We start from the raw sequence: 144179 nt of genomic DNA, 5'->3' as shown, positions 1-144179 counted from the left end.
ACTTATACAGTCAGGTCCATAAACATTGGGACATCGACACAATTCTAATCTTTTTGGTTCTATACACCACCACAATGGATTTAAAATGAAACAAACAAGATGTGTTTTAACTGCAGACTTTCAGCTTTAATTTGAGGGTATTTACATCCAAATCAGGTGAACGGTGTAGGAATTACAACAGTTTGTATATGTGCTTCCCACTTTTTAAGGGACCAAAAGTAATGGGACAATTGGCTGCTCAGCTGTTCCATGGCCAGGTGTGTGTTATTCCCTCATTATCCCATTTACAAGGAGCAGATAAAAGGTCCAGAGTTCATTTCAAGTGTGCTATTTCAACTCTCAATATGAGATCCAAAGAGCTGTCACTATCAGTGAAGCAAGCCATCATTAGGCTGAAAAAACAAAACAAACCCATCAGAGAGATAGCAAAAACATTAGGTGTGGCCAAATCAACTGTTTGGAACATCCTTAAAAAGAAAGAATGCACCGATGAGCTCAGCAACCCCAAAAGACCCAGAAGACCACGGAAAACAACTGTGGTGGATGACCAAATAATTCTTTCCCTGGTGAAGAAAACACCCTTCACAACAGTTGGCCAGATCAAGAACACTCTCCAGGAGGTAGGTGTCTGTGTGTCAAAGTCAACAATCAAGAGAAGACTTCACCAGAGTGAATACAGAGGGTTCACCACAAGATGTAAACCATTGGTGAGCCTCAAAAACAGGAAGGCCAGATTAGAGTTTGCCAAACAACATCTAAAAAAGCCTTCACAGTTCTGGAACAACATCCTATAAACAGATGAGTCCAAGATCAACTTGTACCAGAGTGATGGGAAGAGAAGAGTATGGAGAAGGAAAGGAACTGCTCATGATCCAAAGCATACCACCTCATCAGTGAAGCATGGTGGTGGTAGTGTCATGGTGTGGGCATGTATGGCTGCCAATGGAACAGGTTCTCTTGTATTCATTGATGATGTGACTGCTGACAAAAGCAGCTGAAGTGTTTTGGGCAATATTATCTGCTCATATTCAGCAAAATGCTTCAGAACTCATTGAACGGCGCTTCACAGTGTAGATGGACAATGACCCGAAGCATACTGCAGAAGCAACCAAAGAGGTTTTTAAGGGAAAGAAGTGGAATGGTATGCAATGGCCAAGTCAATCACCTGACCTGAATCAGATTGAGCATGCATTTCACTTGCTGAAGACAAAACTGAAGGGAAAATGCCCCAAGAACAAGCAGGAACTGAAGACAGTTGCAGTAGAGGCCTGGCAGAGCATCACCAGGGATGAAACGCAGCGTCTGGTGATGTCTATACATTCCAGACTTCAGGCTGTAATTGACTGCAAAGGATTTGCAACCAAGTATTAAAAAGTGAAAGTTTGATGGATGATTGTTAATCTGTCCCATTACTTTTTGTCCCTTAAAAAGTGGCAGGCACATATACAAACTGTTGTAATTCCTACACCGTTCACCTGATTTGGATGTAAATACCCTAAAATTAAAGCTGAAAGTCTGCAGTTAAAGCACATCTTGTTCGTTTCATTTCAAATCCATTGTGGTGGTGTATAGAGCCAAAAAGATTAGAATTGTGTCGATGTCCCAATATGTATGGACCTGACTGTATCATATCCATCATGATCATCAGTGCCAAATATATATTAGGAGAATTTTTTTTTGTACAAAATTCAGTGATCTGTACATTTTCTGCCAGTTTTCCCACACTACAACCAACTGCACAATGCAACATTAAAAAAACAACAGAGAGATTAAAATCAGCACACCAGGAGAAAGGTCTGTTTTACAGCCCTGTTCAGACATTGCTTGTTTCAGATCTCTGCTCAGGCATTGTACATTTTTAACCAAGGATTTCTTTGTGCTCCTTACAGTTCAGTCCTTTTTTCCCACATCTATAGCACACACTAATGCCACTAGGAGTAGTCTAGAGTGTACATAATTTAAAGTGTTACTAAACCCACAACAGTAAAAACAGTCTGTATATGCATAAAGTATGCTTGTTATACTCACTGTGAAACCTAAGGAGTTAATCCTGCGCATTGCGTAAAAAAGGCAGTTTGATCCTGTCTTCTCTGAATCTCCCCTTATTCACAGTTCCCAATCCATCAGTCATACAGAACCTTGGGGACACTCTGCACTACTCAGTTTGGTGTGTATTATTAAAGAGTTGTTTTTTTTTGGGATGGTGAATGTGATCAGCACAGGGCCAATCAGCACCATCCAGACAAAAGATCTGGGGTCATGCAGCCTCATAGGACAGTCAAAGGAGGATTAAATCTCCTCCTACAATCTTTAACCAGTGCTTGTTGCTGACATACTGTAGACGGCCTGAGTTAAGCCAACCACAGACCGATTGAAATTCAGCTGGTTCAGTAGGAACTGATCAAATTTTGATCCATCTATGGGCAGGCTGGTTGTACTGAAGTTTATCTATCAATTGACAACCAGCATGTCGATTGTCAGGTTTATTTTCATGCGATCACTGCCACCGGCTAAAGCCAGTAGCAGTGATCATTGTATGAGAAACCTCATGCTGTCAGAATACAATAGCGCGGAATCCAGCAATTTACTTTCCTTACTGTAGCATAATCTATGGCTAGCACTAGTCTCTGCTTTCAGCTTGCTTGAACTTTATTACTCTTTCATCTCCAGCCTACCATGCTGCTTTCACATTGTCAACTGTACTGTTTGAATGCCAAGACGCTTTGCTTGATCCTGACTACACTCTAGTCTTCTTTCTCTGCACTTTAGCATCTTTATCCCTGCTCACATTTTCGTGGGGTGATAGTGAGGGCTGCAACCTGGTACCAGCATGCAGGGAAACCCATCTCCACATTAGCAGCTTTTAAAAAAAGAAATTGTTGATGCTTAGACATTGTGCTTTGGGAGAAACCAACATGACTGTAATCACAAAAACATGGGCATGACTTAACAAGCATATCCAGAAAGTATAGTCAATACACATTTGCACTTAAACATTACGTTATATTGTTAAATCTGAATGATCACAGAAAAAAGGCAGTTTATAGAAATGTCACCATATATGTTGTGGGTTACACACTTTTTCAAGCAGAAACATGATGTCAATTTTAAATAGTAATATAATATGAGCTTACAGATCCTAGAATGCCTGAGAAGCACTTCCCTTGGAGAAGGTATCCAGATTGCTGGGTCTCCCTGAGATGCCCAAAGTCCTTGTAGTTTTTCCAGCTGATGGTGGGAGTTTGGGAGATAGTTCCAAGAAGCTTTTAGAGAAGATGCCCTGTAAGTGGAATCTTTTCTTTCCCTCCTTGTCAGGTAAATCTCCCTAACACAGCTTCTGCTCTCTTCCTAACAAGTAGGGCTCTATCCCTGACCTACTCTCACATTCCAATAGAAGATTCCAGTCTCCCTGTGACTGCTGCCTGGATCAAATAATAAGGAACAAATTAGTCCCTAGTGGTTTCCCGCTAACCCAAAGAAGTGGCACAGTGCATTCCTTTAGACCAGCAGACAAACTACAGCTCAACAAGTGGCTGCACTATTCTGTGTGTTTACTCATTAATCTCTATACACACGTTACAGTATGCTAAATACAAATAAAGCCACAGACCTCCCTGAGATATAGACCTAAATTTAAAAAAAAACAAAGCCACTTGAGACAGCTTGCAAAATAAATTAACCACATTTTCTTCACAATTCTGCAACAATCATAGCTTTCTCTGGGAATTAAGCTTTCATCAGGGTTTTCTTCTTGATAGACTATTGATCCTCTGAGATAAAAATGGCACTAGTGCTGTCAGCTATGAACATGAACTTGTACTCCTGCAGGGGAATAGGGGTCTTTCAGTGCTTGGCTTGTATCCTAATGTCCTATCATTATCTTAAAGTAAACCTGTGGGAAAAAAAAAAAGTTATACAGAAAATTGTAGCAGATAGCTAAGCTGTCAGCACATGTATTTTGAGTTGCTATCCACTCCTTTAGCAGTGTATGATGGTCTTCTGAAATTTCAATGCAAATAATGGCCTTTATTTGCATAGCTATACCCATGTGACAATACCGAGGACTGCTGACATGGGGTAACTTAGGAACCAGGTATTGCACTTTTTGGGGGCATGGGAGGTCTGCTTTATGCCCATAATGAAGTGGATAAATGTTTAGAAATGTTCATGAAAATGGAACAACAGGAGTGATTTTATAGTGATTTAACAGATTTGTACTAGTTGCTAGTCAGCTATCTACAGCTTGCATTCTATTTAACTTTCCTTTCTCACAGGTTTGCTTTAAAGCGGAGCTTAACTGAATCTGAGAAATAAATTGACCCCCCCCCCCCCCCCCAGCATTTCTAGCTGAGGCCAGCTTGAGTAATAGCAGATGATTCATGCAGCATTTGTTTCCTGGAATCCATATGCACAGGCATATCCAGGCATGCAGGCAGGAGGGTTTGCTAGCTGAGAAAGCCCCTCCTCCCCTAAGCCTGATGAAAGATAAAAAATGCCCATGAGGACTCATGAGGTGTATGATATCATTATGGCCTTGGCAAGAAACTAGGAAGCATCTGAAAAAAAAGTAAAAAAAAAAGTTTTAAACAAAATATAATATACCATCCTATCTATTAAGTGGTTGTAAACTCCCACATATACCCAGTGAAGTAAAAAGCCCCAGGTGATACACAGAGATGAAACAAATCATCCTACAAAGCTTTTATTTGTATATTTGCTTTTTTCCCCTCTCTACACCTATTCCGAAGTGCAGATCGTGTTAAATGTCTTTCTTCATCTGTTAGCAGCACATAGGAAAGGGCAGAGAGACTGCGGTTACACTGTGTGAGAGCTGATTGGAGGAAAGGCACACACCCCCCTCCACACAGCAGAATAACTGTGTTGTGAATAGACCAGCTCTGTTCTGAGCTCTCCCTCCCAACACAAATTTATCTTCTCAAAAGTGACTCATGCTGAAAACAGAGGAAGGAAGCACCAGTGAGAAACAACACTTAGAGCTTTGGAGAGAGATAAGTAAAAACTGTAGATACAGTGCTGTGAAAAATTATTCGCCCCTTCCTGATTTTTTATTGTTTTGCATATTTCTCACACTTAAATGATTCAGACCCTCAAACAAATTGTAATATTACACAAAGATAACCTGAGTAAATCCAAGATGTCATTTTTAAATTATTATTTCATTTATTAGGGGAAAAAAGCTGTTCAAACCTGCCTGGCCCTAAGAGAAAAAGTAATTGTCCCCTCCAATGCTGAATCATGAATGAACTGTGATTAACCACAATTTTTTGGAAAGCTGAGTTAAATTTCACTTGCCACACCCAGGCATGATTACTGCCAGACCTGTTGAATCAAGAAACCACATAAAAAGAAGCTTTCTAACAAAGTGAAGCACACTAACAGATCACAAAAAGCCACACATCATGCCGCAATCTAAACAAATTCAAGAACAAATTAGAAACAAAGTAATGTACATGTATCGGTCTAGGAAGGATTTCAAAGACATTTCTAAGGCTTCGGAACTCCAGTGAAGCACAGAGAGAGCCATTATCCTTAAATGGAGATAACTTGGAACAAGAAAATTACTCCAAGAGCATGACGACAACTCATCCAGGAGATCATAAAAGAACCCAGAACAACATCTAAAGAACTACAGGCCTCACTTGCCTCAAGTAAGCTCATGATTTAGCAATAAGAAAGAGACTGGGCAAAAATGGCATCCATGGGAGAGTTCCAAGGCCAAAGCCACTGCTGACCAAAACAACACAAAGGCTCATCTCACATTTACCAAAAAACATCTTGATTATCCCCAAGACTTTTAGACAAATATTCTGTGGACTGATGAGACACAAATTTCACTTTTTGGAAGGTGCTTCTCCCGTTACATCTGGCATAAAACTAATACAGCATTTAATAACAAGAACATCATATCAACAGTCAGACATGGTGGTGGTAGCGTGATGGTCTGGGGCTGCTTTGCAGCTTCAGGACCTGGACGACTTACCATAATTGATGGAACCATGAATTCTGAGCTCTACCAGAAAATCCTGTGCAATATAATTTGTTTGATGATCTGAGTCATTTAAGTGTGACAAATATGCAAAAAGTTTAAAATCAGAAAGGGGGGAAATACTTTTTTACAGCATTGTATATGTGCTTTGCTCAAATTCCATAACTGGGGTTTACAACCACAAGGCATGCACACAGATTGTGTGATTGATTTGAGGAATCTGCTTCCAATCAAATGTCTTTTTGCACATGCGCTTCATGTGTTTCTTTTTGCATGAACTTGTTATATAGAGGTTTGCTCCCTCCGCACTGGAGCCTAATTGCACTTATTGGACTACGCACTTTATTACATGCACTTTATGAGAGTATTGGATTTATTTAGAATTTTTATAATAGTTTACACTTCAAATCTGAAAGATTTTATGTTGTATTGAAGAGTTGTCACGAGATACACGTTCTCTATTATTGACCGCAACAGTTGCATGAGTGGCTGAATTTGCTTTAGTTAGCACCACATACTTCTTATATCCATTTATCTTTTCTGTGTGTGAATACTTTTATATGTTGGCAGCTTCTCCTCTCCTTTAAATTTATTATTCAGTTTATTTTGGTTTTGCACATTAGTTACTCCTTTTTTTCTCTACAATCACATGTAGTCCTCTCACGGGTTGTAGAACTGATCTCCTGGTAGATAATGTAGCGTTAACCGCTGGGAGGAAGGAGCATGGAGGATGGTATCCCAGCCATATGGCAGCCAATAAAAGTTAAGGGGGTTGGGAGAAGGCATTTGCTTCAATAATCTTCTTTTTGTTAAACTCAGTATTTTAAGTACTTTGATACTGAGCACTTTTATCCCCTTCCTGCCCAGGCCAATATGCAGTTTTCAGTGCTGTTGTACTTTAAATGACAATTGCATGGTCATGCAACACTGTACCCATATGACATTTTTATAATTTTTTTTACACATAATAGAGCTTTCTTTTGTGGTATTTAATCACCTTTTTTATTTTTTGATAAATAAATGAAAAAAGGGCAAAAATTTTGAAAAGAAAATGCGTTTTCTTATTTTCTGCTATAAAATTTTGCAAATAAATATTCTTTCATCATAAATTTATGCCAACATGTCTTGTCTTCTGCTACATTTTTTGGTGAAAATAACCTAAATCAGTGTATATTATATAGTCTGTAGGTAGGTTATAGAGTCCACAAACTATGGTATATATATATATATATACATATATATATATATATATATATATATATATATATATATATATATATATATATATATATATATATATGAAAATAGATAAATTCTGATGTACTGACACCCTACCTCATTTTATGAGATCTGAAAATGCCAGGACAGTACAAATATCCCCCAATTTACCTTTTTAGAAAGTAAACAATCTGGGGTATTTAGTGAGAGGCATGGCACGTTTTTTGAAGTTGTAATTTTTTGTCACAATTTTTTGGAAAATTAAGAAACATAAATTGTTTTTTTCACATTATTTATTTCTTATTTTTTACATACTGTCACCAGTGCAGTACAGTATCATCATATAACTGGTGTAGTAACTGGTGACCAGGGACACTGACTGGTGACAGTATGTAAAAGAAAATAAAAAATTATATGTTTTTTTCAATTTTTTATTACATATTTTTGTCTTGTGTTTACATTGTTTTTTACATACTGTGACCAGAGCAATACAGTGTTTGTACAACTCTGGGGAGTTGATCAGGATTTTTTTTTTTTTTTTTTTAACATACTATGTTTGCTTATAGCAGTGAATTTCACTGTCATAAGCAAATATTTTTACTGAATAACAGCATGTAGACACTGTGTATTGTTGTGATTACCTGTGATTGGTCACAGTTAGTCACATGGTACAAATGGGCTGTGTTTGGCCCTGTCTGTACCACATGATCACTGTGGCCAATCACAGCTAGCAACACAATTGTATACAATGAATGGCATGAAAGGAAGCCATTCATTGTTTACAACTGTCATGTGATCTGCTGTGATTGGTCACAGCAATCACATGTTAGTGGCAGTGGTCTGGTACACTGATCAGTCATCCGCTGTGTCTGGTGGACACAGTAGGTGACAGATCACGCCGAGACAATAGAGTTCCCACCAAAACGTAATTTTACAATGGCCCGGGCAGGAAGCAGTTAATGACATTTTGTGTGCTCTATACCAGCTTTGTTGACTGAAATAGAAAATAAGCTTTGAAAATTATCTATCGTAGACTTTATTGAGGAAAATGCAATGTTTCTAAACTAAAAAAGATTTGTTTTTCCGATAAGCAAATAAATATTACTGAGACTAGTTAAATAAATATAAAAGTGAAACAAAATATGTGAAGGGTCATACTGTGATTAAAGTAACCCTGGCAAATAGGGTATATCAGTGCACAGTTGTGATCATGTTTAAACTTCAATAAGTCTGAATCTTACTACATCCTTATAACAACACGGAGTGAAGACTGTGTATATACTGCAGAGAATGTTCCTAGTAGCACGGGCTGATTAAGTATGAGCAGCCCACATAAGATCATTATCTCTCATAACCACAGCAGTATCTCTGGTACTTGCCAGCTTTGTAGTCCAGAATGAACAATTTAATAACATCCAATAATTTGGTCTAAAAACAAAATCAATAAAATAAATCAATAAAATGTTTTTTGGACTTTTTTCAGAAACTGCTCATCCAAATATAGTTTAGAAGAAAATACTTTTAAGGACTTATGTTTTCTATTACACCTGAAAACAATAGATTTGGCAGTACAGGTGGCAAACTTTTATTCCAAACACATACAGCCTATAGGTATTTGCAACCTCGGCCAAATGTTCATCCTATACAGACCATCACCCAAAACTATTAACCACTTAAGGACTGAGCCTCTTTCTGAGATTTGTTGTTTTAAGTTAAAAACAGTTTTTTTTGCTAGAAAATTACTTAGAACCCCAAACATTATACATTTTTTTTCTAACACCCTAGAGAATAAAAATAAAAAAAGGACACAAATTTGACTTGGGTACAGTGTTGCATGACTGAGTAATTGCCATTCAAAGTGTAAGAGCACTGAAAGCTGAACATTGGAAGGGGGTATAAGTGCCCAGTGGGCAAGTGGTTAAAGGAACTGCGCACCATTTTGTATTATTAGAAGATCTGCTCTGCATAACATTTATTAGGTACGCTATAGCACTGTGAGTCACAGCATAGTAACGCACAGTGTTATAGTGTACCTATTAAATGTTATGCAAGCAGATCTTCCAATAATAAAAAAACGATGCACTGTTCTTTTAACCACTTGCCCACTGGGCACTTATACCCCCATCTAATGTTCAGCTTTCAGTGCTCTTACACTTTGAATGGCAATTACTCAGTCATGCAACACTGTACCCAAGTCAAATTTGTGTCCTTTTTTTACACAAATAAAGCATTCTTTTAATGGTATTTAATCACCACTGGGTTTTTTATTTTTTGTGCTATAAGTAAAAAAAGACCCCAAACTGTAAAAAAAATACATTTTTCTTTGTTTCTGTTATAAAATCTTGCAAATTAGTAAATTTTTCTTCATAAATTTTGGCAAAAGTTATACTGCTACATATCGTTTGTAAAAAAATAACCCAAATCAATGTATATTATTGGTGAAGTTTAGTAAAATGTGGATTGCGTTAACTTCTGTGTATAATAACCACCACAATTGTGCAAAATAAAAAGTATTTCTATATTGATCCTATGATGAAGTGTTTTTCTCTGCCATCTATATTGGTATATTGATTTTTTTATTTTTTTATTTTTTTTATTTTTTTGCCTTTATATCAAAAAATCAGGAGAGCTTCCTGATGACGCAAACCCTATTGCGAAACGCGTAGAAGCTGCTGGGGACTTTCCTACTGCGTCCGTTCATACGGGTGTGAGGCTTGGAACACACACCACTGTGAGGAGACACTAGGACAGATTGAGACTCCGCTCAAAGGGGGCTTCCAAAGGGGGCTTCCAGATTCCGGCCCCCCAACCTATGTGAATGAGTATGGGGTACCTTGTACCCCTACCCACTCACCTAAACAAAATGTCAAAAATAAAACACATTACACAGGTTTTTAAAGTAATTTATTAAGGCAGCTCCGGTGTCACTTCCCATTTATCCTCCCCTCTCCGGCTCTTCTGCCTCCTTCGCTGATGTCTTCTGACTCTGCCGGTTCTCGCTCTCACGCTTTCATACTGGTCAACATGGTACCTCATGGCAAAGAACTCTCTGAGGATCTGAAAAAAAGAATTGTTGCTCTACATAAAGCAGGCCTAGGCTGCAGCACAGTGGCCATACAGCGGTTTCACAGGACAGGTTCCACTCAGAACAGGCCTCGCCATGGTCGACCAAAGGAGTTGAGTGCACATGCTCAGCGTCATATCCGGAGGTTTGGGAAATAGACGTATGAGTGCTTTCAGAATGGCTGCAGAGGTTGAAGGTGTGGGGGGGTCAGCCTGTCAGTACTCAGACCATACTCCTCACACTGCATCAAATTGGTCTGCATGGCTGTCGTCCCAGAAGGAAGCCCCTTCTAAAGATGATGCACAAGAAAGCCAACAAACAATTTGCTGAAAACAAGCACATGGATTACTGGAACCATGTTCTGTGGTCTGATCAGACCAAGATAAACGTATTTGGTTCAGATGGTGTCAAGATTGTGTGGAAGCAACCAGGTGAGGAGTACAAAGACAAGTGTGTCTTGCCTACAGTCAAGCATGGTGGTGGGAGTGTCATGGTCTGGGGCTGCATGAGTGCTGCCGACACTGGCGAGCTACAGTTCATTGAGGGAACCATGAATGCCAACATGTACTGTTACATACTGAAGCAGAGCATGATCCACTTCCTTCAAAAACTGGGCCTCAGGGCAGTATTCCAACATGATAACGACCTCAAACACACCTCCAAGACAATCACTGCCTTGCTAAAGAAGCTGAGGTTAAAGGTGATGGACCGGCCAAGCATGTCTCCAGACCTAAACCCTACTGAACATCTGTGGAGCATCCTCAAACGGAAGATGGAGGAGTGCAAGGTCTCTAACATCCACCAGCTCCGTGATGTCGTCATGGAGGAGTGGAAGAGAACTCCAGTGGCAACCTGTGAAGCTTTGGTTAACTCCATGCCCATGAGGGTTAAGGCAGTGCTGGAAAATAATGGTGGCCACACAAAATATTGACACTTTGGGCCCAATTTTGACATATTTACTTAGGGTTGTACTCACCCTCAGTTGTTCTAGGGACAAAAATTACACATTACTACCTATAACACTTTGGTGAGGCACTGATGAGCCTTTAGTGGCACTGATGGGCACTGTGATGGCACTATGTGACATGGTTGAGCACTGATGTGGCATGAATGAGTACTGATGTGGCATGGATGAGACACGTATGAGCACTGATGTGGCATGGATGTGGCACAGATGAGCACTGATGTGGCAAGGAGTAGGCACGGATGAGCACTGGTGTGGCATGGATGGACACAGATGAGGCATGGATGGGCACAAATGTGGCATGGATGAGCACGAATGAGGCATGGATGGGCATGGATGAGGCATGGATGGGCACAAATGAGGCATAGATGGGCAAGGATGAGGCATGGATGGGCACGAATGGGCACAGATGACAACTGTCGGATCAGCACTCTGGGCACTCCAAAACCAGCCCACTCATGCTGCTGCACTGGCTCCCGCCTCTCCTCACACGCTGTACCGATCAGTGTGAGGAGAGAAAAGAGTTAAACCGGATATGGCGCCAGTTTGTTGACAAGTGATTGCTCAGTCATTGGACAGAGTGATCAGGTGATAAAGGGTCGCTGTCAATTACCCTTTTCCCTGATCCATGATGCGCTGGGTCCCAAGGACCCAGGGAGTTTGAAAGGACATCACTGTATGCCCTTCCAGAACTAGCCAAGCCACGCTGTAGCCATCATTTGGCTATGGCCCAGTCGGCAAGTGGTTAAGTGACTAATTAATCAACAATCTGGTCACAAAAAATGCATTTTCTAAATGCCAATATTAAAGATGCTATGCATATAAATTTGCTAACTCTTATTACTTTTAAAGTGGAAATAAGCAAATAAACATACACTATATTGTCAAAAGTATTGGGACACCTGCCTTTACACGCACATGAACTTTAAAGCGGGGGTCCACCTATCTATCATTTTTTTTTTTTTAGTTCATTCACAAACTTTTCTTCTCAGCATTACATACTCACATATTGTGCGTAATATGTCCGCCTGTGTCAGATTTCGTCGGAAAGAATAACTTATATTATTCACTGCAGGCGGTTTCCATCTTCATTGTGGGCATTTGAAGCCCACAAGCATTTATTTCCTGGATGCGGTGAATGCTGTGCTCCCAGCATTCACCGCTCATTCCCGCACATGCTCAGTGGCATCCTAGGAAGCCTGAGACTAGCTCCCAGGAGACTGTGCAGAGTCTGGGAGAGGCTAGAAACACGCCTACTCCCACGGGAGGAGAACCAGGAAGTGCAAAGAAGAATAGAAAAATAAAAGGTAATTACGGCGATTTAAATTTTTTTAAACGGCATGTCAGCATCTAGGCAAGGAAGAGAATACATACAGATATTGTTCAAAATTTGGGTGGAACCCCGCTTTAATATCATGCCAGTATCAACCAATGCCATTCTTAACCTCATTAGCAGTGGTGACTGAGAAAAAAGGCAACATTTCATTGCTATATGGCCAACTCCAGAGGCCATATCGAGATAATGGTGTCAGCCCGGGTAGAAGAGGGTGGGAGTTAGACCTAGGGGTTATTTCTGATAATACCTGGCAAACAATTTTACAAAAGGTACCTTTAGTCTCATTATCCCCAGCACAATGTTTGACGCAATTATTTATAATATACAGGGTACAGTATATAGAAGACCGGTAAAGTTATTTAAAAGGGGAAGGCATGATTCCCCGAATTGTCCAAGATGCCAAAAATCCCCCGCTGATTTAATACATATGATGTGGAAATGTCCTAAATTGGCTAGTTACTGGCGAGAGGCGGTGTTTACAATTAATGAGACTTTTAACACACATATCAATTTGGATATTAAGACGTGCTTACTAGGCTATTTCGATGAAGAGTTTTTGCCCATTGAGATATTGATATCAGTTAGTAGATTATTGTTTATAGCACAAAAGCTAATTGCCCTAAAGTGGATATCTCCGAGTATGCCCTCATTCTGAAGGAACAACAAATCTTTTGTAATAGGGGAATACCTAATAATTTAATTAAACGGTGGAAGCCATGGATATTGGCCCCATGATTGGCCCTATCTTCATTGGCCTGATGGGACTGTGACATAATAAGGGGTGGGGTCACCGGGTGACATCCCCCAGTGACCCCCCCTTCCCTATATAAGTTATTGCGGACCACGCATACAGCATTACAGTGGGAGAGAGCGTCGTGTCAACATCGGAAGAAGAGAAGAGGGAAGAAGACAGCACAGAATACCGGGCCACCGCGAGCATAAGTGCCGGCAAAAGAGTAGAAGATAGCGGAGGAGCCCAGCAGAAGATACCGGAGAGCGCAGAGAAGAAGCCGGAGAGCGTGGAGATCGGAAGAAGACCCCCGGAGCTGCCTAATAAATTACTTTAAAAACCTGTCGTGTGTTTTTTTTATTGACACTTTTTTTTCCTAGGTGAATGGGTAGGGGTATTAAAGGGGGCTCCCGGATTCTGATAAGCCCCCCGCCCACAGACCCCGACAACCAACGGCCAGGGTTGTCGGGAAGAGGCCCTTGTCCTCATCAACATGGGGATAAGGTGCTTTGGGATGGGGGGCCCGCAGGGCGCCCCCCTGCCCCAAAGCACCCACCCCCCCATGTTGAGGGTATGCGGCCTGGTACGGTTCAGGAGGGGGGGGCGCTCGCTCGCCCCCACCCCCATTCCTGACCGGCCGGGCTGCGTGCTCAGATAAGGATCTGGTATGTATTTGTGGGGGGTCCCCCATGCCGTTTTTTCGGCGTAGGGGGTTCCTCTTAAAATCCATACCAGACCCAAGGAGGTTTTTTATTTAAAATTTGGCGCGGACTTCCCCCTCAAGATTCATACCAAACACAGTGCCTGATATTGGTGGGGATCCAAGTCGGATCCCCGTTCATTGAAAGTCGGACATATGTCGGCTTCTAGTCGCAGGGCAAAGTCGGATCCAAAGTGGGAGGGCTGTCGTGTCGCACCAGTGTGAACCCGGCCTTAGGGCTTTCCAGTGTCACCCGTCTCGCCGGCCATGATGACGTCCCCCGATGTGTTTTCCCACAAACAGCGTCTTCAGAAGACCATGTCAGGACCCAGATCTGAACCTGCAACCTCTGCTGTGTCTGGCAGTATCTCTTCTTGCTTAGTCACCTGAGATGCTGGACAGCTCCCTGGACAATTCCTTTGACAATCTTGCCTGGAACCCTATTTCTGGTGAACCTTGATCTTTTTGTGCCTCCCATGAACATTCTGTTTAAGCCATGCCTTTGCACCTCCTGTTTGCCAGATTACTGTGCTCTCTCCAGCCAATATCTCGCTCTTGTCACTCCTGCTGCCGTCCATATCTTCACTACCACTCATTACCGACCTTTGGCTTGTTCCTCGACTATGCTTCTGCCTGGTCCTAACCTGCAATCACTTGTTACCGACCTTTGGCTTGCTTACTGACTACGCTTCTGCTTGATCCCTGCCTGCTAAATCAGCAACCGGACCCCAATTTCTTCAACTCCTGGTGGAGCAATCCTGAGGATCTGGTAATCTGGTACTAACATGCAGCAAAACCCATCTCCATCATCAGGAATACTGGTTAGTACTTAGGAGTGCTGGGACAAGGTCATCTAGCGCCCAGGGCGAACATTCCATATTGTGCCCCCCAAGATGTATGGGCCTTATGTGTCAATGAAAATCCCCCTCTCCCTCACAAACATTGAGTACTAATCTGCATGCTAACCCCCTAAGCATAAATCCCCCTCCTCCCAGTACAAATCTGCTCCCCTGCTGAAATCCCCCTCCCAGCACAAATATTTGCCCCTAGCTGAAATCCTTTCTCTCCCCATATGCCCCAAGCACAAATCCCCCCCCCAAAAAAAAAATCCCTCTCATAGCACAAATCCTCCACCTTAAATTTCCCCTCCAAGCACAATTCCTCTCCCACTCCAAATCCCCCCTTCCAGCACAAATTCCCCTCCCCCCAATCCCCCAACCTAGCACAAATCCCCCCCCACAAATTTCCCCTTCTAGCACAAATACCCCATAATCATCCCTACCAGCATAAATCTCCCCCAAAAAGTTTTTCTCCTCTACCTTTTACTCTTATAGCACAAACCCCCCATATCCCCCCCTCCTAGCACAAATCCTATTCCCCCATCCTCCCCCAACACAGATAACCTGCCCCCAATCTCCTTGTGGTGCGCCTCCCACCTCACATGATACCACAGTGCCCAGGGCAGCCACCCCTCCTGCCCACTCTTGTCCCGGCCCTGGTACTTACCCTACACCTCAAGTGAGTCTGCGTCACATGCCAGGGTATACTTATCCTTTTGGTTGGTGGAAGACTCTCTACTACTAAAGCTACTGGTCTCTGTATCTGACCCCTGACTGTGATACACCAACTGGGAAGCTAGGAGTGGTAGAAATACATTCAATGGTTTAAATATATTCCTATCTAACTAAAATATATTTCTAATTACAATATTATTTACACTGTTAATGGAGATTTCACATAAACTCATTATCTAACAAGGACAGGCAGGCTGTTCTCACAGCACAGCCAGAAAACCGACCACGCTGGGATAGATGTGCTTCTTTGCATAGCATTGTCAGTTTGATATGGGAAAGCAGGGGGACTAATAGGATCACCAGGTATTTCACCAAAAGGAAGAAATATAAAGAGAACAGGAAACGTTTTAACACAAGTATGTGGTACAACAAACACATATCAAGAACATGAAATGTTGGGGTAACAAACACTTTTAAGTCTAAATTTAGACCAAAAAACAAAATCAGCACAAGGGATATGACTTACTATTAATCAGATGTGTCCCTTGTGCTGCTGGCTTCTGCATTCGTACAGATGCTGTATTTAGCCATGCCCCCGTAGGAGTTGCTGAAAGTTGCGGTTCACTCGTCATCCTGCCCAGCCCGATGTCCATCTTACAGTCACTCAATAACACAGACCAGTCCATAGTTTGTTTTGTTTTATTGAGGGGATTAAACTTGGATGGGTATTAGGGAATTATGGGATGCCCATAATTTTAGAACAAACAATTGTGAATTGTATATCAATCAATCGTGAATTGTAGAACAATCAATTGGGACTACTATGTACACTCCTTGTATATACACCTCAATCTTCTCTCCAGCACTTCCTTGCTGCAGACTGTTCCTCCACCAGCACTTCCCTTGCTGCAGAGTGTCACTCCTCCGGACTAGTAAGCACCAAGTGGGTAGGCCTGAGACTGCTCCAGCCAGGCCTCAATGAACTGCCTTTGGCGGGGAATGACCTCAGGCCCCTGTGGTGTAGAATAGTTCAGGTGTTAGCTCTCTTCTTGTAGAATAGTTCAGGTGTTAGCTTTCCACTCCCAGATGGCTGCAAAGACCCCTTTCCACTGCCTTTCTCCACAGTCCTCTCTCCACTGGTTCTGTACCCATCTCTCAAACTACAATCTCACAGTTCTCTTAGTCGTGCCTCACCAGCCCTCCTGGCTGCGGCCAGTAGTCCTCCTGGAGACTTACAGTGTTCTCTCCCACTGTCCTTTCTCCTGCTCTCTCATGTGCCTCTGATTCCAGGATATCTTTTCTCCTCCCGGATGCACCCTAGCCCCAGCCCAGGGTCACCCCCCCCCAGACTGGGAAGCTCCCCATGGGCCCAACATCCTCCACACTCTCTCACTCTAGCTCCTCCACCCGAACAACTCCTCCCCAACTGGGCTGGCTACAGTGTTTAAGGAGGCCTGCCCCCCCTGCCAATCCAATATGGGGATTGGTGAAGGCTCCCCAGATACCTCAAGCACCTCTTCTCCCCTCCTCTCCATTCAGGACCTTCTAGAAGGAAGGGGGAGGTGATGGTGATGCCACCTGTCAGTCACCCAACTCTCCCTGAGCCACTCCCAGCCCAGAATGAAAACAAACAGGCCTGGCCACCAGCTAGGCCTGCCCAAATTTTCCTACCCTGTCAAAAAATCCTCACTTTCAGCACTCATTAACTAGAAGGTGCTACATGTGAATGGAACGTGATTTATGAATGCAGGAGCTGGGTAGCACTCTTGATGAGTGCCTGTCACAGCTCCCTCCATTTTGTAACCCCCACAGTACCAAAAGATTACAGCCACGGGGGTGGAGAATGGGGCATGTAAAGATAAAGACTGCAAGGAATCCTGGAGCCAGCAGCACAAGGGACACAATGGATAAATAGTAAGTCATGTCCCTTGTGCAGATTTTTTTTTTTTTTTTTAACAACCATTGAGATATGAGTCAGCAGACCCATAGACTTACATTTTGAGATGGAGCAATAAAGCACAACTGCTGCGTAACACAGCAAAGCAGAAAACAAAGACTGGGTATGTTTTGTTAAAAAAATGACTGTCACCATGCACATATTGTATATATTTATAACTTATACACAGAAACAAGGTTTATGAAACACTAATGCATTGAATAGATTTCTGTGAGAGCAGTACTTTAGATATAAAGAGAACTTTGATTCAACTATACATTTCCTCTGATGCATGCAACGAGGATTTCTCTATCCAACTATGTCTTTATTCTGGTGCCTTGACAAATTGTAAATTGTAACTATCAAAGACACAGGATTTTTTTATCTTCTGTAAAAATATAGGAACAAACACTTAACTATTTCAAGAACTCTCCTAATGTATTTATCCTAATCCAACATAATAGTCTCTTGTTAAGAACAATCCCCTTGAAGGGATAAATCTTAAGAAAATCTTTAAAAGCTATAGATTTTCTGGCCTCTATTATGAGAGGGGGTACCACCTGATGTTTCTGATTTAAAGAAGAAGGAGCACCAAGCTGCATTTTCATAAATAAAGTTTACTTAGCCATAAACACAAATATACGCACCCACAAATTGTCAAGTCACATTCTTATCAGCAGTTGTGTAGGGTTAAAGCTGAGGTTTACCTTAAAAAAACAAAACAAAACTACAGTTTTAGTTTTACATCACTTACGTGTAATGAAGGATGTCCCATGTTGTGCTGGATACTGGAGAGATATTTACTACACAAATGCCTGTCTTCCTGTTTCTAAACTTCCAGTGCTGCATTAATTAATCGTTTTAAGTCTTCAGGAAGAACAGCAGTTCAGATAGTCCGACGGGGGCACGCCCCCGCCTTCCCCTTTTTCCATTGAGAAAACTTTTTTCATTGATTATCCTGTTTGTAACACAAACTGTGAACGAGGGAGAGTCTGCTGGGTGACAGCATTTTCTTCTTTGCCTGACATCCCTTAATTGCAAAATCAAAAGAGCGGAAAGTTTTCATCCAAAAAGCAGCCGTACCCAGTCAGATGGGACTGTCAGAATACAATAGCTACAGCAGGAAATTCATCCAGCGGGCTCATGCATGGCTTTTGAAGATGGAGGACATCTGATAGACTAGCTCCGGTCACTGTCAGATCTTCACAGTCCCTGTTCCGCTCTGCACCGCTTTCATCGCACTGGTGGTAAGCGGTACACACTTACGCTGACTCTGAGTACCCCATAGGAAAGATCAGGCAGCAGAGACCCTCTTCCCCACTGCCATTAGAGCCGCGGCGTCCTTTGAACATGGATCGCTTCCTTACTAGCTTATCGTCCCCAGCCTTGCTTACACAGGAGGACCCGGGTGAAGATGGTGGGGGGGCTCTCTACATGCTCCATCTCAAGAGAATTCCTCTGTAACTTATTCAGTATGAACTCCTGAGGTGCTGGATGAAAAGCTGCAATCTCTGCTACACCTGCAGACCGACAATACATCTTTGTAAGTGGGGAAGATTTTTCAAGAATTGGGTGGGGAGCTTGCCCAAATAGGTGAACGCACAGAAGCCTTAGAGACTAAATTTGAAGACTTGGTTCAATATGCACACGTCCTGGAAGAGGAAAATGTAGCGCTAAAACATACTGTTTCCCAGCTTCAATTACAGCAAGAAGACCTAAAAATAGGGAAAGATGCCAAAATCTGCGCATACGAGGGGTACTGGAATCTGTCAGCGATAATAACCTTCATCCTTACCTTCTGGGCCTGTTTAACACCATTGCTCCAGATATAACGGATATAGACTGGTGTCTTGACCGTTCTCACAGGTCTCTGGGCCCAATACCCCCTGCCAGTGTGAGACCCAGGGATTTTATTGTCCGCTTCCATTATTACGACAGCAAAGGTGCTATTACCATGGAAACTCGCAATAAATCACAGATTGACTATAGGGGGAAAAGATTCTGATTTTTTTGTGACCTTTCCCCTATTACTGTTGTCAAGCAGGTGTCATCAACGGGACATATATCCCTTCTGTTCTTTTTAGCAGATCAGATTGGAGATGGGCGCGTGTAAGCCGACACAAGTTCATTTATATCCGCAGCCCCATAGTACTGAATGGGGGGTCTGATTGGGTCCGCCTAAAAATGGACAGGGGGACCTGATCTGACCGATCGTGTGAAAGGGTCCTAAGGCTGCTTTTACACTGATGCGCTGCGGTTTACCTGCACAACAGGTGCAGCACAGGGAACGTGTGGCTTTCCTTCGGGTTAGCTGCACTTTGCCATAGACTTCTATTATATCCTGCAGGTGTGGTGCACTTTCTGAAAGCGCACCAAAACTCCTGCATTCAGAAGTTTTGGTGCGCTTTCTGAAAGTGCACCAAACCTGCAGGTAATGACAGAAGTCTATGGCTCAGTGCAGCCCAGTAACCACTGCAGAACAGATATGCCCATATATATATATATATGAAGCGCACTACTCCCGTAGGAGCTGCTAATAGTTCATTCCTTTCTCACAGTTGGTTCCATTACCCCCCACTTCCCTGCATTGATCACACCACAAACTTAATCACTTGGTTCCTGTAATGGACTGCAAATCTTCTCCCTCCTGTTTACTACTACTTCCCAACCACACAGAATCTTCAACTTAAGTCCCAAGAACAATACTCTGAATAGAGTTCCCGGACCGGCTGTTAGGAATTCCCACAGGTAATCCTCATCACCCTTAGCCTATGAAGATAACTGCTTCTCTGGGTATGCACTCACGTGTACATTTGAGCGACCATCCATGTTTGCCAAAAGAAGGTCCTCTCCCAATTCTTTTCCTCTGTTGGGGGTAGCAGCCTCTCCTTTTAGATATTGCAGATTCCCACAGTTGTTTCCTCCACCTCTCCTCCTGTTAAGGCAGGTTCCTCTCCCCCTGAGGGGAGAGTTCTTAAGCTGCACCAGCTTCTACATTATGTACTCCTTTGCTGTCCTCTTCCCATCAGCAAGCATGCATGGAAGCATGTGACCCACAGTTATATAGGCCTGTAAGCCCCTGCCCATACAAATTAATGATAGGCTGAGGATGACCTATACCACTGACTACATCCTGTATAAAATCAACCTGTCTTCCAGCAACTCTCACTGGTCAGACTAGGCGTCACTTTAGCAGAATGCAGGTGGTCACACCCCCCCCCCCCCATTCTACACTATCATTCCTCCCCAATAAATCAAACCCAGCCAGGCCTATACCAAACAGGGTAATGCCTCAAATTTACACTTAACGCTAAACCTCTTCTAACCTTTTTCCCCATCAACATGGGGACAAGTTGTTTTGGGGGGCACCCTTCCAATGTTGAGGGCATGTGGCCTGGTACGGTTCAGGAGGGGGGGCGCTCTCTCACCCCCCCTCTTTTCCTGCGGCCTGCCAGGTTGCGTGCTCGGATAAGGGTCTGGTATGGATTTTTGGGGGGACCCCACGCCATTTTTTTTTTAAATTTGGGAACCCTAAACTGCTGGGGACGCTGTATAGTATTGCTCAACTCCTGTAAATATAAGTACATTTTATGTTTTTTTTTTTATACATAATAGTGTAGAAAGTGAGAAAAGTCAGAGGAGCCCAAAGCCAAATGAGACAAAGATGAAAACATGATGGTGACAAAGGTCACATAGGGACCAAACACCGTGACCAGAGTACAAAAGTGGGGGGGGGGATAACAGAGCAGGGATACCTGGGTAATTTTCCTTTACTGTCAGAACAATCGCAGCCAAGTCAATGAGGATCTGACTTGGATGCGACTTCTGTTAAAGTCTATGGGCAGAAGTAGCATCCAAGTCAAAGTAGTGCAGGAATCTTTCCTGAAGTCGCAGCGACTTCAGCAGCATCAGTAGGAGCGGCTCTGATAGACACACTTTGAATTTCACATGTCCTGTGACTTGCAGTCTCATGAGTCAGATCCCAAGTTGCAGAAGTGTGAAAGGTGTTGTGCAGAGTATTGAAATCATGCGCTGGAAGCTTCATGTTTGCAGCAATAGCTTTGCTTTTATGCAGGATTGCAATGCATGTATTTACAGCATGAGAAACATGAAACAGGAACTAACTACAAACAAGTGCACTGAACTTAGAGGGTACATCCTGTCATATCATAGAATACATACTATAACACTATAATACTACAGCGCTACCTGCTGAGTATAAGTAAGTATAATGCATAGAGTTCACAGTACTTTACATTACATGCTGTTGTCCTTCCAACAAAAGGAGCCTAAAGGTAAATACCGCTTAAGCATTTTGTTAACAATACACTCAGTTTGAATTGGATAGGTTTGTGGCAGGTTTAGTTTACACTGTCATTAGCAGAGCTGCAAAGATTTGCAGATCTCATTACTGCATGCAAATGTGTTATTAGTCTGTGAAGATTGGTTGACACTTTGAAAAGTTTAGTTTAATTAAGCTATTCCTATCTTCTTTTTGTTTGCAAATTAAGCAATCAATTAAGCAATCTATTACGTTTACAATACCTACTTTTAAAAATAAAACTTTCATTACAATGTTATAGTCAGTCTGATTTAAATCAAGTACAAAATCCTTTGCGGCAAGCGACCCATTCCTGTGTATATTATAGAGAATATGTGATCAAAATGGGCAATGCACATAGGGAATTCAACCACATCTAAGATTATGATGAGCACTGTTTGGATATGTATTTTTCACCAACGTAGAGCCCGAAATCATACTTGAAAGCTAAAGTACACTGCAGTTAATATGAGATTCTTAAAAGAAAAATGGTTTGTTTCACAGCAACTGAATTTTAGATTTAATAAAGCTTTGTAGACTGAACCTCAGCAGAGGCTTTGAGTATATAGGATACATGACAGTAGCACATATCATTCTTTATAAAGCAGCAAATGAACTGTCAGATATATATGACAATTGGTGTGCTTTGAGCACCGGCATTATCAGAATCTGACTGAGACATATCGAGCTGTCGTGGCAGATTCATGTGGGCTGCGACCTTCAACATCATAAGCCTTCTCTCTACGGTAAACTAAACTGATGACGTGAGTATAAATATTTATCTTTGTATATCAGCAGGGTTTATGGTAGAACCTGGAAACTGACAAAACAGCAACACGCATAGAAAGGGGTCCGTGCCTGCGGTTAAAAGACAGCCTAGAGCAAGAAGCAGGACTGTGATGGATTACAAAGTAAAATAAAAGGCCTATCTTTGTAAACATCCAAAAGAGTGAAGTTATGGGTAATGGTTTTACATATTGTGTCCATTCGAAATAATATGCATCCACTGTATAAATGGGAGATCAGCAAAACAGTTCCATTTAAAAAAGAAGTCAAATACTTTTTAGCAGGATTTTGTTTCTTCAAATAGTATGTTACTTTTAATAAAATGAATAATACGAAGAAGAAGACAATAATGATAATAATAAGAATTATTATTAATAATATTCGTAATAATAATAAAAATATACACATAATGTGGCATGGCATCAGGAGCATATCTGCCACGAGGCAAACAAGGCCTTTGCCTTGGGTGGCATTTTTCATGGGGGCTGCATGATCACACATTTATCTTGCACAGCAGAGCACGGTGACAGGCAGTAGAACCGGAACTAGGGGGTGTGGAAGGGGCAGAAGCTCTGGGCATAACAATTTACTGGAGGAGGGGGGGGGGTGGGCGCAGGTGAAGTGCGGTGTGCAGATAGTGATGGGGCTAAATTCTACCAGCTGAAGATACATGACACACAGACACAAAGCAGAGCTGCAGCAGGATGCCAAGTACGCTCCTGCACCTGGCACCAGTCTAAACTATCGTATATACTTTGCATTCTCTGTCAGGTGGAGTGATTGTGATGTCATTCAGATGGGGCAGAAGGGAGAATGGCGCTGGTGTTCTGTCAAAAGAGCCAACTCCTCAAAATCTCCAATTACATCACTTCCAGTGCCTCTCCAGCAGCAGTAATTGCAGATTTCAACGACTTGGCTGTTTTCACAGAACACTGGCAGTGTATACACTACAGTACATGACGAGTTGGCTGTTCTGACAGAACACTGGCTAAGGACTAAAAAAGTTGTCGCTGCCCTTGAGGCCGCCATGTTGTTGGTTACTAGTGGGGTGGGGCTTGTAGTGAGGAAAGGGAGAGGGTCAGAGTTGAGGGAGGAGCATTGTACCTGGGGGTGGAAGGAGGGTGGGCTCTTTGTACTGGGGGGTGGGAGCTCTGTGTAATGCCAACACCTCCCAGCACACAGAGCTAAATAACTCCACTCCTCCTGCCCACCCCATAGAAAAGCATTCTTAGTGACACTGCAACTACTGTTGCTTAGATATTTAGCAACAGTAGTTGCAGTGTCACTAAGAATGCTTTTCTATGAGGTGGGCAGGAGGAGCGGAGCGATTTAGCGCTAGTGCCCCGTGAGGTCACACTCCTCCGGCATAGGTCCTTCTCAAATAGCATCATACTGCCGTCCACATTCTCTGGCAGAAAGTGGGGCACCCCAGCTGCAGCACAAATTTTAAGGGGAAAACCTGCCTGAAACTGTAAGACCTATATTAAAGTGGTAGTTTAGTCCTGAGTTTTAAAATAAGCAACCAGGCAGGAATTTTAATGTGGAAGAGACATGCTTTGTCTCTTCTGCATTAATGTTACTTACCTGCCTGTTCGTTGCTCTACAGTGAGCTGCGCACACCCTCCGCGGAGCCCACTCTACTCTATGTGCGTTCGGATGTAAACAAATTCTGCGGTCCGTTTACACCAGATTGTGATCTGATCCGATCCGCCGAAACAGAGGGGAACAGATCTCTTTCCGTTTGTTATTAGCGGACCAGATTGCATTGGAGATTACACCTGCTGCTCCATAGAGGAGAATGTAGGGTCCAATTGGACCTGCCTGAAAAACAGACAGGCGAATCCAGTTGGACTGCTCATGTGAAAGGAAGTGGTGGGACAAATTTAGATGGGGAGGGGGGGTACCCGATTTTAGTCTTGCCTAGGGCAGCACAAAACCCCAATACACCACTGCATGACATATGCATTAAAGAGGTGCATAATAGGGAATGCACAACATGGCATGAAGAATTACGTGGTGCAGAATAGGTTACAGAATGGCATACGGAGTGAAACAGTACAGCATAGGGTACATGTAGAATGGCACAAAAAGGGGGCCACTGCCCCCACCTATAGCTGGCCATTGCAGTAAGCAGCATTGGAGGGCAACATAAGGTATAAACAAGGCCAAGGATAAATCCAAGGAAAAAAACAAACTTACTTACCGACCAGCCCACAGACAACTGAATCAACCTGTCTAACAGTATGCGTTAAAAACAGGGGTTTAGTCTGCACACATTTGCAAATGCATGTGTAAGCTACAGAGCCCCGCCAAGGCACCCTGATATCTGTAGTTCCTATCACTAACTAATGAGTGACTCCACAGTGGAAGCACATGCATTCTGATGGATAGGTGGAGGGCAGGTGGACTGAAGGGGAGCCACCCCTTCTTAAAGGTACAGGGGCACACTGAACACGCAGCATATAGCTCGATGGCTGCAAAGGTGTCAGTGCGTTACACTCTGGATTTAACCATCAGAGTGCCCCTTAACATAAAATAAGGGTCATGCTGATGGACACATTTTATGTTAAGGGGGCACACTGATGGGCACATATTATCTTAGTGGGGATTTACTTGCACAACTTAAAGAGAAAGGAGGGAGGGAGGAAGGACAAAGTTCATCACATGAGACATAACATTTCAGACATATTTTAAACTATTTAATTCTGACGTTTTGACTTTGCCTGAAGACATAATTTCAAAACCAGTTTTTACCAGACCTTATCTATCCTGTGGTCATTGTGACAAACAGGACCCTAAAATACAGATATTCATCTGTCAGCAATTTATAGAATCTCAGTCTTGTTAACTCTTTCTCACCCTTAAAACCCCTCTTAACCGCTATACTGCGGTAGGTTGGCATGATCCTGCGAGCCGTCGCAGCTATACGTCGGCTCGCGGGATTGGGATAGCAGGCGAGTGTGCGCGCCCGCTGCACTGCGGGGGGGTGCCAATGCTCATGGCCGATGGTCGCGATAACCGCCGACCACGAGCGATCGCAGACACAAGAGGCAGAACAGGGGCGTGTGTGTGTAAACACACAAATCCCTGTTCTGTTCTGTGAGGAGTGACATATCGTGAGTTGCTAATAGCTAGGAACCACAATCTGTCATTTCCTCTAGGTCAGTCCCCTTCCCCTACAGTTACAAACACACACAGGGAACACAGTTAACCCCTAGTGTTAACCCCTTCCCTGCCAGTGGCATTTTTACAATAATCAGTGCATTTTTAGAGCACTGATCGCTGTATAAATGCCAGTGGTCCCAAAAAATGTGTCAAAAGTGTCCGATGTGTCCGCCATAATGTTGCAGTCCCGATAAAAATCGCAGATCACCACCATTACTAGTAAAAAAAATAATAATAATAAAAATGCTATAAATCTATCCCCTATTTTGTAGACGCTATAACTTTTGCGCAAACCAATCAATATACGCTTATTGCGATTTTTTTTTTTTTTTACCAAAATATGTAGAAGAATACATATCAGCCTAAACTGAGAAAAAAATTAGCTTTTTTTAAAAAAAATGGGGATATTTATTATAGCAAAAAGTACAAAATATTGTGTTTTTTTCAAAATTGACGCTCTTTTTTTGTTTATAGCGCAAAAAATAAAAACCACAGAGACGATCAAATATCACCAAAAGAAAGCTCTATCTGTGGGTGCAGCATCGCACGACTGCGCAATTGTCAGGTAAAGCGACGCAGTGCCGAATCGCAAAAAATGGCCCAGTCATTCAGCAGCCAAATCTTCCGGGGCTGAAGTGGTTAAATCACAAAGTAATTTCACCATGATCACTTAATATTCTCTGTGTGAGATCATTTTGTTGCGTTGTATAATTACAGATACATTAAATAAGCTTGAACAATATATATATATATATATATATATACAGTCAGGTCCATAAATATTGGGACATCGACACAATTCTAATCTTTTTGGCTCTATACACCACCACAATGGATTTGAAATGAAACGAACAAGATGTGCTTTAACTGCAGACGTTCAGCTTTAATTTGCGGGTATTTACATCCAAATCAGGTGAACGGTGTAGGAATTACAACAGTTTGTATATGTGCCTCCCATTTTTTAAGGGACCACAAGTAATGGGACAGATTAACAATTATCCATCAAACTTTCACTTTTTAATACGTGGTTGCAAATCCTTTGCAGTCATTTACAGCCTGAAGTCTGGAATGTATAGACATCACCAGACATTGGGTTTCATCCCTGGTGATGCTCTGCCAGGCCTCTACTGCAACTGTTTTCAGTTCCTGTGTCATAAACCAGATGTGACCAGAACTGTGTGACTGCAACAGAGTGAATCAGACATAAATAGGTGAAAGTAAGTTTATTTAAGGAAAATGCAACACACCACAAATACCAGTGAACAACCAAACAATCAGTGATATAAAACCAACCAGCATATGTAGCAAGAGGGAGTACCAGAATCGTAGTCAAGCCAGGCCGGGGTCATAAACACAGAATCAGTAGCTGGGAAGGGAGATAAACAGGACAAGAGAGGATGGATGGATACAGGAGGGACGGGTCAGGTAGCAGGCTCAGAGTCCAGAGTCCAGGGTTCAGGTAATGGACAGGAAACAGGATGAACAGGTTCCAGGAATCAGGCTTCGGGTTCGGGTTCGGGTTCGGGTTCCAGGATCAGGGTAACAGGATGCAGATCAGGGCTCAAGGACAATACCAGGGCAACATAAGTGTGCAATTGCCGGGTATTTATACTGCAGCTCTGCTTATTAACGTCAGGTGACACCTGTCTGCAGAGGGGAATACCTGCTCCATACTGCCAGGATCCATCCGCTGGTGGACGCCAGTACTGCAGCCCAAAGATGACATAACATTAACAGGGAAAAGCTCTCCTGACAGTTCCAAACTGCCAGGAGACACCTGCTGGTGGACCTCAGTACCGCATGCCGAAGAACAGATATTAACAGGATGGAACATTTCCTGACATCCTGCTTGTTCTTGTGGCATTTTCCCTTCAGTTTTGTCTTCAGCAAGTGAAATGCATGCTCAATTGGATTCAGGTGATTGACTTGGCCATTGCATAACATTCCACTTCTTTCCCTTAAAAAACTCTTTGGTTGCTTTTGCAGTATGCTTCGGGTCATTGTCCATCTACACTGTGAAGCGCCGTCCAATGACTTCTGAAGCATTTTGCTGAATATGAGCAGATAATATTGCCCGAAACACCAAAAATCACCAAAACTTCCTTAAAGGGGTTACACCCATCTTTGGCAATGTCTCTGGCTTCAGCTTGGAGGTTTGACACCTCTTTTCGGTGTTTATCAATTATATCATAATAATCGGGTATTTCAAAACTGGTATTATGAATCCATGTGCAGCACTCATAGTTACTTCACAGAGTCCAGTCAGAGCAGCACTTATGGATTTGATAGCTACTTTGTGCATATCTAGTTCTTTACGAATAGCCCTTTCTGCAATACTTAACAGTTTAATGTCTACAGAATTCTTTTCCATAATTTCATCCATAATTTTTGAGTAGTTATTCAATCCTTTCATCAGTTCTATTCCCCATCCTGTCCATGAGGGAAACCAGGAACAAAGAAGGTAACCTCCTCAAACGGGACTTTAGTAGACCACCCACTCAATAATGAATAAAATATGATCTTTAATAATGTAGAATAAAAAACATATAAAATCTACATATGACAAAAATGCACAATGTGTATCACATGAAACAAAACAAAAACTGTACACATGGACGTCATACAACGTGAATGCCCTGATGCCCGATGCGTTTCTGGTATGAAATGTTCAAATACCTTCCTCAGGGGCTGAGGGTTCAAAAAGTTTTTTTACATATATATTGGTTCCAGTGTGATGATTCCATGTATAGGCAGGCACTGAGGACAGAAAGGTCCGTAATAGTATTGCATGGCTCTCAGACCGTAAATATTGGGCAAATTTTTAAGTGTATAGTATCTGCAATATCATCCTTGTAGTCTATGCCAATGTAGTTTCCGTAGGGGTATACGGGACAAACAGTCACTGGAGTCTGAAGTATTAGCTGAGTGACCAAGGGATCAATATCCAGATGTCCCTAGAAGGATATGTCTTGCAGGTATCACAGTCTTGCGTGTAGCGTGCTGTAGCAAATCAAGCCTAGCAGTAAGAAGGGTCGCTGGTTTGAATCACAACCACAAAACTACCTGCCTGGAGTTTGCATGTTCTCCCTGTGCCTGCGTGGGTTTCCTCCGGGGACTCCAGTTTCCTCCCACACTCCAAAGACATGCTGGTAGGTTGATTGGATCCTGTCTAAATTGTCCCTAGTATGTATGAATGTGGGTTAAGGACCTTAGAATGTAAGCCCATTGAGGGTAGGGACTGATGTGAATGTACAATGTATATGTAAAGCACTGTGTAAATTGACAGCGCTATATAAGTACCTGAAATAAAAATAAAATATCTTTTGACCTTTATTTAAGGAATTTTCTAAGTTAAAACACCAATCTGGAGAGTGACTTCGACCAATTATCGGGAAGGAAATTGTGTTATTTGCATATATGGCCGATATATTGGTTATAATTACAGGAGGAGTACAATTTAGAATGTACACAGGGAAGGTTGACAGAGGAATTCGAAGTGTGCTCGGGTGCAATTTACTTCATACCCAGCATTTGTCAAAACTTGACTTTTGAGCATAAGAATACTTATACTGAAGTAACAACATTTTATCAGTTAGGGGGGTATGAGTCCTTTGGGCCCTCCATGTTGGATGCTCTCCTTTGTCTAGTTACTTTTCCATTAGAAGGGGGGCTGCATATGGCCTTTAGGGCGCCCAAGTCCTCAGGGTGATGAATACAGTTAGTGATGATCCATATGGGCAGAAATGCTATCAGTGCCATCATAAAGAGTAGGCACAAGGCTTTCCCAAAAGTCTGTGGTGAGAGAAGTGAGGTCATCTCTTTCAGAGCCTTTTATCACCTGTTTTACTCGCTCTTCGAGGATTTCATCACCTGCTTGACTTCCTTTATCTGCGTCTTGCTTCTGGATCCAGGCTCTGGATTGTTCAATGAGGACAGCGGTTCTGGTCACTGAAAATACGCTAGTGGGCAGGCCAAAAGGGTAATCTTGCTTCTTGGTCCGGTGTAGCTGGCGAATTATGACCACAGTTCAAAGGACAAAGTTCATCACATGAGACATAATATTTCAGACATAATTTAAACTATTTAATGCTGACATTTTGACTTTGAAGAAATAATTTCAAAACCAGTTCTTACCAGACCTTATCTATCCTGTGGTCATTGTGACAAACAGGACCCTTACATAAAGATATTCATCTGTCAGCAATTTATAGAATGTCTCAGTCTTGTTAACTCTTTCTCACCCTTCAATAAGCTTTATCAGTTTTCACAGCTCTCAAATCATTAAATCACAATTGTCTGTGAACAGTAATTCTTTGCAGGTACAGTGTAACTCTACCTAACTATATATTGTGGTCAACTCTAGAAAGCTGAGAAGAAGGAAATTTGCAGTATATAATAAGAAATGCACCTGAAGGCTTTCGCTAATAAACCAAGCCCTGAAGTAAATATTCAAGCTCTGCATTTCGTCTCTCTCAACCGCCTGTTCAAGACAGGGTAAAATAAGGTGAATGACAGAACTTTGCTGCTATGTCACAGAGCTGCTTAAAAATAAATTATCAATGCTGGACACAGGAGAAATCAGGAGAACAATGAAAATTCAATGTGTTTATCAACAGACTATGTACAGGGATCACCATGAGTAAGAGTTACATTTAAGCACCGTGTATAGTGCAGTGGTATGGAGTATAGAATTTAAAAAAGCATGTACAGAGAAGAGTATTACTGTATAGATTGTGCAGTATTCGGAGTGAAGCAGTGTGGATAATATAACATACAGAATTACAAACAAAAAGATAGGCTAACAGGTTATGCACCTAGGCACCAAATCCCCAGAAAATTGTATAGACAATTGGATTGTCTTGTCATCATTTAGTAAAAAAATACAGTATCATTTTCATAGTCAAGCGATTTGAAGTATATTACGTTTAGTACATTGTAGTAGTGTAGTAGTGTAGCACATGGAATGAACCACAGAATGTACTGGGTCCACTAGCTGTGGTATATAGAATTGAGTGGAGCAGTATAGAGTAAATATTGCACAGTACAGTTAAAGCGTTACTAAACCCACAACAGTAATATCAGTTGTACTGTATATGCAGTAAAGCTTGCTTGTTATATTCACTGTGGAACTTAAGGGGTTAAGCCTCTGCATTGTGTAAAAAGTCTGTTTGATCCTGTCTTCTCTGATCCCCCCCTTCTTCCACTGACTCCAATCCATCTGCTGATAGAACTGAGCCTTAGGAGGCACTCCGCACATGCTCAGTTTGGTGTGTATTGCTAGAGAGTTTTTTTTTTTTTAAGAGGGTGCACATGATAGGCACAGGGCCAATCAGCACTGTCCAGACAGACAGTCAGAGGAGAATGAAATCCCTTCCTACACGCTTTAACCAGTGCTCGGCTGGACACTGATAGAAGTCACAAGAGCTGAGTGAGTTGGCTCCATTGAGAGCCGGTCACAGTCTCCTGACATGCGACTTGGATGTGGGGAAACCTGAATCCGATTCACACTACCCAGCCTTCATATAATTGCATTTCCATGTAAACCAGATATAGTGAATACAGGGTTCTGGGTTTAGTGACACTTTAACAGAATAGAGTGGTGTGGAGGGCATATTGTTCAGTGACAAACAATGTGCTTACAGTATATATCATTCATAAAATTGTATAGAGTACAGCAGTGTGGAGCACACATGCTGCATTCACACCTGAGCATACCTCCCAACTGTCCCTGATTCGCTGAGACCGTCACAGAAATTGGTCTATGTCCCCGGAGTCCCGGTGAATCAGGGCTGAGTCCCGGAATGCCCGCCCGTCTTGGTTCCAGCACTCTGCGAGCAACACTTTGCATTGCAGCCGGCATCTCTCCCCAGCTGCTTCTGACATACACAGTGCACTGCAGAGTGGAGTGCACTGAACCCGGCCCTCCTCTTCCTGCTGTGATCAGGGCCAGGACACTTGTCCTGGGCGCAGTCTTTTGAGGTTGGAGGGGGGCACCAGATTGTGGGCTGCGCTTACAAGCAGGAAACTCTAAGCGACCAGTGTCCTGACTCTGCTGCCACCAACAGGTGTAGATAGAACTAGCTTCCTCCTATCACCACCAGTGTCCTAAACAAATGCCCGTGTCCTTGCAGCCTGCGCTGTTGCTGAATCCAATCAGCTTGGGCTGCACAGCAAACATTACTATCATAAACATGCCAGCAGCAGACAGAATTCACCCCGCCCACCGCTGCTGCTCATTGCCTGCCAGTGATAGTGGATGGTTGTTAGAACCGCGCCAGTGTCCAAGCAACCAATCACATGTTTGTCTCGCCCCCACGCCCCGGGTTTCAGAGGAAAAGGGGAACAGAACTTTTTCCCACAGACCTGGCTGGTCACCATACCTCAGCTTCCACCTGCCAGTCCTGTAATAGAAGAGTAACGGGCCATGTACAGTAAGTGAAATCTATGGAGACCCTGATCTAATGAGAGCTCTGAGGACCCTAATACAAGGGCAAAACTCTTGGGACCCTGATGTGAGGAGAGGGCTCTGGGTACCCTAATATAAGGTGGGGGAATCTGGGGACTATTATATAAGGGAGGGAACTTTGATGACTCTAATTAAAGGGGACCTTAATGTAAGGAGGGGGACCCTGAAATAAGGGGGGAATTCTGATGTAAGGCTGGAACTCTGAGGACCCTGATGAAAGGATGGAACTCTTGGACCCCATATTTAACCACTTAAGGACCGCCTAACGCCGATTTACGTCGGCAAGGCGGCACGGGCAGGCAAAATCACGTACATGTACGTGATTTGCCTCTCGCGGGTGGGGGGTCCGATCGGACCCCCCCCGGTGCCCGAAGCGGTCCCGTTCTGTTCCCCGGCGATCCGAGATGAGGGGGAGGCCATCCGTTCGTGGCCCCCCCCTCGCGATCGCCGCCGGCCAATGGGAACACTCCTTTGCTGCTGTATGCTAAACAGCAGCAAAGGAAATGATGTCATCTCCCCTCGGCTCGGTATTTTCCGTTCCAGCGCCGAGGGGAGAAGACATCAATGTGAGTGCACAACACACTACACACACAGTAGAACATGCCAGGCATACAAAACACCCCGATCCCCCCCCCCGATCGCCCCCCGATCCCCCCCCAATCACCCCCCCCCCCCCTGTCACAAACTGACACCAGCAGGTTTTTTTTTTTTTTTTTTTTTTTTTTTTCTGATTACTGCATAGTGTCAGTTTGTGACAGTTACAGTGTTGGGACAGTGAATATTACCCCCCTTTAGGTCTAGGGTACCCCCCTAACCCCCCCTAATAAAGTTTTAACCCCTTGATCACCCCCTGTCACCAGTGTTGCTAAGCGATCATTTTTCTGATCGCTGTATTAGTGTCGCTGGTGACGCTAGTTAGTGAGGTAAATATTTAGGTTCGCCGTCAGCGTTTTATAGTGACAGGGACCCCCATATACTATCTAATAAATGTTTTAACCCCTTGATTGCCCCCTAGTTAACCCTTTCACCACTGATCACCGTATAACCGTTACGGGTGACGCTGGTTAGTTCGTTTATTTTTTATAGTGTCAGGGCACCCGCCGTTTATTACCTAATAAAGGTTTAGCCCCCTGATCGCCCGGCGGTGATATGCGTCGCCCCAGGCAGCGTCAGATTAGCGCCAGTACCGCTAACACCCACGCACGCAGCATGCGCCTCCCTTAGTGGTATAGTATCTGATCGGATCAATATCTGATCTGATCAGATCTATACTAGCGTCCCCAGCAGTTTAGGGTTCCCAAAAACACAGTGTTAGCGGGATCAGCCCAGATACCCGCTAGCACCTGCGTTTTGCCCCTCCGCCCAGTCCACCCAAGTGCAGTATCGATCGATCACTGTCACTTACAAAACACTAAACGCATAACTGCAGCGTTCGCAGAGTCAGGCCTGATCCCTGCGATCGCTAACAGTTTTTTTGGTAGCATTTTGGTGAACTGGCAAGCAAGCACCAGCCCCAGGCAGCGTCAGGTTAGCGCCAGTACCGCTAACACCCACGCACGCACCGTACACCTCCCTTAGTGGTATAGTATCTGATCGGATCAATATCTGATCCGATCAGATCTATACTAGCGTCCCCAGCAGTTTAGGGTTCCCAAAAACGCAGTGTTAGCGGGATCAGCCCAGATACCTGCTAGCACCTGCGTTGTGCCCCTCCGCCCGGCCCAGCCCAGCCCACCCAAGTGCAGTATCGATCGATCACTGACACTTACAAGGCACTAAACGCATAACTGCAGCGTTCGCAGAGTCAGGCCTGATCCCTGCGATCGCTAACAGTTTTTTTGGTAGCATTTTGGTGAACTAGCAAGCACCGGCCCCAGGCAGCGTCAGGTTAGCGCCAGTACCGCTAACACCCACGCACGCAGCATACGCCTCCTTTAGTGGTATAGTATCTGAACGGATCAATATCTGATCCGATCAGATCAGATCTATACTAGCGTCCCCAGCAGTTTAGGGTTCCCAAAAACGCAGTGTTAGCGGGATCAACCCAGATACCTGCTAGCACCTGCGTTTTGCCCCTCCGCCCGGCCCAGTCCAGCCCACCCAAGTGCAGTATCGATCGATCACTGACACTTACAAGGCACTAAACGCATAACTGCAGCGTTCGCAGAGTCAGGCCTGATCCCTGCGATCGCTAACAGTTTTTTTGGTAGCATTTTGGTGAACTAGCAAGCACCGGCCCCAGGCAGCGTCAGGTTAGCGCCAGTACCGCTAACACCCACGCACGCAGCATACGCCTCCTTTAGTGGTATAGTATCTGAACGGATCAATATCTGATCCGATCAGATCAGATCTATACTAGCGTCCCCAGCAGTTTAGGGTTCCCAAAAACGCAGTGTTAGCGGGATCAACCCAGATACCTGCTAGCACCTGCGTTTTGCCCCTCCGCCCGGCCCAGTCCAGCCCACCCAAGTGCAGTATCGATCGATCACTGTCACTTACAAAACACTAAACGCATTACTGCAGCGTTCGCAGAGTCAGGCCTGATCCCTGCGATCGCTAACAGTTTTTTTGGAAGCTTTTTATTGAACTGGCAAGCACCAGCGGCCTAGTACACCCCGGTCGTAGTCAAACCAGCACTGCAGTAACACTTGGTGACGTGGCGAGTCCCATAAGTGCAGTTCAAGCTGGTGAGGTGACAAGCACAAGTAGTGTCCCGCTGCCACCAAGAAGACAAACACAAGCCCGTCGTGCCCATAGTGCCCTTCCTGCTGCATTCGCCAATCCTAATTGGGAACCCACCACTTCTGCAGCGCCCGTACTTCCCCCATTCACATCCCCCAACGAAATGCAGTCGGCTGCATGAGAGGCATTTTTATGTGCTCCCGAGTACCCCTACCCAACGAACCCCCCCCAAAAAGATGTTGTGTCTGCAGCAAACGCGGATATAGGCGTGACACCCGCTATTATTGTCCCTTCTGTCCTGACAATCCTGGTCTTTGCATTGGTGAATGTTTTGAACGCTACCATACACTAGTTGAGTATTAGCGTAGGGTACAGCATTGCACAGACTAGGCACACTTTCACAGGGTCTCCCAAGATGCCATCGCATTTTGAGAGACCCGAACCTGGAACCGGTTACAGTTATAAAAGTTAGTTACAAAAAAAGTGTAAAAAAAAAAAAAAAATATATAAAATAAAAAAAAATAGTTGTCGTTTTATTGTTCTCTCTCTCTATTCTCTCTCTCTATTGTTCTGCTCTTTTTTTACTGTATTCTATTCTGCAGTGTTGTTATTGTTATTGTTATTGTTATTATGTTTTATCATGTTTGTTTTTCAGGTATGTAATTATTTATACTTTATTGTTTACTGTGCTTTATTGTTAACCATTTTTTTGTCTTCAGGTACGCCATTCACAACTTTGAGTGGTTATACCAGAATGATGCCTGCAGGTTTAGGTATCATCTTGGTATCATTCTTTTCAGCCAGCGGTCGGCTTTCATGTAAAAGCAATCCTAGCGGCTAATTAGCCTCTAGACTGCCTTTACAAGCCGTGGGAGGGAATGCCCCCCCCCCCCCACCGTCTTCCGTGTTTTTCTCTGGCTCTCCTGTCTCAACACGGAACCTGAGAATGCAGCCGGTGATTCAGCCAGCTGACCATAGAGCTGATCAGAGACAAGAGTGGCTCCAAACATCTCTATGGCCTAAGAAACCGGAAGCTACGAGCATTTTATGACTTAGATTTCGCCGGATGTAAATAGCGCCATTGGGAAATTGGGGAAGCATTTTATCACACCGATCTTGGTGTGGTCAGATGCTTTGAGGGCAGAGGAGAGATCTAGGGTCTAATAGACCCCAATTTTTTCAAAAAAGAGTACCTGTCACTACCTATTGCTATCATAGGGGATATTTACATTCCCCGAGATAACAATAAAAATGATTTAAAAAAAAAAAAAATGAAAGGAACAGTTTAAAAATAAGATAAAAAAGCAAAAAAATAATAAAGAAAAAAAAAAAAAAAAAAAAAAGCACCCCTGTCGCCCCCTGCTCTTGCGCTAAGGCGAACGCAAGCGGCGGTCTGTCGTCAAACGTAAACAGCAATTGCACCATGCATGTGAGGTATCGCCGCGAAGGTCAGATCGAGGGCAGTAATTTTTGCAGTAGACCTCCTCTGTAGATCTAAAGTGGTAACCTGTAAAGGCTTTTAAAGGCTTTTAAAAATGTATTTATTTTGTTGCCACTGCACGTTTGTGCGCAATTGTAAAGCATGTCATGTTTGGTATCCATGTACTCGGTCTAAGATCATCTTTTTTATTTCATCAAACATTTGGGCAATATAGTGTGTTTTAGTGCATTAAAATTTAAAAAAGTGTGTTTTTTCCCCAAAAAATGCGTTTGAAAAATCGCTGCGCAAATACTGTGTGAAAAAAAAAAATGAAACACCCACCATTTTAATCTGTAGGGCATTTGCTTTAAAAAAATATATAATGTTTGGGGGTTCAAAGTAATTTTCTTGCAAAAAAAAAAAAACTTTTTCATGTAAAAAATAAGTGTCAGAAAGGGCTTTGTCTTCAAGTGGTTAGAAGAGTGGGTGATGTGTGACATAAGCTTCTAAATGTTGTGCATAAAATGCCAGGACAGTTCAAAACCCCCCCAAATGACCCCATTTTGGAAAGTAGACACCCCAAGCTATTTGCTGAGAGGCATGTCGAGTCCATGGAATATTTTATATTGCGACACAAGTTGCGGGAAAGAGACAAATTTTTTTTTTTTTTTTTTTTTTTTTGCACAAAGTTGTCACTAAATGATATATTGCTCAAACATGCCATGGGAATATGTGAAATTACACCCCAAAATACATTCTGCTGCTTCTCCTGAGTACGGGGATACCACATGTGTGAGACTTTTTGGGAGCCTAGCCGTGTACGGGACCCCGAAAACCAAGCACCGCCTTCAGGCTTTCTAAGGGCGTGAATTTTTGATTTCACTCTTCACTGCCTATCACAGTTTCGGAGGCCATGGAATGCCCAGGTGGCACAAAACCCCCCCAAATGACCCCATTTTGGAAAGTAGACACCCCAAGCTATTTGCTGAGAGGTATAGTGAGTATTTTGCAGACCTCACTTTTTGTCACAAAGTTTTGAAATTTGAAAAAAGAAAAAAAAAAAAAGTTTTTTCTTGTCTTTCTTCATTTTCAAAAACAAATGAGAGCTGCAAAATACTCACCATGCCTCTCAGCAAATAGCTTGGGGTGTCTACTTTCCAAAATGGGGTCATTTGGGGGGGGTTTGTGCCACCTGGGCATTCCATGGCCTCCGAAACGGTGTTAGGCAGTGAAGAGTAAAATCAAAAATTCACGCCCTTAAAAACGCTGAAGGCGGTGATTGGTTTTCGGGGCCCCGTACGCGGCTAGGCTCCCAAAAAGTCCCACACATGTGGTATCCCCATACTCAGGAGAAGCAGCTAAATGTATTTTGGGGTGCAATTCCACATAGGCCCATGGCCTGTGTGAGCAATATATCATTTAGTGACAACTTTGTGCAAAAAAAAAAAAAAAAAAAAAAAAAGTGTCACTTTCCCGCAACTTGTGTCAAAATATAAAATATTCCATGGACTCAATATGCCTCTCAGCAAATAGCTTGGGGTGTCTACTTTCCAAAATGGGGTCATTTGGGGGGGGGTTGTGCCACCTGGGCATTCCATGGCCTCCGAAACTGTGATAGGCAGTGAAGAGTGAAATCAAAAAGTTACACCCTTAGAAATCCTGAAGGCGGTGATTGGTTTTCGGGGTCCCATACGCGGCTAGGCTCCCAAAAAGTCCCACACATGTGGTATCCCCGTACTCAGGAGAAGTAGCTGAATATATTTTGGGGTGCAATTCCACATAGGCCCATGGCCTGTGTGAGCAATATATCATTTAGTGACAACTTTTTGTAAATATTTTTTTTTTTTTTTTTTTTTGTCATTATTCAATCACTTGGGACAAAAAAAATAAATATTCAATGGGTTCAACATGCCTATCAGCAATTTCCTTGGGGTGTCTACTTTCCAAAATGGGGTCATTTGGGGGGGTTTTGTACTGCCCTGCCATTTTAGCACCTCAAGAAATGACATAGGCAGTCATAAACTAAAAGCTGTGTAAATTCCAGAAAATGTACCCTAGTTTGTAGACGCTATAACTTTTGCGCAAACCAATAAATATACGCTTATTGACATTTTTTTTACCAAAGACATGTGGCCGAATACATTTTGGCCTAAATGTATGACTAAAATTGAGTTTATTGGATTTTTTTTATAACAAAAAGTAGAAAATATCATTTTTTTTCAAAATTTTCGGTCTTTTTCCGTTTATAGCGCAAAAAATAAAAACTGCAGAAGTGATCAAATACCATCAAAAGAAAGCTCTATTTGTGGGAAGAAAAGGACGCAAATTTCGTTTGGGTACAGCATTGCATAACCGCGCAATTAGCAGTTAAAGCGACGCAGTGCCAAATTGGAAAAAGACCTCTGGTCCTTAGGCAGCATAATGGTCCGGGGCTCAAGTGGTTAAGGAGGGGGGACTCTGGGGACCCTGACTTATGGGGGGACACTGGGGACCCTGGTGTGAAGAAGGGGAACTGTGGGGACACTGATGTAAGTGGGGGACTCTGGGGGCCCTGATATGAGGGGGCAGGGGAGCTTTGGGGACCCTAGTGAAAGGGGGGGTGAAACTGGGGACCCTTATGTAAGGAAGAGGGACTCTTATGTAAGGGGGGACTCTGGAGGCCCTGATGTGAGGGGGAGGGGGGAAACGCTGGGTAGCTTGATTTAAGGGAAGGATTTAAGGAACTCTGTGGACCCCGATGGAAGGGGAGATTCTGATGTAAGAGGAGGAACTCTAAGGACCTGATTAAAGATGGGATGCTTGGGACCCTTATCTAAGATGGGGGAGAGGCTCTGGAGACCCTGATCTAAAAGGGGATTCTGGGGCCCCAATGTATGGGGTGATTTATGGGGGAACTCTGGAGACCTTAATGTAATGGGAGGGGGAAACGCTGGGTAGCTTGGGAGTGACTCTCGAAGGGAGTGACACTGTGGACCCTGCTGTAAAGGGGGGGACTCACGCAGTCTGCGTTTGGTATCCTAAATCTGACACTGACTGCAGCGCTCCCCTACCCATGTGCTCTGCGTAACACACTTTTGTACTATATACACATGACTATTGGATAACAGATGTCTCTTAACTGTGCTCAAAAACCCTTATACTTCTACTCCAAATAAATAAGACCAAACAAGCTTTTGGAGTATAAAAAAGGCCGTAGCAGCCTACTTTATTTTAAACATATCTATTTCCTATAAAAATATAAAATTCTGTCATCAGAAAAAACAATAACCAAAAAACATCTGTTATACAACCTGTTAGTTCCAAAGAGCGTTGGTCTGAGCAACCGGTTAGCAAAAAACAAACTGATGGCCATAACAACTATAGCACTGCAGCCCTCGTCCAAAAAACTCCAATAGGCCTCAAGCCGACAAGCTGGCTCAGAGACTGCCGTGACCGCAGTGCCCCATTATCACTTCCCGGCTAACCTCCGTTAACCGGGAACCAAAAAACCTCCGGACCCATATCAACGTTGGATCCCCACTCTTACTTTTTTCGCCATCTTCCTTCCCTTGCCCAGACCAACGCCCGCCACAGCATCCCAATAGTAACACCTTACTGTTGGGTGCCCCTCCACACCCGAATAGCTCGCTGTATGCCATCTTGCAAACCTAAAGCCCACAAATCTGTACCCACATCATTAAGATGTATCCCATCACGTCTCAAATACCTCCAGGTCTCAAATTCCAATTCCCTATGCCGAATTGCCAACCCCCCATTACTGACCACAAATTTACTAATTTCCCTGTTGATCTTCCTCCTTGCTCTGTTCACACCCTCCACTGACCTGGCCATTCTCCAAGACATCCTAGCAACCATGTCTGACCATATAATGATCATCTGCGGAAATTTCCTAGACAATCGCCAAATGTCAAATTTTATATCTCGCGTGATGTCTATCATCGAGCGAATGCCCAAATCGTTTCCGCCCACATGGATCACCAGGACATCCGGAGGTCCCTCTCTATTTGCATACCGCTGTACCTCCTGAACCAACCTACCCCACAACATCCCTGGTATACCAAACCACTTTATACACACTGCCCGTCTATCAAAACTTAGCTGCCTACCCTCAGGCCGAGCGTCTCCCCTCCGAGCCCCCCAACATACATAAAAATGGCCCATAATCCAGACCATTCTTGTCTCTGCACCTGAAAATAGAAGAAAAACAAACACTATCCTCAACATTGACTATGCCAACTATAATCCTTGCCATAACAGATAACTCTAATACATACCCAATATCAACCTAAAGACTCACCCCGTCACCTACAATTTTATTGCCAGCTGCGGCCGAACATAAGATTGGAATCTGTTAGATTCCCACCGCCCAATTCTTTTTATTACCTCCACATCCATCCCCAGCCTGGCCGCTTCCGTCGCAGCTCCAATCCTGAATGAGTGGGATGAAAAATCCTTCTCCTCCAGCCCCAGCCCCTGCAAACATTTTTTAAACACAGCCACAAACTGAAAACGTGACAACATACTACCATTTAAATGTACTAAAAATGGGCCCTGAACATCCGGCCTAACCGTCAAGAATTCCCTGACCGTGCCCACCGGGCACTGGGGGGAACCGTGAATTGGATAAACTCGCACCATCCTGCCCCTTCCCCCTTGATCCGTCTTAGACTTCCTCAAAAATATCGCTACCCCTTCCTGTTCCAATTGTACATCCTGTAAACCAATTCCCCCTGGCACTTTTTTGGAAGGACTAACAAGTTCTCCAATCCGAAATGCACCAAAAAATGCTAATACAAAAGCTACCTTAAACAAAGTAACTTCGTATGTAGATGCACAAACCTCCCTTAGTTGCTCCACAATCCCCCCCAGTATCTCAAAAGTTACCGGTCTCCTCGAATCACGCTTGACCATTGCCCTCCTATAACCCTTTAACGCTTGTTTTACCCAAAAATCCTTAGTGACGTCGGGCTGCCCTTGTAGCTTGAAAAGGAAAGCCAAACCGGCCAACTGTGTATTCATCACTGACACCGACACGCCCTCGTCCAATTTTTTTGCCACATAGTACAACAACAAGGAACGTATTCCTTGCCCTATAGGCTCCTCCCCCAAAGCTTGTCCGAACGACATCCACTCCTGCCATACCTTGGTATATGCTGCCCATGTATTCCCACTTACCGACCGCTTAATCCATCCATCGACGATGCCAGCGCAATCTCCCACAGCCAGTCTGGACAAGGTATCCCCTGTTGCTCCGCTTCCGGCGCCAACTCTAGGAACTTGTCCCACTGGAAGCGAGACAGTGCATCAGCAATGATGTTTTCCACCCCCGGTAAGTGAACAGCATGAATGAAAACATTCAGTTGTAGACATCGTAATACCAAGTGCTGCAGCAGCCTGATCACTGGCGGAGATGACGCTGTGATCCTATTTATCACTTGCACCACCCCCAAATTGTCCCCATGAAAGCGCACCTTCAGATCTCTGAACGATGCCCCCCACAGTTCCACTGCCAGAACTACTGGAAATAGTTCCAGCAAAACCAAGTTCTTTGTGAAGCCCTCTTTTACCCAAGATTGTGGCCATGGACCTGCGCTCCATTGTCCTTGGAAAAACGCACCAAAACCTGTTGATCCTGCGGCATCGGTAAACAATTCCAAGTCAAAATTGCTGACTGGTCCTGACATCCACATTGCCCTGCCATTAAAAGACTCCAGAAAGGTATGCCATACCTTCAGGTCCTCCCTATGCGTTTTCCCTAACCGCACAAAATGTTTTGGTGACTTTATCCCACTCGTGCTGGCCGCCAGCCGGCGACTAAACACTCTCCCCATCGGCAGTATGCGACAAGCAAAATTCAGCTTGCCCAACACCGATTGTAATTTACGCAGTTGTACCTTTTTTAGACCTATTAGCCCTGCCAACTCTTTTTTCAAATCCTCCAATTTCTCCGCAGGTAATCTACATTCCATCGCCTCCGAATCCAGCACAATGCCCAAAAATGTGATGACCGCGCAGGGTCCCTCAGTTTTTTCATCCGCCAATGGAATGCCAAATCTACCTGCTATATGCTGCAATGAAGCCAGCAACACCGCGCAGACTCTAGAAGCGGCCGGGCCTATGCATAAGAAGTCATCCAAGTAGTGAATTATCGAATTCACCCCGGATACATCCCTTACCACCCATTCCACGAAGGAGCTGAATTGTTCGAATATCGCACACGACACTGAACAACCCATTGGTAGGCATTGATCGACATAAAATCCACCATTCCAATGGCACCCGAGCAACCGGAAACTATCCGGGTGAACTGGCAACAGTCGAAAAGCTGATTCTATATCTGCCTTAGCCATCAAGGCACCTTTTCCATAGTGTCTCACCCACCTCACCGCAGCATCAAATGACGTATACATCACCGAGCATGCTTCTTGTTCTATGGCGTCATTCACGGAACCCCCTTTTGGGAAGGATAAGTGGTGAATGAGCCTGAATTTGTTGGGCTCCTTTTTGGGCACCACGCCCAGCGGAGACACCACCAAATCAGCTATCGGTGCTATGGGGAAAGGGCCACTCATTCTACCCAATGCCACTTCCTTCTGTAGTTTCTCCGAAACCACTTCAGGATGCTGCAGGGCTGACTTCAAATTTTTGGGCACTGGGGGAGTCGCCGATAAATTACATGGAATCCGAAAACCCATCGCAAAGCCCTCTTCTAATAGCAATGCCGCTTTCCTGTCCGGGTACTTACCGAGAAATGGCCGCATCCTTTCCACTATCACCGGAGTCCTCCCTTTTGTTCCCAGCCTCTCCTTGTCGACCTTTTCCTTGTTTAAAACATCTGGATGACGGATGCGTACCCCCACAGCCTGAGCACTCATGCTTATACTTACATGTTCCTCCGAACTTACAGGAACCTGAGTTATACTGCCAACAAACCCCTTTTTTGTTTCCAGCCGAGTGTCCCTGGGCTGATGGTCCACCAGCTCCCCCCTGAAAAAACTGGTTCGTTGCCCGCGCCGTCGTCATCAAACGCATCCACAGGCTGATGTCTTTATGGTCCCAACGTAGCTCCGGGCGAACCGCTCTCCTCTGCCTAAACTGTTCATCGTATCGCAACCATGCCGTACCTCCATATACCCTATACGCTTCCCCTATCGCGTCTTGATAGCAGAAAAGCGCCGAACAGTGTTCCGGTTGTTTCTCCCCGATCACACTTGCCATAATCGCAAATGCTTGCAACCAATTTGTAAATGTCCTGGGTATCAGCCTATACCTCCTCTTTTCCTCATCTTCTTTTTTGGAATCGTCCGGCTTGACTCTGTCAAGATTGAACTTTTCCAAGGGCAGTAAGGAAAATATTTCTACATACTCACCCTTCCATAGTTTCTCCCGCACTTCTTGTTTCAAGTGTGCTCCCAACGGCCCTTCGTAGCACACATACACCTCACATCGAGCAGCGTCCGCCAGCCTAATGATGTCCTTCCTCGGCATAGCCTCCCCTGACAACGCTGCCTTTTCCTTCCCCTGCGCAGCTGCACTCCCCGTGGCTTCCTGGGCCGGCAACGTGACCACAGCTGCCACCCCAGTTGATACCTCCGGTGTCGGGGCCCCCCCTGCACTTCCCACATCTTTCCTTGACTGCTGTACCCAAGCGGCCCTCGGGCCCTCCACCGGCCTCTCTGCAGCCTCCAACCTCTGCACCAGTTCTTTGATTCCCATTAAAAACCCCAGGAAACCCGGAGCCCCTACCCCTGTACTGGTTCCCTCCACGCTGTTTTCTGACCCCCCAGCCCCAGTTGCTACACACGCTGCATTATTTAAGCTAGACATTGCATTAACATGTGTTGGCTCACCTGGCTGCATAGGTGCCGCCCCATCAGCCGACCGTCTGCTCTCTTCTGGCCCCATCCTCCTGGGAAGGGGGGCCGCGTCCTCCTCCGATCCGGACTCCTCATCTCGTCCGCTCCAACCCGACTCTTCTCCTGCGTCCGCTGTAGGCCCGCCCGGGATGTGGACCGCGGCTGCCGCATTGTTCGCCATCCTTCCCCTCCTCCGAGCAGCGAAACCACCCGTGGACTTCCGAACAGCCTTCCCAGGATCGGTGTGGGCTACCTCAGTCCTGCCGGCCTCCGCTCCTGTAGATGTTATGCCAGCCCTGCCTCTTTCTCCATTCTGCCTGTCCCCTGCCGAGGAACTAGAAGGCCCAGGGATCCCCTCAGGCAGTGCAGTGTCAGCGATGGCGGAGCGCCCCGCCGTCATCCTGGGGGCGGGGCTTGTGCTCTCCGCGTGTCTCCTTCCCGTAGGCCTCACTCCCGCCGGTTCTCTTGCCTGCCTCTGCTCTCCTCCCGCCGGGGCCGCATGCCCGCTGACCCGCTCTCCTCCCGCCGCTCGTTTGGCTGGTGGGCCCCCCGGGAGTCTAGAATACCGACTACCCGAGTGCCGCTGCGCTGACGTCACACGGTCCGGAGAGAACCGCTCAGGTGGACGAGAGCGGCGCGCTCTGTTGCCGCTTCTCTCTCCCCCACTTGCCTGCGTTGTGGAGCCATGTAGCGCGGCTGCGATGGTCTCCTGCAGCCACTCAGCCCCCCGCACCGCCGCTTCCTCCCTCAACTGGGCCATAAGCCCCTCTAGTTCAGCCATGGTACTGCACTAACCTTCTTGGCAACTTTCCTAATCCTTCTGTTGTCCCTCCCAGAGCGGGAACTCCTTTTAAATAACCCCTCCCCTAATCCTCCCTCCCCCTCGGCTCCACATCACAACTTAACTTTAACCCTTTCACTGCTACCACTGTCATGTGCGCCCTTTGCATACATCATTGCATGCTGTTGCTCCAGGCTTTTCTATACTGTAAATTATATACTTCTCACCAAAGTCTTCACTGTCTCAACAGTTTCTGGTTGTTATGCAGTCCATAACTATTTTATTGATGTTCTTCTTTAAGGTAGGCTCAGACAAAGCAATCAAAGTGTATTTTATAGGTACAAGGAAGCCCAGGTTTTGTTTAGCCCTTAAGCCTCTTCCACTGCTACATGCTTGGCCACGCCTACATTTTACCAAGCGACGCAGGTCTTATCCCTCCTCCAGTGTCCCTCATTCTGAAGTTCAAAAGCTGGAAGGTATGCCTGAGCATTGCATTTTTGCAAGGTTTTTCATGCATTTTGTCATGCAGTTTTTATGCGCACTTTGCAGTGTTTTCACTTCAGGTGTTTTTGTATTAGCCAACAGAGAACAGTATCATCTGTGACATCACTTGTTGTTGTGTGGACATATGAGCTTAAAAATGCAGATAACGTATGGTAAAATACATGTGTTGCACGTTTTTGAAAACATTAATGCAATTCTGTGGAACTCAAAACTCTCCAAAATGCTGCAATCGCCCCAATCTGAGTGACAAAAGAAGCTCCAAGACTTTTTTGGACAACAGACATTGAGCTACAGGTGTTTTCACATTTAGGCATGAACGAGCATCAAAGAGAATGTTAGATTTTTTATGTTTGAGCATTGTGTAGTTCCAAGCTTTGAGCCCCCGCCCCAAAGCACCCACCTCCCCATGTTGAGGGCATGTGGCCTGGTACTGTTCAGGGGGGGGGCGCAAGCTTGCCCCCCCTGTTTCTGACCTGCCAGGCTGCATGCCCAGATAAGGGTCTGGTGTGGATTCTGGGGGGACCCAACCCCGTTTTTTTCTTTATTTTGTTTACCAGCACGTTTTTTTATTGTTCAGCTGTCAGCGGGAAAACCCATTGTTAATGGCTAATGACTCATTGGTTGTTCAGGATGCCATGTCTGTCTTCCCGGCCCTGCTCCTTAACAACCAGGCTACACTGTACAGCGCTCAGTGCATTGTAGGGTGTTTGTCGGGGCGAACACCTGGCGAACACCCAGCAAATTCGGTTGATTGGTGAATGGTTGAACGGACGCTCAGGCCGAACCATTTGCCCATCCCTACTCATCAGCTGTATAAGGGGAGGGCAAGGGATGATGGTGACATTATTGGCTGAATATGGTCATGGCCATATTTGGTCAATGCCATCTTCTTAGACTCTCCCTTTTTACTACAATATTTGTGAAAAGCCAATGGTGACACTAGCCGAATGACAGCTCCCCAAGTTGTCATACCAGTAGCAAGTTTCTTACTTTCTGGTCCCTGGATCCTCCAATTTGGAATTATACCAGCTTTTACATTGTGCACCTATTGATTGAGATCCTTGTCATCCTTATTTTTGGTGTGGACTGCTCGGTCTGTGTCGGGTTTCGCCCTCCTGTGCCCCCCCCCCTTTTGTCCGTTGTTCAGGGTGACCTTACCCGTCTCCTTGGACGTTGTAAAGTCAGCACAGCCATACCTCCTTGCTTTTAAAATTCTTGATGTGACATACCTAGACACCTGCTTCTACATGATATCATAGATATTCATACTACTTGCTCCTGATGAAGAGGAAAAACGCATGACCTTGAAATGCGTTGAGTATCACTTTGTCCAAATGCACAAGAGTGATGTAAATTAGTGGTTTCTAATCTCATTATGAACAATATGTTACATTAATTGTAACATCATTTTGTAATCTGTTTGATATAGCCAATGCTGTGTCTATATTTTAACATTTTGTATTATTAAAACTTATATATTTTACTTACATATTTTACATATTTTTGCATACGCATTTTTGGAGTCATTGCCCTTCAAAGTCCCACCAGAGAGTTTCTTTTTGTTTCTTCAGCCCCACCCTCAACCCCACCACTGGCCCCTCCCCAGACTGCACCTTGAAACAATAATTGCATGTAAAAATCGGACAGACTGGTTGTACCCAAGTTGATCTATTACTTGGGTACAATACACCTGCCCATATATGGTTCAAATCCTAAATGGTCCCAGTTTAACAGACACTGACATCAATAGTGACCCTAATACAGTGATCAGCTAAAATACTGTATAGTGTACATTATATTGTTGGCAATGGCTGGGTTAATATCAAGGGGCATGAAGGGGTTAACTGTGTCCCTAACAAGTGTCATGTGTGTAACATGTGCTGCTTTTACTAACAGATCTGGCAGTTTTTTCTCCCTGCTTTGCAAGATTAAAGCCTGAGCTCCACTTCACGACTACACATGGCAACCAGCTTCTCCCCTCTCCTGCAGTCTGTGAGGGGAAAGCACTGAGACACTAATCGGCATGTCAAGGAGGCGAAATCCATCACCACCACCGCGCCGCCTGACCCATTACTTCAGCCTCATGGATTCACACTCCAAACAAGATGGCGCCAGCTGCACTTCCCCCTCAGCCACTATACAGTTAGATTGAGAGTGCACAGCCACCACAGTGCTCTGATCAGGCAGATTTCTCAGAGATGAGAGAACTGGAAGATATGGACAGTCTACCTCCCCCAACCTCAGACCATGGAGATTCGTAGAGTGACAGAGGTAAGAGGATCGCCTCATCTCCCTTCAATTCTCCTAGCAAAACCCCCTGCCTAAAAAACATCATTGGGCTGCTGCAGACCCCACTCCCCACAGTTCCTCTCACATATCTGTGCTGGCTAACATGCCAGTGATTGATAATCCAGTATCAGAAAGTATGCTTAAATCTATGCTCCTAACACTTCAAAAAGATTTACATAGAGATCTCCAACTATCTCTCTCCCAAGTGCATGACAGGATTGAATGCCTGGAAGAAATAACCATTAATATGGTAGAGCATATCTCTGAGGTGGGCAAAGCTCACAATGAGCTTCTGGATGCTCATGACCATCACTCGGAAGAGATCCAAAGAATTAATCTGAAATTAGCGGACCTCGAGGATAGATACAGACGAAACAACATAATATTCAGAGGTATACCCCAATCGGTATCGTCTAATGAGAACAAATTCTGAACAAATTCTGAACACGGCTAGAACCCTCAGGCTTTACCGGCACCTTACTCCAAAGTATTCCTCTTTGTGGATTTGTTACCAGCTACAATGGAGCTACGAAGAACATACGCTCCGGTCACTTCATTCCTACAGAAGAATAAAATGATTTACCGCTGGGGATACCCCACAAAATTACTGTATTGGTCAACTACCAGCAAAAAAATCATCCCAATGTTGCCTCTTAAAGATGGCTACAAAAAATTTACCAATTGGGGCTTACTACCCATTCCAGCTTCCTCCTCAACCTCAACAGAAACAGGCGACCAAAGATTAGCTGATACCGCAAGGTTACTTCTCCCCAACATGGACATATCCTGCTTGGGTGAACTGTTGAATTCCATCTTACCCCCAGTTGAATAGTGTGCCAAGCACACTCAGTTGAACACTTCTCTATACCACCTCATAAGTTACTCATTTCTTACCTTCCTTTCCCATTTCTAGTGTGGGGTATTGTTACCGAATGTTCATAATCTGTAATTCTTGAACTACATACTGAATTGCAACAACTGTCCTTTCTGCCGTTCAGACTTAATTGTTCTTCGTTATATGTTTAATAGAACAGTTTAACAATCTCCTTTTCAAACTTCTAAAAATATACAGTGCTATAGTCTTACTCAGCTTCCACAGCCCAGCCACCGTATTCCAAAAAATATGTCACTCAATATTACATGTATTAATGCTAAAGGGCTTAATTCTCCTTTTAAAAGGAATCTTCTCTGGAAAGAAGCATGCTCCAAAAACGCAGACATACTATGTGTCCAAGAGACTAATTTTTCCAACAACAAACCCCCTCATGCACTCATAAAAAATACTCTCATTATTTCCTTGCCAGAACCAACAAAAAAAATGCAGGGTGATGATAGCCATTAGTACCAGAGTTTCCTTCATCTTACACCATGTAGACACAGATGAGGACGGCAGATTCATAATCTTATCGGCTACTATTGACAATCACCCCCTGACTCTAGTGAACATTTATGCGCCCAACACTGCCCAACATAAATTTTACAAAAAGCTTCGGAACAAACTGGGTCCCTACAAAAACACTGCATTAGTCATATGCAGTGATTCTAATGATAACCCAAACACTTCTTTGGACTTCACCAATCCTGATAGATGTAGATCATCAGCCCTCTCATCATTCATTGAAAATAAAGATCTATACGATCCATGGAGGTGCTTGCATGACATTGAGCGTGATTATACCTTCTACTCCCATTCTAATAATTCCTACTCTTGGATTGACCTTTTTTTCACGAACAAAAGAGTTTTGCTGGCTACTGCAAAAGCCCACATAGGCCTCATTACATGGTCAGGCCATCCCCCTATCTCTCTTAAAATGGTTCCCCAATCTCGCCCAACCAATCATTCCCTGTGGAGGCTGACAGAGAGGGGTAGCAGACACAGAGCGATTGGTAAGGTGAATAAGTCTGGCAGCAGCATTCATGATGGATTAAAGAGGTGATAGACAATGTAGTGGTAAGCCAATGAAAAGGGAGTTGCAGTAGTCGGGACGAGAGATGACCAGCGAGTGAATTAGGAGCTTTGTTGTGTCATTGGTTAGAAAGGGACGTATTTTGAAGATGTTGCGGAGGTTGAGGCGGCAGGATTTGGCCAGCGATTGGACATGGTGCTTAAAGGAGAGTTCAGGGTCCAGGACTACACCTAGAACCTTGGCATGTGGGGATGGGCTTATAGTTGTGCCATCAAATTTGACAGAGAGATCAGAGGAAAGGGCATATGGTTTTAAGTTTGGTTATGTTTGGTTTTGGATAGATTGAGTTTGAGGAAGTGGTGTGACATCCAGACTGATATATCTAATAGTAAATTAGTGATACGTGAGGAGACAGAGGGAGTGAGCTCAGGGGTAGAGAAATAGATTTGGGTGTTGTCAGCTTAGAGGTGGTATTGGAAGCCATGGGACGCTGAACTTGAGACTTTAGGACAATATATTGATGAAAACCTGGAAAAGGGGTTTATCTGCCCTTCTTCATCCCCTGCAGATGCTGGCATTTTCTTTGACAAAAAAACCCCATAAATCATTAAGACCTTGCGTAGACTACAGAGAGCTGAATAAAATTACCATCAAAAATCGCTACCCAATTCCCCTCATCCTGGAACTCTTCCAACAATTTCGTTCTGCTCAAGTCTTCTCTAAAATGGACTTACAGGGTGCTTATAATTTGGTTCGCATTCATGAGGGGGATGAGTGGAAGATGGCATTCGGAACACGTTTCGGACACTTCAAATATTTGGTAATGCCGTTTGGATATTTTTCAAGACTATCTTGACAACTTCATCATTGTATATCTGGACGATATCCTTGTCTTCTCAGCCACCCTGGAAATCCTAATGCCCCGTACACACGGTCGGACATTGATTGGACATTCCGACAACAAAATCCATGGATTTTTTCCGATGGATGTTGGCTCAAATTTGTCTTGCATACACACGGCCACACAAAGTTGTCGGAAAATCCGATCGTCCTGAAAGTGGTGACGTAAAATACGTACGTCGGGACTATAAATGAGGCAGTAGCCAATAGCTTTCATCTCTTAATTTATTCTGAGCATGCGTGGCACTTTGTGTGTTGGATTTGTGTACACACGATTGGAATTTCCAACAACGGATTTTGTTGTCGGAAAATTTTATAGCAAGCTCTCAAACTTTGTGTGTCGGAAATTCCTATGGAAAATGTGTGATGGAGCCTACACACAGTCGGAATTTCTGACAACAAGGTCCTATCACACATTTTCCATCAGAAAATCCTATCATGTGTACAGGGCAATAGGGTCCACATGAAGAAGGTAGTAACTATCCTAAGAATGCATGGATTATACGTAATAACTGAAAAATGAGACTTGAAAAGGAGTCAATGCAGTTCCTGGGACTTGTCATCTCTACTAAGGGAGTGGCCATGGATCCCCAAAAAGTGAAAGCGATCCTGTAATGACCTGCCCCTTCGGACAAGAAGAGTGTTCCAAGATTTGTCGGTTTTTCAAATTTCTACAGCTGATTTGTTAAGAACTTTTCAGCCATTATAGCACCCATTACCCTAATTAATCCCTTTGTATTCCAGATTCCAGTGGTCCCCGGAGGCCCAGGCAGCTTTTGACAGATTTAAAACTGTATTTATTTCGGCACCAATTCTTCAGCACCCTGACCCTGCATTGCCCTATGTTCTGGAAGTCGATGCATCAGAAGTGGCCACAGGGGTTGTCTTTTCCCAACGACAGGGCCCCAAACCATTGTTACATCCTGTAGCCATTTCTTCACGAAAAATGTCTCAACCGGAAAGAAATTACGATGTCGGAGATCGGGAGCTTTTGGGCATTAAAACAGCTTTGGGAGGAATGGAGATATTTGCTTGAAGGTGCAGCACATCCCATCATGATCTTTACTAATCATAAGAATTTAGAGTATCTAAGGACTGCCAGACGTCTGAAACCTCGTCAAGCGCGGTGGGCATTATTCTTTTCAAGATTCAATTTTCATATCACTTATCGTCCTGGGTCCAAGAATGGGAAGGCTGATGCTCTGTCTCGGATGTTCCCAGACACCCCAGAAGAAACCACACCTGGCACAATTCTGTCTACACAAAATGTCATATTAATTCAACCAGAGCTAAGGGCATCTATTGTACAAGCCTCCCTCCAATGTACAGAGCCAGGAATTCCAACCTTAAGGAGTCACGAAGGGTTCCTGTGGCATCAGGACAAAACGTTTGTTCCCCAGGAAGTCAGATTGCAAACCTTGAAAGAATTTCATGATCACCAACGCATTTTGGGGTTTGGAAGACGATGTCCAGCGATACCTGTGGTGGCCTTCCCTAAATTCGGACTACAAGAAGTATGCTAATTCCTGTCTGATTTGCCAGCATAACAAAGGTTCCAATACCAAGTCTTGGGGTCTGTTAAGTCCCTTACCAGTCCCGGAGCAACCCTGGAAAAATATCTCTATGGACTTTATAGTTGATCCTCCTCCATCAGAAAATTTCACAAGGATCCTAGTGGTAGTGGACCGACTATCAAAAATGGCTCACTTTCTACCCATGCTTGGTACACCTTCCACCATGGACACGGCAAGAATCTTTATCAAGGAAATAGTCAGATTACACAGACTACCTGATAATATTGTCTCTGATAGAGGGGTACAATTCACCTCTGGTTTCTGGAGGAACCTTTGCAAGATCCTGTCAATTGAGGTATGTCTTTCTCCTGCTTATCATCCTCAGAGTAATGGCCAGGCGGAGAGGACAAACCAAACCTTGGAGCAATATCTGAGATGCTTCTGCCCATCCCAAGAGTGGGCCTCCTTGCTGCCTTGCGCTGAGTTCGCATACAACGACTCCATACACACGGCCACCAATCAGTCACCCTTTTGGGTGAACTATGGTTTTCATCCTTCCTTCCTACCCAACACCATTCCTGAATCTCCTGTACCAGCTGTTCAAGACAGAATAAGCTTCTTTCAAACAAATTACCAAGTCCTCCAAGAAACCATGCGAAAGGCTCAAGAAGACTTCAAGAGGCAATATGACAAGAGAAGGAGAGGGAACCCCATCAACAAGGTTGGGGACAAGGTATCGCTGCCCTCTATTAACCTCAAACTTTCTTGTCCTTCCAGGAAGTTAGGTCAGAGGTTTGTGGGTCCATTCGAGATCAAAAGGGAAGTGAACCCCGTGGCTTTTGAACTTGTTTTGCCTGCCTCCTACAAGATCCATCTGTTGTTCCACATCTCTCTATTGAAACCAGCTGTGCCAAGTCCATTTCCAGGGAGAGAAGAGTTGCCACCTCCACCAGTTACTATAGGTAACGACACGGAATATGAAGTGGAAGCCATCCTGGACTGCCGGAAAAGAGGTAGGCAAACTCAATTTCTCGTTAAGTGGAAGGGGTATTCTTGAGAAGAAATTTCCTGGGAACCGGCAGGTAACATACATGCTCCTAGACTGTTACGGAACTTCCGCAACAGGTACTTGGAGAGATGGTCTAGTTTGGGCATCCCCAGGCTGCCCCTTGGGGGGGGCACTGTCAGAGACATGGCCGTCACAGAACTGGCAATATTGCCCGGAACCAACATGGACGCCCACAGAGGGTTCTGAGATGTTCAGGAGCGCGCCGCACATCAGCGCACACTGGTGCACACTGGCGCGCATCGGCGCACACTCATACGCAAAGACGCTAGCACCAACGGCTCTATTTAAGCCAGCCATTGACAACAGAACATTGCTGGATTATTTCAGCTTCCCTGTGTGCCTTGTGACCCTGTTTCCTGATCTGTGGATTGCCCATTGTTGACCTGGCTTGCCTTGACCTCGCTTCCTATCTCCCGGTTTTGACCTTTGGCTTGCATCTGGACCCTGCTTCTGTTCCTGATCACCCGGTTTGACCTTCGGCTTACATCTGGACTTTGCTTTGTTCCTGTCTTCCGTGTATGACCTTGGCTCGCCCCTGTTAATGCTCTGGACCGACTTATCCATGTATGACCTCTGACCTGGCTCCTCGTTCCTCCACTTACGAAACACAACAAGTTCAGCTCAACCTGCTACAGTCATCTCCCAGTGGCCAAGCTAACCTGACTACAAGCAAGCACCTGGCAAACCGTGATTATTTGAGCACCGCGCTCCCTGTTCCCAACTACAGGGGCGTGCTGCACTTAGCTGCAAGGGGAGCCCTCTTAGCATCTCGATCTCCATACCCGTTCCTGACAAGTGGATAAAATAAGACAAGATTCTATCTCCCCTGCTACAATTCTATGGATCAAACAACCATCTACTCAAGGGCATACATATATGGACTACTCTCACAATCATCGGTCCGCACATATACCCTCAGTTCCTCCACTAAGTCAATGGTACAAAGCACTATCGTTACCCTCAAGGCTCTCCCACTGTACCACACATTGGGAATCTCTACAAAAGCTCTTCCAACAATGGTACTACACCCCTACAAGAATTTCCAAGATATATCCCAATGCCTCTCATTTATGCTGGAGGAACTGTGGCCTTCCGGGAACTCTCTTCCACATATGATGGGAATGCCCAACTCTCAAAAACTTTTGGGACCAAATATTAACTCTCCTCCAGTCAATCACCCTCATGACCACTTAATTATCTCCACTAGGCTTCCTTCTCGGCCTGGCAATCCCCACATGGCCCAAATGTTTTCAAACCATAGGCACTCACGTCCTTATTGCCTCACGCCTAGCATTGGCAAGGATATGGAAAGCCACCTAACCCCCAAACATCCAAGAAGTATTTTAAATTCTGAACAATAACCTCAAAATGGAATACAGCTTCTCCAAAGCTAAGCTCACCATTGGAAATTTCTACAAACTCTGGGACCCATGGCTCAAAGACCCCAGAAGTATACAGCTGGAATGATCCCCTAGCCTCTAATGATCTATAGCACACTCTGCTTTACTCTTCAATACTTTGCCGGTAACACACACATCTCAGCACTGTGCACTCAGTAATTCTATAAAATGGATCAGTCCAACCTGTGTGATTACCTGCCAGTTCCAATTCTTATCTGCAGCATGTTTAGACTTAAATATAAGTTTGCAATGTTACTCTATAGTTTGTTACCCATGAAAGTTAATTTATAAACATAGCTTATATTAATGTGCTCTTGTGTAATATGTACACGACTATTATATGTATGAACTAATGTGTATACATACTATATAGGGCAGTGGTTCTCAACTCCAGTCCTCGGGACCCACCAACAGGCCAGATTTTAAGTATTACCTTGGGGAGTTGCAGACTAGAATACTGCAATCACTGAGCAGCAAGTGAATTAACCTGTGATGTATTTCAGTTATCTTGCAAACCTGGCCTGTTGGTGGGTCCTGAGGACTGGAGTTGAGAACCACTGATATAGGGGGATGTATCATCACATCTCCTTTATTGCTTCCTGTATGTAATTTTTTTTCCCTGCAAAATGAATAAAAATTTCAAGTTGAAAAAAAAAAAAAATTCGACTGGAGTTCAAAGTAAAATTTGATTTGAATTTCAGTCTGAATTTCAAAAATTATTTGAAGCATTTGGTAAAATTAATCTATATTGTAATATGGGTAATCGGAAAAATCTGAATCTCTGAATAATGAAAAATTTGTCCGAATATTAATTCAGAACGAAATGAACCGCACATGTCTAGCGCCAGGCGGCCGGGACTTTAATCGTGTAAAGCAGTCGTGAAATGCACTGCACATGTGCCCGAAAATGAAAAAAAGTCCCTCCAGGGCCTCTCTCCATAGGGTATGGGTTGTAGGCGGCCCACTGCAAGGTGTCATGGAGCCTTAGTCTGAGCACACATGGAACAGGCAGCTACGAAGGCAGTTACATCAGCACGTAGACTGCCAGAATTGTTGGGAAATGGCCCAAAAGATTTGATTCTTCCCAGGGTGGCCAGCAGCCTTGGGAGAATGGTAAGTCTGGAGCATGGCGGTACGGTAACTCTTTGGGACAAAGCAGCGGTCATAAAGTTCCTCAGGAGGAGCATGGACCTGAGCAGCAAGAATTTTGTCACCCAAAGGAGAATCACAGGAACCGGAACTGACTCCAACTTGGAAGTGGAGGAAAATTGTCATGACAAGGTGTCAGCCCTTACATTCTTAGTACCTGGTAAGAATGAGACAATGTAATTGAAACTTGACAAAAAAGAAAAAAGTCCATCGCACCCTTCTGGGAGAGAGGCCTTTAGCCTCAGACAAGAATGTGAGATTCTTATGGTCAGTAAGAATGAGAACCGGTACAGTGGTACCTTCGAGGAGGCGGCTAAAATGGTCGCCAACAGCTCTCTGTCACCAATTTCATAATTGCACTCCGCAGGTGACAATTGCTTGGAGAGTAGCCACAAGAATGCATAGAACTCTCAGAGGTAGGACGTTGAGACAGAAGGCCACCAACACCAGTCTCAGTAGCATCAACCTCAAGGATAAAAGGTAATGTAGGATCAGGATGTGCCAACACAGGAGCAGAAACAAAGCCAGCCTTGAGACTCTCAAAAGCTTTAATGGACTCCGGAGACCAACTCTGTGGGTTACCGTCCTTTCTGGTCATATCAGTCAGGGGCTTGACCAGAGACGAGAAGTTACAAATAAACTTCCGATTATAGTTGGCAAAGCCCAGGAAATGCTGCAGAGGATGTAAACCCACTGGTTGGGGCCACTGTAGAACTGCCGAAAGTTTCTCTGGGTCCATCGAAAAACCAGCAGTGGAAATGACATAACCCAGGAATTTAACCTGTTCACGATGGAACTCACACGTCTCCAGTTTACAATAGAGATTGTTCTCTCTTAGTTTCTAAAGCACAGGACAGACATCTGTGTGGTGGCTCTCCAGGGACTTGGAAAATATGAGGATATCATCGAGATAAACCACCACACATAACTGCAACAAATCTCTGAGGACATGGTGCCAGAAACCATGAAATTAGGCCTAGACAGAAGTACAGTTAAATTACACTTGTTTAATAATAAAAGTAAAAAGAACAAACATAGTCAAAACATAGCCAAAGTTTAGTAACAGGAACGGATAGTCAGCCAAGCCAGAAGTCAGGAATCAATGTAGTGGAACAGCAAGCAGGATCTGGAGCCAGAAGGAATGTCAGCAAAGCAAGTCTTGAACAGGATCGCAGAATATGTTTCTGTGATGTTGACCAAGGCAGAGATCCTCTGAACTGGACAGCTTAAGTAGGCAGGACTGACGAGCAGGATATCATCAACAGCTGAGTAACTGTAGAGATTTAGGAGCTGGCAATTAGCCGACAGCTGGGTGGCCAGCTCAGAGAAGGAAGGGCTGAGCTCAGCCCTGACACATCGTTAATAAATTCCTGGAAAACTGCCGGAGCGTTACAAAGGCCAAAAGGCATTACAAGGTACTCATAATGGCCTGTTCTGGTATTAAACACAGTTTTCCACTCGTCACCCTCCTTAATCCACATGAGATTGTATGCCCCTCTCAAATCAAGCTTTGTGAAAACCGTTGCTCCCTTGAGGCGGTCAAATAATTCCATAATCAACGGAATCGGATAGGCATTCTTAATCATGAAACGATTGAGACCCCTATAATCAATACAAGGTCTCAGTTCACCACTCTTCCTCTTCACAAAGAAGAAACCAGCACCAGCAGGAGACGAGGATTTGCGGATGAAACCTCAAGAAAGTGCGTCTGCAACATACGCCTCCATGGCCTTATCCTTCGAGACCGACAAAGGGTAAACCTGGCCATGAGGGGGTATAGCACCAGGTTAAAGGTCAATTGTGCAATCATATGGCCGATGTGGAGGCAAACTACCGGCTTGATCTTTGTCAAAGACATCCTTACAATCGTGGTATTCCTCTGGCAGGGAGGAGAGTGAAGAGGTGCATAGGCCCTTGACTACCTTCTGGAAGCATGTCTCACTGTATTGTGGTGACCAGGAGAGAGCCTCAGCATGGAGCCAATCAAAAGAGGGGTTGTGCCTCTGTAACCAAGGATAACCAATAACCACAGAAAACTTAGGTGAGGAAATACCTTGGAATTGTATTATCTCATAGTGAAGAGCCCCTACGGCCATGGACAATGGAACCGTCTCATGAGTCACATGGGCACACTGTAGAGGTCACCCATCAAGAGCCTCAATGGTAAGTGGAGTGTCACGCAGCTGCAGCGGAATTGAGTGCTTGGATACAAAGGCAGCATCAATGAACAAGCCTACAGCCCCAGAGTCGATTAGAGCTTGTATCTCGACGGACGACTCAGCCCAAGAACGAGTAACCGGAACCAGGGGCTTGTCCTCCTGGATAACTGGGGATGGAAAAATGCCACCTAAGGTCTGTCCATGACAGGACCTCAAGGTTCGGGCGTTCCCTGGATGGGTAGTACAAGACTTCAAAAAGTGACCTGCCTGGCCACAATAAAGGCACAGTCTCTCCCTCCTCTTAAAGGTTCTCTCATCCGCAGAGAGACGCGTGAAGCCCAAGTGCATGGGCTCACCTTCACTGACTGACTCAGTACCAGGAGGCATGGAAGGTGAAGGAGGACTGCAAAGCTCAGAGACAAACATACAGGAAGCTTCCGCAAGCGTTCCTTAAAAGAGAGTCTTTCTCTGAGTCTGGAGTCAATAGATGGAGGATGGCAAACGTGATCAACTTCTCCAGCTCAGTGGGTATATCTCGGGCTGCTATCTCTTCCTTGATGGTATCCAAGAGATCATGAGAAAAAGCAGCCATGAGCGAGGGCCTCACTGTTCCACGCAACCTCTGCTGCCAGAGTACGGAATTTAATGGCGTCGTCGGCAACAGTTCTCATACTCTGTTCGATGGACATGAGGCACTTGGCAGCAGAAGCGGAGTGTGCGGGAATGTTAAAATTTCCTTTTAAACGAAGCCACAAACTCAGGGTAGCTCAAGACAACAGGTTTTTGCGTCTCCCATAGAGGGTTTGCCCAGGCCAAGGCTCTCTCAGAAAGCAAAGATATCACCAAACCCACTTTGCTTCTGTCGATTGAAAACACCTGGGGCAGCATCTCAAAGTATATCTCAACCTGGTTGAGAAACCCTCTGCATTGGACTGAATCGTCCCCAAATCACTGGGGAAGCGGAGCAGAACCAGACATACCTTTTATAGAGGTAATACTCGAGGCGGGTGCCTACAAAGAGACTGGAGCAGCAGCAGGGTTGGCCTGCAACATAGGTTGTACCGGGGCAGCCACAGTCGCAGATTCCCGGTGATCCATGCGACTCAGGAGCGTTTGTAACGCCATGGCAAACTGATCCATGTGGTGATCCAGTTCATCCAATCTGGAAAAATTTTACCAACAAGTGGATTGACTGCATCTTCTGAATTCATGGCCTTTGCCTACTGTCAGAAACCATGAAATCAGGCCGAGACAGAAGTACAGTTAAATCACACTTGTTTAATAATAAAAGTAAAAAGAATAAATGCAGTCAAAACACAGACAAAGTTCAGTAACCGGAATGGATAGTCAACCAAGCCAGAAATCACGGATCAAGGTAGTGGAACAGCAAGCAGGATCTGGAGCCAGAAGGGATGTCAGCAAAGCAAGTCTTGAACAGGATCGCAGGAGATGTTTCTGTGATATTTGACCAAGGCGAAGGCAGAGCTCCTCTGGACTGGACGGATTAAGTAGGCAGGACTGATGAGCAGGATATCATCAACAGTTGATAACTGTGGAGAGATAGGAGCTGGCAATTAGCCATCAGCTAAGCAGCCAGCTTAGAGAAGGAAGGGCTGAGCTCAGCCCTGACATCCATTCACTGTCAAAGAAATGCTCCAAGTAATCTCAACATTTCCCAATGGCAAAGCTCCAGGCCCTGACGGCTTTTCAGCTGAGTAATACACATTTTTTTCCCAAATCCTAGCTCCCTACTTGTGTCAGACATTCAATGCTGCTATGTCCTCAGGTGAGTTCCCATCAGAAATGCTATCTGCAAATATTATTACCTTACCCAAAACAGGGAAGAAGCCGGTTTCTCCACAAAATTTCCACTCTATCTCATTATCAAATACCTATCTCAAACTTTATGCAAAGGTTATGACAAAACGCTTGGCACCCATCATGCCCCATATTGTACACCCGGATCAAGTAGGCTTCACTTTAGACAGACAGGCACCAGACGCCACACGCAAGATTATTAACCTTCTCCACTACACTGAATCAAAAAAAAACAACAATCTTTGTCGCGCTAGACGCCGAAAAGGAGTTTGACAGGATTCACTGGGGCTACTTAAAGCACACCATCACAAAATTTGGTTTTCAAGGTAATATATTGTCAGCTATTCTGGCCCTATACTCAAACCCTTCAGCCTGAGTATTTACTGACAGTATCCTATCTGATCCTTTTATTATCTCCAACGGCACAAGGCAAAGGTGCCCTCTCCCCCCTTTAATATTCACCCTGATGATGGAACCTCTGACCCAAACAATACATAGCAACAATTCAATTCTAGGCATAGCAGTAGCAGATCAGATTCACAAAATGTATTTGTTTGCAGATGATAATATCCTTACTCTAACAGAACTGGCTTCTTCCCTAACAGCGGTTTGCGATGTACTTGATCAATTTAATGCATGCTCCTTTTACAAAGTCAATGAGACTAAATCAAATATTTTGAATGTCGGAGTGAATAACTCTATAAAAACACACTACAATCCACTATCCCATATCAATGTGCATCCCCTTAACTACCCCATCAAATGCATTATTCTCACATAATTATATGCCCTTCTTACACACCTGTGGGCAAGACCTTCAGCAAATCAATAAGCAACACCTCTCATGGGCAGGTAGGGTGGCAGTGTTTAAAATGTTTACACTTCCAAAGCTCCTATACTTGTATAGAGCCATACCAATAGACATTCCAGAAACTTTTTTTAAATCCATACCACAAATGCTGCGCTTCTAAATCTGGTATAACACAAAGCCAAAATTTCCTTTCACTATTACTGTCAGACTCAAAAAGGCAGGAGGCATGGGGCTCCTAGACGTAAAACACTATTATATAGTGGTAATACTAGACCAAACTTGTCACTGGTTTACTCCTACAATGGTTAAACAATGGAGACATATAGAACAGACCTTCATGTCCAAAGGGGACCTATGCACAATGCTCCTAGCTAGTGGGGTATCCCAAATCTCCCCCAACACAAACCATCCAACAATCACTGCAACACTCCAGGCATGGAAATGTTTAATCTCTAACATAAATGAAAAGGCACTAGACATATATATTACTACAAAATTAGAGACTTTTGGATTCATTATCCCCAAACTCTCATTATACCACTGGTCCTCCCTCAAACACAAATCATTTTCCACTGTGCTTGTCGCTAACAAGCTCCTCCCTTTCCAAACACTTTAAGATAAGTACAACTTACTTCTGTGAAGCCTAAAGGCAGCTAGCCTCTTATCTAAAAAAGAAGCCTACCCCAGCTATACACTTACCAGGGAAAGTGTGGGCTTTTCTGTCCTCTACTTCATTATTAATTAAAGGTGTCTCAATGTTCTATGGTTTACTTCCCCATAAGGGCACCTTTGTTAAGAATTCAGCTCTTAAAAGGTGGGAACAAGACTTAAAAACATCTTTCTCTGACTCAAAATGGTGCCAAGCCATCTATTTTAACCAAATACAATGCCTTGCAAAAGTATTCACCCCCTTGGCTTTTTACCTATTTTGTTACATTACAGCCTTTAGTTCAATTTTTTTAATCTGAATTATATGTGATAGATCAGAACACAATAGCCTAAGTTGGTAAAGTACAATTAGAAAAAAACGAAATGGCACCTTTTGAGTTTGAGAAAAGGCACGTGGGAAACTCCCAAAATGTATGGAGGAAGGTGCTCTGGTCTGAAGAGACTAAAATTGAACCTTTTGGCCATCAAAGAAAACGCTATGTCTGGTGCAAACCCAACACATCACATCACCCAAAGAACACCATCCCCACAAACAAGGTGGTTTGTGGGGATGGACATGAAACATGGTGGTGGCAGTATCCTGCTGTGGGGATGTTTTTCAGCAGTCAGGACTGGGAAACTGGTCAGAATTGAGGGAAAGATGGATGGTGCTAAATACAGGGATATTCTTGAGCAAAACCTGTACCACTCCATGTGTGATTTGAGGCTAGGACGAAGGTTCCCCTTCCAGCAGGACAATGACCCCAAACACACTGCTAAAGCAACGCTTGAGTGTTTTAAGGGGAAACATGTAAATGTGTTAGAATGGCCTAGTTAAAGCCCAGACCTCAATCCAATAGAAAATCTGTGGTCAGACTTAACCGCTTGCTGACCAGCCGCCGTCATTATACTGCGGCAGGTCGGCATGATCCCACGAACCGTCGTAGCTATACGTCGGCTCACAGGATAGGGATAGCAGGCACGCGTGTGCCCGCTGCACAGCGGGGGTGCAGATGCTTGTGGCCAATGCTTGCAATGACCACCGGCCACGAGCAGTCGTGAGCAGGGGACACAGAACAGGGACGAGTGTGTGTAAACACACATTTCCCTGTTCTGCTCTTAGAGGAGTGACAGATTGTGTGTTCCATTAGCTAGGAACAACGATCCATCACTTCTTCTAGTGAGTCCCCTCCCCCTTCAGTTAGAATCACCTCCCAGGGAACACAATTAACCCCTTGATTGCCCCCTAGTTTTAATCCCTTCACTGCCAGTGACATTTTTACAGTAATCAATGCATTTCTATAGCACTTATCGCTGTATGAATGCCAATGGTCCCAAAAATGTGTAAAAATTGTCTGATGTATCTGCCATAATGTCGCAGTCATGATAAAAATCGCAGATCGCCACCATTACTAGTAAAAAAAAAAAAAAAATAATAAAAATGCTATAAATCTATACCCTATTTTGTAGACGTTATAACTTTTGCGCAAAGCAGTCAATATAAGCTTATTGCCATTTTTTTACCAACAATATGTAGAAGAATACATATAGGCCTAAATTGAGAAAAAATTAGCTTTTTAATGTTATGAGGAATGATTAACTGTAGTTGGTAAAATAGCGATGTGGTATTAGCCATATTTCTGCTGAATTTGCAACCACGGTTCCCAGAAATGCCTACATTTCAAGAGTGAATCTGAATGTAGGGCTGTGCAGTGCTCATATTCTAAAATCAGGATGAGGTGAGTTTTAACATTAGAGATGTTGGGGGGCAATGGATTGTCTCCACTACCGTGTTATCATTAGTCTGACGGCAAACAGAATGTGCATAACTATGATCCTGAACCTGGCTGGGAAGGAATTATTCCCCAAGCTGAGGATCACTAGTTGTAAGGAGGGTTTTGCCCATTCCTCCTTGCAAAACTGCTCCAGCCCCTTCAAGTTTTTTTCTTATCTGTCTGCACGAATAGTTTCTGTCATGTTACCAATCCAACATACAATCTATGTAATTGCAAAGTGACGTTCATCTTGTTAAACTTTGTAAAACCAATAAAAAAGTATAACACTAAAAATCTAAAACACTGAAATTGTAAATTAGTAGGGGCCCATTTCCACTATTGTAGTTTTAGAAACACACACCTTTTACTTCCAGTTTTTTCAGTTTGCACTTTTCTTCCAGTATACTTCAGGTTCACTTCTGACTTGCTTCTGGTTTGTTCGTGTTTCGCTTACTTTTTGCTTCAGTGTCCATGCTGGGTCATGAAAACAATAGGTGTGCATCTTCTGAAAACTGGAGGAAAAACACTTGCAACCCATAAGTCGTAGAACTACATGAACTGTATGGTCAGTTCATGTAGTATGGACTTTTTCTTGCAGTTTTAGTGCAATTCTGTTTCTTGCCTAATCACAATCTGAAATGAAATCTAAGAGTCCATTTCTACTTCTCAATCTTTAAAATACATGAGTTTGGCTTGCAGTTTGCTATTGGTCTTACACTTTTTAGTTCGAGTTTGCATGTTTTAGCTTCCAGTTTGCGCTAGCTTTGCATTCAAATTCAATAATTTTCCTTTGGGATTAATAAAGTATTCTGCATCTGAATTCAGTTCTTATGCAAGCTCATAAAATATGAATATACATCTTCTGAAAGCTTGCATCAAAATGCAGGATAAAAATTCAAAGCTTTATTTTGCCTAAAATGCAGCATACAGAAACCAATACTAAAATAACTCAGTTGCAAAAAATATTTAAAAATATCCTGTAAAAGAAGAGTAATTAAAAATACTAGGTCCACTGCTGGTGAATCTGATCTTGTTCGACTTGAATTTTTAGCATCCACCGCTTCAAGGAGTGTCAAATGCCTACATGTTTTCATGTCGCTTGCTGACTGCTATGTAACTAGTGTACCTCTACAGTAATGGGGGGTAGGGTGCCAGCATCTGACCCACCTGAAAGCGTCAGATGCTAAAGCATTTTATATCCAATGAGTGTGACTCTAGGAAGATTAGAGTCACTGGCTGGAGATGGCTGGTACATGTTACCTTTCTTCTACAGGCTGCTTTTTATTAATCCATTCATTCATGAAATGTATGTATTTATTTGTTTATGTTATTTTGTAAGCGACAGTCACTGTAAAAAAAAACTGCAGGCAAGTGCAAATGTGTCCTGACTTTTTTATGTAAATAGATAGAAAGTATTTTCAGGGAATATATGCAAAAATGTAGTAGAGAACTTAATAGCAGAGAATCAGCATGATATTTTTGAAAGTCACTTGGAATGTTACTAATGATCATTTCTTATAAAAAAATAAGGTGTGTAAAAATTTGTGTTGCTGTCAGTATATTTAACAATGGTATGTATGGATTTTGCTGAAGCACTTGATGCTCAATGGTAGCCTGGGACAGAAACAAAAGAACGTTTGTACGTTAGTAAAAAATTGGTTAAATTACAAAAGACAATGAGAAGTTATCAATCTAACATGTTCAAATTGGGCTACAGTTAGCAGTGGTATACACCAGGGATTTGTCTTAGGACCAGTTCATTTAATTCTATAAGTATGTTGCCAGTTTTGCTCAATTTTATGTAGAGTTAATAAAACTCAGCAGAATAGTGACATATTACAGAAAGATCTTGACACAATGGCAATATGGTCAGTTAAATGGCAAATTACATTTAATGATGAAAAATGTATGAGTTATGCACCTAGACTGTAGGAATAGCAATGCCCATTATTCTTTAAGAGAAATATAGAGCAGGAGAAGGATTTAGGAATATTGGTTAACAGTAGGTTTAGCACTGGCACTTAATAAGAAGCAGCTGCTGTAAAATAAAAATAAATCCAGGAGTGTATTAAAATGCAGGTGATGCTAATATAGTATTACTTCTCATAGGTGCACATCTGGAATATAAGGTCCAGTTTTGGTACTGTGTTTTATTAATGGACATGGAAGTTCAGCTATTGGTTTAATCTTTTTAGGACAAAGACATCTGAAAGGCGTTAACACAATGGTTAAATAAATCAAAGGCAAATTAACTTTTAACCCTAAGGATGGTACAAAGGAATTCGGCTGTATAAAGAAGATTTTACTATTAATTTTGGAAGAGGTTTTTTTGTACAGTAAGAGCAGTGGCATGTTTTGCTAAGAGATTAAATAATCGCAACATTACTAATGAAATTTAAAAGAACTAGAAGTTTTTCATGCAGCTAATAATAATGTTCAAAGCTATAATTACTAAAAAATATATATTTAAATACAAATATGCAGCTATATATATAGAGAGAGAGCAATCCTATATAAAAAAAAATACAAATAAATTGTGCAGTGCTTCCTATCACACCCCTTAAAGGGTAACTCAACTTTTATGGGGAAAAAAATAGCAAATAGAAAAAATAATATAGCGTATATAATTGAGACACAAGTCATATTGTAATCAAATGTTATTAAAAATGACCTTTCCTTTTCAATCTGCAGCTGTACTAGTATATTATGTGAGACTTACCTACAAACTGAGCCCCCCAGCATGGGCTGTCACAGCTCCCCCTGGTCCCTGGTGCTTCCATGTTAAACCGGTCTTCGTTCAGGGTTGCGAATCTTGAATGGCTGGGCTGCGATGACATCACTGCTGCACATGCGCAAGGGAGTCCCATTGCAGCGGCACACAGAGCGGGCCGTAAATGTGGTTTGAGCTGTGCATGCGCAGCTCAGATTTCATTACCCGCTGACAGGCACCTCTACAAGTCAGCAGGTTTTTAAAGTTTACTAGTTTACTACCACTTTAAGAGCTGGACCTCTTAAATTAAATGGGATTGCAGACCCCAAACAGCACCCTTAACCACAACAATAACAAAAAATAAAACTGAAACCTGGCTTTTTATACCTCGTTTTCTCCTTGTCTCTGCTCATCTGGAGCATCACTGATTCATTCGAAAAAAAAAGATAAGAGAATAAACAGAACAAGAATATTCGAAAATAATAAGCCACTGACCTTTTATTGGGTTTAAAAATATATCATTCAAAACCAATCAATACCAATAAACTTTATTTAAAATATTAACCATAAACACACCAAACTTTGAAATAATGCAGGCTAAACTAAAAAACGGTACCACTTCAATGCTCCAGAAGGCGAGTCCTGTGGCTGGTGAAACTGTATGCTGGTGCTGGCCGGGATGTAGGATTCATCAGGTTCACCTGAGACTACAGGAAAATTTATATTTTTTTATATTCCGCGCTTAGGTGTGGGCTGGGCTGCTGCCTCCCTTGAGGTGGTCCCAACTGGAACCCCCTTAAAAGAGATTTTTGTAGTTGTAGGGTGGTGGCGCTGCCCGTCACCGGAACAGTTATCCTCCACAGTGAATCACTCTTTTCGTGTGACTGTGCAAGAAAAGGAGGGGTAGTTCTCACTTCCCTCACCTGAAAAGTGAACCACTATTTGGGTCACTTTTGCCGGGTAGAGGTTGAAGGTAAAAAGTGTTTTCCGTGTTTTCTTTACCAAAGAATTTTTATGTGTTGGTTTGTCCTCCTTTGTTATGTGATATTATATCCCTGTAATTACTTTGTGCTCTGAAAATAGATGTGCAAGTACAAAATAAAAAATCATGATATTTTTCTTATCTGGTCAGCATATACTTTCTGATTAAATCTGAGATTTCATACATGATGACCTTTAGCAAACGTGAATAATAATTCCTTATATGTGAGAGAATATAAAAATAAACTAATCATAAAAAGTAATCAATGGTAGACAAAAAACTAAAAATAAATATGGATATAAAAGATGATGAGAGTCCAGTGAAAAAATTCCTTAGAAAAGCAAATTCTAATACATTGTAAATTATATTTAAATCTTAAAGTCCAATCAAAGGTATTACATGTAGTGTCAAAATTTCCAGTGACTTTTGTGCTTTAACCAGGATGATTCGTGCCTTGATAATTCGTGCCTAGAGTGTACCATAGAACAAGAGACATCCATGGTCCCCTTCAGTTTCCCACTCACCAGAACCCTGCAGGAGTAGAAAGCGTGTAGTGAATGTATAGGCAGTTCCTGGGATGGTCACCTCCTCCTTGGCTCAATAGACACTGCGATATCTGGAAACCTCAACCCCTCCAGGGGCTCTCCACCTCGAGTGAATGAATTGCAGTAAACACCTCTGTGGCTCCCTATAATGTATCCTCATGGATGAAAGAGACAGGCACTCATAGTGTAAGTCCAAATGGTCTGTTTTATTTAAAATATTTGAAAAGGTTTATGAATAAAACTTGACTCAGTCAAGTGTAACAGCTGGTATACCCTGGTTGCAGACAGTGAGCTCCGGACCGGCGTGAATTCCACGGACCTAAACTTTGCAACTGGAAGTGATGTGAGTGTGTACCAAGCTCCGCCTTATGCGTTTCATCATAGGACGTCGTCTGAGGTGGTGTCATCTTGGTGCACCTCATGTTTAGTTATAGCGAGTGGTCTGCAGGGTCCACCCTGGGGGGGCGGGTTTAGAATTGAGAACAGCTGATTCCCACAGGTTTCCTCTGTACACCCTTAGTGTTGGCTACCTATTGTTGTTAGGTTACTCCCTTTGAATCACAAAGGGATGTGTTGTTGCAATCCTCCTCTCTATCTACCTAGGCTGATCACTATACCTGGTTATTCCCACCTAAAAATGCCCCCGGTGGTCAAATTTGGAACAGCCCCCTGCAACCCCTCTTGGTTATAATTCAGATATTATCCAGTAAACATACATAATATACATATACAATTATTAAACAATATTAATAACTATGGAAAGGGTATTACAATGGTACTGGAATGGAGTAGTACATCCCCCATTACTCAGTACATTGTAATATATTCTGAGGGAAGATTGTGTTAGTGGTTTTTAATTCATTATTTTAGTTTTAATTGCATATGCTATTGACTTCAACTTACTTTGCAACTAGGTGAAATCAGTATATTTCATATATGTGACATTAGATGACCATAATGGTCCCCACCCCTCTTGTGTAGTCACCGTGTATTCTTAAACTTTTACTCCTTTCTTATAAGAAGAATCATAAATAGAAACAAAAAGTTACAAAAAGTTTCACTACCCTGTCTATCTGGTCTTGGTTATACTATGATACTGGGCACTGATGTTTTGGGAAAAAATATATATTTTTATGCTTGTAAGTTGGATATAGGGCGAAAAATAATTATGTTTAGACGTTTGATATAAAACAGTTGACGTCAATGTCAAGGTTAAGGCCCCCCAGCGCCAGGGATCCCAACCTATATATCCACCTTGTCTCATTCTGTGAGACAAGGGCTTTTTATTAATGCCTCTCCAGTGGTCATTAATTTGATCTATCTCATAGAATATCAGTCCTGTGGGGTCCCTGTGATGTACTTCCTTAAAATGCCTTGAAAGGATATGTTTCGGGAACCCCTTACTTATGTTATTGATGTGCTCCCTGATCCTCACATGTAGAGGACAGGTGTTCCTGCCCACATATTGGAGGTGACAGGGACATTTAACAACATAGGTGACATGGGTACTGTTACATGTGATTAACTCTTTTATTTGGTATTCCTTGTTGGTGACCCTAGATTTGGATGATTCTTTTTTCCGTGGCTGCTTTTTGCTCACTCTGCATGGGAGACATTTTTGACACCTATAGAATCCTTTCATTCCCAAGAATAATTTTACAGGTCTTGGGGGATCGATTACATTATGGATTAAATGGTTTCTAAGTGTGGGGGCTCTTCTATACACAAATCTGTTTTTTTTTGGTAGGATCCTGGATAGTAACCTATCTTCTTTCAGGATGGGCCAGTATTTTGTAATTATGTGTTCTATTGATTGATATTGGGTATTGAACCCAGTGATGTATGCCACATCCGTATAGTTTCCTGCTTTGTTATCTTTCTTAACCAGTAGTGCGTTCCTATCCATTTTCTTTACCTTAGTTTTCAATTTGACTAGTTTCTTCTCCTGATAACCTTTTCCTTGGAATCTTTTAGTCATAATATCAGCTTGTGCTTCATAGTCTTCTAGTTTGCGGCAGTTTCTTTGCAATCAATTGACCCTTGGGGATGTTCCCTTTCCACTTCGGGTAGTGGCAGCTTGAAGTTGGTATATAGCCGTTGCGGTCTGTCTTAAAGAATGTTTTTGTATATAGGTCATTTCCTTCCTTCAATATCTGTAAGTCTAGGTAGTCAATTTGTTGATAGTCCCACTTCTCAGTAAACGAGATCCCATACATATTGTGGTTAATTCCTCTAAGGAACTCCTCAAAGGATTCTGCTGTTCGTTCCCATAAGATAATTAGACCATCTATGTTTCTTCGGTACAGCTAAATTTGGGGTATTTTTTTGTCATAAATTTATTTTTCCTCCCACATATTCATAAAAAGCCACACGTTATGTCCCCACACTGGGGGGCATAACGTGCCCCCATAGCCACACCTTTCATTTGAACACAATAATTTCTCCCATACCAGAAGTAATTGCTTTCCATAGCTAGTTGGAGACCCTCGAGAATATATTCGATTTGCTCCTGTTTCAGCTTGGTATTCTCGTGTAATGCCTTCTCAACTCCTTCCAGTCCATGTTTCTGTACGATGCTGGTATATAAAGAGTTGACATCGATGGTGGCAAGTAAGAAGTTCTCAACTCCGGTGATGTTTTGGAGTTCTGTTATCAGTTGGGTGCTGTCTCTAAGGTACGATCTCCCTTTTTGTACCAATGGTCAAGGTACTCTCCTAGGCGAGAAAACAGTGAGTTGATTCCACTATTATTTGGTCTTTCCAGCAGTTTTTCTATCCTCTTGTGAATCTTCAGCACGTAGTATATCACAGGGATCTTTGTGGATCTAGATATTCTAGATATTCAGCTTCTCTCTTGTTTAATATTCCTTTATCTTTACCTTTTTTTACGAAAGCTTTCAGCTTCTTTCCATATCGCAGTTTAGGGTTGCCTTTAAGTTTCTTATAGGTGTTCTCTACTATAAGTAGCTTCTCCATTTCTTCCTCATAGTCTTTTTTATTCATTATGACTAAGCCCCACCCTTGTCAGCTGGGCGTATCACTACTTCCTTCTTTTTCCCTATTTCCTTTATGACTTTCCATATATTCGTACTTTTGGATCTCTTGCCACCTAGTTTTCTCAAGTCATCTTCTACCATCTTCTTGAAGGCTCTAAGGCATTGACTCCCAGGTGTTTTAGGGTTGAAGATGGAATTATTCCTAAGTTTTGTTAGTGAAAAACCAGGTTCTTCTGATATTCTAGTATCCTCATGCAGTGCAAAGTGTTTCTTCAGGTTCAACTCTCTCATGAACTTCTGAAGGTCAATGTACGCTTCAAATTTATCCAGTGTTTTAGCTGGAGCAAACTTTAAGCCCAAATCTAAAACTCCCAATTCTTCCTCTGAGAAGTGGGCATTGCTTAGATTATATATTCCTTCTCCTAAAATTCAGGAAAATTCCACCTGGCTGCACAAAGGATCAGCAGACTATAAATCATAGAGGCCTCTATGATTAAGCCCTACGTGGGTGCAATGCTTTAGGGAAGGTTCTTCTATGAGTGGGTGTCTGCTGATCCTGCGTGTGACCAGGCATCAGTTTCCTGTAGTCCAAAGTTTTAACAAACACCAAAGCTCAGTCACCAAGTCTCAAGCTACATTTAAACTGTCCATTGAAGTACTTGATCACACTGCCCACCCACAAATGTGGGCAACAATACCCCCAACAAGGGTAAACTGCAACAAGTCAAGGGAGGGCAGGACAGCATAGCATGATTGAAGATCCATCTGCTGACCGAAACTCTAGGAGTGAAATTATTTAAAGTCTAGGGCCAATCAAGGGTTGATGGGAAACTAGCAGATCTGCCGGGTGACATCTGATAACAAAAACTCTCCTTGGAGACAGCTAACAGCTAAAGCAGCAACCTGAAACAGACAAAAGGGAGAGCCACTAACTGCTAAATACAAAAATCGTTATCAACAGCCTAATTAACTTAGGATAGCTAAAAAAGGGGTTGCCAGAGATTCTCAATTCAGTGCAGCCACTTCGTAATTTTTGGGGCCCTTAACAGGAGGTCAGGAAAGCATATTCCCCTCAGGAGTTAATCCTAGAGAAAATTTCATATGCGCTTTCCTCTTTCAGGTTTGAGAGCTGGGCGTTTCAAGTTACAGCAGGTTTAGGAAAGCATGTCAAGCTAGAAAAAAAACCCATAAATATCATAGTGCATTTTTCTATACTTTTATTACCCATTTCATGTCCAGATACTTTCACCCCCTTCCAGTCCAGACCAATTTTCAGCTTTCAGCACTGTCACATTTTGAGTGACAATTACTCAGGCATGCAACACTGTACCCAAATTAAATTTGTATAATTTTTTTAAGCAGATAGAGCTTTCTTTTGGTGGCATTTAATCACCACTTGATTTTTTATTTTTTGCTATATAAAGAAAAAAATACAGAAAATTTTGAAAAAAAAAAACACTTTTTTTTTGTTATAACATTTTGTAAACTAGAAAAGCTACAATTTCTGGGGAAATTGTGAAAAGTGTTCTTGCCTCTACAACTGGAGTGGGCGGAGTAACTGGGGGGAGTGGCTGGAGTAACTTTTGTGTGGTTGGAGTAACTGTGGAAAGGTTGAACTGGACAGATGGGGAGAGTAACTGTGTGGAGTGTTTGTAGTGAGTAAAGATAGTAAACATTACGCTAACCAATTGATTGATCAAATTTAAAAAGTGCACAAGTGCTAATGATGTAGAAGGTAGAAATATCGGTAAATGACTTTGTCGGACACAGACTTAAGGGTTACCAGGATTTATTCCGCCCCAGCCAAAGCATAGCACCTGACGGACTCGCGTCCCAGAATCAAGTGTGTCAAAAACAGTTTACACAGTGTACATATAATTTCAATATATTGCATCACAAGCGAACTGGCAGTATATTTCCGTTATACATTGTATTAACATTTTGAACAGTCAACTTTTTGAACTTTTTGGATACAAGGCAATTCATTAAAGCATATACTTTAAACCCTTACAAATTTTCAGTTTCTCTGCAGTTTTGCTCCTTGCTGTTTCTTTATCTGTCTTACTAATCAGCAAGCAGGCTATAGCACAGGAAGGAGAGGGTGAGTGTGATGAGGACAGATGTCTGTGATGGATGGGGGGGAGTAAGTGAGTTCAGTGTCTAACAAGTACACCGAACATGAAATATAGAGAATGATTTTTAGCTAATTGTAAATGGTCCCACATAACTAAAACTGACATAAAACTCACATAACATAAACTGACCCTCATTGCCACTTTATTATCTGTTTGATGACCACTGTCTCACAACCACTGTTTCCTGGCATCACTCATGCCCTGTTTATGCAGGCTCTAAGCGTGTTCACAACCACTGTTCAAAACACAATACACAGGATCATGATAGCTGTAATAACTGTGCAGTACTCCTGACTGGAGACAGTGCTGCACCCTGGAGATGTAAATGTGATCCAACAGTGTGTTTTTTAACAGTGTGTTTTTTTCTGTGGTGGCTGCCCAGACCAGTTGGGTATATCCTCTTGAATGAAGAAGGTCAGATATTGGCTTCTTTTCTCTGCACAGAAAATCTTCATTGAAATCTCCACAGAGTATTATAGGTTGGCAATCCATTATTTCCAAAGATTCCAAGAGGCCCAGCAGGTTAGTAAGGAATTGGCCAATACTGTAATCCGGTGGCCTGTAAACAACAGCGATCAAAGCTTGTACAGGGGACTCCAGTTTGACAACCAAGAACTCCAAGTCAGTCACATTGTGATGATACTGCTTTTCAAAGGCCTTGAAATGGTTTCTGACATACAAGGCGACACCTCCACCACTTTTACTTGCAATGTCAGGAAGGTTCGTGTACGAGAGGTGTCTGTTGCGTTTGAACAGGTTGTAGCCCTCCAGCTGGAGACTTTCAGCAACAGAAGAGCCTGAGAGATGAGTTTCAGTGAAACATAAAACATCTCCAAGTGTCAACTCATGGTGAGATTTGATATCTTCAATGTGAGCTGGTAATCCTTCCGTGTTGTGATGGATAATTGTTAATGTTTGCTGTTTGTCTGTTGTCTGTAGAAACTTTAAGAGGGGCATAACACTTTCCAGTGATGCATTTTTCATTGAATCCAGGGAGGCTGTGATTTCAGGATCAGCAAAGATCTTCTTCTCATCAAAGTCGGTTATGTACAGTCCTTGCAGTGTAGTTGTTCTACTCAGAGCAACATAGGCCATTCCCGGTTGGAAGACCCGTTTCAATGAGACCACTGCTGACTGTATCGACATCCCCTGACACTTATGAATCGTACATGCAAAAGCTAACTTCAGGGGGAACTGCCTGCGAACAACTCCTTTCTGTCTCAGGTTTTCCTCTACCCTTTCTATGTACACCAAGTTGTCAGCATCACAAGACGACTTGTTACGGTATCTCTGTCCTGCATTTGGATTGTCCAGCATAAGCCCAAGCTTGTTTACCGTAGTAGTACCATTCTCAGTCTGGATGATTATTCTTGCAATCTTGCCAAATGTCCCGTTAACAAGCCCGTCTTCTACATCAATGTTTCTTGTTATCATGATACGGGCACCTTCAGCTGCTTGCAGTGTGTCAATCAGATTGTCTTTGTGTCCTTTGAAAGGTTGGTGTTGCCTCAGCATCACTCCTGTCTTAGGGTCTTTTCTGTAATCGTCGGCATCTATGTTGGTGACGTTTGAATGGAGAACAGACACAGTTGCAGCATTATGTTTGTGAACCTCTTTGTTGGTGGCAAATATGTGTAGCACGTCATTAGGGCAGTGGGTGGGATCTGTAAAAGCCTGAGCAAGCAGAGCTTTGTCATCATTGCTTAAGGTGACAGTCTTCTGCTTGACTCTGATTCTATTCAAAAGCTCAGCAAATGAAATGTCATCCTTCTGTCGCATGATCTCTGTCAGCGTGATCATCTGAAAGTTGTCTTTCCAGAGGTCATTGGTATTTTCCTCAAACACGCAGAGTGGCTTACTTTTTCCCAGCGGGGGGACCTGGTAAAAGTCTCCTACTGCTAGTACTGACATACCACCAAAAGGTTTCTTACTGCCTTTGATTTGCTGTAATCTCCAGTTGATGTAGGCAAACAGGGGCTTTGAAATCATTGACACCTCGTCAATAACAATGATCTCCGCATTTGACAGCTGTGCCCTCACTTCATCTATTAGATTTCCAAGTCCTTGGTAGGGTGGCTTCAAGCTTCTTGGCAACTTCAGAAGAGAATGCAAAGTGTTGCCTGAAATGTTGAAAGCTGCTGTTCCTGTAAATGCAGTTAGTAAAACGCTGGGCATGGATATGTCTGCTTCCTCATGTAGTCTGGTAAGTTTACAGAGTATCTTTGTTGCCTCAGCATAGATGCACTTTATCAGGTGTGATTTGCCTGTCCCTGCACCACCAGTGACAAAGTAATAGAATGGGTCAGGATTTAGGCCACGCACACGGTTAGTGCACCAGTCACAAACTGAGTAGAATGTCTGAGCTTGTGTCCGGTTAAGGTTTCTGTACATTTTCCGAAGGAAATCAGGGCACATTTGTGGGGCCTTCACAGTAAGCGCAATTCCACCTGTTTGTTTGTGACGTGTATACTCCGGAACATCATCTTGTTCATTCTCATGAAGTGGCTCCCCTTCTTTGCGTTCCTCTATACATTCCAACCTATCCAACTCAGCTTCTGGGGCAAAGGTGTTCCAAGCATCTTCAACAGGGCCGTTTTTTACAAAGTCATCCAAGACTTGTTCCACAATTTTGTTGTGTTGTTCGAACTTCTTTTGGTTGCTGGTAACAATTGCAGACACTGCTCGGATTGCTTCTTCTCCTGGTAAGCTCACACAGGCGCCTTTGTAAAAATCCTGGTGTGTTGGGAACCTTACAGTTTTCAGTGATGACTCTGAACGGTGGGAGAGGTAGAGTTTAAGCAGTCTGCCGTAGTAGTTCTCGGGGTCCTTCTTCTCTGAGAAGCGTGTGTACCTGATGATTGCAGGCTTCCCTCTCGTGCGTTTTTGAATCATTCCCATTTCATTCAATAGGCTGACACGCTTGCTGTCTTCCTTCTGCTTGCCATTGACAACCCTGTAATGGGATGCAAAGTCTGCCAGACACATGGACTCAAACTCTGGTGTTTCGGGTCTGGCTCTGTATTTGTCAACAAAACTCGTCATCCACACATTAAGAGAATCGGCTGGTTTGTTCTGCAATGCACTGAGCGGGAGACTCATTTTCAGTACGTTGTCACCAGTTGGCAGAAAAACAACCTCACGTGAGCAAGACTTCATTTTCAGGCTGCACGTACGGGCCACAGACTCCTGGGCGCTGACCTCTCTGTGTTTTGAATAAGCCTGAAGAACCTCTTTCATTTCTTCTCGTTCTGTCGCTGTTTCTGGGCTCATTTCTTTGACTATTGTTTTGAGATAGTCACTCAGCTCCCGTTCTGGCTTGGATATGTAGGACAACATGTACATGATGCAACCATACTCATCAAGAATGTACTGGATGTCCATGTTGGCGTTCCAGGCCGTCAGCAAATGTGGATTGTAGTTGTTCACCCAGCAGTCCTTGACATCACGCTTCATTAGAATCACGCTTGAGGAGGTCAATGCCTGAATGTACGAGTTGTACTGATTCAAAGTCATATCACACTGTGCCAGTAGCTGTGACATGTCTTCAAGCTGCACTTTTGGGTTATTAAGCAAATCCGAGACTGGTTTCAGTTTGTTTTTGGCTGCTTGTGGTTTCATTGCACAATCTCCTTGTTCTTCTGGCATCGGGTAAGTTATCCTCGTTTTTCTAATAGGTGGCTTTGGAAATCCAAATCTGCATACTCTGTTACCTTTCTTGCATGATTTTGAATGAGATCTGCTGTGCATTTGAAGTTCTATTACAAATCTGTGAAGTAAGGCCTGTTTGGCTTCATCAGGCAGCTGGCATGAGATGTTATGATCTATAAAGGCACACACCTTGTCATCACTGTCTTGTCCAAATATAGGAGCTCCTGCTACCCAACAGAGACAATGTATATGAGGGCTCCCTCTCGCCTGAAATTCAACCCGGTAAAAGTAATCAATAACTTCACCAATTGGCTGTGCAGGACCCAACAGCAGCTCTCGCATCAGAGCATCAACCCGTTTGTCAAACATGCGCATGGTGGTCACTGGGTTGCCTCGAAGAATGTCACACTTTTCAGCCCAGTCTAGCCCCGCAAAATCCACCTTTTGACCTTGTTGTGCCTTTATTGCCGTTATTACCTCTGGCCATCTGAATTCTGCAGCAGAGAAGGTAAGAAAAAATGTTGGCTTACCCAATTGTCTGACCATGGCTAGCAAATTCTTCAGATTTTTATCCCAGTAAGCTGGACTCCCTTTCAGTGGTTGCATGAACCTTGTGGCATCTCGGTTTCGCACCAACCTCTCAACCTCACACTTGTCCTGTAGCAGCTTGTTGGATATTTTCCGTCCATCCCTGGTATTGGGTTTTCCTTTCCTTAACTGGATGGACATGCTGCTTTTGGCCATGTGTGTTTCTGTGACAAACTGCGCAAAGAAGAGGTAGCTTGTGTCTCTTGCAAAACGAGTATCAACACAAAAAAGCCTTGCATTGAAATACATGCTCGGGGACAGTTTGACTTGTTTTGCCTGGTCCAATGTATTCTGTCCAGTAGGGAACTGAACAGAGAAAGCCATTGCCTCAAGCCTAGGAACTTTAAAGAAGCTGACAGGTGTGTTTCCTTGTGCAGGTGCAATGCTGAATATTCCATCACCGTGTGTCAGTGCTTCCTCTCCAAGGTCAGATGGCTGCAAACAACTGTCTAGGCCAATTCCAGGTCTTAGTGTATCCTTCTCATCCTCTGCATTGGGAGGTTGTTGGTCATGGCCTTCCTGTTGCTCAGAAGCAGCCGGTAAACATGCAGACTGTACCTCTGATGGATCACAATTTTCGATGCGTTCAAGTATCTCCATCATTTCAGTTTCGTCACAACTGTCGAGTTCCATCCCATCATCATCATCATTATCATCATCATCATCAGCGATTGTCTCATCCACTCTAATTGAAATGTCACTGTAGTCGGGGTGTGTGTCAATGAGTTTTGACAGACCTGCTACTACATTTCCCATGTTGACATTATGAAACAGCTGGTGGCCTTTGTAAGTCAGACGTCTTTTCAGCTTCACTCTGTGTAACTGGGATGTGCTGTGCGATCTTGGTAGAGTATTGACCGTGGTTTCCACCTCGGATGGCACACACACTACAGCGCCATGTATAGCTGCCTGTCGACCTTTGGGAAGTGTGATGATCTTGGCAAATGGCAGTATTTTGGCCAAAAGTTGTCTTTCCAGCACATTCAAATCGCAGAGCTCTGGGGGAATGGGCGCCAGCTCCATGTTGTTAGCCACAGCGATGGATGATTTGTGTCCTGCTTTTAAATGTGAATCACAGTTGTGACAAATCCATTCTTTGGTCCTTTCATCTGGTACGGTGCATTGTTCAGGTCCTTGACAGTGATTGTTGCACACATGGACATATTTCCCTGTCAAAAAGGCAGCAACAATGTGTAGATTCTTCTTGTAGTTGCTGTGAATGCAATGTTTCACTTGGTTAGGGAAAAGGGTGCGATGACACATCGTGCACACAAATGTTGGCCCAGCTTTAATGCATTCATGGAAAGTGGATATAGCTGTCTGCATTAGGCTGTTGTCCACTGGTTGACTGCATTATCGCATGACACGAGTCCATCATCTGTATTTCATTCTTATTTTGAAGGCACATTGCATCTTATGGGTTATGCGAAAATCTGCTTGAGTGTGACGCTTCATTTTCATGTAACTCATGCAATGTTGCAAGTGACGTTTTCTGAAAGCAGGATCATTATGATATTTTCTGGTGATGTATTGCTTCTGCTTCAAGTTGAAATCGGCATTTGTCGCATATTTTCTGGTGATGTATTGCTTCTTCTTCAAGTTGTAATCTGCATTTGTCGCATATTTTCTGGTCATGTATTGCTTCTGCTTCAACTTGAAATCTGCATTTGTCGCATATATTCTGGTGATGTATTGCTTCTGCTTCAAGTTGAAATCGGCATTTGTCGCATATTTTCTGGTGATGTATTGCTTCTGCTTCACGTTGAAATTGGCATCTGTTGCATATTTGCGAATGATATATTGCTTCTGCTTCAACTTAAAATCAGCATCTGCTCTGTATCGGCTGGTGATGTATGTCCTCTTCTTATTGGTGGCAGACATCTTTGTAGCCTTGAAATCACGCCTTCTTTCATTTCTGTGTCTTGTCTTCAGTTTTTGTCGTCTCTGTGCATTTAATTTGGACAATGCCTTACTGTCCTTCCATATGCCCTGTGAGGATTTTGCATCACGTGACCGTGGAGAATGCTTGCTGGCTGGGAATCCAGTGTGTGTTGCGTCTTTGGTCATCTGTGTCACTTTGTTCTCCACATGCTTTGCATTATGTGGTTTGTCAGATTGCACCAGTGGGGACAGCAAACCATCTGACAGATGTCTTGCACGATGAAATGAGACTGGCATGAAGTCATACTGCAGTCCATCAATAGGGCCTCTGGTGTCTGTAAGGAGCAATTCATACAACTTGTAAATCCTTGCCCCCATATCACTCAAATGTGTAAAAGTGATCATAACAGCTTTTCCTTTTCCAGTGGCAGGAAGTCCATCCTTATTTCGACTATGAGAATCAAACAGTCCATATCTCCCAGACTTGTCTCTGAACAATGCAATGCAATATGGCACTACTATAAAAAGTGCATGTGTAACATCTGCATTGAGGCACTGAAGTCTTGTGGAGAGGTCAACAAACCAACCTTGGTTGTCACCGTCTACCGTGTCTCTCATACATCCCGATAACACTGGAGATTTAACAACGTTATACTCATATTTGTCAGTGTTGACTCTGAGGGGCACTTCTTCCATTGTCAAGTGCTGATGCTGATAGACATTTCTTTGTTTTAGCTGTTTTATTGTTGAGCCATACAAGCTGTTGCCCTTCTTCAGTATTTGATCAAGATCACCCTTTCTCACATCATCAAGCTCACTGTGGTATGCCAAAAATGTCAGAGCCATGCATGTACACTGTTTGTTCCTTAACCTTCCATAGCCATGATGACCCTGATGAAATGATGCCTGCACAGAAATCTCACTTGGTACACATGGTTCTTGCATGCCATGGTTTTCAGAAGTGCCCATCACACTGTCACTGTGCTCTTGAACTTGACACTGAGTTGAACATGAAAATGACACCACAGGTTCACTATGTACCTCCTGGGCACATTCACTGTCACAAACCTCCATATCCACTATGCTGCTGTGGGGCTCCGGATCCAGTTTAGTCCAGCGTATCTTTGCAGCTTTAGATCTCTTTCCTTTAGATGGCATGATGATATTTGTGGAAGGAGCTATAATTCCCCTCAGAGCTTTGTTCGAAGAGCTATAATTCCCCTCAGAGTTGTGTTGGAGGAGGAGCTATAATTCGCCTCAGAGCTGTGTGGGAGGAGCTATAACTCCCCTCTGAGCTGTGTGGGAGGAGCAATAATGCTATAATTCCCCTCAGAGCTGTGTGGGAGGAGATACAATTCCCCTTAGTGTTGTGTGGGAGGAGCTATAATTCCCCTTAAAGCTGTGTGGGAGAAGCTATAATTCCCCTCAGAGCTGTGTGGGAGAAGCTACATTTCCCATCAGAGTTGTGTGGGAGAAGCTATAATTCCCCTCAGAGCTGTTTAAAAGGAGCTATAATTCCCCTCACAGCGGTGTGGGAGAAACTATAATTCCTCTCAGAGTTGTGTGGGAGGAGCTCTAATTCTCCTCAGAGCTGTGTGGGAGGAGCTATAATGCTAAGCTGTAATTCCCCTCAGAGTTGTGTGGGAGGAGCTATCATTCTCCTCAGAGCTGTGTGGGAGGAGCTATAATGCTAAGCTATAATGCTATAATTCCCCTTTGAGCTGTGTGGGAGGAGCTATAATTCCCCTCAAAGCTGTATTGGAGGAGCTATAACTTCCCTCCAAGCTGTGTGGGAGGAGCTATAATGCTATAATTGTCCTTAGAGCTGTGTGAGAGGAGCTATAATTCCCCTCAGAGCTTTGATTTTTTTTTTTTTCAAAAATGATTTTGTTTTTTTGTTTTTTCAAAAATGATTTTTTTTCAAAAATGAATTTTTTTTTCAAAAATGAATTTTTTTTTCAAAAATGAATTTTGTTTTTTTCAAAAATGATTTTTTTTTTAATTTTTTTTTTCAAAAGTAATTTTTTTTTTCAAAAATATATATTTTTTTCAAAAATAATTTTTTTTTCAAAAATATTTTTTTTTTCAAAAATATTTTTTTTTTCAAAAATTAATTTTTATTTTTTTCAAAATGATTTTTTTTTTTTCAAAAATAATTTTTTTTTTACATGGGGCGGTCATAATGTTTTGGCTGATCATGGGGTGGTCATAATGTTTTGGCTGATCATGGGGTTGTCAGCTTTCGTCACCTCCCACTCTAGTTTTGAACATTTCGCCATTCATTCCTATGGGACCAATTTCGCCGCAAAAACGACGATATTTCGTGGACCATTCGGCGAAACGTTCCACAAAGTAATAACACACCAATCGGGAACAATCCTAACGTTTCGGTATATTACTTGTCTCTGTAGTGTAAAAACTGTGGGAGGAGTCTACAAGCATTATCAAGTCTAGCAGATGAAGTCACATGCATTTGGGGTGTCTCAGCATCTTGTGTTTACAACCACTGTTTCCTAGCAACGCTCATGCCCTGTTTATGCTTCACAAATACTGCTCCATACACAGTACACAGGAACATGATAGATGTAGTAACTATGCAGTAATTCAAATGGCCGTATTTTAAAAACTATAAATCCTACAGCGAAGATCTTTATATTGTGAGAATCACAAGACCCAGACCTAGATTTTGATATATAGTATGTCTCTGAAATATTAAAATTGAAGGCACGGTCGCAGTTTAGAAATTGCCCTTCAAATTTGAAGGAGCTAGAGTGTAGTTTCAATGAATGTCAATGGACGGTGTGAGTTGCAAACAAATGGTCATATTGTGAAAACTATCAGGACTATGGCTTAGCCGTGGACATGTTTAGTGGCAGCAGGGATAGCTGAACGTTTTGATATAAGATTTGTGTAGGTGGGCTTGAAAATGAGGGAGTGGCGGCAGTTTAGAAATCATGTTCTGATTTTTCAGCTTTTTTCACCTCCCACTCTAGTTTCCCCATTCATTCCTATGGGACCAATTTCGCCGCAAAAACAACGATATTTCGTGAACCATTTGGCGAAACGTTCCACAAAGTAATAGCACACCATTCGGGAACAATCCGCACGTTTCGATATATTACTTGTCTATGTAGTGTAAAAACTGTAGGAGGAGTTAGGGTGGTAAATTTGGCTATAATAATAATAAGAACTAGAAAAGGTACAATTTCTGGGGAAATTGTGAAAAGTGTTCTTGCCTCTACATCTGGAGTGAGCGGAGTAACTGGGGGGAGTGCCTGGAGTAACTGTTGTGTGGTTGGAGTAACTGTGGAAAGGTTGAACTGGGCAGATGGGCAGAGTAACTGTGTGGAGTGTTTGTAGTGAGTAAAGATAGTAAACATTACACTAACCAATTGATTGATCAAATTTAAAAAGTGCACAAGTGCTAATGATGTAGAAGGTAGAAATATCAGTAAATGACTTTGTCAGACACAGACTTAAGGGTTACCAGGATTTATTCCGCCCCAGCCAAAGCATAGCACCTGACAGACTCGCGTCCCAAAATCAAGTGTGTCAAAAACAGTTTACACAGTGTACATATAATTTCAATATATTGCATCACAAGCGAACTGGCGGTATATTTCCGTTATACATTAACATTAACATTTTGAACAGTCAACTTTTTGAACTTTTTGGATACAAGGCAATTCATTAAAGCATATACTTTAAACCCTTACAAATTTTCAGTTTCTCTGCAGTTTTGCTCCTTGCTGTTTCTTTGTCTTACTAATCAGCAAGCAGGCTATAGCACAGGAAGGAGAGGGTGAGTGTGATGAGGACAGTGTGATAGGGCGAGCTGACGTGCTGCATCTACCGTCTGTAGGACGGGTGATCGTTTTAGCCAGCCGGCTTCTTATGCTTATTTGAATCTGCTACACTGTAAGTGTTATTTTAATTCTTTTAATAAACCTCAAAACCAGGATTACGCTATGTTGTTTCCCTCTCTTTTCCCGGGGTACCCCTAAATGAGAACAACCCCCCAGCTAGGAGTCTTTTATTAATCTCCATGATAAGAGTGATTTCCTGTGACTTGGTGGACTAGTGGTATCATCACCCTTTGGCTGTATGAATTGGCATGTCGTTTCCTACAAGCCCATCCAATGAAAGGCCCTGACCGGGTTAAGGTCGCAAGCCCCCTTGTGCTTGCCGTTTGGTAAGCGCGCATTTTATTTTCAGCTACCACCGTGGTGCGGTGGAGGAATTTTTTCTATTTTACATTTCCTGCTTTAAAAAAATGGGGTCTGAGCCTATGTATTTTCACAACATTTATTTGGACTTTATTCACTGTGTTAGGACTGTCCAGTGAACACTTATTGATTTAGGTTTCAAGAACTGTGTTAGTTATTTAATTTGGGTTCTAACCAATTAGTCCCATTCAACACTGGTACTAGTATTTACTCCTATTTACAGCGCTGCTATATTTGTTATATTGTTGTATTAGTGTGTGTATCTCACATAGAGTGGCTGCTTTTGTTATTATGTAGTTTTTTTTAATTTTTTTTCACTAAGTTATTTTCATCACTATTTTGGTTATCCCCTATTTGGTCATTCACAATATTTCACGAACAGGTACCCTTTTTGGGTGCACTACAGCGCGGTATTCCTCTTACTATATGATGAGGACAGATGTCTGTGATGGATGGGGGGGAGTAAGTGAGTTCAGTGTCTAACAAGTACACCGAACATGAAATATAGAGAATGATGTTTAGCTAATTGTAAATGGTCCCACATAACTATGGCCACGTAAACTGACCCTCATTGCCACTTTATCTGTTTGATGACCACTGTCTCACAACCACTGTTTCCTGGCAACACTCATGCCCTGTTTATGCAGGCTCTAAGCGTGTTCACAACCACTGCTCAAAACACAATACACAGGATAATGGTAGCTGTAATAACTGTGCAGTACTCCTGACTGGAGACACTGCTGCACCCTGGAGATGTAAATGTGATCCAACAGTGTGTTTTTTTCTGTGGTGGCTGCCCAGACCAGTTGAGTATATCCTCTTGAGTGAAGAAGGTCAGATATTGGCTTCTTTTCTCTGCACAGAAAATCTTCATTGAAATCTCCACAGAGTATTATAGGTTGGCAATCCATTATTTCCAAAGATTCCAAGAGGCCCAGCAGGTTAGTAAGGAATTGGCCAATACTGTAATCCGGTGGCCTGTAAACGACAGCGATCAAAGCTTGTACAGGGGACTCCAGTTTGACAACCAAGAACTCCAAGTCAGTCACATTGTGATGATACTGCTTTTCATAGGCCTTGAAATGGTTTCTGACATACAAGGCGACACCTCCGCCACTTTTACTTGCAATGTCAGGAAGGTTTGTGTACGAGAGGTGTCTGTTGCATTTGAACAGGTTGTAGCCCTCCAGCTGGAGACTTTCAGCAACAGAAGAGCCTGAGAGATGAGTTTCAGTGAAACATAAAACATCTCCAAGTGTCAACTCATGGTGAGATTTGATATCTTCAATGTGAGCTGGTAATCCTTCCATGTTGTGATGGATAATTGTTAATGTTTGCTGTTTGTCTGTTGTCTGTAGAAACTTTAAGAGGGGCATAACACTTTCCAGTGATGCATTCTTCATTGAATCCAGGGAAGCTGTGATTTCAGGATCAGCAAAGATCTTCTTCTCATCAAAGTCGGTTATGTACAGTCCTTGTAGTGTAGTCGTTCTACTCAGAGCAACATAGGCCATTCCCGGTTGGAAGACCCGTTTCAATGAGACCACTGCCGACTGTATCGACATCCCCTGACACTTATGAATCGTACATCCAAAAGCCAACTTCAGGGGGAACTGCCTGCGAACAACTCCTTTCTGTCTCAGGTTTTCCTCTACCCTTTCTATGTACACCAAGTTGTCAGCATCACAAGACGACTTGTTACGGTATCTCTGTCCTGCATTTGGATTGTCCAGCACAAGCCCAAGCTTGTTTACCGTAGTAGCACCATTCTCAGTCTGGATGATTATTCTTGCAATCTTGCCAAATGTCCCGTTAACAAGCCCGTCTTCTACATCAATGTTTCTTGTGATCATGATACGGGCACCTTCAGCTGCTTGCAGTGTGTCAATCAGATTGTCTTTGTGTCCTTTGAAAGGTTGGTGTTGCCTCAGCATCACTCCTGTCTTAGGGTCTTTTCTGTAATCGTCGGCATCTATGTTGGTGACGTTTGAATGGAGAACAGACACAGTTGCAGCATTATGTTTGTGAACCTCTTTGTTGGTGGCAAATATGTGTAGCACGTCATTAGGGCAGTGGGTGGGATCTGTAAAAGCCTGAGCAAGCAGAGCTTTGTCATCATTGCTTAAGGTGACAGTCTTCTGCTTGACTCTGATTCTATTCAAAAGCTCAGCAAATGAAATGTCTTCCTTCTGTCGCATGATCTCTGTCAGCGTGATCATCTGAAAGTTGTCTTTCCAGACGTCATTGGTATTTTCCTCAAACACGCAGAGTGGCTTACTTTTTCCCAGCGGGGGGACCTGGTAAAAGTCTCCTACTGCTAGTACTGACATACCACCAAAAGGTTTCTTACTGCCTTTGATTTGCTGTAATCTCCAGTTGATGTAGGCAAACAGGGGCTTTGAAATCATTGACACCTCGTCAATAACAATGATCTCCGCATTTGACAGCTGTGCCCTCACTTCATCTATTAGATTTCCAAGTCCTTGGTAGGGTGGCTTCAAGCTTCTTGGCAACTTCAGCAGAGAATGCAATGTGTTGCCTGAAATGTTGAAAGCTGCTGTTCCTGTAAATGCAGTTAGTAAAACACTGGGCATGGATATGTCTGCTTCCTCACGTAGTCTGGTAAGTTTACAGAGTATCTTTGTCGCCTCAGCATAGATGCACTTTATCAGGTGTGATTTGCCTGTCCCTGCACCACCAGTGACAAAGTAATAGAATGGGTCAGGATTTAGGCCACGCACACGGTTAGTGCACCAGTCACAAACTGAGTAGAATGTCTGAGCTTGTGTCCGGTTAAGGTTTCTGTACATTTTCCGAAGGAAATCAGGGCACATTTGTGGGGCTTTCACAGTAAGCGCAATTCCACCTGTTTGTTTGTGACGTGTATACTCCGGAACATCATCTTGTTCATTCTCATGAAGTGGCTCCCCTTCTTTGCGTTCCTCTACACATTCCAACCTATCCAACTCAGCTTCTGGGGCAAAGGTGTTCCAAGCATCTTCAACAGGTCCGTTTTTTACAAAGTCATCCAAGACTTGTTCCACAATTTTGTTGTGTTGTTCAAACTTCTTTTGGTTGCTGGTAACAATTGCAGACACTGCTTGGATTGCTTCTTCTCCTGGTAAGCTCACACAGGCGCCTTTGTAAAAATCCTGGTGTGTTGGGAACCTTACAGTTTTCAGTGATGACTCTGAACGGTGGGGGAGGTACAGTTTAAGCAGTCTGCCGTAGTAGTTCTCAGGGTCCTTCTTCTCTGAGAAGCGTGCGTACCTGATGATTGCAGGCTTCCCTCTCGTGCGTTTTTGAATCATTCCCATTTCATTCAATAGGCTGACACGCTTGCTGTCTTCCTTTTGCTTGCCATCTTCCTTCTGCTTGCCATAGACAACCCTGTAATGGGATGCAAAGTCTGCCAGACACATGGACTCAAACTCTGGTGTTTCAGGTCTGGCTCTGTATTTGTCGACAAAACTCGTCATCCACACATTAAGAGAATCGGCTGGTTTGTTCTGCAATGCACTGAGCGGGAGACTCATTTTCAGTGCGTTGTCACCAGTTGGCAGAAAAACAACCTCACGTGAGCAAGACTTCATTTTCAGGCTGCACGTACGGGCCACAGACTCCTGGGCGCTGACCTCTCTGTCTTCTCGTTCTGTCGCTGTTTCTGGGCTCATTTCTTTGACTATTGTTTTGAGATAGTCACTCAGCTCCCGTTCTGGCTTGGATATGTAGGACAACATGTACATGATGCAACCATACTCATCAAGAATGTACTGGATGTCCATGTTGGCGTTCCAGGCCGTCAGCAAATGTGGATTATAGTTGTTCACCCAGCAGTCCTTGACATCACGCTTCATTAGAATCACGCTTGAGGAGGTCAATGCCTGAATGTAGGAGTTGTACTGATTCAAAGTCATATCACACTGTGCCAGTAGCTGTGACATGTCTTCAAGCTGCACTTTTGGGTTATTAAGCAAATCCCAGACTGGTTTCAGTTTGTTTTTGGCTGCTTGTGGTTTCATTGCACAATCTCCTTGTTCTTCTGGCATCGGGTAAGTTATCCTCGTTTTTCTAATAGGTGGCTTTGGAAATCCAAATCTGCATACTCTGTTACCTTTCTTGCATGATTTTGAATGAGATCTGCTGTGCATTTGAAGTTCTGTTACAAATCTGTGAAGTAAGGCCTGTTTGGCTTCATCAGGCAGCTGGCATGAGATGTTATGATCTATAAAGGCACACACCTTGTCATCACTGTCTTGTCCAAATATAGGAGCTCCTGCTACCCAACAGAGACAATGTATATGAGGGCTCCCTCTCGCCTGAAATTCAACCCGGTAAAAGTAATCGATAACTTCACCAATTGGCTGTGCAGGACCCAACAGCAGCTCTCGCATCAGAGCATCAACCCGTTTGTCAAACATGCGCATGGTGGTCACTGGGTTGCCTCGAAGAATGTCACACTTTTCAGCCCAGTCTAGCCCCGCAAAATCCACCTTTTGACCTTGTTGTGCCTTTATTGCCGTTATTACCTCTGGCCATCTGAATTCTGCAGCAGAGAAGGTAAGAAAAAATGTTGGCTTACCCAATTGTCTGACCATGGCTAGCAAATTCTTCAGATTTTTATCCCAGTAAGCTGGACTCCCTCTCAGTGGTTGCATGAACCTTGTGGCATCTCGGTTTCGCACCAACCTCTCAACCTCACACTTGTCCTGTAGCAGCTTGTTGGATATTTTCCGTCCATCCCTGGTATTGGGTTTTCCTTTCCTTAACTGGATGGACATGCTGCTTTTGGCCATGTGTGTTTCTGTGACAAACTGCGCAAAGAAGAGGTAGCTTGTGTCTCTTGCAAAACGAGTATCAACACAAAAAAGCCTTGCATTGAAATACATGCTCGGGGACAGTTTGACTTGTCTTGCCTGGTCCAATGTATTCTGTCCAGTAGGGAACTGAACAGGGAAAGCCATTGCCTCAAGCCTAGGAACTTTAAAGAAGCTGACAGGTGTGTTTCCTTGTGCAGGTGCAATGCTGAATATTCCATCACCGTGTGTCAGTGCTTCCTCTCCAAGGTCAGATGGCTGCAAACAACTGTCTAGGCCAATTCCAGGTCTTAGTGTATCCTTCTCATCCTCTGCATTGGGAGGTTGTTGGTCATGGCCTTCCTGTTGCTCAGAAGCAGCCGGTAAACATGCAGACTGTACCTCTGATGGATCACAATTTTCGATGCTTTCAAGTATCTCCATCATTTCAGTTTCGTCACAACTGTCGAGTTCCATCCCATCATCATTATCATCATCATCAGCGATTGTCTCATCCACTCTAATTGAAATGTCACTGTAGTCGGGGTGTGTGTCAATGAGTTTTGACAGACCTGCTACTACATTTCCCATGTTGACATAATGAAACAGCTGGTGGCCTTTGTAAGTCAGACGTCTTTTCAGCTTGACTCTGTGTAACTGGGATTTGCTGTGCGATCTTGGTAGAGTATTGACCGTGGTTTCCACCTCGGATGGCACACACACTACAGCGCCATGTATAGCTGCCTGTCGACCTTTGGGAAGTGTGATGATCTTGGCAAATGGCAGTATTTTGGCCAAAAGTTGTCTTTCCAGCACATTCAAATCGCAGAGCTCTGGGGGAATGGGCGCCAGCTCCATGTTGTTAGCTACAGCGATGGATGATTTGTGTCCTGCTTTTAAATGTAAATCACAGTTGTGACAAATCCATTCTTTGGTCCTTTCATCTGGTACGGTGCATTGTTCAGGTCCTTGACAGTGATTGTTGCACACATGGACATATTTCCCTGTCAAACAGGCAGCAACAATGTGTAGATTCTTCTTGTAATTGCTGTGAATGCAATGTTTCACTTGGTTAGGGAAAAGGGTGCAATGACACATCGTGCACACAAATGTTGGCCCAGCTTTAATGCATTCATGGAAAGTGGATATAGCTGTCTGCATTAGGCTGTTGTCCACTGGTTGACTGCATTCCCGCATGACACGAGTCCATCGTCTGTATTTCATTCTTATTTTGAAGGCACATTGCATCTTATGGGTTATGCGAAAATCTGCTTGAGTTTGACGCTTCATTTTCATGTAACTCATGCAATGTTGCAAGTGACGTTTTCTGAAAGCAGGATCATTATGATATTTTCTGGTGATGTATTGCTTCTGCTTCAACTTGAAATCGACATTTGTGGCATATTTTCTGGTGATGTATTGCTTCTTCTTCAAGTTGTAATCTGCATTTGTCGCATATTTTCTGGTGGTGTACTGCTTCTGTTTCAAGTTGAAATCTGCATTTGTCGCATATTTTCTGGTGATGTATTGCTTCTGCTTCAAGTTGAAATTGGCATCTGTTGCATATTTGCGAATGATATATTGCTTCTGCTTCAACTTAAAATCAGCATCTGCTCTGTATCGGCTGGTGATGTATGTCCTTTTCTTATTGGTGACAGACATCTTTGTAGCCTTGAAATCACGCCTTCTTTCATTTCTGTGTCTTGTCTTCAGTTTTTGTCGTCTCTGTGCATTTAATTTGGACAATGCCTTACTGTCCTTCCATATGCCCTGTGAGGATTTCCCATCAACTGACCGTGGAGAATGCTTGCTGGCTGGGAATCCAGTATGTGTTACATCTTTGGTCATCTGTGTCACTTTGTTCTCCACATGCTTTGCATTATGTGGTTTGTCAGATTGCACCAGTGGGGACAGCAAACCATCTGACAGACGTCTTGCACGATGAAATGAGACTGGCATGAAGTCATACTGCAGTCCATCAATAGGGCCTCTGGTGTCTGTAAGGAGCAATTCATACAACTTATAAATCCTTGCCCCCATATCACTCAAATGTGTAAAAGTGATCATAACAGCTTTTCCTTTTCCAGTGGCAGGAAGTCCATCCTTATTTCGACTATGAGAATCAAACAGTCCATATCTCCCAGACTTGTCTCTGAACAATGCAATGCAATATGGCACTACTATAAAAAGTGCATGTGTAACATCTGCATTGAGGCACTGAAGTCTTGTGGAGAGGTCAACAAACCAACCTTGGTTGTCACCGTCTACCGTGTCTCTCATACATCCCGATAACACTGGAGATTTAACAACGTTATACTCATATTTGTCAGTGTTGACTCTGAGGGGCACTTCTTCCATTGTCAAGTGTTGATGCTGATAGACATTTCTTTGTTTTAGCTGTTTTATTGTTGAGCCATACAAGCTGTTGCCCTTCTTCAGTATTTGATCAAGATCACCCTTTCTCACATCATCAAGCTCACTGTGGTATGCCAAAAATGTCAGAGCCATGCATGTACACTGTTTGTTCCTTAACCTTCCATAGCCATGATGACCCTGATGAAATGATGCCTGCACAGAAATCTCACTTGGTACACATGGTTCTTGCATGCCATGGTTTTCAGAAGTGCCCATCACACTGTCACTGTGCTCTTGAACTTGACACTGAGTTGAACATGAAAATGACACCACAGGTTCACTATGTACCTCCTGGGCACATTCACTGTCACAAACCTCCATATCCACTATGCTGCTGTGGGGCTCCGGATCCAGTTTAGTCCAGCGTATCTTTGCAGCTTTAGATCTCTTTCCTTTAGATGGCATGATAATATTTGTGGAAGGAGCTATAATTCTCCTCAGAGCTTTGTTCGAAGAGCTATAATTCCCCTCAGAGTTGTGTTGGAGGAGGAGCTATAATTCGCCTCAGAGCTGTGTGGGAGGAGCTATAACTCCCCTCTGAGCTGTGTGGGAGGAGCAATAATGCTATAATTCCCCTCAGAGCTGTGTGGGAGGAGATACAATTCCCCTTAGTGTTGTGTGGGAGGAGCTATAATTCCCCTTAGAGCTGTGTGGGAGAAGCTATATTTCCCCTCAGAGCTGTGTGGGAGAAGCTACATTTCCCATCAGAGTTGTGTGGGAGAAGCTATAATTCCCCTCAGAGCTGTTTAAAAGGAGCTATAATTCCCCTCACAGCGGTGTGGAAGAAACTATAATTCCTCTCAGAGTTGTGTGGGAGGAGCTCTAATTCTCCTCAGCTGTGTGGGAGGAGCTATAATGCTAAGCTGTAATTCCCCTCAGAGCTGTGTAGGAGGAGCTATAATTCCCCTCACAGCGGTGTGGGAGAAACTATAATTCCCCTCAGAGTTGTGTGGGAGGAGCTATAATGCTAAGCTATAATGCTATAATTCCCCTTTGAGCTGTGTGGGAGGAGCTATAATTCCCCTCAAAGCTGTATTGGAGGAGCTATAACTTCCCTCCAAGCTGTGTGGGAGGAGCTATAATGCTATAATTGTCCTTAGAGCTGTGTGAGAGGAGCTATAATTCCCCTCAGAGCTTTGTGATTTTTTTTTTTTCAAAAATGATTTTGTTTTTTCAAAAATGATTTTGTTTTTTTGTTTTTTCAAAAATGATTTTTTTAAATGATTTTTTTTTTCAAAAATGAAATTTTTTTTTTCAAAAATGAATTTTGTTTTTTTCAAAAATGATTTTTTTTTTAATTTTTTTTTTTCAAAAGTAATTTTTTTTTCAAAAATATATTTTTTTTTCAAAAATATATTTTTTTTTCAAAAATATATTTTTTTTTCAAAAATATTTTTTTTTTCAAAAATTAATTTTTATTTTTTTCAAAAATATTTTTTTTTTTTACATGGGGCGGTCATAATGTTTTGGCTGATCATGGGGTGGTCATAATGTTTTGGCTGATCATGGGGTTGTCAGCTTTTGTCACCTCCCACTCTAGTTTTGAACATTTCGCCATTCATTCCTATGGGACCAATTTTGCCGCAAAAACGACGATATTTCGTGGACCATTCGGCAAAACGTTCCACAAAGTAATAGCACACCAATCGGGAAAAATCCGCACGTTTCGGTATATTACTTGTCTCTGTAGTGTGGAAAATGTGGGAGGAGTCTACAAGCATTATCAAGTCTAGCAGATGAAGTCACATGCATTTGGGGTGTCTCAGCATCTTGTGTTTACAACCACTGTTTCCTAGCAACATTTCCTTTTGAACATTTTGCCATTCATTCCTATGGGACCAATTTCGCCGCAAAAACGACGATATTTCGTGGACCATTCGGCGAAACGTTCCACAAAGTGATAGCACACCAATCGGGAACAATCCGCACGTTTCGGTATATTACTTGTCTCTGTAGTGTAAAAACTGTGGGAGGAGTCTACAAGCATTATCAAGTCTAGCAGATGAAGTCACATGCATTTGGGGTGTCTCAGCATCTTGTGTTTACAACCACTGTTTCCTAGCAACGCTCATGCCCTGTTTATGCTTCCCAAATACTACTTCATCAAAACTGCCCCATCAGAATTACCCCATCAAAACTGCCCCATCATATTCCTCTATTATAAATCAGTACATGGTGTGTCTGTCCCCTCCCCCGGGCTCTGTAATCAGCTGAGATGCTCCAGCCACCTTCCCCCCTGTGTATAACAGAAGCTTTGGTAACCATGGCAACAAAACAAACACAGTACACTCTGATTAATGGCTAAAATTTCCTGAAATGACCTCTAAACAAATGGCCGTATTTTAAAAACTATACATCCTACAGCGAAGATCTTTATATTGTGAGAATCACAAGACCCAGACCTAGATTTTGATGTATAGTATGTCTGTGAAATATTAAAAATGAAGGCACAGTCGCAGTTTAGAAATTGCCCTTCAAATTTGGAGGGGGCTAGAGTGTAGTTTCAATGAATGTCAATGGACGGCATGAGTTACAAACAAATGGTCATATTGTGAAAACTATCAGGACTATGGCTTAGCCGTGGACATGTTTAGTGGCAGCAGGGATAGCTGAACGTTTTGATATAAGATTTGTGTAGGTGGGCTTGAAAATGAGGGAGTGGCGGCAGTTTAGAAATCATGTTCTGATTTTCCAGCTTTTGCCATCTCCCACTCTAGTTTCCCCATTCATTCCTATGGGACCAATTTCGCCGCAAACATGACGATATTTTGTGAACCATTCGGCGAAACGTTCCACAAAGTAATAGCACACCATTCGGGAACAATCCGCACGTTTCGGTATATTACTTGTCTATGTAGTGTAAAAACTGTGGGAGGAGTTAGGGTGGTAAATTTGGCTATAATAATAAGAATAATATATATGTGAGATAACAGTAAGTGGTCTTGCTATGCAAGAACACTTAATAATATATATGTGAGATAACAATAAGTGGTCTTGCTATGCAAGAACACTTAATAAACTAGAAAAGCTACAATTTCTGGGGAAATTGTGAAAGTGTTCTTGCCTCTACAACTGGAGTGGGCGGAGTAACTGGGTGGGGTGGAGTGGCTTGAGTAACTGTGAAAAGTGTTAAAAAGCTTAATATTTTAAAAAGTATAAATAGTAGTAAAAAAGTTTCATCATTCGCTGAAAGAGCTGAACATTTTTTTCAAAAGTAATTTTTTTTTTCAAAAATGAATTTTTTTTAATCAAAAATGATTTTTTTTTCTTCAAAAATGATTTTTTTTTTCAAAAGTAATTTTTTTTTTCAAAGGTAATTTTTTTTTTCAAAAATGAATTTTTTTATTTCAAAAATAATTTTTTTTTCGAAATTATTATTTTTTTTAAAGTAATTTTTTTTTCAAAAATAATTTTTTTTTTTCAAAAATATTTTTTTTTTTCAAATATATTTTTTTTTCAAAAATAATTTTTTTTTTAAAAGTAATTTTTTTTTTCAAAAATATTTTTTTTTTTCAAAAATAATTTTTTTTTTTTCAAAAATATTTTTTTTTTTCAAAAATATTTTTTTTTTTTTTCAAAAATGATTTTTTTTTTTTCAAAAATTATTTTTTTACTTTTTTCAAAAATTACTTTTTTTTTTCAAAAATATTTTTTTTTTTACATGGGGCGGTCATAATGTTTTGGCTGATCATGGGGTGGTCATAATGTTTTGGCTGATCATGGGGTTGTCAGCTTTTGTCACTTCCCACTCTAGTTTTGAACATTTCGCCATTCATTCCTATGGGACCAATTTCGCCGCAAAAACGTCATTTCGTGGACCATTCGGCAAAACATTCCACAAAGTAATAACACACCAATCGGGAACAATCCGCTCGTTTCGGTATATTATTTGTCTCTGTAGTGTGAAAACTGTGGGAGGAGTCTACAAGCATTATCAAGTCTAGCAGATGAAGTCACATGCATTTGGAGTGTCTCAGCATCTTGTGTTTACAACCACTGTTTCCTAGCAATGCTCATGCCCTGTTTATGCTTCCCAAATACTGCTTCATCAAAACTGCCCCATCAGAATTACCCCATCAAAACTGCCCCATCATATTCCTCTATTATAAATCAGTACATGGTGTGTCTGTCCCCTCCCCCGGGCTCTGTAATCAGCTGAGATGCTCCAGCCACCTCCCCCCCTGTGTATAACAGAAGCTTTGGTAACCATGGCAACAAAACAAACACTAACAGTACACTCTGATTAATGGCTAAAATTTCCTGAAATGACCTCTAAACAAATGGCCGTATTTTAAAAACTATACATCCTACAGCGAAGATCTTTATATTGTGAGAATCACAAGACCCAGACCTAGATTTTGATGTATAGTATGTCTCTGAAATATTAAAAATGAAGGCACAGTCGCAGTTTAGAAATTGCCCTTCAAATTTGGAGGGGGCTAGAGTGTAGTTTCAATGAATGTCAATGGACGGCGTGAGTTGCAAACAAATGGTCATATTGTGAAAACTATCAGGACTATGGCTTAGCCGTGGATATGTTTAGTGGCAGCAGGGATAGCTGAACGTTTTGATATAAGATTTGTGTAGGTGGGCTTGAAAATGAGGGAGTGGCGGCAGTTTAGAAATCATGTTCTGATTTTCCAGCTTTTGTCATCTCCCACTCTAGTTTCCCCATTCATTCCTATGGGACCAATTTCGCCGCAAAAACGACGATATTTCGTGAACCATTCAGCGAAACGTTCCACAAAGTAATAGCACACCATTCGGGAACAATCCGCACGTTTCGGTATATTACTTGTCTATGTAGTGTAAAAACTGTGGGAGGAGTTAGGGTGGTAAATTTGGCTATAATAATAAGAATAATATATATGTGAGATAACAGTAAGTGGTCTTGCTATGCAAGAACACTTAATAATCTTTCTTCAGAAAATTAGGCCAAAATGTATTCTGCTTCTAATAACCCAATAACCCAAAACAGTGTGTATTATTTAGCCTGCGCGAAAGTTATAGAGTCTACAAACTATGGTATGCCGTATGGCGATGATCAGAATGCTGAAATGGGTTATGGCGGTGATCAGGATGATGGTGTGGGGTATGGTGGTGATCAGGACACTGGTATGGGTTATGTCAGTGATCAGTATGCTGGTAGGATGTGGTGGGGTTCAGGACACTAGTATGGTGTATGGTGTTGATCAGGATGCTGGTATAGTGTATGGATGTGATCAGGGTGCTGGTATGGTGAATGGTGAATGGTGGTGATCAGGGTGCTGATATGGTGTATGGCGGTGATCAGGACATTGGTATGGTGTGTTACTATGAGCACTAGTGACACTGGGACAGGTGACAGGGCCTGGCTGTACTCCTTATTTGCATTATGCTGGGGGAAATGATCAGGGACACTGTGGCAGACTGACACTGCCGTTTGTGAATGTACATGCACTGTGACAGGCTGCTGTACACTTGCAGGCTGCAGCCATGGTTCTCTCTGCTTTCACAGCTGATCTACAGTATGTGAGAGCAGAGTGAACCAATGTTTACTTTCAGTTTCCATTGAGTATTATGTGATTGGACACAGCAATTACATGGTACAAGACCATGTGATCACCCGGACACAGTGGTAATGTGATCCGCTGTGTTCGGGGGACATACCGCTCACCGGGCTCCAGGGGGTGTGCTCTGGGAGCGCACCGGAGCCACCGATGCAGGCTGATGTACAGGTACATTAACCCGCATCGGCGCTGCTTCCCATCCGCCGTCTATAGGCTGTGGGTGGACGGGAGGTGGTAATAAATAAATAATTAAAGACACTCATATGTACATGATAAAATGAGCAAAATTCAAAAATTAAAATGTCAGGCTTTAGGATCCAGTCTTGCTTAATGGATAAAGACAGATCCCCTGCTCACTCTTCATTAGGACTTCATCAGAATGCTTTGTTTTTCAACTGCTGTAAAATATTATCCCCCTGTTGTGGTTGGTGGGCACTACTGTCACTGAACGTGACCCGTTCAAATGATTACAGATGTGCCACAACTGCCCTACCGTGCCTCACTTCACAACCATGTGCAATGGATGCAATTATGGCATGGAAGTGCTTCATTTACAAAGTTAAAACCTGTTGTGGGAAGGTGACATATCGCCTACTTACGACATGTCAAATGCCTGTAAAAAGTGGTCCACCATGGATTGCTTTTCAGAGATGTGACAATAACAGCCATGCATCTAATGTTCCCCTGGATTAGTGAGCTCAAGGCAGATGCCTCTTTTTGTCCTTACTAATGTAATCCTGGAGAGAGATGGATAGAGAGAGATACAGATAGGGGGTCATTTACTATAGCGCAAATATTCGATCGCGCGGTGCAAATAAATAGCGCCCAATTATGTGAATTAAAAGTTCAAGTGGGTGAACGCGTGATTCCTGGATTGCGCTATTAGTGGCAAACATGCCTTTGTAAATTCGGAATCAGCACGATTCCGCAGATCTGCAAGTGCAAATTGCGAACCCCATTGAAGTCTATGGGAAAAGAACAGGAAAAATCAAAAGTGACAATTTTGAAGGCTTAAATACAAACAATTGGCCATAAAAGGGGTATGGGAGTCTGGGTACTGCCCTGGGGAACATGTATCAATAAAAATTAAAAAAACAATATTTTTTTTCAGGAGCAGTAATTTTAATAATGCTTAAAGTGAAACAATAAAAATGAAAAATTCCTTTAAATATCCTGCCTGGGGGGTTCCCCTTAGTCTGCCTATAAAGTAGCACATCTGGCCGATTTGTGGAGCATTGCTGCAGCAAAATGACATTTAAACTTGCTTGCAACTGTAATGTATTTCCGGTTCCCGGTAATATAGATGAAAAATCAAGGAAAAAAACAGCGTAGGGTCCCCCAGTCCATACCACGCCAAAATGTAAAAAAAATTGATGTAGGGGCCCCCCAAAATCCATACTAGACCTTTATCCGAGCAAGCAGCCTGGAGGACAGGAATGGGGGAGGGCGAGTGCCCCCCCTCCTGAACCATACCAGGCCACATGGCCTCAACATGGGGAGGGTGCTTGGGGGTCCCTCCCAAGCACCTTGTCCCCATGTTGATGTGGACAAGGGCCTCTCCCCGACAACCCCCGGGGGGATTATCGGAATCTGGAAGCCCCCTTTAACAAGAGGACCCCCAGATCATGCCCTCCCTCCTATGTGAATGAATATGGGGTACACTGTACCCTTATTCATTCACCCAAAAAAGTAGTGTAATGAGACAAAAGACAATAACCAGTTTTTGACAATTCCTTTATCAAAAATGTCTTCTTATTTCCCGCTTCTTCCTCCTTCCTCCGGTCTTCTCCATCTTTCTCTGATTTTCCTCCAGTCTTCTCCTTCCACTGATTAGTCCTCAGGTCTTCTTCTTCTTCTTCTGTCACCACTCACGAAGATTTAAAAAATGAACCTCCTCCAATAATGCGATGGGGCGGATGACGTCATTCAGAGACCCCGCCCCTTATGACTTCCCTGCCCGGGCATGATTGGTCTGTGATGTCACAAGGGGGCGGGGTCTCTGCATGACCCCAAAGCTCCCTCCCTAAATGCACCTGTTGAGGGCATGTGGCTTGGTATGGTTCGGGGGGGGGCGCTTTTTTGTTAAATTTGGCATGGAGTTCCCCTTACAATCCATACCGGACCCAAAGGGCCTGGTATGGATCTTGGGGGGACCCATGCCATTTTTTTTTATTTGGTATGGAGTTCCCCTTAAAATCCATACCAGACCCAAGGGGCCTGGTATGGATTTTGGGGGGGGATGCCAATTTTTTTTTTAATTTGGTATGGAGTTCCCCCTTAAAATCTGTACCAGACCGAAAGGGCCAAGTGTGGATCATGTGGAGGACCCATGCCAATTTTTTTTTTATTTGGTATGGAGTTCCCCTTAAAATCCATACCAGACCCAAAAGGCCTGGTATGGATTTTAGGGGGAACCCCACACCAATTTCTTTAAGCAACAGTTTTTGGGGTATTTTTTTTGCTGCTTAGAGAGAATTCACATTTAGTTGACATTTCATGGCTTAACTATTCCACAAAATAATTAGTAAAGCCCGGAATTTCAGCTTTGGAGCAGGGTTTTTTTTGTGGGCCTTTTCTTCCCCCTCCCCCCATTACACTTTCTACTCACGGACTTGCACAACCAAATACTTTTGTATGCAACTAGATTTAATACAGATTTGGAGGGGTATGAATTGTTTGGACTTATAAAATATGTATTTCGAGTCTGCAAAAGTCAAACAAAGCAAAAAACAATCAACTTTTTATTTCAACATTAGTTTAAATATTTGTTACATTAATGTACTTGGGCCAAACAAAAAAAGGCATGGAAATTATGCTCCAACATTTGACAATAGTTAGAAGGGCCCTGCTCAAAAGAGCTTACAATCTACAAGTGTAGGACACTAAAAAATAGACACATTAAACAAATCACATTACAAAAACAGGGATACAAATCAAGCTAATAACAAGCATGGCTAACCTTTTTTGTGATCAGAAGTCTTTGCCCCAAACCCCCAAAAAGTTACACGGCAGAATTATAAGCAAAAAAAGACAGAATACAAAAGGCAGAGCACAATCTACACTGACAAACACAGCAGGAATGAATTAGCAGGAACATACCTTTTTATCTCAAACATTACATAGCAGTTGTAAGTCTAACATGTGAGATTTAGAAGCAATCATCAAACAGCCTTAGTGGGGTGTGCAGGGTTAGGAATTATGCAGACCCCCCCCCCCCCAAAAAAAAACCCACATCTATTTGTAACCCAATATACACTTTTTTTTTTGTCTCAGTAAACGGACAAGAGCACACATATACTGTCAGTATTTAGTGACTGCCTCCTTCACATCATATGACCACCAAACAAATTAATAATAATACACAGCACATTTTAATAATCATGAAAATATATCTTTCACATAACAATGTACAATCATGATCTACAATCCAGGATCAAACAATAAACCAATATCCATCTTCTTAGCATATTCCATCCCAGATCTGTCTTCACCCGAATTCTCATATGCAACTTGACAGGTATCCTCAGAATGAAAAGAAACATCATATTAACCACTGGCCACAAAATCCTGGAGAGCGAATATATCACTGACCTGTAAATTCAGCAGCTTCTGTAACATCCCCAGTGATCGTCTTCAAACCCAGTTCATCATGGTATTCAAGCTTTACCTGTATTCTCATTGAATTTCACAAACACATCGAACCCCGCAACATGACCATGTCCTTTATTGGTTCCACCTTTATTTGGCCTCTCGTTTATCCAGGGGCCCCCCTAGAAGAGGGGCCCCTAGAACACCCCCCAACCCAAAGCCTAGGCGTACATGACACCCGCTCTTGAGTCAGGAGGCCGAGAAGCCATCTTTTTAAGAAAAATTCAGGCCTGTTCTTATGCTCCTGCAAAGAAAAAATCAGGTCTGGTCTTAGGCCGAACAGCTGCCACAAATGCAGGCCTTTAAATAACCTAACAAGCTTGCTCACCTCCACCCACCCAGTAAAGGACACACCCATCAGTGTAATTGATTCTGTCTCTTGAGGTGGACTCAAGTGGCACACCTTTTCATTAGGAATACACACTCTTTACAAATAAAAAAATGCCTCATTCATCATAAGCATACAACATTAAAATATGTGTGTGTAGCATTGCACCATATGTATACATTCACATCTGGGCCAAAACACCCCAGTTATAGATTTGGTGCAAACCCACACTTGCTTGATTTATAATGGGATTTCTTGGGGTTCCTTTATGTGAAACCCATCAAAAATGTTAGCACTGGTGAAAAATAAAGTTTAACACCGCAATATATAAACCTGTAGCCAGCTAGCATTATTGGGAATCAAACCCAGAAACTCAGTGCTTTGAGCCACCATGCTGTTCCACGTTTTTAGCCTGCATCTCTGTGGTTTCTAACTGTCCTAAGTCCCAGGGGTTCAAGAAGTTAATCAATGCAAATGTACTGTGGAAGGCCAGAGAGCCAGGGAACAACCTGTTTCTGGCATATGCCATCTGTTTTGAAGGATTGTTATGGCTGATTACTGTCAGCATGCTGTGAGATAAACAGCTGTCATTTTGTGGGCTTTGGCTTTCTAAGAGGCTGCAATTAGTGGTAATGAGGAAATGTTAAGGCTGATTATAGTCCTTGCCCATGGAAAACATATGACACAATTTTCAATGATGGTGGAAGCCTTCTTCACATAAGTACTACATTTAGACAAGTCCCTTCACATAAATACTGCATTACTTTGGACATATAGGTGGTGGAATTGCATTAGTCAGTTATTGCTCTTGATTTATTCTGTGATATTTGGTGGTTCTTGGTGTATGAGTGTAGAAGAGCGATGTAACCCTCTGAATTTTGGGAATGCCATTTTAGTATTTACTATAACTCTTGGTAAAAAAGCCATGGGATTTAAAATGAGAGTAGTTTGCAGGTCTGAGCATGCTCAGTTGTGTTGGCACCTAGTTGTAAAGATATGGGGAATTTATCTATTCTCAGACTTTTAAAGATATTTCAGTGTAGAAATTTTTCACAGTATAGAAGCAGATTATCTTTAAACAATATACCGCATATTTCAGTACCATTTAGGCAATTATATCATGCTCTAAACATTATTTCCATGTGCAATAGTCGTGGTCTTAACAAGAGTCATGGTTTGTGCACTATTTGTTTTCAGGGAGCTATAGTAAATTCATTTTTGAGAGTATTTTTTGCACCAGCGCTATAATGAATACAGTGAATTTAATATAATGAATTTTATCGGTAATTACTGTGATTAACGCTAATTAGGGCTAATTTACGGTAATTAGCGCACAACGCTATAGTAAATTACCCCAATAGATAGATAGATAGATAGATATTTTTATTCAATTTATTTGTTTATATATGACATTTATTAACATATCAAGCAAGTAGTTATCAGAATTATCTTTTTGTAAATTGGTTGAGTATATGAATGTCATAGTGTAGCACTAAGGAGTTAAGATTTTCAGATGCAGTGTAAAAATAAAGATCTAAGATACATTTAACAAAGAAAAAATATTGGATCTATGGGGATTACAATAGTACCCACATGACATCTATTCAACCAGAAAAAGTGAATAGATTTCGAAAATAGTGGGTAGAACTTTAAAATCATAACTATCTATAAAAGTCACAGAAGATTAACCAAAATGACAAAGTACAGTAAGCATGTGGCTGGTGAGAATATAATTGCATAGCCTGTACAATGGGGAATTTTCAAGCCTGCACTACAAATTCAATAGCGCTATTATATTTCCCCAGCCTGGGTAGCTTGAGCTACTTCAAAATCCAACAAGAGACAAGGCTGCAGTCCATAAAAATATGATACATGAGATTGCATGCTGTCTTTCCACAGAATGAAAACATTTTTGTTATTCATGAGTTGTCAGGCATATTTAAAACATTATTGCTATATCTGTTCCCAGAATGCATTAGAATTATTGTTTTAGATTCCCGTGGAGTAGCAAAACATGTTCAATATTCTCAGCAGTGGATCACTATGTAAAAATACAATAAGATAATAAAAATTACAACTACTCTTACAAAATATAGAACTATTCACAGGGTGAAAAAAATGGTAATACGCATAAAACCAATAGGAGCATGCGGAGATCTTTAACATAATTTTTGCTTTCCTAATCACGCTAGTTATACAGAATCATGGAGACTGTGCTAATGGTTGAGACTGTTCAGTAATGCTTGCCTAAGAATTGTTAAAGCAGACCTTTTGTAGAAAATTGAAAATGTAATTGTTTGTGCAGAGAAAAACATATCTAATATGGCTTAATAGGTTTCCTCAAAGTGAGCCAGCCAGGCATGTCTGCTGCTGTTTGATGAAGGTCTAATACTGGATATACACATTATATGATTGTATAATTTCCTTTAGATCTACCAACAATTATGTAATACAAGGGTCTGTTTTATTGCATAAAAACTAAATGGGTTATTTTTCTAAGCTCTAAAATAGTTTTGGTAAAGGTAAAGGAGATTGTACAATACAATAATGAAGTGTATGGACATTAATAGACCCCACATCTCTCCTTAAAGAGGACCTGTCATACCCTATTCCTATTACAAGGGATGTTTACATTCCTTGTAATAGGAATAAAAGTAATCAAAAAGTAAAAAAATTAAAGGGAAAGTGTAAATATCATTTTTTTTAAGAAGGTTATTGTGTGATAGCACAAATAAGGATATAAAAAGAAAGAAAGGAAGCTGCGCTAATTACTGGAAAGTCCATACAATTGCTTGTAGATAAATTGGCAAACAGTTCAATCTTAATAAATCAAACACCAGGGTTACCAAATCAAATCAAACGTGCCGCCACCTTAAGAAAAACCTGCTTACCAGCTGGCAAGCAAAGTCGGGCAGGTGGCTTAAACCCAGCCAGGGCCTTTGCTTGTACAGAAGATCAGCTGATAGACTAAAAGCTGGATGGTTAGATGGATGTTCAAAACGCTCCGGACATCATACGACCAAATTCGTGGCAGAAGAGACAAAAGATGGATAGCCCTGTGGCAATAAGACGGTGAAGTCAGATACACTGAGCTGGTCTGTTGTGGACAGCTGGTAAGCAGGTTTTTCTTAAGGTGGCTGCACATTTGATTTGATTTGGTTCACCCTGGTGTTTGATTTATTAAGATTGAACTGTTTGCCAATTTATCTACAAGCAATTGTATGGACTTTCCAATAATAAAAAAAAATTGAAAGTGCCCCGTCCTCACGTGCTCGCACACAGAAGCGAACACATACATAGGTTGTGTCTGCATATGTAAACGACATTCAAACCACACATGTGAGGTATCACTGCAAACGTTAGAATGAGAGCAATATTTCTAGCACTAGACCTCCTCTGTAACTCTAAACTGGTAAACTGTAAAAAATGTTAACCGCTTGCCAACCAGCACACGACGATGTACGTCGGCACAATGGCATGGCTGCGCAAATGCTCGTACCTGTACGTCCCCTTTAAATCGCGGGCTAGTGGGCTGGTGGCTCACGATCGTGACACAGAGAGGCAGAATGGGGAGATGCCTATGTAAACAAGGCATTTCTCTGTTCTGCCTAGCAACATGAGAGGGATCTACTACTCCCAGTGATCGGGAGCAGTGATCTCTGTCAAGTTCTAGTGAGCCCATCCCCCTACAGTTAAAACACAGTGAGGGAACACAGTTAACCCCTTGATTGCCCCCTAGTGTTTAACCCCTTCCCTGCCAGCATCATTTACACCGTAATCTGTGCATTTTTATAGCACTGATCGCTGTATAAATGCCAACGGTCCTAAAATAGTGTCAAAAGTGTCCGTTGTGTCCGCTGCAATGTGGCAGTCATGATAAAAATCACAGATCGCCGTCATTACTAATACAAAAAAAAATAATAATAATAAAAATGCCATACATTTTATCCCCTATTTTGTAAACGCTCTAACTTTTGTGCAAACCAATCAATATACGCTTATTGCGATTTTTTTACTAGAAATATGTAGAAGAATACATATCGGCCTAAAACGAGAAAGAAATGTGTTTTTTTATATATTTTTTGGGATATTTATCATAGCAAAAAGTAAAAAATATTGCTTTTTTTCAAAATTGTCCTTCTTTTTTTGTTTATAGCATAAAAAATAAAAAGCGCAGAGTTGCTAAAATTCCACCAATTCACAAATTCCGGGGCTGAAGTGATTAAGTACTGATATTTGGCACCATTCCACAAGTGTGCGCAATTTTAAAGTGTAACATGTTAGGTATCTCTTTACTCAGTGTAGCATCATCTTTAACATTATACAAAAACATTGGGCTAACTTTAGTGTTTTTTTTTTATTCATGAAAGTATTTTTTTCCAAAAAACATTGCATTGGAAAAATTGCTGCGTAAATACCGTGTGACATAAAAAGTTGCAGCAACCACAATTTTATTCCCTAGGATCTTTGCTAAAAAATATATATATAATGTTTGGGGGTCCTGAGTAATTTTCTAACAAAAATATTATGATGTTTGCATGTAGGAGAGAAGTGTCAGAATTGGCTTGGGAGGCAAGTGGTTAAAAATCCCCATTTTAAAGTGTTACAAAACCCAGGACCCTGCATTCACTATATCTGGTCTCCCACTGTACACAAAATATGGAAATGCAATTATTTTAGTGAATATAAACAGCTAAATACTTTTTCTCATCAGCAGTATATAGCAGTCTTGTGACTTCTATCAGTGTCTGGCCAAGCATTGGTTAAAGCTTGTAGGAGGAATTTTTATTCTCCTCTGACTGTCCTATGAGGATGCATGACCCCTGACCCTCTGTCTGGACAGTGTTGATTGGTCCTGTGCTGATCACATGCACCCTCGCAATAAAACAAAAAACTCTCTAGCAATACACACCAAACTGAGCATATACAGAGTGCTCTGTGCTATCAGCAGATGCCCTGCACTCACGGTGGCAACAAGGGAGATGCCATGTGGAATGGGGGGCATCACCTGGCAAGCTGCATTCTGTTCATAGTACACCCCTGAACTCTGCACTCTGTGCATAGGGCACCCCTGAGACTGCACTCTGTACATAGAGCACCCCTGAATTCAGCACTCTGTACAAAGCGCATCCCTGAACTCTACACATAATGAGCTCATGGTATTTATTGCCCCTTTAAGATTCTCCCACTGATGCAATTTGGCCATCAGTTTGATGCAGTTCATCGGGGGGGGGTTCATTGTTGCGTTTCTGCATCTATTCTCTGAGAAAAAAAAGTCTGCGTTACATTTATATAGTCTTACAACTTACAAGTACAACTGGTCTTTTGAGGCCAACCATAATGCTGATGCAGCCCACAATGAAATTGCCACACATATAGACAGCAGAGGGTGCATATGAAAACATTAAAGTTGCAAATTGGCAACTTGCACAATACACATGGTGATAGCTAGCATGAAATTTTAAACACACATATGCAAGGAATTCCAGCATCTGGGCTTTTTGGTAAAATGAATGGGTCAGCCTCACACTGGTTCATTAGCTGGACTTCTCTGAAAACGTATTCCTCTTGGCAGTGCTGAAGTCCATGTGAGCACATCAGCCTGTGTGACCACATCTCTGAGGAGACCAGACCAGTGGGGATCGGAGCTTAAAGCCTGAAAGCGGTGACAAAGAGCAGCGATCCCATCCATCTCACCCCAGCTGCAGATCTTCTCACTCTCCCCTCCTTCACTTCTGATCACTGAAGTCATCTGCGCTAAGGCAAGGGGCTACTTTCCTACAGCAGAAGTTATTACGTTTATTAAGCATCTCTATTTGAATGGTCAATAATTTGTGCTATATATTTATATTTAGTATTCCATTAGCATGTCAGTCTAAAGAATAACCTACAGAACAACACTGTCACCGGACACAGAGCCATGCCCATTGGAAACCAAGCCTAAATGGCTGAAACCAAGTCTGCTCAAGATTTCAAAAATGCTGAAAGAGTTTCCAAGATACCTATGGGTCTGAGGAACTTTTCCAGGTGTGCTCAGGATCATATCAAGGACCAAGGTAGCTCCTAAGAATCACTCAAAACCTAGGTTTCCAAAAGCATCGCAAGCATGAGGGCAAACAAAAGCACTGGTAATATCAGGGCTCTCACTGTTACGGGAAAACCTAGAGCTTGCCTGAATGGAGGCAATTGCTGGGCAAGTCATATAGCAGTATCTAGACATACTCAGGCAATGGTAGAAGATCCCTGGCCCACTGTCACAGAGGGAAGGGGATCGGGGAGCAGTTGCAGTAGCAGGAACACTCTAAAACCGGGTGGAACATGGAACATATTCCCAAACTTATTCTAAACTTATCCTTTAAAGCTAAGTGGGTCTTGGAAGAGTGAGGCACTGGCAAAGTCTCTGGGAAGCAGGACACTGAAAAAATCAGAGGGAAACCAGTCTCAGGCATCACAAATCTATTAACAGAATGGATATCTTCTATAACAGAAGAGACAATCTCACTTTCAGAAGAGACTATCTCACATTCATCACAAACAAGAAATTTCCAGCACACTTACCATCTGGCCAGCAAAAAAACAAATTGACCCCGTCTAGCAACATTTTAAAAAAAGATTGGTTCATGCTTACAAGAAATCGAATAAAACAAGCTTGTCTCATAAAACGTATAAAGCGATTGCTACGAACATGTTCGTGACAATCGCTTTATACGTTTTATGAGACAAGTTTGTTTTATTCTATTTCTTGTAAGTGTGAACCCCTCTTTTTTTAAATAAAAAGACCATACAGTGCTACAATATGCAGATTTTATTTATCTTACATGTTTGATGTCATGGAATAACTTCACATTTGAAATATACTTGCTGTTCACCGCGGAGTTTATTTTTTAAGGAGGGATCACCTGTTTCTTATTGAAGTTTATCCTCCAATCACTGCCTCGTATGGTAGATTTCTTTTTAAGTTTTTCCTCAACAAAGCCTGTTTGACCCACGTGCCTTACAGTACGTGTGTCCATCTTGTCTGACAAGCATGCCAACCTTACTTTTTTCTTGTGTGCACTTCACGATCAAGTATCTACTAAAGTTTATCACTTCATTTTGATTCATCACCTATGGACTTCCTTTTGTATTATTATTCTATATGGTCTATTTAAGATGGACTAATATGTTATATCTGATATGTTATATTTGATCTATTATGTTTTTCCACTACAGAATTAATGTTCACATTCACTTATTTTTGAGCACTACACTATTTGTTTTTATTTTGTATACACTTTGTGTCTAGTGAAGTACTGGCAGGTCACTCAGTTCTCTGTGCGCAATTTTCTTTTATATATTATCTACAATTTGCACCAACCTGAATCACCGGTGTGAATGTAGCCTAATGCTCTGTACACACGACCGGTTTTGCCGTCGGAATAAACTCTGAAGGTTTCTCCGACGGAACTCTGATGGAATTTCGCTCAAGTGGTCTTGCCTACACATGGTCACACCAAAGTCCGACCGTCCAGAACGCGGTGACGTACAACACGTACGACGGGACTAGAAAAAGGAAGTGCAATAGTCAGTAGCCAATAGCTTCCATCTCGTACTTGCTTCAGAGCTTGCATAGTTTTTGGTATGTGGGAACAGCATACATTAGAATTGGTTCCGTCAGAAATATTTAGAACATGTTCCATTTCTAGGTCCCTCAGAATTTTCGGAAAAAAAAAGTCAGATGAGGCATATATACGATTGGAATAGACGATGAAAAGCTTCCGTCTGACTTTTTCTATTGGACATTCCGCTCATGTGTACGTGGCATAAGGCAAGTGGCAGCCAGAGACAGAGTTTCAGGGACTGTGGACAGAATTCAGAGGAGCAGAAATAAAGTTCATAGCAACGAGAACAAGATACAGACACTGGGTATAAGAACAAGGTACTAGAAACAGGGTTAGGTTTGCACAGCATGAGGCGGGTAAAGAAAGAGCTATCCAAAGCCCAGAGTTCTATGCTTGTGATTTTCAAATAAGGCTCTGCCAGATCCAAAATTGGGGGGCATGTACCCAAGCTTGTTAGCCTGCAGATGACAAGGGTTATGGGGTGGCCTAATGAGTGGGAGACTTATGCCGCATACACACGGTCGGAATTTCCGGCAACAAACATTCGATGTGAGCTTGTTGTCAGAAATTCCAACTGTATGTAGGCTCCATCGGACATTTGTTTTCAGAATTTCCAACAACAAAAATTTGAGAGCTGGTTCTCAAATTTTCTGACAACAAAATCCGTACACAATTTCAACGCACAAAATTCCATGCATGCTTGGAATCAAGCAGAAGAGCCACACTGGCTAGTAAACTTAATTTTTCTCGGCTCGTCGTACGTGTTGTATGTCACCGCGTTCTTGACGTTCGGAATTTCCGACAACATTTGTGCAACCGTGTGTATGCAAGACAAGTTTGAGCCAACATCCGTCGGAAATAACGTACTTAGTTAACGTACTTGAAATTTATAATGGGGTATGGCGCTCCCTATATGGGATAGTGTGTTGGGAGGTGGGGGGGGGGGGTTTGTGATCCCTTAGTGTCCTAATGTGAACTATCTAAATGCAGTTTATGCCCCCATAACTCCTAGTGGTGGTTCACGCTACCACCAAAAATGATTATGCAGATATAAACGATCTTGAGTGGTGTAAGTTATATAAATTTATTATTTATTCAAAAATCTCCATATAAAATATAGGCTAAATACACCAAACTGGTTAACAAACACTAGCACTACTTCCAACCAGCGCCACGCTGTTGCTTCCACACTTGGCCTTATTCTTTCAGGCACGTTCCACTTATGGTATCCGCACCCTGATTAATGGTGTATTTGATACACTACTGCTGGACTTTTTATTTTATTTTTGTCTTTTGTTTTTAGTTTTATTTTTAACCAGTTTGGTGTATTTAGCCTATATTTTATATGGAGATTTTTGAATAAATTTTACCTACTACACTATGGGAGCCTTCTATTCCTTTCTTTTTGAGGGGGCTACTATGAACATATTCTAACCACCAATACGGAGAGCGGAGACCACCCTGAACGCCTTATACGATCGTGGCGGTGAGGAGATCGTGGTGGAGATATCTTATGCTGTTTGCCCCTTTTGGGGTTGTTGGATTTGGTGAGTGGGGACCCTTGAGGGGGAGCACATAAGTCACTAAGATTATCTGAGAGCACCCCAGTCACGGTTTCCCTTGAAGAAAATCTGAACACTGGTTTCTGAAGAGTTTCATTAATTCATGGACTATGATCACTAATTATAAACTAATTCACATACTTGCACTAATTAGGGAGAGATGCACTTTTATGGTTTTTGTTTAATGCTAATGATTCATTATCTTATGTATTATGATCACTAATTATAAACTTACTTGTATATATTTGCACTAACCAAGCAGAGATGCACGTATATGTTTCTGTCTAATGCCAAGCCACTATAACCTATGGTGGTTTTTTCTTTGAAGTCAGATCACAATTTTAGGTGTTTAGTATACACCCCTATATTTATTGTGTTCACATTTATGGTTCTTTATGATTTGTATAACTTACACCACTCAAGATCGTTTATATCTGCATAATAATTTTTGGTGGTAGCGTGAACCACCACTAGGGGTTATGGGGGCATAAACTGCATTTAGATAGACCACATTAGGACACTAAGGGATCAGAACCCCCCCCCCACCACCACCTCCCAACACACTATCCCATATAATCCTATAGGGAGCGCCATACCCCATTATAAATTTCAAGTGCGTTTGTGGAGGGTCCCTAGGGAAGCTCCTTTAGGGGGGCTGCATACCTCAAACCGTTGTCCTAAGCGCAGCTATCACACACATTTATTATCCGTCGGAAATAAATCCAGGATTTTGTTGTTGGAATGTCCAATCGCGCGTACGCAGCATTAGGGTAATGCATAGAAAAATACTGGTGCTGAAAGTTAATGTTTTAGCTTAAAATGGATACAATCCCTGCTAAAGCAGACCATGCAACATTGACCTCCACATTAGGGCTGATTCACACCACAATTTCTGTGTTCCGGATAGGTTTTCGCATACACATTTACAAACATTTTTGATGCATTTTCAATGTACGCTAGTGCAATTTTTTCCTCTTTTTGTTGACACTTGAAAAGTATTTATCCTAATTCAGAACAATGTGGTTTCTGGTGCTCTGTGGTGCAATTACATGCATTTTGCTGCCTTCCAGATGCACTCTAAACAGAAAAAATGCAACAGGTATGACTTTTGTTGGCTGCACTGGAACTGACAGCAATGGCATGAACTAGGGCCATTGCGCAATACATGTAGATCACTGTGCATGTGTTTTGATGCAGGTTAAAAATGCATGGGAGTGCATCTGGTGTGAACCATTCCTTAAGTTCTCTGCTTTCAAACTTCCAATAAATCTATCGTTCATTCCAATGAAAATAACCTGATATGTAAACTAAATATTAAAGTGGTTCTAAAGTCAGAAGGTTTTTTTATCTTGATGCATTCTATACATTAAGATAAAAAAACCTTCTGTGTGCAGCAGCCTCCCCTAATAATTACCTGAGCCCCATCTCGATCCGGCGATGTTGCACGAGAGTCTCAGCTGTCCGAAACTCTCCCTCCTCATTGGCTGAGACAGCTCCTGGGTGCCATTGGCTCCCGCTGCTGTCAATCAAAGTCAGTGAGGCAATGAGGAGAGAGAAGGGGCAGAGCTGAGCTACGGCTCCGTGTCTGAATGGACACACAGAGCAGCGGCTCGGGTGCTCTCAGCAGGAAGGAGGGGCCAGGAATGCAGGCGAGGGACCTGAAAAAGAGAAGGATCTGGGCTGGTTTGTGCAAAACCACTGCACAGAGCAGGTAATTATGACATGTTCGTTATTTTTAAACAAAAGAGACTTTAATATCACTTTAAAAAGGTTCACTGGCTAAGCCAAGATGATATTTTATTTTATTTTATTTTTTTGCACATTTTATAGTAGTTTATGTCATAGAATCTGTAAAGCTACTATAGGCTATCAATAATGTTGTCAACCAAAACAATTTTAATCTTAACATAAAAATAAATAAAAACAAAGTAACACAGCACAAGCAGATAATATCACAGGGTCTAAAGGCACAATGTGTGCCCTAACAGATACCATCAGGGCAGATTCTTGTCCTGGAAATTTTAATGGCATCTAGTCTTTCAAGATATTGTTAGTTTTTTAACAATAGCTTTTTATTTTATTTCAAGGGTTCTCAAATTTAAGTGGTATAGGCTTAGATGTATCATTTACCTTTAAACACAAACATCAAACATTGTATGGATATTTTTTTCCCATTCCTGATCGACTGGCAAGAATGAGGAGTTGACCTTTCCAGCTTGATGAGTTCTGAGGCAGTGACCTTTCACTTACAGAAGTACTGTAGCTCAATCAGTCTCACATCTTTCACAGTGATAAAATTCATGCCCTTTTCGTTTTCTTGGTTAATCTATAACATGTATAGAGTGTTAATCTTTTGCTCTCTTGGTTTATTTAATACATTGAATCATCACTGTTCGATATTTGTGTACTAATATGATTTAATAAAACTGGTTTACAAATGTCTGAATAGCGTGAAAACATTTTGAAGAATAGAATTGTTACAAGAGAAAACTAAAAAAAGAAAAAAAAAGAGAGAAGGCGTTAAAGAATCACAAACAATATTCTTCTTTTTTTAAACGAGTTGAATAATGGAAAATAGCAAGCTCTTGAAATATCTAATGAAAAATTAAAGAATTGATGATGTTTAGTCTGTTCTTTTGCTCACAGCTGGTAATAGGTACTGAATGGCACTCTACCAAGAATCTATTATAGTATCAAAGGCTTAACTATTTTATAGAAATGGTGTTTGCATTGCTCTCTGCCAACCAATTGGCATTTAGACTTTTTCTGTCAAGAGGAACTTGACATGTGCCAAGGTAAAGACAGGAACTGAACTATTCTCTATGGTAGAACATATCCCTAGGCTGTTACATGAGCAGAAATTAAATGAATAAGCAGACCGTACCAACACATAAATATTACTTTGGCCCCTGGCATGCCAAACAGGGAAGAAAATAATTGCTTGAGGAGATACTGGGTGCTATTTACTTTTTGCTACAAATGCAGGGGGGAAGAGCAAATTTTGTGTATTCTATTTAAAGTCCCATATATGTAGTCTCTTGGCAATATCCACATAAAAAATAAGGCCATCATCCTTAAAATGTGGGATCATTTATAATTCCAGATCACCGGAAACCTTAGAAATGAGATCTTTTTAGAATGGAAGACATCAGGTTGTCTTTCTGTTTAGTCAGTTAGCGCTGTTCCTTTCCTAATGGGCTTAGTGCATGTGCCTATTTTACTTTATTTGCGTAGCGTTTTTTAAGTGCAATTTTTGGGGAAAATATACATTTTAATGAATTAAAAAAAAAAACATCACACAATATGTACCCAATTGTTTTATGTAAAATATGAAAGCTGATATGCCGAGTAATAGATACCTAACATGTCATGCTTTAAAATTGCACACACTTGTGGAATGGCGACAAACTTTTTACAGGTTACCTGTTTAGAGTTACAGAGGAGGTCTAGCACTACAATTATTTTTCTCGCACTAACGTTTGCGGTGATACCTCACGCATCTGGTGCAAACACTGTTTACATATGTGTTCGGACTTACATATGTATTTATTTCTGCGCGCGAGCACAGAAGGATGGGGTTGCTTTAATCAGTTGCCGATCAGCCGTCGTCATTATACTGTGGCAGGTTGGCATGACTGTGTGAATCACCGTAGATGTACGTCGGTCGCGTGCATGAGTACGTTCTGCAGGGGCATGCACACCCCCGCGGCAATCGGATTCGCTACAGAACCGATCGATCTACAGACCCAGGCCAATGATTTCTGGCCTGGACCTGCTGATTGGTTCTGGCGAATGAAATGCCTCCTCTGCCTGTGTAATCTAAACACAGGCAGAGGAAATTATGTCATCCCCCTCGTGGAGCCCTTTTCAGTTCAAGCGAGCAGAGAGAAGACATCCACGGTGAGTACACCAAGCACTACACCGACACCAGAACACATAGGCACACTTTTCACCCCCTGATTGCCCCCCCCCCGTTAACCCTTTTACTCCCTGTCACAGTGTCACCAAGTGCAGTTTTCAGATTTTTGTACTGGTGTCACCTGTGACACTAATCAGCGTTAGGGCAGTTAGTGGTAGGCCCTGGTAGGTTTAGGGTACCCCACATATTCCGTAGTAAAGGTTTTAACCCCTTGATCACCCCCAGTTAACCCTTTCGCCCCCTGTCACAGTGTCACTAATATAGTATACAGATCTATTTTCTGATCATCGTATTAGCGTCACTTGTGAATCTAAACAGCATTAGGGCACTTAGCGGTAGTCCCAGATAGGTTTAGGGTACCCGCCATATAGTCCCTAATAAAGGTTTAACCCCTTGATAACCCCCCAGTTAACCCTTTTACTCCCTGTCGCATTAGTATAGTGTACTGATCTACTGATCTTTTTTCTGCTCACTGTATTAGTGTCATGGGTTAGCTAGTTAGCGTCAGTTAGGTGTCAGCATCAGTTAGCTTCAATCCCTGACAGCATCAGATTTTAACCATTTGATTGCCAGTAGCGCTAACACACACGCACACACCATACAACTCCCTTACTAGTATATAAACACTAGTATAGTGTTTGAACGGATCAATAGCTTTGATCTGATCCGATCTATACTAGCGTCCCCAGTAGTATGTTGTTCCCAAAAATGCGGCGTTAGCAGGATCAGCCCAGACACCAGCTATATACAAATAGTTTAGCACTTATATATAAAAAACGTGATTAAACACAAATATCAGACACAAGGGTACTGAACCCTTATGATCAAAAATGAGAAATAAAAAATGAGAAATAAAAAAACTGTGACTAGTGATGACTATCAGAAAAAGTTCCAGTGAAAAGTGACTCAAAATATAGTTCAAATTTGCATATAAAAAAGTCCAAAGACTTCATGTGAAAATCACAACGGTGAGTAGGATGTATGTTTGAAGTGAGACGTACCACCACCAAAAACTAGGAGGCTTACCACAGCGTTTGAACCTACAAGAGCGTATGCTGTGTGGGTCAAACAGGCTTGTGTTGTATAAACAACCGATGGGACGGGACACTGGAATTCTAAGATGGCTCCAACAGGGACACACGGCTATCCTCAGACACCTGCCAGCACCTGCATTTAGCCCCTCTGCCCAGCCCAGCCCACTCAAGTGCAGTATCAATAGATCACCGTCACTTACAAAACAGCACACAAAACTGCAGCGTTAGCAGAGTCACGCCTGAACCCTGCTAACACTAACAGTTAATTTTTTTTGTAGCGATTCAAGCAGTCACTGACAACCAGTTGTGCTTTTACCGGTGAGTCGCACTATCCGTACCTATACATTTAGTGGCCAAAATGTCCAAACAGAGGTACAAAAGTGAAGAGGTCTATACGTTGCTGAGCATGACAGATGAAAGCGAAGGGGAAGCCTCACTGTCAGATTCAGTATACGAACCCGTAGAGAGCAGCACCCTGATAGCACTGACAACGGAGTAGTGGTCCATACTAAAGTCAGGCATACCCTACCCCGTTCTTCTGTTGCTGAGGTGCAACAACCATATGGTTCTCATATGGAGCAGAGAGCCAGTACTAGTGCTCAACCTTCTAGTGAACTGGCAAGCACCAGCGGCCTAGTGTGTAATGGTCATAGACAAACCAGCACTGCAGTAACACTTGGTGACGTGGCGAGTCCCATAAGTGCAGTTCAAGCTGGTGCGGTGGCTAGCACAAGTAGTGCCCCGCAGCCACCAAGAATTCAAAGACAGGCCCGTATAGCCCATAGTGCCCTTCCTGATGCATTTGCAAATTCTGATTGGCAGCCCACCACTTGTAGAGCGCCCATACTTCCCCCATTCACTGGCCAACTTGGATTTCAGGTGTAAACAGCGGATTTTAGTACCCTTGACTCTTACAAATAGTTTTTCACTGAAAATCTGTACAGATCTTGCTAGATGTACAGATCTTGCTAGAGAATTTACCTGAAAACCTATAACGGTTACCGAATTTAAGACCTTTCTTGGCCTATCCCTCCTCATGGGCATTACTAAAATATTGATATCCACTGACCCAATTCACCATATGCCCACGTTCTCTGCTTCCATGACCAGGACTAGATATGAGCAAATCTTACGGTTTATGCATTTTCTGGCCGCCTTGCTTTCAAATAGTTTCTCCCCAGCAAGCGTGTCAGATATGGGGTCAAGATGTATAAGCTCTGTGACAGGGCAGCAGACTATACATATAGTTTTCTGGTTTACAAGCGAAAAGATAGCAGCGTGGAGCCCCCCAACCCATAGGGAGCAGCAGTAAGATTGTTTGGGACTTGGTGTCACCCTTATTCGGAAAGGGGTACCACTTGTAGGCAGACAATTTTGCCACATTTTAGTCACCTTTTTGATTCTGGAATTGGCGCATGTGGCCTTGTGTGATATAATCACTGTAGCTTCCCCTAATGGCTTGTAGAGTCCTGACGGGGGGATAGAGCCTGCTTGAAGTGTAGTAAATTGCTTGGAGTGAAGTGGAGGGACACACAGAATGTTTTTGTTCTGTCCACCATTCATGTAGATACCACAGTCCAAATTCCAAAGGTGACTGGTGTTGTTGAGAAGCCTCTTTGTGTCCATGAATACAACCTTAACATGGGAGGGGTGGACCTCAATGACCAGATGGTGCTTTATTCCCTGTAAGGCCAGACGCTGGTTTAAAAATGTGTCTGTATACATATTTCAATTGGCTCTGCTGAATGCTTATGTGCTATACAAAGCGTCAGGACAAACTGGATCCTTCCTAAAATTTCAGGAAGAGATCATCACAGCATGTTTCCAGACGGTGCTGTGGCCCAACTTCCCAATGCAAATGCAGTGAGACGGCTGCATGAGAGACATTTTCCAGATGTCCTCCGTGGTACCTCTACCCAAAGAAGATGTTGTATCTGTAGAAAATGCTGATATAGGCGTGACACCCGCTTTTATTGTCCATCCTGTCCTGACCAACCTGGTCACTGCATTGGTGACTGTTTCCGTCGCTACCATACACTAGTTGAGTATTAGAATAGGATAGAGCACGGCACAGTCCTAAGGCACACTTTCCCACAGGTTCTGGAAAGAGAGACCCTAAGCTGAAACATTTATAGTTACAATAAAAGTGTATTTTTTTTTAAAACATAAAAGAATTTAAAATAAAAAAACAAAAATAGTTGTCGTTTTATTGTTCTTCTCTCTCTCTCTTCTGTCCTCTCTCTATTGTTCTGCTCTGTTTTACTGTATTTTATGCTTAACTGTAATGTTTTATTGTTACTGTGTTTTATCGCGTTTGCTTTGCAGGTATGTCCTACTGTTATACTGTAATGTTACTATGTTTTATTTTTAACCATTATCTGCTTTGCAGGTATGCCATTCAGCTGCAGCATGGGTTTATTTATTTTGACAGCAACAGGGTTTGCTCTCACGATATGTAAATCCTTAAATCGTTCGCTGTAAGGGGGTGATTTCACCACCACAGTTAAAAAAAAAAGCATATATCCCGAAGCATGGGGGCAGGGGTGTACATTAGGGGCAGATTGCCCCTATGCTTCGGCATATATTTTTTACCCATTTTTTTGGCACAGATTGCAATAAAAAAAGTTGTTTTATTAAATTAATGTTTTATTGTTAAGGTGATTTATTGTTACCATTGTTTGCTTTGAAGGGACGCCATTTAGCTGCCACACTGATATATTTATTTTGACAGCAACAAGGTTTGCTCTCACGATATGTAAATCAGCGACTCCAGCGCTGTAGGAGGTGATTTCACCATGACAGTTAAAAAAAGAACATACTTGCTGAAGCATCATAGGGGCATGGATGGACATTAGGGGTGGATTGCCCCTATCCTTCGGCATATATTTTTATTTACTTTTCTTGGCAGAGATTTCTTCATCCACATTCATCCACATCGACCAATGTGAATAGAGGAATCTGTTAGGTTCTTATTTTTCGCTCAACCCATGGGCTGAACAAAAAAAAAACGGTGCATGTATGCCCATCATTTGAAGTGGGTGGATGCAGGGTGGTATTCTAATGGTGGGCATACCACCGATTGATCAATGTGAATAGAGGAATTTGTTCTCTTTTTCAATTTAACCCACAGGCTGCATGAAAAAAAAGAACATTACAATATATGCCCAACAAGGATCAGCAACGTACTGGTATGTTGGTGGACTTTGACCGATTATACCAGAATGATGCCTGCAGGTTTAGGTATCATCTTGGTATTGTTTTTTTCAGCTGGCTGTCAGCTTTCATGTAAAAGCAATCCTAGTGGCTAATTAGCCTCTAGACTGCTTTTACAAGCAGTGGGGCAAACGTCTGCCCCCCTCCCGTCGTCTTCCATTGTTTTCTCAGGCTGCCCTGTCCCACCAGGGAACCTGAGAATGCAGCCGGTGGTTCCACCAGCTGACCATAGAGCTGATTGGAGACTAGAATGGCTCCAATCATCTCTATGGCCTAAGAAACTGGAAGCTACGAGCATTTCATGACTTGTTTTCGCCGGATTTAAACAGCGCCATTGGGAAATTGGGAAAACATCTTATCACACCGATCTTGGTGTGGTCAGATGCTTTAAGGGCTGAGGAGAGATCTAGAGTCTAATAGACCCCAATTTTTTCAAAAAAAGAGTACCTGTCACTACATATTGCTATCATAGGGGATATTTACATTTCCTGTGATAACAATAAAAATGATAAAAAACAAAAAAAATGAAAGGGAAAGTGTAAAAATAAAATAAAATGCAAAATGAATAATTAAAAAAAAAAATTAAAGCACCCCTGTCTCCACGTGCACATGCGCAAAGGTGAACGTGAGCGTTGGTCTTGTGTCGTATGTAAACAGCAATTGCACCATGCATGTAAGGTATTACCGTAAACATCAGATAGAGGGCAGTAATTCTAGTAGTAGACCTCCTCTGTAAATCTAAAGTGGTAACCTGTGAAGACTTTTAAAGGCTTTTAAAAATGTATATCGTTTGTCGCCACTGCACGGGTGTGCGTAATTTTAAAGCGTGACGTCTTTGGTATCTATGTACTCGGCATAAGATCATCATTTATATTTCACCAAATATTTGGGCAATATAGTGTGTTTTTGTGCAATGAAATTCAAAAAAAGTGTTTTTTTTTTCCCCAAAAAATACTTTGTGAAAAAAAATTGCAACACCCTCTATTTTAATCTGTAGGGCCTCTACTTTAAAAAAATATATAATGTTTGGGGAATTAAAGTAATTTTCTCGCAAAAAAAATATTTTGTCGTGTAAACAAAAAGTGTCAGTAAGAACTTGGTTCAAGTGGTCAGAAGAGTGGGTCATCTGTGGCATAAGCTTATAATGTTGGGCATAAAATGCCAGGACAGTTCAAACCCCCCCAAATGACCACTTTTTGGAAAGTAGACACCCCGAGCTATTTGCTGAGAGGCATGTTGAGCCAATGGAATATTTTATACTTTGCCACAAGTTTTGAGAAAATCGCATTTTTTTTTTTTTTTTTACACAAAGTTGTCACTAAATGATATATTGCTCACACATGGCGTAGGTATATGTGAAATTACACCCCAAAATACATTCTGATGCTTCTCCTGAGTATGGGGATACCACATGTGAGAGACTTTTTGGGAGCCTAGCCACATACAGGACTCCGAAAATCAATCACAGCCTTCAGGCTCTTTTAAGGGCGTAAAATGGTGATTTCACTTCCTCACTACCTATCACAGTTTCGGTGGCCCTGAAATGTCAAGATAGCACAACCCCCCCATGACCTCATTTTGGAAAGCAGACACCTCAAGTTAATTGTTAAGAGGCATGTTGAGTCCATTAAATATTTTATATTTTGCCACAAGTTTCGGGAATATTACAATTTTTTTTGTTTACACAAAGTTGTCACTAAATTATATAATGCTTACACAGGGCATGGGTATATGTGAAATTACACCCCAAAATACATTCTGATGCTTCTCCTGAGTATGGGAATACCACATGTGTGAGACTTTTTGGGAGCCTAGCCGTGTACAGGACTTCGAAAACCAATCACCGCCTTCAGGCTTTCTAAGGGCGTAAAATGGGGATTTCACTTCCTCACTCCCTATCACAGTTTCGGAGGCCCTGAAATGTCAAGATAGCACAAAACTCCCCCAAATGACCCCATTTTGGAAAGTAGACACCCCAAGCTAATTGTTAAGAGGCATGTTGAGTCCATGGAATATTTTATATTTTGCCACAAGTTTTGGGAATATTAAAAATTATATATTGCTCAAACATGGCATGAGTATATATGATATTACACCCCAAAATACATTCTGCTGCTTCTCCTGAGTATGGGGATACCACATGTGTGAGACTTTTTCTCAATATAACACAACCCCCCCCAAATGACCCCATTTTGGAAAGTAGACACCACAAGGTATTTGCTAAGAAGCATGGTGAGTATTTGAAGCTGTCATTTGTTTTTTGAAAATGAAGACATAAAAGGAAACTTTTTTTTCTTTCAATTTTCAAAACTTTGTGACAAAAAGTGAGATCTGCAAAATACTCAACGTGCCTCTCAGCCAATAGCTTGGGGTGTCTACTTTCCAAAATAGGGTCATTTGGGGGGGGGGGGGGGTTGTTGTGCTATCTTGGCATTTTATGGCCTCCAAAAATATGATAGGTAATGAGGAGTGAAATCAAAAATGTATGCCCTTAGAAAGCCTGAAGGTGGTGATTGGTTTCTGGGGTACTGTACGCGGCTAGACTGCCAAAAAGTTTCACACATGTGGTATCCCTGTACTCAGGAGAAGCAGCAGAATATATTTCAATGTGTAATTCCACATATACCCATGGCATGTTTGAGCAATATATAATTTAGTGCCAACTTTGTGTAAAAAAAAAAGTTGTAACTTTCTCAAAACTTGTAGAAAAATATAAAATATTCCATGGACTCAACATGCCTCTCAGCAAATACCTTGGGGTGTCTACTTTCCAAAATGGGAACATTTGGGGGGTTTTATGCTATCTTGGCTTTTCATGGAGTGAAATAAAAAATGTATGCCCTTAGAAATCCTGAAGGTGGTGATTGGTTTTCAGGGTCCTGTACGCAGCTAGGCTCCCTCTCACACATGTGGTATCCCTGTACTCAGCAGAAGCAGCAGAATGTATTTTGGGGTGTAATTCCACATATAACCATGGCATGTTTGAGCAATATATAATTTCAGTGACAACTTTGTGTAAAGATTTATTTTTTTGTCTTTTTTCAATCATTTGTGACAAAAAAATACAATATTCAATGGGCTCAACATGCCTCTCAGCAAATTCCTTGGGGTGTTTACTTTCCAAAAAGGGGTAATTTGGAGGGGTTTTGTACTGTCCAGCCATTTTAGCACCTCAAGAAATGAAATAGGCAGTCATAAACTAAAAGCTGCGTAAATTCCAGTAAATGTATGATTGTTTGTAGACGCTATAACTTTTGTGCAAACCAATAAATATACGCTTATTGAATTTTTTTTTACCCAAGACATGTGGCTGAATACTTTTTGGCCTAAATATATGACTAAAATTGAGTTTATTGGATTTCTTTTATAACAAAAAGTAGAAAATATAATTTTTTATATTCGTTTATATCGCAAAAAATTAAAAACCAGGAGGTGATCAAATACCACCAAAAGAAAGCTCTATTTGTGGGGAAAAAAGGAGGCAAATTTCGTTTGGGTACAGCATTGCATGACCGTACAATTACCAGTTAAATCAGCTCAGTGCCAAATTGTAAAAAGTGTTCTGGTCATTAAGGGAGTAAATCCTCCGGGGCTGAAGTGGTTAAAAAACAATTTACTTATTTGTTTAATTATTTTTTTTACACTGTCCCTTTAATTTTAATTCTTTTGATCACCTTTATACCTATTACATGGAATGTAAAGATCCCTTGTAATAGCAATAAGGATGACAGGTCCTCTTTTTGGAGAGATCTGGGGTCAAAAAGACCCCAAATTTCTTCTTTACCCTTAAAATCAAAAGATCAAAAAACATTTTTTTTGATAGTTTGCTTTTAACCACTTCAGCCCCGGAAGAATTTACCCCCTTCCTGACCAGAGCGATACGGCACTGCGTCGATTTAACTGACAATTGCACGGTCGTGCGACGTTGCACCCAAACAAAATTGACGTCTTTTTTTACCCCACAAATAGAGATTTCTTTTGGTGGTATTTTCTCACCTCTGCAGTTTTTATTTTTTGCGCTATAAACAAAAAAAGAGCAACAATTTTTGTTAAAAAAAGCTATTCTCTTAACAATAAATTAACGATTAACGATTAATAAATATCCTCAAAAAATATATAAAAAAACAAATTTCTTTCTCAGTTTAGGCAGACATGTATTCTTCTACATATTTTTGGTAAAAAATCGCAATAAGCGTATATTGATTGGTTTGCGCAAAGGTTATAGCGTCTACAAAATAGGCGATAGATTTATGGCATTTTTATTATTATTTTTTTTTTATTAGTAATTGAGGCGATCTGCAATTTTTATCATGACTGCGACATTGCACCAGACACATCGGACACTTTTGACACTATTTTGGGACCAGTGACATTTATACAGCGATCAGTGCTATAATAATGCACTGATTACTATGTAAATGACACTGGCAGGGAAGGGATTAAACACTAGGGGATGATCAAGGGGTTACGTGTTTTCTAGGGAGTGATTCTAACTGTGGGGGGATGGGCTCACTAGAACATGACAGAGATCACTGCTCCCGATGACAGGGAGCAGTAGATCCCTGTCATGTTGCTAGGCAGCACAGGGAAATGCCTTGTTTACATACACATCTCCCCATTCTGTCACTCCGTGTCATGATCACGGGCCCCCGGCAGACATCGAGCATGCTCACGGAGTACACAGTGGGCAAGCGCACACCCCTCCAGCAACGCGCGCATGCCCACTAAGCCGTGTCTTAAAGGGGAAGTACAGGTACACCCATTTGCGCAGCCATAACCCCGGCAAGCTACTTGCAATCTGCAATGTGTATATATATGTATTGCGGTGGGCAAGTGGTTAATTATAAATTGGTTGAAGTGTAGTCTTAAAACAGACTATTGTACTTTTGACCTAAATGGGCATGGTGATGGGGTCACTTTAAGGTAAGCACTACAATAATATCTGATAATATGCATTCATAATTATACACTATGTCCTTGTAAAAAAAATTCAGCCTGCATAGGGAAACAGGTTACGATTAAACTATGCCATTAGAAGTGCCTTTATTGCTTGGATTCCTTACACATAATTATTCCTAGTGAATTAAAGAGGTTAAAAGGTTAGGGGGTTAAGGTATAAAAGGAAAGATGTATAGGGAAACGTGGGTTCTTTAAAGTCAACTCTTCTACAGTAATCAGATTTTAGTGGCTGCAATAAATTAAAGTTATTTAAAAGGAATTATTTAGGTCAATAAAAACAACATAAACTTTAGGAATTATCATTGAGAATTATGACAGCAAGGACCTTTCCAGCATTGCCCTAATATAAAAGAGCAGGTTGTAGAAGGAGAACGTGCTTTAGATAAGCAAAAGAATAATTAAGAACATTTACTGGAGTGCCAAGATCATAAATAACATTTTCTTTTCCACTAACAACTTCATTAGCTATCGACAGAGTCATAGAACACAATCTTATTCCCGCTCCCAACACTTCAATGAAAGTTGTTAATTATTTTTTGCTAATTACAAAGGTGTGCTCCCATCACATTTTGCATAATTATTTAGGAGCCTGTGAGATAACCGAGAATACACAAGAGAATATAAGCAAATTGTCGATCACCTTGAAAAAAAAAATCTCTTAAATCTCATGAACTGACCAGTTAAATCTTTCTATATTTAAAAATTAAAGCAACTGATGATGAGTTCCCTAAGGAGGTAAGATTAATGTATTTCGACCTTTGCCAATTTATCAAGAAGCGTGAGTGTGCTTTGATATACATCTGGGGTTAGTTTTAAAGCATTACATGGGCTATCTTCTGCTGTGCTTAATAGATAGAATGGCATTAATTAAAAAAGTACTGTTAGTTAAGTACTTAGCAGTCAGTTGGTAAATTATATTAAACAGCACTGTCTAATCATCTAACCACTCCTTATTGCAGTGTAAAAGATCTGCAATAGTTTTTTAGAAGGATATGTAATGACATAGGAATAGCTAAATAATAGCAGTAGTATTTATATTCCTCCTATGGTAAATACTATTAGGCGTGTCCTTTTTGTGGCCCATAGACAGATTGCCCTTAAGTGGACCTCTCCTTATCCTCCCACCTTATTTGATTGGATTTTTGATCTAAATAGGATTGTTTCCTTTGAAAGAAATATGCAGTTCTTAAGGAACTCTATGAGGAAATTTGAGAATATCTGGTCACAATGGCTTGAGGCTTTGTCCCCGGCAGTGGTATAAAGCTGCACAAATAAGCATCGCTCTATATCTATATTTGTTTGTATATATATATATTTTTTTTCTAATAACTGATGGCTATGTTTAATCCAATTTATTTAGTAAGCGTTAAAGCGGAGTTCCGCCTAAAAAATAAATAAATAAATAAAGTCAAATACTGCAGCTGCTGACTTTTAAAATAAGGACACTTACCTGTCCAGGGCGCCTGCGATGTCCTCACGCGAAGCCGAGACATCCCTCGGCTCCGGGTGGATGCGCTAGCATTGCTAGTAAGGGAAGTCTTGTGGCTCCACAGCCTGGCTCCCTACTGCGCATGCGCGAGAGGCGCTGCGCATCCTGAGTGGTCCCTGCTGTTTTTTGTGTGTCTCCCAGAAGACAGCGGAGGGATGGAGGAGGGGCCGGGCATGGCGTAGATCGCCGCGGATACTGCAAATATACAAATATGTATTAGACAGGTATCTGCTCCCCCCCCCCCGAAAGGTGCCAAATGTGACACTGGAGTGGGGGAGGAATCCGGATAGCGGAAGTTCCATTTTTGGGTGAAACTCCTCATTAATTGCTCTTTATTGAATTTTTTCCATAGGTTCCATGCTCCAAAGGGGGTGGGTGGGAGTGCGGTTTGGGGTGGGGTTGTTCTTATTTGTTTGGGGGGGGTGAAGTTTTATGGGATGTATAATGTGTTTGTATTGATTGGAAAATTGCAAAATAAAATAAAAAGAATCTGATTAAAAAATAAATAATAGCAGCGCTGGTAACTCTATTTGTCTGACTGAGTCCAGATTCAATTGGTTCATCCAATGCCACACACTGCTCTGAAAGTCATGCAAAGTGAAACAATGGGCAAATTCAAAAATGATATATTTGAGGCAGTCTGTCACTAGTATTAACAACGCAGTTCTTGTTTTAATGCATCCTCTGTAACATTGTTTTCTTTATTATATGTCACAGTGTAGACAGGGTCCTTTGATTGGTACCTGAGATAAAGTAAAGGATGGCACAATTTTTATTTGTTAAAGCAGAATTAACAATAAACAAGTGAAATTCAGCACCAAGGAGCTAATTTACAGTTCCAAACACTATGGCAACAGGGCCTCAATATTACAGACAACCCAGGTAGAACAGCGTTTTAACAATGATGGCGGTTCTTTAACACATGGAAAATGGGAAACTGCGGTCTGAGATGATGAAAAGCAGCTGGCACTCACTTAGACAAATCGTGTAAACAAATAAATAATAGTGCAGCACTGTAAAGTGAAACAAATAATGATACCGTACAATGAACAAGTATAAATGCAATGAATGTGACGTGAAAAACTGTTACTGTATACACAATTAGCAAAACATGAAATGCAACAGTAAATTTAGACGTGAATAACGTGCTATGAGCAAAAAGCAAAAAATGCTAATAAATGTATAACATTCAATGACTCCAAAGTTAAAGTCCATTAAAAGTGAAAAAATGAAAATTGAAAAGGGAATAATGAAAAAATAGTCCATCAAAAAGTTGAAATCCTTTAATACAATATTTGTACTTGAGAGGGCACTTTTGGTAGGCCATGTTACCCAAACAGCATCTGATGAAGGGGGTGTCTGACAGGCAGTACAGCGGTATGGGCACCTTTAGTAACCAGGTAGGCAGATTCTTCTCCTAACTCTCTAGAATTCCCACATAGCTGAGCCAAACTCGACCAGAACCTCTCCCTAGCACTAAGTGTACTGTCCCTAGCCAGCGGGGAACCTATCCCTACATTTTTCGACTTTTCAAATGCGAGACAACCGCAGTGGGACAGTGCTATTTATTAACATTTGAAAAAAAGAACAAAACAAATTCTCCCAGGGATTTTTAAGGAGGTCACAACACATCAAAGTATAAAAAAAATTTACAAAATCTGTACTTTATTACAAATCACAAGATTGAAAATAGAGAACTGCACCAGAAAACAAAAGATGAATACATTTGACTAGTTACATCTTAATACATAAATAACATTACTTCAATGAATACCCTGTTTCCCCGAAAATAAGACCTAGCGTGATTGTCGGTGATGGCTGCAATATAAGCCCTACCGCCCAAATAAGACCTACCCTGTTTCCCCGAAAATAAGCCCTATCCTGAAAATGAGACCTACAAGGACTTTAGCTAGGGCTTATTTGGGGGGTAGGGCTTATATTGCAGCCATCACCGACAATCACGCTAGGTCTTATTTTCAGGGAAACAGGGTAATATGCAATGCATATGTTCATCCCATGAATTTAGAAGGTGAAGGACATCATAATCTTGCATATCATAATCTTAACGTGTTTCATGAAGTACAGTTCACTTTATCAAGAGCTTTGATGTTGCCAACAGGGCAATGTATGTAATTACCAAGTTAAAAAGGGGGTGGGGGGAGAGAAAGCTTATCAAAAATAGCTTGTAAAACAAAGATGATGGCTAAACCACTCCAGCATCACGGCCCACATCAAAGATGTCTATCCTGGGGGCTGTGGGCACAGCAGAGGAGGCCCACAGACAAAACCAGGGGGCAAAGCAAACACAAAGGAGGAAATATGGCTGGGAAGTGAGGCTACTGACATAGGTAGAAACCATCATGAGATGTAGCCTGTGGTTCAAGTGTTGGTCTTTGAGTGCCTTTATCCACAAAATCTCAGTTAACAAGAGTACCTTATTGCCCTTGAAGAAGAAGAAACCTCTGGGGTCCAAGTCTCTCTTAATCTGGACCCTCTCAGGCCCCAGCTCCAAGCCAAAATCTGGGAACCAGATCCAAAAGAAACAATGGACTCCTAACTAGACATGTGCATAACGGAAAAATTTGTTTCATTTTATTTTGTTTAGATTCGTTAATCTAGTTATTTAGTTTAGTTAGATTCAGTTGATTTGTTCAATTTGTATTAGGGATTCGAATTCGGAATTTGTATTCGGAATTTGTTTTATGTATTTTTTTAATTTTCTTCGAATGATTACAATGACTCTTTAAATCACCTTTGGCTTAACAAAAACAGCATTATTTCAAAATGGTACTCTAATAACACACACAGTCTTTGATTTCAGAAACATGTTTACAGTTCGAATTCGACTGAAAATTGATGTAAAATCCGATTTGAATTTCAATTTGAATTTCGTAAATTCGGACGAATTTCGTTTCGTTATTTGGGGCATTCAGTAAACTTAGTTTATATTGTAATTCAGGTATGCGGATATATCTAAATCTCCGAATAACGAAAAATTTGTCTGAATATTTATTTGGAATGAAACCAACCTCACATGTCTACTCCTAACTCCACCAAGACTGAAAACAAGTCCTTTTCCTAGTGAAAGCACACCTCCACTTCTTCAAGTGGGAGGACAGTTATCAACATTTGCAGCAGTTTGAATCCAGTTTACAGATCAGTAAGTTCAACACATCAGGGGTTGGTGTACTAAAGGCAAATAAACTGTTCACTTTGCAAGGAAAATTACACTTTGCAAAGGAATATTTCCCAGAGCTTAGTGAATGTAGTGAAATTTCACGTTGCAAAGAATACCCAATTGTGTGCAATGAAAATAAAAAAGCTGCATTTTTGCTTGTAAATGATTGTATAAGCTCTGTGGAAAAATACCCTTGCAAAGAGCAAATTCCCTTCCAAAGTAAACAATCTATTTGCTTTTAATAAACCATACCTATTGTGTCTAGAGACTACAAGGTAGAGCTTTGCACCTTGCACGCTACATGGCCTCCAACGTTCCCTCTTCTCTCCATAGGTAGGCAGACCTTTTGACTGTCATAGAGCAGCTTCATTGTCAAGGGGTTATTACCCTTGCCCAGAAAGGGAAACATTCCAGGGCATTTACTCCAACCGTCTTATAGTTAAGAAGTGCAGAAGTTCCATATGGAATCTGCTCAGTCCATGATTGCTACCCTTCATCTGGGGGATTTTTTTGGCATCAGTGGACAATAAGGATTTGTATCTGTACATTCCTATTCTCCTCAACATTCTAGAAACAAGCAGGACAGGTTGATGCCATCTCAGGGATTTTTTTTGGACTGGCTTTAAGAGGTACATAAATGGCCTACACCTTTAGCAAGGAAATTATTTAACTTGTGGTCAAAGCTACATAGTTTGCTTTTATCAGGCACCCCTTACCTGCAAAGGCATTTTTGGTAGAGGTAAACTAACCTTTTAAATTACACACTGACATTTTATATTTGTCTCTGATTCCATCAGCAAAGGTTTTAGACCTGAGTGCCAGGCATGCCAGCCAATACAGTGGATCTTTCTTTATTGCTCTGTCTGTCCCTACAGGGGAAATTCACCCTAATTGTCCTGGTGACCATTGCTCATTGTTGTTTCTCGGTGGCAAGAAGTGAAGGGATATCTCAATAATGGGACAAGTCAGCAAAAAAAAAAATAAAATGCTTAAACTTGTCTATTTTGTTTACTTCAATGACAAATGACAATACACAGAACATTGTTCCTTTTTTTTTTTTTAATTAGTACAAATTCCTAAAAAGGAAATTTTTACATTCTCACTGCACAGCAAGGCACAGACTTTGATTAATGGAGGTGGCAGGGCTAGGAATAAAACAGAAATATAGAATAGATCATTCGGAGAAAGTGATTTTCCGGGGAGTAAAGTGCCACCATGACATCATCTGTAATGCACTTTGACTCATTGGGTGGGCAGGGTGTTAGATAAATAGAGGAGAGCGTCACAGAAATTGAGATCATTTTCCAAACCTGCCAGATCTTAGCAGCAAAGCATTAGCAGTAGTCAAATAAATAAAACATCATACATAAATAGAGAAAACATTTTTAGGAGATATTTAGAAATCATGTTTAAGCCACAGAAACAGATTCATTTTTAAAACAGACAGTTGGTATTTATTTTAACCAATTGCCTACTGGGAACTTTCACCCCCTTCCCGCCCAGGCCAATTTTCGTCTTTCAGTGCTGTCGCACTTTGAATGAGAATTGAGTGGTCATGCAACACTGTACCCTAATGAAATTTGTATAATTTTTTTCACATAAAAAGAGCTTTCTTTTGGTGCTATTTATTCACTGCTGGGTTTTTGATTTTTTGCTAAATAAATGAAAATTTTGAAAAAAAAAAAAAAATTCATAGTTTGCTATAAAATGTTGCTAATTTTTCTCTTAGGCTGCACTGATGGACATTGATGGGCACTGATAGGCTGCAGTGATGGGCACTGATGAGGTGGCACTGGTGGGCACTGATGAGGAGGCACTGATGAGGCTGCACAGATAGGCAGCACTGATGGGCACTGATAGGTGGCATTGATGGGCACTGATAGGCAGCACGAATGGGCACTTGTAGGCGGTACTGATAGGTGACACTAATGAGGAGGCACTGATAGGCACTGATTGACAGCACTGGTGGGCAAAGATTGGCAGCACTGGCGGGCACTGGTGGGACTGCACTGATAATCAGGACACTGATAATCAGTGTCCTGATTATCAGTGTAGATGTCTCCTTTAGAGATGGCGGTTATCAGCTCTCTTCTCCTCTCCTCATGTTGTCAGCATGAGAAAAAGAGTGCAGATAACCGGCATCCTTGATCAGCTGTGATTGGACACAGCTAATCACTTGGTAAAGAGCCACTGATTGGCTCTTCACCTCAATCTGTGATCAGCAGTGAATAGAGGACACTACGATCACAGAGCACACTGCCTGTGCCCAGCAGAGGGCCCAATCCCAGGATGCCGTCATATGATGGTGTCCCAGAACTAGACGACCACACTGTAGCTGTCATTTGGCTATAATGTGGTCGACAAGTGGTTAAGAGCCTTTAGGGATGGGCTTTTATTCACTTCAAGTGGGTTTTGCATTCTCATAAAAATCTATGGGAATGCAAAACCTGTTTGAAACAGGCCAAATATAGGTCCAAAGAAGGTCAACTGCAGGTAAAATTCATCTGCCAAATTCTGAATGATCTCAGAAGTGCCTAAAACTGATGTCAAACTGATGCCATCAACACAAGTCCAAAGCCCATTGACACAGGCCCTTAAAGGCAGAGAATTAGATACATTTTGTCCTCAGATGGTCTCCCTTCCTTGTCCATGAAATAAAGGAGATCCTTTTATTCTAATTAAGCAGTAAAAATAGCATGATGATAATTGCACATGCAGAGAAGTTCAAAATAACAATAATAATAATAATGTGAATTTTAAGAAAACTTGTGTTTTCTGGCATATTGACAAAACAGAACTATTTTACGTGTGACTACCATTAACATGTCCACAGAAGAATAAACAATTGATGGTGAGAGATCAGGCCCATTGAAGAAAAGCTATGTTTAGCTCCAATTTAAGGAGGGTGATGTTAGCCAGATCACTGACTGATGCCTGACTAGGTCAGTGCTATGGCTGCCTAGTTTTGCTTAGAGACCAAGTGACATATTTACAGACACAGAAAACAAATAAAAAATGTGTGTACTCCTTGGAATGGCGGTTTCCAGTGTTGGCGGTACACCCTAGGGACACCACTGAAACTAAGCCTAAAACTTCTTCACTGCATCTGAGCACCACAAACTAAAAACACTATTTAATTAATTTTTAATATTCAAAACAAACTCCCTTATCCATCCATGTCTCAGTGCTTTATTTTGTTGAGAAATAACTTGAGTAAGGGCAAATTTACGTAGCATTTACTTCCTGGAATCCATCTGCCCTTACCTCAAGCATGCAGGCAGGAGGATGTGCTTAGCTGAGTAAGCCCCTCCTCTTCTCCTCCCATCCTGAAGACTCCTGGTATGCATGACATCATCTGCCTAGGCAAGAAACCAGGAAATAACTGAAGAAGAGTGAAAAAATGTTTAAAACAAGTAAATATAATATACCTTCCTATCTGTTTACGAATGCTAGCAGCAGGAGGATTAAACACAATCAATGCTGATTGGGGGAGTGAAGTTCCACTTTAAGATCACTCATGAAGACATTTACTAATCGCAGCTCCTAAAACGGCAAGAAAATACTGTATGTCTTGCTAGGGCCATTTGTAAAGCACTGGAGGACAACTAAGACCACATTTCTATTTTTCAAAATAGTGTTCCAGTAAACACTTAGAAGACCTTATCTGATAATTAGCCACAGATGTTAGAAATTAGTTTTAGTAATTCTGTGATTTGTTTTCACTTTTTAAATAAAGTACAAGTACAAAAAAAATCATTTCAAGCTGAAATTCATAACTGCTTACAGCTAAGAATAAAGCTAAAAATAATGTCTGAGAGCTAATACATGCTTTATTGCCATCTAGTGGTAGAATGGCAAACATCCACAGCATGAATGTGGATATATAAAAAATGCAGTTTAATCCTATCCTTAGATAACCCAATGGCCAAGTTCTAAGACTACAGATTTAAAATGTTGAAATCTGGGAAAAGCTACACACTGTTAGCTGCATAAAAAATGTCAAACTGACACTCAATGAAATAAGCATTTAAAGGTTTGAAAGCAAATGTACAGGTAAAAAAAGAAGCCTGTTGTTACCAACCTGCATTTTAAATACCCTTTACTGGAGTAAGCCCAGAGAAGGATGCATCCAGAGACTTTGTCAAAGTTATGATAAAATAATACTTCTGATCAAAGAGGAAACAAAACTACAAGCAGCAGACTCCCAGTGCTCAGAACAAATGCATTGCTAAGCTATGGATGATAAGGTTATTAGACAGAGGACAGCAAAAGAATGCAAGAGTGTACTGCAATAAAGGGCTGTTACCCTACATATGCCAAGAGTTTGGGCTTGCCAATGCCACATGTACACAGTAATTAAAACAACACCAATGAATGCAGTTGTGCAATCATTAACAATCATCAAAGCAGATATAAAATAGTTGCTACTTAGTTTGCTAAGGCACTGTGTATTATACAAAATTATCTTTTCTTTTTTTTTTTAAATAAAATATGTTTTTTACAGTTTTTCGCTCTCTTTTTTTTTTCATCTCAGTGCTACTGATCACCTTCAGCCTGTTTCAGTTACTTCCTGTCTATAGTCTCTCACTCCAGTTTTTGTACATGACATTTTGTTTGGGTGATTCATAAAATTAGCATGCATAATACATACTAGGGGGAGTACAACAGGGGGAATCAATGATGCAGAAGGATCTGGGTGTTCTGGTAGATCATAAGCCTAATTATGGCACACAATGCCAAGTAGTGAGCAAAATCCTTTGTATTAAGGAGAGGCATGGACTGCAGAGAGAGAGATATAATTTGCCCCTGTACAAATCATTAGTAAGCCCTCATCTGGAATATGGAGTTCAGTTTTGGGCACCAGTTCTCAAAAAGGATATCGAGGAACTGGAGAAAGTGCAGAGAAGGGCAACCAAACTGATAAGAGGCATGGAGGAGCTCAGCTATGAGGAAAGATTAGAGGAACTGAATGTATTCTCTCTTGAGAAGAGGAGATTGAGGGGGGATATGATCAACATGTATAAATACAAAAGGGGTCCATATAGTGAACTTGGTGTTGAGTTATTCACTTTAAGGTCATCACAGAGGACAAGGGGGCACTCTTTATGTCTGGGGGGAAAAGAGATTTAATCTCTAAATACCGAAAGACTTCTTCACAGTAAGAGTTGTGAAATGTGGAATAGACTCCCTCCAGAGGTGGTTCTGGCAAGCTCAGTAGATTACTTTAAAATAGCCTGGATTCTTTCTTAAATGTACATAATATAACTCAATACTATTAATAGGTAAAATTGATCCAGGGAATATCTGCTTGCCTTTTGGGGAATCAGGAAGGAATTATTCCCCTGCTGGAGAAAATTGGATCATGCTTTGCAGTTTTTTTTTTTTTTTTGCCTTCCTCTGGATTAACTGTGGGTATATGATTCTAAAATGTATTTATTTTTGCCCCTTTTATTGGTTGAATTAGATGGACTTTATCTTTTTTCAACCTAACTATGTAACTATGGAGCTATGGTTACAACTGTAGACCATGCCAGGGCAATGTTTGTGGGTAGGGTGATTGTAGTTTCCCTCACAAGCACCTTTGATAGCATGATGATACAGCAGAGCAGCTGGGATAAAGGACAGAGCATTGTCGCCCTATACTAGGAAGTGTCTAAACAAGGACTTTTATGGCACAATTACCTAGTATTTTTCAAATAAAAGCAGCAGATCTGAGAAGATTGAAAATTAATTTTAAAATTACATTAACATGTTTAAAATTATAAGATTTAATGGTGGTTTTAAATATACTTTAAATTGGTGGTAAGGGCTTGTTTTTTTTTTAAATAACAACCATGTTATAGTTACCTGCTCTGTTGCAGTGGTTTTGCACAGAGCAGCCCAGATCCTCCTCTTCTCGGGTCTCTCTTTGCTGCTCCTAGCCCCTCCCTTCTTTGAGTGCTGCTCAGCCAACAGCTTGCTACAGGGGTCACCCAAGCTGAGTCAGAGCTCTGTGTATCTATTCAGACACAGAGTCCTGATCTGACCCCGCCCCATCTCTCCCCTGATTGGCTGACTGACTTTGATTGACAGCCGCGGGAGCCAATAGCCAATCAGGAGGAGTGTACTGGATGGCTGAGGGGATTGTGGACATCGCTGGAGAGAGAAGGAGCTCAGGTAGGTAATTGGGGGGTGCTGGGGAGGCTGCTACACACAGAAGGTTTTTTAACCTAATGCATAGAATGCATTAAGATAAAAAAAACTTCTGCCTTTACAACTCCTTTAAGGCTGTGTTCACACCATTGCGAATTGGATGTGGGTTTCCCCGCATCCAATTTGCATGTCAAGATATTGTGACCGGCCCTCAGTGGAGCCGGTTCATACATCTCCAGGACGGCTGTGGAGCAAATTGCACAGGAGTCCTGTGCATCTCCTGGTCCGTTTCAGGTCCGAATTCAGCCAAAAATTCAGACAGAAATCGCACCTGAAACGGTGAACAGGGATGCATCGGACCGCTGCTGTGAGCCGCTCCATATGGCAGTGTGAACCCAGCCTAAATTAAATTAGTGTAAGTACTTGACTTGATATCAACCTCTTCTAATGCACTATCAAACTAACGGTGGCCATACATGGTGCTGTAAAGTTGAACAGTCAATGTCTAATTCGACAAAATGATCAAACTGGACATTGATAGAGCAAAACAAAATTGGTATGGCTGAGTGATGTGTTATAGACAGCGATGATTTTGATTGACACATTGCATGGTTGTCATGGAAAAAAATCAATTGTACAGGGTTGACCAATAGTGTTTTTCATTCCCAAGGAATTTGTTTAGTGTCATTTTCTAGGGTGTGACAAAAGCGGCATCAATCGATCCAGTACAATCACATTTTTTGTCTTTCTCGACTGCTATCCAGTTTGATTGTTTTGTCGAATTGAATATTGAGCTTTAATTTTAGTGCCCTGTTTATTGCCACCATAAGTCTGACAGAAGGAAGAATAGCACCAAATGCCAGGTGTGCTTCAGGAAAATATATTGACAAGAAATATGCTAAAATGCAGAGAGGAGAAAGTGGAGCTGATTTTGATCCTTCAGTTTCCAAACACGTGATGAAGATAAGAGGTGAAATTGCATTGCTCAGCTACACTAGTGAAAAGTTAGTTCTGTCTACCAGGGCTGAAATACAATATATGCACTGATACTCTAGATTTTCTTGCCTCGCGCTGGGCTTTCAAGTCTATATAAATCCTAAATATATTTTTCACTATGTTTGGAAACATATAAACCGTTGTGACACTACTCCGAATTAAAACCACATTACACTTCAAATAAAGTTTAAAAGAAAAAAAACAAGTAAGCAGTGTGATACGCTAAGCTGCGGAGCACATGGCTCCCAACACTGACACCAGCCTGTACAGTAAAATGTTGCATTTTGCCATAGGCGATAGCCTTAAGATGGGCATAGACAGCCATTTTCTTTCATTTAGCCAGGCTAAACGAAAAAAACAAAAAAAGAAACACAAGGGAGGTGGATGGAGGAATCTCCCCCGCCGGGACATGGTATTCTGAAAGCGGCCCCCATAAATACTGTAACATATGACAGAAACACATACAGTAAAACAATTTAGGTGACCCTCATTGACTGCGAATGTGTACCCCCCTAAACTAGGACTGTATTAAGTTGTGATATAGGAGGGAGAAAGAGAGAGGGAGAGGGGGAGAGAGAGAGATAGAGAGAGAGAATGTCGCAATTAAGGCTGGGATTTTCCATATCCTAAACTGAAAATCTAGTATTTAGAAATTAGCTAAGAACCTAGAACATCACACAGCACACTTATATTTAGCATGTTATTTTGAAATATACAGAAGTGCAAAAACTACTATGTCTGTTGTTGTTTTTTTTATAGCTATAAGAAGCTACAATGCACTATAAAATAAATTACATAGCCTGAATGTCTTTTGCTATCCGCAGCCTTACAACCTACACCAGACAGAATTAATTTGTGTGACATCCCCTTTGCAGCAAAAAAATGTTGTAAAGCTAAAAACAATAATTCCTTGCAAGCTTTTTGAACACAACTGGTATGTAAGGAAGCAAAAGCAATAATGCCTGCTACCTTGCAGCTATCTAGACTCTTGTGAACCTTGGATAGGTAGCCATCTAAGCAGCCCTGATCCTTGACATATATGGCTCAAGCTACCAACAGAAAACATGAGCTTAGTGTAAGAGCTAAGGGTGAGAGCTCATTAAGGGTGAGCCGTAGCATAATGTCTAGCCCTTAAAAAAAAAAAAAAAGCAATATAACAAATGTTAAGAGGTTAAGAAGAGCATAGAAGCAAACATAAGTCAAATAGAAAACTCTATAACAGGCATTGCTGTTTAAAAATATAAATGTTCATACTGAGTAAGTTATGATTAGCATGCCGCATTTTTACAGCCAGTCAGCCGAATAATTTGTTGCAAACATCTGTGTTGTTTGGAAATTAGAATGAAACTTGGGACATAACGCCGGCAAACCATTGTTTTCATTATGGTGTATTATGTTACATCCATTTAGAACTACAGTAAAAACAGAAGAAACAACTCATGTTCTATTCATTAAGGTTGTACTTGTATTGATCCCAGTGCAAAGAAAAAAATATATTTACATTTCATTTAATAACATCTCCATGAATTTTGATATAGAGTTGAATCTCCCTGGAACCTCCCTATCAATATATTTGCTAAAGTCTAAAAATTTTGATTCACATGCTGTATTTCTTATAACCCAGGATATATATAATTCAGGCTAATGCACATAGTGAAATGTCATTTAGCTGACAAAAATGGGCCAACAAAGATATGTCATTGGCACAGATGTAAGTAATAAGCAGGTGATTTAAGTATATATAACTTTTTTGTTTCAGAGTTAGGAAGGGTTGAATCTTCTATTATTTGTTGCTGTCTGTGTTTCACTGGAGAGATGTTCTTTTATTTCCAGTCCTAAACACAACAGAAAATGAGAAAAAAACTTTCTCCAACTGAACAAAAGCCCACCTAGGAGAGTTGTCATAAGAACCGATATTTCTGATGGAGGGTTTTTCCTTGACTCTTGTTCTGGTGACAATTTGATTTCAACTCACTTTTTTCACCGACCTACCAGCAGTGACCAAATGACAGACACCAATCTTCTTTTGCAAAGTGTAATAGCTTAGTGTTCATGGGGAGAGAGGGTTAAAGCGGAGTCCCGCTTAACTAAAGAAAATTAAAAGTCAGCAGCTACAAATACTGCAGCTGCTGACTTTTAATAATCGGACACTTACCTGTCCCAGGGTCTATCGATGCGGGGGATCGAAGCCCCGCTCGTCTCCCCCTCCGCTCGGCGGCGCCGGCATTGTAACTGTGGGTGCCTGGCTGTGGCTTCACAGCTGGGCACCCACTGCGCATGCGTGAGCCACGCGCCGTGGCTGGCCGCGCAATCATCTGGGACTTGTGACCTGTCCCAGATGATTGCCTAGAGGGAGGGGGCAGAGCTGATCTCCCTTCCTGCACCGAGGGAAGTGATGTCAGGAGCCCAGGCGCTGAAGGAGGCAGATTACGAGGGACCCCCTAGCAACAGGCATTAACCACTTGCCGACCGCCTAACGTAGATATACGTCGGCAGAGTGGCACGGGCAGGCAGAATCACGTATATATACGTGATCTGCCTCCCGCGGGCGGGGGGTCCGATCGGACCCCCCCCCGGTGCCAGCGGCGGTCGGCATCTGACTGGGAGAGTCGGGAGGCGAGGGGGAGACCATCCGATCGTGGCCCCCCCCTCGCGATCGCTCCCAGCCAATGGGAATCCTCCTCTGCCTGTGTGTAGTTTCACACAGGCAGAGGATGTGATGTCATCTCTCCTCGGTCTGGCAGTTTCCGTCCAGCGCCGAGGAGAGAAGACATGTAAGTGCACACAACACAAACACACACAGTAGAACATGCCAGGCATACTTTACACCCCCGATCCCCCCCCGATCGCCCCCCGATCCCCCCCCAATCACCCCCCCCCTGTCACAAACTGACATTAGCAGTATTTTTTTTTTTTTTTTTTTCTGATTACTGCATAGTGTCAGTTTGTGACAGTTACAGTGTTAGGGCAGTGAGTGTTAGGCCCCCTTTAGGTCTAGGATACCCCCCTAACCCCCCCTAATAAAGTTTTAACCCCTTGATCACCCCCTGTCACCAGTGTCACTAAGCGATCATTTTTCTGATCGCTGTATTAGTGTCGCTGGTGACGCTAGTTAGTGAGGTAAATATTTAGGTTCGCCGTCAGCGTTTTATAGCGACAGGGACCCCCATATACTACCTAATAAATGTTTTAACCCCTTGATTGCCCCCTAGTTAACCCTTTCACCACTGATCACCGTATAACTGTTACGGGTGACGCTGGTTAATTCGTTTATTTTTTATAGTGTCAGGGTACCCGCCGTTTATTACCGAATAAAAGTTTAGCCCCCTGATCGCCCGGCGGTGATATGCGTCACCCCAGGCAGCGTCAGATTAGCGCCAGTACCGCTAACACCCACGCACGCAGCATACGCCTCCCTTAGTGGTATAGTATCTGTACGGATCAATATCTGATCCGATCAGATCTATACTAGCGTCCCCAGCAGTTTAGGGTTCCCAAAAACGCAGTGTTAGCGGGATCAGCCCAGATACCTGCTAGCACCTGCGTTTTGCCCCTCCGCCCGGCCCAGCCCAGCCCACCCAAGTGCAGTATCGATCGATCACTGTCACTTACAAAACACTAAACGCATAACTGCAGCGTTCGCAGAGTCAGGCCTGATCCCTGCGATCGCTAACAGTTTTTTTGGTAGCGTTTTGGTGAACTGGCAAGCACCAGCCCCAAGCAGTGTCAGGTTAGCGCCAGTACCGCTAACACCCACGCACGCAGCATACGCCTCCCTTAGTGGTATAGTATCTGAACGGATCAATATCTGATCCGATCAGATCTATACTAGCGTCCCCAGCAGTTTAGGGTTCCCACAAACGCAGTGTTAGTGGGATCAGCCCAGATACCTGCTAGCACCTGCGTTTTGCCCCTCCGCCCGGCCCAGCCCAGCCCACCCAAGTGCAGTATCGATCGATCACTGACACTTACAAAACACTAAACGCATAACTGCAGCGTTCGCAGAGTCAGGCCTGATCCCTGTGATCGCTAACAGTTTTTTTGGTAGCGTTTTGGTGAACTGGCAAGCACCAGCGGCCTAGTACACCCCGGTCGTAGTCAAACCAGCACTGCAGTAACACTTGGTGACGTGGCGAGTCCCATAAATGCAGTTCAAGCTGGTGAGGTGACAAGCACAAATAGTGTCCCGCTGCCACCAAGAAGACAAACACAGGCCCGTCGTGCCCATAGTGCCCTTCCTGCTGCATTCGCCAATCCTAATTGGGAACCCACCGCTTCTGCAGCGCCCGTACTTCCCCCATTCACATCCCCAACCAAATGCAGTCGGCTGCATGAGAGGCATTTTCTTTATGTCCTCCCAAGTACCCCTACACAACGAACCCCCAAAAAAGATGTCGTGTCTGCAGCAAGCGCGGATATAGGCGTGACACCCGCTATTATTGTCCCTCCTGTCCTGACAATCCTGGTCTTTGCATTGGTGAATGTTTTGAACGCTACCATTCACTAGTTGAGTATTAGCGTAGGGTACAGCATTGCACAGACTAGGCACACTTTCACAGGGTCTCCCAAGATGCCATCGCATTTTGAGAGACCCGAACCTGGAACCGGTTACAGTTATAAAAGTTAGTTACAAAAAAAAGTGTAAAAAAAAAAAAAAAAAAAAAACACATACAAAAATATAAAATAAAAAAAAATAGTTGTCGTTTTATTGTTCTCTCTCTCTCTCTCTCTATTCTCTCTCTATTGTTCTGTTTTTTTTTACTGTATTCTATTCTGCAATGTTTTATTGTTATTATGTTTTATCATGTTTGCTTTTCAGGTATGCAATTTTTTATACCTTACCGTTTACTGTGCTTTATTGTTAACCATTTTTTTGTCTTCAGGTACGCCATTCACGACTTTGAGTGGTTATACCAGAATGATGCCTGCAGGTTTAGGTATCATCTTGGTATCATTCTTTTCAGCCAGCGGTCGGCTTTCATGTAAAAGCAATCCTAGCGGCTAATTAGCCTCTAGACTGCTTTTACAAGCAGTGGGAGGGAATGCCCCTCCCCCCCAACGTCTTCCGTGTTTTTCTCTGGCTCTCCTGTCTCAACAGGGAACCTGAAAATGCAGCCGGTGATTCAGCCAGCTGACCATAGAGCTGATCAGAGACCAGAGTGGCTCCAAACATCTCTATGGCCTAAGAAACCGGAAGCTACGAGCATTTTATGACTTAGATTTCGCCGGATGTAAACAGCGCCATTGGGAAATTGGGAAAGCATTTTATCACACCGATCTTGGTGTGGTCAGATGCTTTGAGGGCAGAGGAGAAATCTAGGGTCTAATAGACCCCAATTTTTGCAAAAAAGAGTACCTGTCACTACCTATTGCTATGATAGGGGATATTTACATTCCCTGAGATAACAATAAAAATGATTAAAAAAAAAAAAAATGAAAGGAACAGTTTAAAAATAAGATAAAAAAATAATAATAATAAAGAAAAAAAAAAAAAAAAAAAAAAAAGCACCCCTGTCCCCCCTGCTCTCGCGCTAAGGCGAACGCAAGCGTCGGTCTGGCGTCAAATGTAAACAGCAATTGCACCATGCATGTGAGGTATCGCCGCGAAGGTCAGATCGAGGGCAGTAAGTTTAGCAGTAGACCTCCTCTGTAAATCTAAAGTGGTAACCTGTAAAGGCTTTTAAAGGCTTTTAAAAATGTATTTAGTTTGTCGCCACTGCACGTTTGTGCGCAATTTTAAAGCATGTCATGTTTGGTATCCATGTACTCGGCCTAAGATCATCTTTTTTATTTCATCAAACATTTGGGCAATATAGTGTGTTTTAGTGCATTAAAATGTAAAAAAGTGTGTTTTTTCCCCAAAAAATGCGTTTGAAAAATCGCTGCGCAAATACTGTGTGAAAAAAAAAAATGAAACACCCACCATTTTAATCTGTAGGGCATTTGCTTTAAAAAAAATATATAATGTTTGGGGGTTCAAAGTAATTTTCTTGCAAAAAAAAATTATTTTTTTATGTAAACAATAAGTGTCAGAAAGGGCTTTGTCTTCAAGTGGTTAGAAGTGTGGGTGATGTGTGACATAAGCTTCTAGATGTTGTGCATAAAATGCCAGGACAGTTCAAAACCCCCCCAAATGACCCCATTTTGGAAAGTAGACACCCCAAGCTATTTGCTGAGAGTCATGTTGAGTCCATGGAATAATTTATATTGTGACACAAGTTGCGGGAAAGAGACAATTTTTTATTTTTTTTATTTTTTTTTGCGCAAAGTTGTCACTAAATGATATATTGCTCAAACATGCCATGGGAATATGTGAAATTACACCCCAAAATACATTCTGCTGCTTCTCCTGAGTATGGGGATACCACATGTGTGAGACTTTTTGGGAGCCTAGCCGCGTACGGGACCCCGAAAACCAAGCACCGCCTTCAGGCTTTCTAAGGCCGTAAATTTTTGATTTCACTCTTCACTGCCTATCACAGTTTCGGAGGCCATGGAATGCCCAGGTGGCAAAAAAACCCCCCAAATGACCCCATTTTGGAAAGTAGACACCCCAAGCTATTTGATGAGAGGTATAGTGAGTATTTTGCAGACCTCACTTTTTGTCACAAAGTTTTGAAAATTGAAAAAAGAAAAAAAAAAAATTTTTTTTCTCGTCTTTCTTTATTTTCAAAAACAAATGAGAGCTGCAAAATACTCACCATGCCTCTCAGCAAATAGCTTGGGGTGTCTACTTTCCAAAATGGGGTCATTTGGGGGGGGTTTGTGCCACCTGGGCATTCCATGGCCTCCGAAACTGTGATAGGCAGTGAGGAGTAAAATCAAAAATGTACGCCCTTAGAAATCCTGAAGGCAGTGCTTGGTTTTCGGGGCCCCGTACGCGGCTAGGCTCCCAAAAAGTCCCACACATGTGGTATCCCCATACTCAGGAGAAGCAGCTAAATGTATTTTGGGGTGCAATTCCACATATGCCCATGGCCTGTGTGAGCAATATATCATTTAGTGACAACTTTTTGTAATTTTTTTTTTTTTTTTTTTTTTTTGTCATTGTTCAATCACTTGGGACAAAAAAAATGAATATTCAATGGGCTCAACATGCCTCTCAGCAAATTCCTTGGGGTGTCTACTTTCCAAAATGGGGTCATTTGTGGGGGTTTTGTACTGCCCTGCCATTTTAGCACCTCAAGAAACGACATAGGCAGTCATAAATTAAAGGCTGTGTAAATTCCAGAAAATGTACCCTAGTTTGTAGACGCTATAACTTTTGCGCAAACCAATAAATATACACTTATTGACATTTTTTTTACCAAAGACATGTGGCCGAATACATTTTGGCCTAAATGTATGACTAAAATTGAGTTTATTGGATTTTTTTTAGAACAAAAAGTAGAAAATATCTTTTTTTTTCAAAATTTTCGGTCTTTTTCCGTGTATAGCGCAAAAAATAAAAACGGCAGAGGTGATCAAATACTATCAAAAGAAAGCTCTATTTGTGGGAAGAAAAGGACGCAAATTTCGTTTGGGTACAGCATTGCATGACCGCGCAATTAGCAGTTAAAGCGACGCAGTGCCGAATTGTAAAAAGTGCTCTGGTCAGGAAGGGGGTAAAACCTTCCGGGGCTGAAGTGGTTAAGAGGTGAGTAAAAAAAAAATTTTCTCCAAATGTTTTTTTTTTATTTTTTTATACACATTGATTAAATTTTTTTTTTTTTGGGTGGAACTCCACTTTAAGGGTAGGTATAGGATACAGAAAACAGTGACAAAGATCCATATGCTCAGTAGTATTTTTTAGACATGTGCAATTCGTTTTGTTCCGAATGCGTTTTTTAACGAATTTCAACAAATTTACGAATTTACAAATGTGCGAATGTATGAATTTACAAATGTACGAATGTACAAATGTACGAATTTACAAATTGCTATCATAAAAAAAAAGGAAAAAAAAAAAAACGAATGAAACGAAAACGTCAATGTACAATTTTTTTGGTAGTGCACATGTCTATTTTTCATTATCTTGCCTTTCCCACAGACTAATTCAGAACTTGGTAGGCCAGATGAATAGCTACCTTGAAATAACTTCAGTCCCTCTTACATCCTAGCAGTAGACCTTTAAGCAAAGAGCAGCAATCTCTTTAAGATGAGACTGGCAATGGACAGAACAAAACTCTTCTGAAATTATGTGACCCTTAGTAGCCAATTTTCTGTATTTCCAGGCCCAAGAATAAGCCAAATTTTAATATTTAGGCCTAGGCTCTGGAACACTGTCCTCCCCAGGCAGCAGACCTGGTAGGCAGAGGACCTCCTTTCCTGGCAGGAGCCCAGGAGGCGAAGACCAGGATCCTTCACACTGGCATCCTCTCCAGGCAAAAACTCTTACAGTAGGTGTCCCCAAATGTTTATCCCCTTCCCCAGTTCACATCACTGGTATAAACCAAATTAATTCAGATCTGAGACTAGCAGTCAGAGGCAGCAGTGTCGTATCACATTGCATATATAGGGCTGTACACACAGGAGTACATCGACCAGGAAGAGCAATTGTATGTTACAGGAATAATTCCAGACTAAAAGGTAGAGGTTTCAGAGGACTGCTTAGTCTCATTTAATACTTGTATTTCTAGATGTTCTTTATAATGTAGCAAGTCCTAATTTTTTATGTTCAATGTTTTTTATAGAAAATTTTTCATTTATAACAGAAAATGAAAAGCAATGTTGTATAAGTACACACTACACTGCAAATTGAGTGTGAGTACACATACATCTTCTAAGTACAGCACAGAGAAACATGGATAGGCTAACGTAACATCATTGCATCATACTTAGATTGAAACATTGTAATTTTACCAGTGACCTGTCTATTTTAATATGAAATGTAGCATTGGTTACTACAATTGAATGATCTAGCTTCTTGCGATACTCTGTCTCCCAGAAGCCCCATGGGGATCACACTGCGTCCTAAGGTTGGAGCCAGCAAGGCTATTGCATAAAATCTTGCAAGATGGTACATTGTGATATTTCTAGTATATGGCATATCACACTAGTTAAGATTCTATTACTGTGATGGTTCACAATAGTGTTAAACTGTTAAAAGAATAAAACAACTTAAACATCAAGAATAACACAGAAATTGGATGTGACATTAGAACTAGAAGTGGGTATAAGATTACATATTTGTAAAATTAAATATTTGTATTAAGGCCTTATAGAACAGTTAAATGTGATTTTGAAATGAGAATGCTTATTTGGCTTTGTTGAATTTATATCAGTCTATCCAAGGTCTTCAGCATGGGTATATTGAGTGGTAATTGCCTTGAGAGGAAGTGAACATTACTTCGTATGAGATATGCAAGTTGGTGGATCTAATTACTTCCGCAAGAGTTGGAAACTTCAATGCGTTTCCAGCGTTTAACTAGATGCATGATGTCCATACAGATGATTTTATGTCTCTTATATTGTTTTACTCTAGCTTTATCAACACCATCCAGCCCTTCCAGTGGCCCATGTTGTGCTGGACTTGTCTTTACCCCATGATATGCCAAGTACCACGACGTATTTATATGTGGTTTTTAGCATGCCCTGCATTTATGCGATTCTGTGTATGCTTTTTTGTGTCATTCAGTATGATGTACATGATTTTACAAGGTATAATAAAATGTTCTTTGCCAAGACAACTCTTTGGTATACATCTCTCATTCAAAGTCCCCAAAAAACTCCCCCCTTTTTGTTGGAACCCATAAAAGCAATACTGTGTTTTATATCCCACATGCTTACTCTATATAGTGATTGGCCCCATTCAAAGTCCCGCTGACCAAACTTTCTCTCTTTTTGTTTAAATTTGGGATGGAGGCTAATTACTTATGGTGCCTTGGACCACATCATTCTCTCTTGCCCAAAATATATGGGACATTGAGGGGGTTTTGGTAAATATTGATTTTTGATTTAAGAAATTATAAAATAGGGAGATGACTTTGATTGAGGTATTAGGGTTTGTGAAATATAGAAATACCCTCCAAGGTAGTGTAATGGAGGGATTAGAGATGGATGATAATAGGTGTGAGACTTGGATATAGGTGTACTGATCATTTAGTTCTAGCCCGTGTTTGATTTGAACTGCTCTAAAGGTTTTAAGTGATGGGCCTATTTGGATATCCTCTATGGTTGTAATGCCTTTGGATACCCAGCGACTAACTTTTAGGTTTGGGATTAATAATTTTAGACTAGATAGGCAGGGGGATGGACTTAGAGGTTGTATTAACTATAGGAGTATTCAAAAGTAATTTCCAAGCTTGGAGTGTAGCTGTCAGAGAGCTCACCTTGCTGGTCGCGGTGCTGGCCGCCCTGGGGCGCGCTGGTGCGCGTTGGCGCATGCATTCCTGTGCGTGCTGCTGCTGGTCTGTGTACTGGCGTGCGTTTAGCGCCAACCAGCCTATTTAGGTTTGCCATGCACTCTGCTCGGTGCTGCCTGATCAACAGCTCCCTGTGCCATAGTTCCCGTTGCCTGTCTTGTGTTCCTGTGTACCCAATCTCCCTACGACCCGGATTGCCTTTGGATTCTCCTGCTTGCTGCCTGTACCTGACCTCGGCCTGTTTGACTCCGCTTCTGCCTGCTCCTATTGTACCTTTGCTGCCAGCCTGTTGCCGAACCCTGCTTGTGCCCTGACCTGTCTGCCTTGCTCCTGCTCAGCAACTGTTGGTCTGTGTTCCTGACTACTGACCTGCTGCCTGAAGATCATCTCTCATTCAGTACTTGGATCCCCTCAGCAG

This window comes from Aquarana catesbeiana, linkage group LG01, assembly GCF_042186555.1.
Source record: "Aquarana catesbeiana isolate 2022-GZ linkage group LG01, ASM4218655v1, whole genome shotgun sequence".
In the NCBI taxonomy this organism is placed as follows: domain Eukaryota; kingdom Metazoa; phylum Chordata; class Amphibia; order Anura; family Ranidae; genus Aquarana; species Aquarana catesbeiana.
This window is presented reverse-complemented; position numbering follows the sequence as displayed.